Genomic DNA, 144,179 nt, shown 5'->3' with positions numbered 1-144,179 from the left:
GAGAGGAAAGAAAATAGTTGTGTGCACCTGCCTTCAGACCTTCAGACCTGTCCGCATTTTTGGTCTGAATACTGTTCGTGAAAAAACGGACTGCACACGGAAGCACTCAAACCTTTGCTATTCAATGAGGCAGTGAAGATGAGCAATTTTTTTCACAGACTGAATCTACGCATGAAAAAAATGGACGCACAAAAAATAAAAATTGGATTTCTTGTGGTCGCTCTGCATAGCTTCTGATTTTTACAGATGTATTGTGATTCTTTGCATAGGAGAATATACTTAGTCTTGTAAATTTTTAATAACTGCTGCTGCATGAAAACGGATTGCGCTTGGATTCCGTATGGATTACAGATAAGAAATAAAAACTTTTTTATTTTTTTTATACGCTCATGTGAACTTAACCTTGGTGTCTCTATGTCTCATAGAAATGCAGTAATGTTATCTTTTCTAAACAAAAAACAAACAAGCAAAAAAAAACCTGTGTCTTTTACTTTTCATCTTTTTTCCCCTACTTTTAATATACTTGCAACTGTAATGACACCAGTACATTTTGTCTGTAAAATAGCAAAACTATTGAGATATTTAGGCATATCCTGCCGGCTGTGACTGCACGGAAGTGGGTGGGCAGGCAACGGCGGGACACCCCACACACACACACACTGCCCTCCCGATGCGATAGCATTGGGCCCACATCTAGTAATATCTATAATATAATTGGGTTACCTCTGTTTTTAGCTGGTTTAAAAAATGCATAAAACCTGTTCCATAATATACAAACTAATATAATTGACAATTATGTAAACTATTTGTTCATAGAAACACTTTCTAAGGCTGGTTTCACATTTGCGTTTTTTTGCGCTGCGTTTTTGCGCATACGTGTGCATGCGTTTTTCCCCTTATATTTAACATGGGTGCGCATACGTGCGCGTTGGCATGCGCACTTATGCGTTTTTTGTGCTCTGCGTTTTTTTAAGGTGTGCGTCCATAAAGTCCAGACGCTACATGTTGCATTTTTTGGTCCGCCCGACTGCTTAAAAAAACGCATGCGCACGTTTTTGCCAAAAAATTAACATTACAGTCTATGGGTGTGCATACGTGCACGTTGGCATGCGCACGTATGCGTTTTTTTAAGCATGCGTTTTTTAAGTCAACATTAGGGATGAGCTTTACTATATTGACTACTAACCCTAAACCATAACCCTAATCCTACTAACCCTACCACTAACCCTAACCCTAACCCTACTAACCCTAACCCTACTAACTCTAAGCATAACACTAACCCTACTAACCCTAACACTAACCCTACTAACTCTAAGCATAACCCTAACCCTAACCCTACCCTACTAAACATAACCATAACCCCTAACCCTAACCCTAACCCTAACCCTACTAACCCTAACCCTAACCCTACTAACCCTAACACTAACCCTACTAACTCTAAGCATAACCCTAACCCTACTAAACATAGCCATAACTCCTACCCCTAATCCTAACCCTACCCCTAACCATACCCCTAACCTTTACCCTACTAACCCTAACCCTACCCCTAATCCTATCCCTATCCCTAACCCTAACCCTTAACCTACTAACCATAAACCCTAACCCTACCCCAAATCCTTTTTTGGGTGAAGACAAACAATGTGGAAAAAAATGCAAACGCACTAAAAACGCATACCAATGCATAAAAACGCTGCATTTTTCCCTGCATGCGCATAAAAATGCTTGAAAAAAAAACGCAGCGCTTGTATGCGTTTTTTTATGCGTTTTTTCATGCGTTTTTTGCGCAAAAAACGCGCTGCAAAAAAAAGCAAGCGTAAAAGTAGCCTAAGGTAAGTACGCATACAGTGGCCAAGTAACATAGTAACAAAGTTTTGAAGGCTGAAGGAAGACCTTATGTCCATCAAGTTCAGCCTATTTTTAGTGCAGCTGTTCTGCATTGTTGATCCTGGGGAAGGCAAAAAACCCACAGAGTAGAAGCCAATTTTCTCCATAGGGAAAAAAATTCCTTCCCCTATGCTGGGTCAACCATCTACCTATAATATTATGCTATTCGCATCCTTCTATACTGTTACTCACAAGAAAAGCATCCATTCCTTTCTTAAATTCATTCAGTCAGTTGACCATCACCACTTCCTCAGGAAGAGAATTCCAGAGCCTCACTGCTCTTACCGTGAAGAACCCTCTTCTATGCTGGTGCAGAAATTGTCTTTCCTCCAAACGAAGAGAATGCCCCCTTGTTCTTGTCACAGTCCTTGGTACAAACAGTTCATTGGAGAGATCTCTGTATTGCCCTCTGATATACTTTTACATATATATTAGGTCTCTCCTAAGTCTTCTCTTTTCTAGAGTAAATAGACCTAATTTTGATAACCTTTCTGGGTATTGAAGTGAACCAACTCCATTTATCATTTTAGTAGCCCGCCTTTGAACCCTTTCAAGTTCAGTAATGTCTTTCTTGAGCGCCGGCGTCCAAAATTGCACACAATACTCCAAGTGTGGTCTGACGAGTGATTTGTACAGAGGGAGAATGATGTTTTCATCTCGTGTCCCCAGACCTCTTCTAATGCATCTCACGACCCTATTTGCTTTGGTGGCAGCTGCCTGACACTGGGCACTCCAATTTAGCTTCTTATTGACTAAGATGCCTAAGTCTTTTTCCATGTCTGATTTCCCCAGCAGTTTCCCATTTAGTAAGTAATTGTAGCATCTGTTTCTCCTTCCCATGTGCATAACCTTACACTCATCTGTGTTAAACCTCATTTGCCATTTTTCAGCCCAATTCTCCAATTTACTCAAATCTGTCTGTAGTTGCAAACTGTCCTCCTTTGTGTTAACTACCTTACATAGTTTTGTATCATCTGCAAATACTGATATTTTACTGTGTAAGCCATCCACTAGATCATTAATAAATATATTAAATAGTAGGGGGCCCAATACAGAACCTGTGGTACCCCACTAGTAACCCTGGCCCAATCTGAGTATGCACCATTAATAACCACTCTTTGTTTTCTATCACTAAGCCAGCTACCTACCCATCTACACACATTTTCCCCTAGCCCAAGCTTTCTCATCTTGCTTACCAATCTTTTATGTGGGACAGTGTCAAATGCTTTATAGAAGTCGAGATAAATGACATCCAATGATTCTTCTTGGTCCATTTGAGAGCTTACATCCTCATAGAAGGTGATCAGGTTAGTTTGACAGGAGCGATCCTTCATAAATCCATGTTGATATGGAGTTAAACATTTATTAACACTGAGATATTCCATATTGGTATCCCTTAGAAACCCTTCAAAAATTTTACCCACCACAGATGTTAAGCTTACCGGCCTATAGTTTCAAGGTTCCCTTTTACACCCCTTTTTGAATATTGGTACCACATTTGCTTGCCACCAATCAAAAGGAACAGACCCTGTTTCTATAGAGTCTTTAAATATAAGGAATAGAGGCCTGTCCAAAATATAATGCAATACAAATCAATAATTTTATTAATAATAAACAGGTAAAAAAATAACGGAAGAACATAAAAATGTACAAAACTTAAAAACAAGGCCGCACACCCAGTGATACAATTAATGTAACAGATCCAAGCTAAAGTACCAAGTGCCAATCAGTGCAGGATCATTATATGATAAGCAAATTAACATTGTTTTAGTGACTGTTATTTAAATACAAATTTATCCTCAGTAATAAGGTGCTGTTATCAAGAAATATGATATAAATTGGTTAATAAAGTGCAAGTCCGGTACAACTCCAAGGAAATGTCACTAAATCTGCATAGTGTGAATATACACAATGATGCAAAAGGTAAAAAGGCTTAATAGAAATGTAAGTAACTATAGATATGAAAGAAAGACCAACAGAAGTAAATTCCATAGTGAAGAGATTGATACTCACTGAAATAATACAGGTGTCTCTTTTCTGGATGGCGTCCTCCCCAATGTGCGTTTGCCAGAATGGACGCCTATGGGCGGCGGATCCGTTGCCGTCCGTCACGTGATGGAATCCAGTGACGGATTCTGTTTTTTTTAAACTGAGCATGCCCAGAAGAATTTGCCATTCATTTAATTTAACCCCACAGAATCTCTCTCTCTCTCTATCACTCTAGAATCTGTCCCTTGGGGCTATGTGCAGAATTCCCGCTGCAATTCCCTGCCGCGGGAAATATGCGAGAAAGCCGCATGCGTATTTCCCCCGAAAAACTAGGGTTTTGCAAGGGTAATTATCTTGCAGAATACTAGCGTTTTCCAAGTGATCTGTAGCATCGCTTGGAAAACTGATTGACAGGTTGGTCACACTCGTCAAACATAGTGTTTGACTAGTGTGACCAAGTTTTTACTATTGAGGCTGTGTTGGAATAATGCATATTGATCTGTATGTATTGCAACAACTTCTACTGTACTGTTTTATATATTGTGCATATTGTGAGATTGTTAATAAGGTCTTGTTGGAAGAAGGTTTTAAAAGAGGTCAAGCGGATCCATGCTTATACACAAAATATACAGATGGAAAGTGGATGTATATTCTCTTATATGTGGACGATGTGATTGTAGTTCATCAGGAAGACGCAGAAATTGGAAAAATGGCTGAAATTCTGAACCAGCATTTTGAAACGAAAGACCTTGGAAATGTGACATATTATCTAGGAATCCAAATCCAGAGAGAGGAAGATGGAAGTTTTCTTCTAAACCAAGGATGCATTAAACTTGCATGCAGTGAAAAGATCAGTGCTAGAACCAAGCACATTGACGTCAGACATCATCATTTACGTGATTTGATAGATCGTGGCATAAATCAGTTCGTCTATTGTGAAACTGATAAGATGGCAGCTGACATTATGACAAAGCCATTGCCACGAGCCAGGTTCCAAGAATTGAGGACCACACTGGGACTAAGAGGATAAGTCGTTGTTGAGTGGGGGTGTTGGAATAATGCATATTGATCTGTATGTATTGCAACAACTACTACTGTACTGTTTTATATATTGTGCATATTGTGAGATTGTTAACAAAGTTCAGTGACAAAAAAAAAACCCAGACAGGATGCCCCCTCCTTCTCTTCCCTTCTTGTTGTTGTAATGCTCCCATGCTGCAAGCCACAGCAGATACCAGACTGATCACATTTCATGCTATAAGCTGTTCAACCCGGATATGAATAAATCTACATTCTGTGTTGCTGACTCTGGATGTTACGCTGATTAATCCGCTGCTAACAGGCTGCCTATGCATAATGTTAAAAATGCGGAAAGTAAGCGGATTCAATGAATTCCTATGCATTCCTATGTGTGCGGAATTCCCGCACTTTCGCAAAAAGGAGCATGATGCGTATTTTTCAGTGATGCGATTCTGCCGTGGAAAAATACACAGCATTAGCACAGCATGTGCAGAATGCCATTGAACTCAATGGGTTGCTTATTTTACGCGTTTTCGCGGTGAAAAAACGCGGCAAAAATGCATAAAATCCACGGGAATGCCGCATGTGTGCACATAGCCTCAAAATTCAACCAACTGCTGCTTCAACGGATCCATAAAAAAAACGGATCCGGTACATCAGTTTTTTACAATATGCACAGGATCCGTTTTTTCAACACTTTGACGGATTTCAACTGACGTCAAAAGACTGAAGTGTGAAAGAGACCTTACACTGACTGAGCAGCCAACTGCTTTCAACAACCTCCTTCAGTTTTACACTGGGTTCCCACGTTGCTGATGCCAAGCAATATCCACAATGGCATTCACCGCTGCAGAAGCAGTAGTTCAGTACTTCACTGTAAAGTAGCAGTAAAGCAGCCACACATCTCACCTTTGGCAGCAAAGGGTGAAATTCACAGCTTTTTCTGCAGTGTAAATTGACATGCTTTGATTCTCGAACCTGAAGCTCATGTACACTGCAGATATATTTTGCAGCGCATTTATTTTATTCACGTCTGAAAGACGCGACTACAATTGTTCACTGGGAGCCGGCGCACTGCACCTTCTCAAGCTTGACAGCCAGAGAATGGCTGAATCCCAATGTGAGGGGTGGCAAAATGGTGCCGCTGGGGAAGACATTTCGGCCTCCGCATTAGGCAGCCCAACGGCGCTCCCCTGGGGCAGATTCCCCGCATGCTCCCCCCTGAGATACACCTCTGTTTTCTACCATGTCTCATTATCTACTCATAACTTCAGTAGGGGCTTCCATCTGAAATCGTAAAAAAAGTGAATGTGCTCTTGAAAAAACTATAGAGTTCAGTTACCAAAAGGAGTCCAAGACCTGCAGCTTTGGACTTTGATTTTCTCCTGGCATTGTCCATCTTTAAGTCAATCACATCTGTTGGGGAACAGTCAGTAGGTCCCCATACACATTAGACAACCAATATCAGCGAGTTCATCTGAAATTAGTAGAATGTGTTATGGGACCTTTAGTTGTTTAGCTGGGAGAGAATTAGCGCAATAACACTGCATAGAGAACAACAGCAGTTTTTCCACATCAACCGCAGAATCCCAGTACTGCCTTTATTGCCCTTAGGGCAGTTTCACACGTCAGTGGCTCCGGTACGTCTAGTGACAGTTTTCTCATGTACCGGAGACACTGACACACGTAGACCCATTCAAATGAATGGGTCTATGCAGATGTCAGCAGGTTTTCACGGGCCGTGTGTCCGTGTGCAAAACATGGAGACATGTCCATTTTAACCCTTTCTTTACTGTAGGATTAGTAATGGATGGGTGTCTTATTGACGCCTCTCCATTACTAATCAGGGCTTAATGGCACCTTATAATAGAAAGGTGCCATTAACCCCTTATTACCCCACTTGCCACCACTACAGGGCAAGTGTGAAGAACCGGGCAAAGCTCCAGATTAGGCGTATCTAATAGATGCGCCTTTTCTGGGCAGCTGGGGGCTGCTGTTTTTAGGCTGGGGGGCCAAGATCAATGGCCCCTTACCAGCCTGAGAATATCAGCCCTCAGCTGTCGGCTTTAGTCAGGTTGGTTGTCAAAAAGAGGGGGGACCCCACGCCGTTTTTTTAAAATTATTTAAATAATTAAAAAAACAGCATGGGGACCCTCTATTTTTCACAACCAACCTGGCTGAAGCTGACAGCTGAGGATCGCAGCCCCCAGCTGTAAGTTTCGTCTGGCTGGTTATGAAAATGAGGGAAACCCACGTCGGGTTTTCATTCATTCTGCTCTCCTGCCGGCAGAGCAGGAGAGAAGAATCACAGCCGCGTTCAGCACCAGCCGCAGTGAACAGCGCTTACTGTAGCCGCTTCTTCCCGATGGCATCCGTGTGTCCTGATGCAGCACACGGTACCGGAATTATCTGGACGTATGAAACCGCCCTTAGGCAGAGAGCATCAGGGGTGCTCCTGTTTCAGTGAACCCCAGTAACTTGCTCTGCCATTTCAGTTGCTGACCTCAGCATTGAGGCGTGCACATACTATACTCTCCAAAGCTTTTAATACAAAACCAACCATAAGTTAAAATACAAAGCTGACAGAAAATGTTTAGCAAGAGACAATTTTATTGTACACTACAGAACACATTGCTTGGGTAATCCAGTCAAATAGCAGTGCTAGTATCAATGGCTCAATACTCCTCTTACATTAAATGAGGACAAGATGCATGACCAATTCCTTGGCCATTGATAGAGCCCCTTCTACAGTAATAACAAGCCTGGGGTGGACCTTACAGAAATCATGCAATTGTTGGGTGAATTGTGATTCTGCAAACCATTTCATTAGAATAATAATTCCCCCCCCCAAAATATCACAAACACAACACTGCCTCCTAATTTGTTCTAGGGAAGAATGATATGTGTATCCAAATGAATTCCCACCTGTGTTCTTCTTGCCCCCTATTTTTGTTTAGCACCATTATGTTTCTATCCCTCCACACTTTCTACTTAGCTCCTCCAGCAACCTATTGCTATTTTATGAGTTGCAGTGACCCCTTTATTGCTGTTTGCCCTGAAGACCAAGTGATCATTCCTATTTCCTACCTTTTATGAGTATAACCAGGACTAATGTTATGCAGGTCAGGAATGTTCTTCACAAGTGCTCTTTCTTGGTCATCTGCTATGTGCAAAACAAGAATGCATGAAATCTAATAGTTTGCAATAACACAGTAATGAGCTGAAATAATTGTACTTTGAGAGAGATGGGTGTGGAGGCTAGAAAGAATGCGCTTGTCTTTATTGCTGACATATATATTGCTAGTGTGTCCTTGGGAACAGATCAGACCGTAGTACAGCTATCACTGAGATTAACTTACCTTGCCTCCAAATAGGTGAGGGCAATGCACTGTAGTGCAGGGTCTGAGTTCATACTATTGTAGTGTGAATGACTACGCGCTGACTGCTTGAAGCCTCATTCAGACTTCAATTATTTTTCTCATACACAAAATAAATGGCAAAAAACAGTTCAGTTTTCATCAATTATTTGGATTCAATTTTCATCAGTGTTTTTATTGGGTGGGAGAAACGTTGCATTTTTTCCAAATGAGAAAATCCCTAGTGGTAAAAACAGACTTACTGTCCAATGTTAAAAATGGACAAAAATGATCTGTAACATGGCTTAAAAACGGACATGTGGCGCCCCTGAGGCTTCAGTCGCCACAGAGGTACTACACCTTCTCCTAAGGTGCAGTGCCCCACCATCCAGGTAGGCTGGGAACTCCTTTCCGCATTCCAACACCTGCACCCCACACACAGGATAGTTCAGCAGGGACCCATCCATGCTTTATGCTGGAAAGGTCATAGGGTGCCTTTTGTGGTCCCTGGCTTCGTAACACGAGAGGTGCTGGGGAGGCAGATGGAGTTAGATATAAAAGAGTGGGAAGAGTGAGAGTTAGTGGTTAGTTGGTTAGAGGAGAGAGAAGAGGGAAGATGGGTGTCTGAGGGACGTGCTGCAGCAGGTCCCAGTGATCTGGGCTGCTGGCACGAGAAAGACCAGAGAAAGAGACTGATAAGATTGATAACCTAACCTTCCATAAGAGAGAACGGAACGAAGGAGAATAGAAGGACGGTGGGAAGCAGGTTGAGAAAGAGAGAGAACCCTTCCAGTCCAGAGAGCGCAAAGGCCGGGGCCCGGTCCCCGAGGTTGATTGGATCTTTATGTCCGGCAACAGACATCGGAGGAGGAGTGAGCCGCTAACGCCTTGCCGCCTTGCTCCCATCATAGACTTGGGACACAACAGCAACTGAATAGAGAGCCAGGACGCAGTGAGGAGTCCCCGAAGCAGGCTACAGCTGTCTGTCATACAAGTAAAGACTAGGAACACCTAGAGATAGGCATTCCAGGGTAACTAAGTACTGGAGTGCTTCGCAACTAAAGGCGCATTGGAGGAGTCGTTCAGTAAGGTACATGTTGGCGGAGTGTGGAAGGGAGAATCCTATCCTGCCTGGAGGTTGGCTGGAGCTATGACCTGGAGAACACAGTACGGAGTCAGGCAGTTGTGTGAACTGCAAACAGTGAGTAAGCTTTGGAACCGCATACTCTGGTGTCCTCCAGTTATTCCCGCACCACTACACCTGGGTACCAGCCTCCATACCATTCTGCGCCTCTCCTCATCCATTGCACCTACACTGCCCTGGGACTACAGCTCCATCTGTGGGGAGCTACACCATCTCTGCTGCACCACACCATCAGTCCCAGCGGATCTGCATGCAGCGTTGGCTTACCATCTTACTTGCCAAACACCACGGGTGGCGTCACGAACTATTCATATAAACTTTAACACCATTAACATCACCGCCATTGATATTGGGTGCCCAGGGCCACTGACCGGGTCACCGCTGCTGTGACACATTCCCGCCTTGACACCGGCCTGGTACCGAGTACCCCGCTGCCCTGGGTGTGCGAGGGCGACCCAGACATTTCTCCATTTTTCTTTTTTGGCTGACACATGATCTGCAAAAAAACAGACATGTTAACAGCTCAATGGATTGTAATGGGTATGTGTTCTATCTGTGAAAAACACACATAGAACATGTCAGGCTTTATTCAGACCATTTTTTTTCCACATACATGTTTAGAAAAACTGTGGGATTTGATTGAAATGTTATAGTGTAGCAATTGTGATTAAAATTAACTTTTAATGATCAACTAATAACAAAATCAAAATTAAGTTGTGTAAACCACAAAGTACAAGGGGCAAGGACTAACATACATAGAAAGATGAATGTTGCTGTCATGTGTAATATATCTCCGGCTGTAAATCTAAATATGCGCGCCTTATCTCTGGTGTGCAACGCACTTCCAGTCTGCGGACAAGGCGGATACCCGGTGTTTGAAGCGCAACAACCGCGATGGAACTCAACAAAGTGAATGAGATTTCTGAAATCTGCTTCAGATGCTGCTTAGCTTTTCCTTGCAGATTTGAACCCTCAACACGTCAATTCTTTCAGTTTTGCAGTTTTTTACCCATTCAAATTAATAGGAAAAAAAAGTATAAAAAGTCCATGCAAAAAAATGAATCAAAATTGTGTATAATCTATGCAGCGCCTTTTAATATTCTCGAACATAGAGCTATATCTGTAATATTACCAGCACATTTTGCCTGTAGAAGAACAAGCTACTGAGATATTTGGGCAGAAAAAAAATATTTCATAGACGATAGTGCATATTGTGGCTTACTGTTAGGGGGCTCAAGCACAAGGATGATTTTCACGGATAACACTCGTACCAGTGATATGGGGTTGTGTACCTGTCCAATTTTTTGGATTTTCACGGACTGACAGAATAAAAAGGGTGGAGAAACTGTTTTCTTTTTTTCTCCACTTCCAAGAAATTGATACCACTCTGTTCAAACTCTGATCAGAGTCTGATCAGAATAATCTGACCGGTTTTCTTGAGAGGAGAGAAAATAGTTGTGTGCACCTGCCTTCAGACCTGTCTGCATTTTTGGTCTGAATACTGTTCGTGAAAAAACGGACTGCACACGGAAGCACTCAAACCTTAGCTATTCAATGAGGCAGTGAAGATGAGCAATTTTTTTCACAGACTGAATCTACGCATGAAAAAAATGGACGCACAAAAAATAAAAATTGGATTTCTTGTGGTCGCTCTGCATAGCTTCTGATTTTTACAGATGTATTGTGATTCTTTGCATAGGAGAATATACTTAGTCTTGTAAATTTTTAATAACTGCTGCTGTATGAAAACAGATTGCACTTGGATTCCGTACGGATTACAGATAAGAATTAAAAACTTTTTTATTTTTTTTTATACGCTCATGTGAACTTAACCTTGGTGTCTCTATGTCTCATATAGAAATGCAGTAATGTTATCTTTTCTAAACAAAAAAACAAACAAACAAAAAAAAAACCTGTGTCTTTTACTTTTCATCTTTTTTCCCCTACTTTTAATGTACTTGCAACTGTAATGAAACCAGTAGTGTTGAGCATTCCGATACCGCAAGTATCGGGTATCGGTCGATATTCGCTGTATCGGAATTCCGATACTTAGTTCCGATACTTTTTTCATATCGAATACCGGAATCGGAAGTTCCCATAATGCTAGGAGCCCGCTCGATTTGATTCAGCCAATGGGGATCCTCAGAAGTGTGGGCACATCCTGTTAGGCATGTAGGCATGTTAACTACTGGCATGGCTGTGATTGGCTGCTGAAATGATGTCATGATGCACTATAAAAACCGCAGCAGCCGCCATTTTGGGTTCACTCTGCTGTGAATTCAGTTAGGGACAGGCTGCTGTTGAAGACTGTGAGGGACAGTTAGAAATAGCGATCATCAAACATATCTATTGCTCTACCCAGGCTACATAATCCACCACTGTAGCATTTTTGTAGCCCAGCAGCGCTGTTTTAATAGCTGTCTGCAAGGGCTGTGTGAGTGCAGACCCACGCTGTGTAGTGTGTCCTGCAGGCACGTCTGCTTGTAGGCCGCCCAGCGTGTGTCTCTGCCTCATACACATTTTTCTTTTATTGCTGCTTTTTTTTTCTCCTGTACAGTGTGCTTCCATACGTATCCATATACGTTGGTTGCAAACACTAAAGGAGTGGACAGCGGAGCCTTTCAGCAGCCTTTCAGTGCTATAGCCCATTTCTCTGCACTGTTTTTGGCTGTCTGATAGGTCTCTCTGTGTGTGAGTGCAGCTCACGTTGCAGTGTGTTCTACAGCCACCGCTGGTTGTATTCCGCTCAGCGTGCGTCACTCCCTCATACATAGTCCTTTTTTTGCAGCTAATTTATCCAGATTTTTGTTCCTATATTAGTGTGCTTCAATCCGCATCCATTGTCATTGGTTGGTTGCAAACACTATATAGGATTAGATAGAGGAGCCTTTTTGCTGGCTTGTGCCCTTCAGGGCCATCCAGACTAGTATCACCCTACTTTTTGGAGCCTCATCAATTGCATTGTAGGTTAGCTTCCTGCATTGTAATCGCTCCAAAAAGTTTGTGATACTATAGCTTTCAAACTTTGGTCACATCCTTTTCTTTCCCCCCCCCAAAAAAAAAAAAGGAAATAAAGTTCACCAAACACTCCACTTTACAGTTGTGTAGGCCACATTAGATCATATTAAAGTGTAGTACACACACTCTTAGCCAAATTAGTGTTTCTTATACTGGTTAGCAGGTGTTCAGGAATAAGAACACTAAGCCACCCCTTTTTTACTTTTCTGCCTATCTTTATCAGTCTACCAAGATGAAGAAGGCAGGGAGTAAGGTACGTGGTCGTGGCCGTGGAGTTTCAGCAGGGGGAGGACGGGGGGATTCAGCAGGGAGAGGACGTGGGGATTCAGTGTCTGCTGCGGCCACCAGTGACCCGGCATCCCCCACTTTTACCAGGCAACAGTCCTTCATGCGCAGCTTTGTAGGACCTCGCCTTACCCCACTGCTGCGTGACGAACAAATTGAAGCCGTTGTCGGATGGATGGCAGCTAACGCATCCACTTCAATGACTTCCGCATCCTCCCAAGGCCAGAGCACTGAAGAGCAACCATCTGTCTCTTCACCACCTGCCAAATTGCCCAGGCAGTCTGAGAGCCCTGGACAGGAGCCATCTCAATCTTTACTTCTGTTCTCAGAATCTGTTGGCTTGGAAAGAGGTGGCCAGCCAAGCAGCATTCTAGAGCGTGAAGAAGAGGGAGTATGCAGTGATGCGCAACTGCTTTGTCCCTCTGAATCTGAAGAGGCGGGTGGGCCAGTGCCTATTGTCAGCACACCTCAGTGCTCATCTGATGATGATGAGACTCAGTTGCCAATTTCTGGTGCGTATGGTGCTGGCGAGACAACCCAGGACCAGCCGGTGCTTGAAGAGGGGAGTGGAGATGATGAGGTCCTTGACCCATCATGGCGTCAGCCACAGGAAGGTGGTGGGAGCAGCTCTGAGGAAGAGATTCCCCGAACGGCCAAAAGAGGATGGAGCGGGCGGGGGCAGACTTGGTTGCCTGTAGCCTCCACTTTGGCACCCGTGAGGAGCAATCCTCTTCCAAAACACAAAACGGGCGCTCCCAGGACTTGCAGTGCATGGTCTTTGACACAGTTGCAGATGACATTTGCTTTGTCAAATGCAAGCTGTGTCATCAGAAAGTTAAACGAGGGAAAAATGTGAGCAACCTCAATACCACAAATATGTGGAAACATGTGCGTACCAAGCACGAGGTGGAGTTACACAGACACACTGAAGATGTAGGCCAACCTTCAGCAGCACCTACCACCTCTTCAGCTCGTGTTGGGGCCTCTTCCTCCAGCTCACACACAGCTGGTTCGGCTTCCTCACTGGAACGCCATGGAAGAACCACTGCCACTGTTGTCCAGAGACCCAGTGAAATTCCACCCACTGAACCACGTTCTCAGTCATCAGCACACTCCCAGGCCACTCACCAGCAATCGGTAGCACAGGCATGGGAGAAAAAGCGGCCATACTCGGCAAACCATCCCCGAGCACTGGCTCTGAATGCCGGCATTGCCAAACTACTGGCCCTTGAGATGCTGTTATTCAGGCTGGTGGAGACTGACACCTTCCGGAACTTGATGTCATTGGCAGTTCCACAATACAATGTGCCCAGCCGCTTTAATTTCAGCAGGCAAGCCGTCCCTGCCCTGCAAAAGCATGTGGAGGGAAAAATTAAAAATGCGCTACTAAACGCCGTCAGTAGCAAGGTCCACCTGACCACCGATGCGTGGACCAGTAGCCATGGACAGGGACGATACCTTTCCCTCACTGCCCATTGGGTCAATGTTGTGGAGCCGGGTACAGATCTGGAGAGTGGCTCTGTACGTATTCTGCCAACTCCAAGGATTGCAGGAATGTAGTCTGTACATGTTGAGTCCTCCTCCTACTCTAGTTCCTCGGAATCAGCACTGCATGAGCCTGTTAGGCCAGATATGAGCACAGGTGTGGCCAAACGTCAACAGGCCGTCCTTAAATTAATTTCTTTGGGGAATCGGAGCCACACAGCACAGGAGCTCTGAAATGCAATCAAGCAGGAGAGCGATGTGTGGTTTGTGCCAGCGAATCTCCTGCCAGGTTTGGTAGTGAGTGACAATGGCCGAAATCAAGTGGCAGCTCTGGGCCTAGGCAACCTCACTCACATACCATGTCTGGCACACGTGCTCAATTTGGTCGTGCAGAGCTTTCTGAGGGACTATCCGGATCTTGATGCACTGCTGCACAAGGTTCGCCTAGAGTGTGCTCACGTTCCAGCATGGCAAGATCGCGCATTGCATCTCTGCAACCCCGATTCTGCCTGCCAGAACATCGCATCATATGTGACCTCCTCACCAGGTGGAATTCAACGTTACATATGTTGGAGCGGTTGTGTGAGCAGCAGGCAGCAGTAATAGAGTACCAGCTGCATCAGGCGCAAACAAGTCGCACTGTGCGCCGGACACACTTCACCACCCCTGAGTGGGTCACTATGAGGGACATCTGCCAAGTTTTGCATGCCTTTGATGACTCCACGCGGATGGCCAGTGCAGATGATGCACTAATCAGCATGACTGTCCCCCTCATCTGTCTGCTTCAAAAAACCTTACAAGCACTAAGTGAGGAGGTTTTTGAAGAGGTCGAGGATGAGGAGTCAGAAATGCCATCTGCTTCTGGCAAGTCTGCTCAACGTGCTTCCACACAAAAGCCCAGGCAGGGGACACTTAGTGAGGATGATGACGAGGAGTCAATGGAGGAGGAGGAACACATCTCTCCAGAGGAGGGAGGTACACAAGGCTCTAGTAGTCAGTGTGTACAGCGAGGGTGGGGTGATGCTGAGCAGGCTGAGATGCTGCCTCAAGCTGGGGACAGCGTTTCCGGTCCAGTTGGCAGTCTGCAGCACATGGTTGATTTCATGCTGCAGTGCTTGTTAAATGACCGCCGCATCGCCAACATTCTCCACACGGCTGATTATTGGGTGTACACCCTCCTAGATCCTCGCTACCGGGACAACTTGCAAAGCCTCATACTACAGTTGAACCGGGAGCGAAAAATGCGGGAGTACCAAGAAACACTTGTGCAGGCCATCATGTTCTCCATTCCCCCGCAAGTGTTGCTGGTAGTGCTTTTCAAAGCAGCCATGTGGGTAGAGGCAGTGGAGGAAGCTCTGCACAAAGAGGTAGCAGAGGCAGTGCCGCAGGACAAGGCAAGGCCAGTATGGCCCAAATGTGGAAAAGTTTTGTGGGACCACCACAGACGGCTACACCATCACAGACGGCTCCAGTCAGCAGGAGGCAACGTTTCCGTCAGATGGTGACAGACTACTTGTCTTGCCCTGTTAGTGTACTCCCAGACGGCTCTTCCCCGTTCAAGTGTTGGGTCTCTAAGCTGGATACATGGCCAGAGCTTAGCCAGTATGCATTGGAGGTGCTGGCTTGCCCTGCTGCCAGTGTATTATCGGAACGTGTCTTTAGTGCTGCAGGTGGTGTGGTAACAGACCGTTGCACGCGACTATCCGCCGATAATGTTGACCGGCTTACTTTTCTGAAAATGAACAAGGCCTGGATCTCACCTGAATTTGCCAGTCCTCTTCCAGAATAAATAATTGGCTGGCAACAGGATCCAGGTCTCCTGTTGTGTTCATGTTTCTATGACCTGAACTTTATTTCCTGGGCTACAGCAACGCCCGTTGTTGCTCAGAAGTGCTGTCCACACAAACAAAACACTCGCTCATGTGTAAGTGGGGTTCGGTAACGTCAGCTGATCCCCTGCTGTGTGTATGGCAAAGTGTCCTGCTCCCTACACAGTCAAACAACCTCAGATTTACACCTGGCTCCAAGTAGGCCTCGGCCTACACCATGATTGTCCCTGGGCTCCAGCAACGTCAGTTGGTGCTCGGAAGTGCTGTCCACACAGAAAAAAACACTTGTTCTTGTGAAAGTGGGGTTCGGTAACGCCTGCTGATCCCCTGCTGTGTGTACGGCAAACTCTCCTGCTGCCTCCAAATTCAAACAACGTCTTATCTTAAACTGACTCCAAGTAGGCCTCAGCCTACAAAATGACTATCCCTGGGCTCCAACATCGTCAGTTGTTGCTCGGAAGTGCTGTCCACACAGAAAAAAACACTCGTTCATGTGAAAGTGGGGGTCAGTAACGTCAGCTGATCCCCTGCTGTGTGGAGGGCAAACTGCTGCTGCCTCCAAATTGTAACTATTTCAGATTTAAACATTCTCTGATTTGGCCTCTGTCTCCACTCTGTCTCTTGTATTTCCCCTGACCTCCAACACCGCCAGTTCCTGCTCACAGTTGCCGTCCACGCATTCCACACTTGTTCCTGGTGTTCTGTTACGTGAGCAGATCCCCCAATGTGTGTCCGGCACTGTCTCCTGCGCTGTCCACCTTCCCACTGCAAGCGGTGGGAATGTGGACAGAGCAGGAGACATTGGCAGACACACATCAGGGGATCTGCTGACATTACAGAACCCCAGTAACAAAGGAACACGTGTGGATTGGGCAGACGGCTGCTGTATGCATAAACTGGCGGTGTTGGTGGTCACGTGAAATCCTGGAAACAGAGTGGAGACAGATGCCTAATTGGAGCATGTTGACAGTCTGTTGTAGCCTACAAACAATCTAAAACTGCCACCAAGTAGGCCTCCCCCTGCACCATGATTGTCCCTGGGCTCCAACAACGCCAGTTGGTGCTCGGAAGTGCTGTCCACACAGAAAAACCCACTTGTTCATGTGAAAGTGGGGGTCAGTAACGTCAGCTGATCCCCTGCTGTGTGGAGGGCAAAGTGTCCTGCTCCCTCCAAAGTCAAACTACCTCCGATTTAAACCTGGCTCCTAGTAGGCCTCGGCCTGCACCATGATTGTCCCTGGGCTCCAACAACGCTAGTTAGGGCTCGGATGTGCTGTCCACACAGAAAAAAACACTTGCTCATGTGAAAGTGGGGTTCGGTAACGTCAGCTGATCCCCTGCTGTGTGGAGGGCAAAGTGTTCTGCTCCCTCCAAAGTCAAACTACCTCCGATTTACACCTGGCTCCTAGTAGGCCTCGGCCTGCACCATGATTGTCCCTGGGCTCCAACAACGCCAGTTGGTGCTCGGAAGTGCTGTCCACACAGAAAAAAACACTCGTTCATATGAAAGTGGGGTTCGGTAACATCAGCTGATCCCCTGCTGTGTGGAGAGCAAACTGCTGCTGCCTCCAAATTGTAACTACTTCAGATTTAAACATTCTCTGATTTGGCCTCTGTCTCCACTCTGTCTCTAGTATTTCCCCTGACCTCCAACACCGCCAGTTCCTGCTCACAGTTGCCGTCCATGCATTCCACACTTGCTCCTGTGTTCCTGGTGTTCTGTTACGTGAGCAGATCCCCCAATGTGTGTCCGGCACTGTCTCCTGCGCTGTCCACCTTCCCACTACAAGTGGTGGGAATGTGGACAGAGCAGGAGACATTGGCAGACACACATCAGGGGATCTGCTGACAATACAGAACCCCAGTAACACAGGAACACGTGTGGATTGGGCAGACGGCTGCTGCACGCATAAACTGGCGGTGTTGGTGGTCACGTGAAATCCTGGAAACAGAGTGGAGACAGATGCCTAATTAGAGCACGTTGAAAGTCTGTTGTAGCCTACAAACAATCTGAAACTGCCACCAAGTAGGCCTCGGCCTGCACCATGATTGTCCCTGGGCTCCAACAACGCCAGTTGGTGCTTGGAAGTGCTGTCCACACAGAAAAACACACTTGTTCATGTGAAAGTGGGGTTCGGTAATGTCTGCTGATCCCCTGCTGTGTGTACGGCAAACTCTCCTGCTGCCTCCAAAGTCAAAATACCTCCGATTTACACCTGGCTCCTAGTAGGCCTCGGCCTGCACCATGATTGTCCCTGGGCTCCAACAACACCAGTTGGTGCTCGGAAGTGCTGTCCACACAGAAAAAAACACTCGTTCATGTGAAAGTGGGGTTCGGTAACATCAGCTGATCCCCTGCTGTGTGGAGAGCAAACTGCTGCTGCCTCCAAATTGTAACTACTTCAGATTTAAACATTCTCTGATTTGGCCTCTGTCTCCACTCTGTCTCTAGTATTTCCCCTGACCTCCAACACCGCCAGTTCCTGCTCACAGTTGCCGTCCATGCATTCCACACTTGCTCCTGTGTTCCTGGTGTTCTGTTACGTGAGCAGATCCCCCAATGTGTGTCCTGCGCTGTCCACCTTCCCACTACAAGTGGTGGGAATGTGGACAGAGCAGGAGACATTGGCAGACACACATCAGGGGATCTGCTGACATTACAGAACCCCAGTAACACAGGAACACGTGTGGATTGGGCAGACGGCTGCTCTACGCATAAACTGGCGGTGTTGGTGGTCACGTGAAATCCTGGAAACAGAGTGGAGACAGATGCCTAATTAGAGCACGTTGACAGTCTGTTGTAGCCTAAAAACAATCTAAAACTGCCACCAAGTACGCCTCGGCCTGCACCATGATTGTCCCTGGGCTCCAACAACTCCAGTTGATGCTTGGAAGTGCTGTCCACACAGAAAAACACACTTGTTCATGTGAAAGTGGGGTTCGGTAACGTCTGCTGATCCCGTGCTGTGTGTACGGCAAACTCTCCTGCTGCCTCCAAAGTCAAAATACCTCGGATTTACACCTGGCTCCTAGTAGGCCTCGGCTTGCACCATGATTGTCCCTGGGCTCCAACAACGCCAGTTGGTGCTCGGAAGTGCTGTCCACACAGAAACAAACACTCAATCAGGTGAAAGTGGGGGTCGGTAATGTCAGCTGATCCCCTGCTGTGTGGAGGGCAAACTGCTGCTGCCTCCAAATTGTAACTACTTCAGATTTAAACATTCTCTGATTTGGCCTCTGTCTCCACTCTGTCTCTAGTATTTCCCCTGACCTCCAACACCGCCAGTTCCTGCTAACAGTTGCCGTCCACGTATTCCACACTTGTTCCTGTGTTCCTGGTGTTCTGTTACGTGAGCAGATCCCCCAATGTGTGTCCGGCACTGTCTCCTGCGCTGTCCACCTTCCCACTACAAGTGGTGGGAATGTGGACAGAGCAGGAGACAGTGGCAGACACACATCAGGGGATCTGCTGCCATTACAGAACCCCAGTAACACAGGAACACGTGTGGATTGGGCAGACGGCTACTGTACGCATAAACTGGCGATGTTGGTGGTCACGTGAAATCCTGGAAACAGAGTGGAGACAGATGCCTAATTGGAGCACGTTAACAGTCTGTTGTAGCCTACAAACAATCTAAAACTACCACCAAGTAGGCCTCGGCCTACACCATGATTGTCCCTGGCCTCCAACAACGCAAGTTGGTGCTCGGCAGTGTCTTTGGCACGGGTACTCCCTGTTGCCCAGCCTGGTTCCAGCACGCCAGCTGTTTCCGGGTAGTGTCAAGGTCACTATGCCACCAATCCGTTGTCCTGTCGTCTTGTGGCCGGGTTAGCCGACTCTACGGTGCCTGCAGTTTAGGTGACTCCTATGTGGGCTGCGGGAACTGGCACTGAAGGCTGGATCCGTACTGCCAATGGGACATGGACCCCCTGTAGGACTGTGGGTTTCGGTAACTGCGGCCGGCTTGCGGCCTGGCTACTTTGCTTTGGATGGGTACCTTCTGCTACCCACCCGGGTTCCAGCATTGTCAGCTGGTTCTCGCCAGAGCCTTTGGCCTAGGTGCCTCCATCTTGGTATCCGAAGGTCCAGCACCGTCAGCTGGTCCTTGGTAGTGCTTTCTAGCACAGGTACCTCCTGCCTAGTAACCGTGGTCCAGCACCGTCAGCTGTTCCTCAGTAGTGCCATTGGCTCTTGTAGCTTTTGCTACCCATCTGGGTTCCAGCACCGTCAGCTGGTTCTCGTCAGTGTCTTTGGCACGGGTACTCCCTGTTGCCCAGCCTGTTTTCAGCACGCCTGCTGTTTCCGGGTAGTGTCAAGGTCACTATGCCACCAATCCGTTGTCCTGTCGTCTTGCGGCCGGGTTAGCCGACTCTACGGTGCCTGAAGTTTAGGTGACTCCTATGTGGGCTGTGGGAACTGGCACTGAAGGCTGGATCCGTAGTGCCAATGGGACATGGACCCCCTGTAGGACTGTGGGTTTCGGTAACTGCAGCCGGCTTGCGGCTTGGCTACTTTGCTTTGGATGGGTACCTTCTGCTACCCACCTGGGTTCCAGCATTGTCAGCTGGTTCTCGCCAGAGCCTTTGGCCTAGGTGCCTCCATCTCGGTATCCGAAGTCCAGCACCGTCAGCTGGTCCTTGGTAGTGCTTTTTAGCACAGGTACCTTCTGCTTAGTAACCGTGGTCCAGCACTGTCAGTTGGTCCTCGGTAGTGCCATTGGCTCTTGTTCCTTCTGCTACCCATCCGGGTTCCAGCACTGTCTGCTGGTTCTCGCCAGAGCCTTTGGCCTAGGTGCCTCCATCTCGGTATCCGAGGTCCAGCACCGTCAGCTGGTCCTTGGTAGTGCATTTTAGCACAGGTACCTTCTCCTTAGTAACAGTGGTCCAGCACCGTCAGTTGGTCCTCGGTAGTGCCATTGGCTCTTGTTCCTTCTGCTACCCATCCGGGTGCCAGCACTGTCTGCTGGTTCTCGCCAGAGCCTTTGGCCTAGGTGCCTCCATCTCGGTATCCGAGGTCCAGCACCGTCAGCTGGTCCTTGGTAGTGCTTTTTAGCACAGGTACCTTCTACTTAGTAACCGTGGTCCAGCATCGTCAGTTGGTCCTCGGTAGTGCCATTGGCTCTTGTTCCTTCTGCTACCCATCCGGGTGCCAGCACTGTCTGCTGGTTCTCGCCAGAGCCTTTGGCCTAGGTGCCTCCATCTCAGTATCCGAAGTCCAGCACCGTCAGCTGGTCCTTGGTAGTGGTTTCTAGCGCAGGTACCTCCTGCATAGTAACCGGGGTCCAGCACCGTCAGCTGTTCCTCAGTAGTGCCATTGGCTATTGTTCCTTCTGCTGCCACTACGGGTTCCAGTACTGTCAGCTGGTTCTCGCCAGTTTCTCAGCCTTCTTGTACCTTCTGCTACATTTCCAAGATCAAGCTTTTTGAAATTGTCTTTGGTAATCCTTATTGATCTCCATGACGACGACCCTGATGACGACGACCCTGAAGACCACACCAAAGAAGACAAGAAATATGACCCTAAATAATAAGACCAAGAGGACAAAGAACATGAAGACAACCACCAAGATACAGAACAAAAGACAGAAGAACAAGAAGCAGAAGAAGCAAAAGCAGAAGAACAGAAAGCAGAAGAACATTAAGCATAAGACTAAAAATCAGCATAGAAGAAATCAAAATTATAAGCAGAAGAAGACTAAGCAGTAAATGGGGGTGAGTCCGTTCCTCCTCGTGGTGCCCTGGAAAATGCCTGCTGCTGCAGACCAAACTGAACGCGGACAAATCCTGTTGTAAATCTTTTGTGACAGGCAGAACGTAAGGTGTAATCTTATAACTTTTATAGATAAGTACTACAGGAATGCCTGTCACCATAAGAAAATGAAGAAAAAGAAGAATAGGAAGAAGATGAAGAAATAGCATATGAAAATTAATAATAGCTGAATAAGAAGAATGGAAAAAAAAAAATGGGAAGAAGGTGAAAAAGAAGAAGATGAATAAGGTGAAGAAAAAGTTGATGAAAAAAATGCTACTGCTGCGGATCATGAAGGAAAAAGTGTGGGAGAAGTACAAAAGAAGGAGAAGAGCATGGAAGTTGTGAAACATACATATCTGACAAAATATAAAAAAGTTAACATAGTCAATATCTTTTTAACTCCGAACGTCTTGAAAAAAAATTGGAATTAATGCATGCCATGTGATTTGAATAAACCACTATGCCTTTAATGTCTCCTCCACCTCCCACAATACATTCTACATGACTCTTATTTGTTTTCAATTACGTAGAATTAGCCAACAAGGAAATAAAGGGCTTTTTTAAATTCCGATACCGGAAGTCCCATTGACTTGAATGGGACTTCCGGTATCGGAATCGGCGATACCCGATATTTTTTTCGTATCGGGCGATACCATCAGATACGATATTTTTGGGTTTTGAACGGTATCGCTCAACACTAGACACCAGTACATTTTGTCTGTAATATAACAAAACTATTGAGATATTTAGGCATATCCTGCCGGCTGTGACTGCACGGAGGTGGGTGGGCAGGCAGTGGCGGGACACCCCACACACACACACACTGCCCTCCCGATGCGATAGCATTGGGCCCACATCTAGTAACATCTATAATATAATTGGGTTACCTCTGTTTTTAGCTGGTTTAAAAAATACATATAATCTGTTCCATAATATACAAACTAATATAATTGACAATTATGTAAACTATTTGTTCATAGAAACACTTTCTATGGTAAGTACGCATAAAGTGGCCAAGTATAACACAAAAACAAAAAACAAAGGAAACACTAGCAGTGGCAGGGTATTGATAAATTAAATTTGCCAATGGTGTGTTAAAGTACTAGTAGTGACCCTGCAACCAGAAACCCGAACATAGGCAGTCGCATGTGGACAGTCGGGGATACCCAAAAGGAGAAGCAAAAAGACAAGCCGACCATAAATTCCAAAATATAATGCAATACAAATCAATAATTTTATTAATAATAAACAGGTAAAAAAATAATGGAAGAACATAAAAATGTACAAAACTTTAGTTAAAAACAAGGCCGCACACCCAGTGATACAATCAATGTAACAGATCCAAGCTAAAGTACCAAGTGCCAATCAGTGCAGGATCATTATATGATAAGCAAATTAACATTGTTTTAGTGACTGTTATTTAAATACAAATTTATTCTCAGTAATAAGGTGCTGTTATCAAGAAATATAACATAAATTGGTTAATAAAGTGCAAGTCCGGTACAACTCCAAGGAAATGTCTCTAAATCTGCATAGTGTGAATATACACAATGATGCAAAAGGTAAAAAGGCTTAATAGAAATGTAAGTAACTATCGATATGAAAGAAAGACCAACAGAAGTAAATTCCATAGTGAAGAGATTGATACTCACTGAAATAATACAGGTCTCTCTTTCCTGGATGGCGTCCTCCCCAATGTGCGTTTGCCAGAATGGACGCCTATGGGCGGCGGATTCGTCGCCGTCCGTCACGTGATGGAATCCAGTGACGGATTCTGTTTTTTTTAAACTGAGCATACCCGGAGGAATTTGCCATTCATTTAATTTAACCCCACAGAATCTCTCTATCTCTCTAGAATCTGTCCCTTGGGGCTATGTGCGGAATTCCCGCGGCAATTCCGCAATTCCCTGCCGCGGGTAATACGCAAGAAATCCGCATGCGCAATTCCCGTGAAAAACTAGGATTTTGCAAGCGTAATTAGCTTGCAGAATACTAGCGTTTTCCAAGTGATCTGTAGCATCGCTTGGAAAACTGATTGACAGGTTGGTCACACTCGTCAAACATAGTGTTTGACGAGTGTGACCAAGTTTTTACTATTGAGGCTGCCTATGCATAATGTTAAAAATGCGGAAAGTAAGCGGATTCAATGCATTCCTATGCATTCCTATGTGTGCGGAATTCCCGCACTTTCGCAAAAAGAAGGAGCATGCTGCGTATTTTTCAGTGATGCGATTCCGCCATGGAAAAATACACAGCATTAGCACAGCATGTGCGGAATGCCATTGAACTCAATGGGTTGCTTATTTTACGCGTTTTTGCGGCGCAAAAACGCATAAAATCCACGGGAATGCCGCATGTGTGCACATAGCCTCAAAATTCAACCAACTGCTGCTTCAACGGATCAGTAAAAAAAAACGGATCTGATGCATCAGTTTTTTACAATATGCACAGGATCCGTTTTTTCAACACTTTGACGGATTTCAACTGACGTCAAAAGACTGAAGTGTGAAAGAGACCTTACACTGACTGAGCAGCCAACTGCTTTCAACAACCTCCTTCAGTTTTACACTGGGTTCCCACGTTGCTGATGCCACAGCAATATCCACAATGGCATTCACCGCTGCAGAAGAAGTAGTTCAGTACTTCACTGTAAAGTAGCAGTAAAGCAGCCACACATCTCACCTTTGGCAGCAAAGGGTGAAATTCACAGCTTTTTCTGCAGTGTAAATTGACATGCTTCGATTCTCGAACCTGAAGCACATGTACACTGCAGATATATTTTGCAGCGCATTTATTTTATTCACGTCTGAAAGACGCGACTACAATTGTTCACTGGGAGCCGGCGCACTGCACCTTCTCAAGCTTGACAGCCAGAGAATGGCTGAATCCCAATGTGAGGGGTGGCAAAATGGTGCCACTGGGGAAGACATTTCGGCCTCCGCATTAGGCAGCCCAACGGTGCTCCTCTGGGGCAGATTCCCCGCATGCTCCCCCCTGAGATACACCTCTGTTTTCTACCACGTCTCATTATCTACTCATAACTTCAGTAGGGGCTTCCATCTGAAATCGTAAAAAAAGTGAATGTGCTCTTGAAAAAACTATAGAGTTCAGTTACCAAAAGGAGTCCAAGACATGCAGCTTTGGACTTTGATTTTCTCCTGGCATTGTCCATCTTTAAGTCAATCACATCTGTTGGGGAACAGTCAGTAGGTCCCCATACACATTAGACAACCAATATCAGCGGGTTCATCTGACATTAGTAAAATATGTTATGGGACCTTTAGTTGTTTAGCTGGGAGAGAATTAGCGCAATAACACTGCATAGAGAACAATAGCAGTTTTTCCACGTCAACCGCAGAATCGCAGTACTGCCTGTATTGCCCTTAGGGCAGTTTCACACGTCAGTATGCTTCATGTGGTGTTTCCTGAAGAAGAGGTTGCAAAAAACCTTGAAACGCGTAGAATAAACCACTGTCAAACCTTATTAACCTTCTGGAATTTCATCATTTGGGCAGCGTGGACGAAATCCACGTATTCCTTTGCAAAGCTCTGTATTGCCCTTAGGGCAGTTTCACACGTCAGTGGCTCCGGTACGTCTAGTGACAGTTTTCTCACATACCGGAGACACTGACACACGTAGACCCATTCAAATGAATGGGTCTATGCAGATGTCAGCGGGTTTTCACGGGCCGTGTGTCCGTGTGCAAAACATGGAGACATGTCCATTTTAACGTGGACACATGGCCCGCAACACGTGCTGCTCACGTGCACTGTTCACACAATCCTCCGTGCTCACGGATGGCCGCCGGGAAGAAGCGGCTACTGTAAGCGCTGTTCCCGGCGGCTGGTGCTGAACGTGGCTGTGATTCTTCTCTCCTGCTCTGCTGGGAGGAGAGCAGAATGAATGAAAACCTGACGTGGGGTTTCCCTCATTTTCATAACCAACCAGATGAAACTTACAGCTGGGGGCTGCATCCCTCAGCTGTCAGCTAAAGCCAGGTTGGTTGTGAAGAATAGAGGGGTCCCCAGGCTGTTTTTTTAATTATTTAAATAAATAATTTAAAAAAAATCGGCGTGGGGTCCCCCCCTCTTTTTGACAACCAACCTGACTAAAGCCGACTAAAGTGTTTATTTAACCCTTTGTTTACTGTAGGATTAGTAATGGATGGGTGTCTCATTGACGCCTCTCCATTACTAATCAGGGCTTAATGGCACCTTATAATAGAAAGGTGCCATTAACCCCTTATTACCCCACTTGCCACCACTACAGGGCAAGTGGGAAGAACCTGGCAAAGCTCCAGATTAGGCGCATCTAATAGATGCACCTTTTCTGGGCAGCTGGGGGCTGCTGTTTTTAAGCTGGGGGGCCAAGATCAATGGCCCCTTACCAGCCTGAGAATATCAGCCCTCAGCTGTCGGCTTTAGTCAGGTTGGTTGTCAAAAAGAGGGGGGACCCCACGCCGTTTTTTTAAAATTATTTAAATAATTAAAAAAACAGCATGGGGACCCCTCTATTCTTCACAACCAACCTGGCTGAAGCTGACAGCTGAGGGTCGCAACCCCCAGCTGTAAGTTTCGTCTGGTTGGTTATGAAAATGAGGGAAACCCCACGTCGGGTTTTCATTCATTCTGCTCTCCTGCCGGCAGAGCAGGAGAGAAGAATCACAGCCGCGTTCAGCACCAGCCGTAGTGAACAGCGCTTACTGTAGCCGTTTCTTCCCGATGGCATCCGTGTGGTCCTGATGCGGCACACGGTACCGGAATTATCTGGACGTGTGAAACCGCCCTTAGGCAGAGAGCATCAGGGGTGCTCCTGTTTCAGTGAACCCCTGCAACTTGCTCTGCCATTTCAGTTGCTGACCTCAGCATTGAGGCGTACACATACTATACTCTCCAAAGCTTTTAATACAAAACCAACCATAAGTTAAAATACAAAGCTGACAGAAAATGTTTAGCAAGAGACAATTTTATTGTACACTACAGAACACATTGCTTGGGTAATCCAGTCAAATAGCAGTGCTAGTATCAATGGCTCAATACTCCTCTTACATTAAATGAGGACAAGATGCATGACCAATTCCTTGGCCATTGATAGAGCCCCTTCTACAGTAATAACAAGCCTGGGGTGGACCTTACAGAAATCATGCAATTGTTGGGTGAATTGTGATTCTGCAAACCATTTCATTAGAATAATAATTCCCCCCCAAAATCTCACAAACACATCACTGCCTTCTAATTTGTTCTAGGGAAGAATGATATGTGTATCCAAATGAATTCCCACCTGTGTTCTTCTTGCCCCCTATTTTTGTTTAGCACCATTATGTTTCTATCCCTCCACACTTTCTACTTAGCTCCTCCAGCAACCTATTGCTATTTTATGAGTTGCAGTGAACCCTTTATTGCTGTTTGCCCTGAAGACCAAGTGATCATTCCTATTTCCTACCTTTTATGAGTATAACCAGGACTAATGTTATGCAGGTCAGGAATGTTCTTCACAAGTGCTCTTTCTTGGTCATCTGCTATGTGCAAAACAAGAATGCATGAAATCTAATAGTTTGCAATAACACAGTAATGAGCTGAAATAATTGTACTTTGAGAGAGATGGGTGTGGAGGCTAGAAAGAATGCGCTTGTCTTTATTGCTGACATATATATTGCTAGTGTGTCCTTGGGAACAGATCAGACCGTAGTACAGCTATCACTGAGATTAACTTACCTTGCCTCCAAATAGGTGAGGGCAATGCACTGTAGTGCAGGGTCTGAGTTCATACTATTGTAGTGTGAATGACTACGCGCTGACTGCTTGAAGCCTCATTCAGACTTCAATTATTTTTCTCATACACAAAATAAATGGCAAAAAACAGTTCAGTTTTCATCAATTATTTGGATTCAATTTTCATCAGTGTTTTCATTGGGTGGGAGAAACTTTGCATTTTTTCCAAATGAGAAAATCCCTAATGGTAAAAAGAGACTTACTGTCCAATGTTAAAAATGGATAAAAATGATCTGTAACATGGCTCAAAAACGGACATTTCTCCATTTTTTTTTTCTTGGCTGACACATGATCCGCAAAAAAACGGACATGTTAACAGCTCCATGGATTGTAATGGGTATGTGTTCTATCTGTGAAAAACACACATAGAACATGTCAGGCTTTATTCAGACCATTTTTTTTTCACATACATGTTTAGAAAAACTGTGGGTTTTGATTGAAATGTTATAGTGTAGCAATTGTTATTAAAATTAACTTTTAATGATCAACTAATAACAAAATCAAAATTAAGTTGTGTAAACCGCAAAGTACAAGGGGCAAGGACTAACATACATAGAAAGATGAATGTTGCTGTCATGTGTAATATATCTCCGGCTGTAAACCTAAATATGCGCGCCTTATCTCTGGTGCGCAACGCACTTCCATTCTGCAACTGACGCACTTCCAGTCTGCGGACAAGGCGGATATCCGGTGTTTGAAGCGCAACAACCGCGATGGAACTCAACCTCCTAACACATTGTTTGCGCTGGTTGGTAAGTATATTCCATATTGCATTAATACTCATAAGGGTATCTTTCCACGGTCAGTAAACGCTGTGGGTTTCACGCTACATACATCCGCAGTGTCAAACCCACAGCGTCCAGATGTTACAGAATAGCGGATGGGATTTCATGAAATCCCATCTCCACTATGCGTTCAGAGACGCAGGTGGCAGGCCTGCGTAAAAGGACATGCGGCGCGTCTTACTAGATCGCAGCATGTCTACTTATGATGCGGAGAAACTCAGTCCCTGTAGCGTAAATTTCCCATAGACTATCATTAGATGCGGTAAAACCGCATCTAATTATTAGTCACATGTGTAATAACTGTGGAAACGCAGCTTACTATGCATGTGTACCAATCGAAATAATGTCTTACCTTCTGCCACCGCAGGAAGTTCGCGTCCACTGTAGTTCTCGCGATAACTGTGCTGACGGCAAGAACTGCCATGCACATGACTGCCGGGGTTATCTCCGGTCACTAGACTGGTTCGCATGGTCAGCTGACCGCGAGAACTACAGTGCAGGTGACTGGAGAGGAAGTATTTGTGCTGGTTTATTATTTTTTCTTTTCAGGAGATTGAGGGCTTCACAGGAATTAGGAGTATAATAAAATGGGAAAACTGTGTTTAGTGCTTTATTTCATTAAAATACTTTTTTTCTGGCTGTCTTTTTTAACCCCTTAACAACTATAGTACTAGTAATGGATAGGTATCTTATTGACGCCTCTCCATTACTAAGCCAGGCTTGATGTCATCTTACAATAGAAAGGTGACATCAACCCCCCAACTATTACCCCATATGCCATCGCTACAGGGCAGTGGGAAGAGAGAGGCTAAGTGCCGGAATTGACGCATTTTAGAGATGTGCCATTTCTGGGGCGGCTGTGAGGCTATGAACATCAGCCAGCAGCTGTCTGCATAGCCTTTTCTGGGTATTAATTATAGGGGGACCCCATGACATTTTTTGGGGGGATCCCCTATTGTAATAGCCACTACACGCTAAATATACAGTTGTGAGCTGATATTCATAGCCTGGGAAGATCCATGGGTATTACCTGCTTCCCAGGCTATAAACATCTGCCCCCAGTTGCTGGCTTTCCCTCTATGGTGCGGGAGCCCATGTCATTTTTTTTTAAATTATTTATTTACTAAAAAAAAGGAAAGGACATTACATATAAATCTCTCTGCTTTCAGGAACTTCCTGTGTGCCCGGTGTCACACTTGCGAGTGTGATGCGAGAAACTTGCAAGTCTCTCGCATCAACACCCGGCACTTGGGACCGGAGTGTGTGGCTGTATGTATTTCTATGCAGCCGCACACTCCGGTTCCGAGTGCAGGCAGCAGCGCCGGGTGTTGATGAGAGACTCGCACAAGTTTCTCACATCACACTCGCAAGTGTGACACCAGCCTGTCATGTACTTCTGGATGTGACACAAGATTCAACATATGTAAATTAGTACACATGCATAGTAAGTTGCGTTCCCGCAGTTATTACGCATGTGACTAATGATAGTCTATGGGAAATTTGCACTGCGTGGACTGGCGTCTCCGCATCGTAAATAGACATGCTGCAGTCTGGAAAGATGAGCAGCACGTCCATTTACGCAAGTCTGCCGCTTGCATCTTTGAACGCATAGTGGACATGGGATTTCTTGAAATCCCATCCAATATGCTGTAACATCTGGACGCTGTGGGTTGGACGCTGCAGATGTACGCAGCGTCAAACCCGCAGCGTTTACTGACTGTTGAAACATATGCTATCTGCAAACAGGAAACCACTTTTTTTCTCCTTCCCAGAAGCCAACTTTCAATAAGATGTATTTCAAGTGGCAAAAAAAACATGCAATGAAAAAACACATAAAAAACGCATGCGGAAAAATCTAATAAAAAAAGCATGTAAAAACGCATAAAAAATGCAGGTGACCTGCCAGTGACCTCAGATGCAGATTTCACCTGCGTCAAATCCTGAGCAAATACTGAGCCAATCCTGACCATGGAAACATACTGTAATGGTGCTGCAGTGCAGTACAGCGCAACCTCCACGAGGGGATGCTGGTGAGGGAAGAGAGGTTGCACACACAGCGCAGCACTACTAAGCAGCAGCACAGGCGCCACCTGGTGGCGAAAGAGAGGTCAGACGAGTCAAGTTAGAAACCGAGAGGGAACGAAGTACCAGAGGTCACAGTAATACATGTAGTCCAATACAAGCCAGAAGTCAGGAGCAGAGATAACAGAGACATGAGACAGTAAAACAGGTCAGAAGTCAGGCCCGGTCACATACCAAGAGGTCCAAGTACAGGGAGCGAACACTAAGGCAAGAGGGGTGGCAGGAAAGGGAAGTCACAAGGTCAGAGTAAACGGGCAGAGGACAAAACACGGTATCAAGGGGTCAGCTGCTCTAGCTTGGGAGCATGAACTATCACTGACATTAGTCTGAAGGTCACAACAGACTGAAATAACCCCACAGAAACCAGAACGAGGCAAAGATGGTTAACTCCTGCATGACCAGACCGGGGAGAGAATAACAAGAAACGAATCCCGACCTGGATCATGACACATACCCTAATAGTGTAGTCATAGGAATTTGCTGCAAAATAGTGGTTCAGAGACGGAACTCATTAGATATAAACCTCCCAAATACACCTCCTGTTTAATCCTTAAGATAACAGATTACTAAACAGTTGGTAATCAAATGAATAATGGTTGCAAATCATCTTAATTGCTGTCATCAGGGCAACCCTAACAAAAATGCTTTTATGGGAATTTACAGAATACACCCCCTTAGGGCTCATACCCATCTGCGAGAAAAAAAAAGTCCGATTTCCGGACGGAAAAAACGGACGAGTGCCATGCGAGTGCAATGCAATTTCTGTGCAATTTTTAAATGGTACATCTGTATGACATGCATATGCAATCCATATGCAGCCAGTCTGAACTGCTGTGACCTCATCCCTTGTATTTTCCCACGGTCCTGAGGTCACAGCAGTTCAGCCCGGCTGCGAGAACAGCTTCAGTGACTAGCGGTGATGTCACTGATGCTGCTCTCCCTCACAGCCTGACCTGCACTGAACTCTGGAGCGTGGGAAAATCAACTGGCTTTTTCCCACGCTTAAGAGTTCATCGCAGTTCAGGAAGTGAGGGAGCGCAGACTCAGTGACGTCACCAATAGTCACTGAGGCTGCGCTGGCAGCATCTCATTCATTCACCAGTAGTTTGCAGCCGGGACGGTCGCATCCTAGCACCATCCTGGTTGCAAACTGTAGATTCCCCATATATGGATTATGGTGTGGGACAGAACGCTGGACAGGTATGATATATTGTTGGCTTATTATTTTATGTTTATTACAGGAGAACGAGGCTTCAGGGAATTAGCAGAAGTTGTAAGTATGGTTTAATTAAGAACAATAAAGGAGTCTGTGTTTATTTCAAATAAAGGATTTTTTAATAGGTGTCTGAATTTTATTTACTATTTGACTATATGGGTTTAGTAATGGGGGTGACTAATTGACGTATCTTCATTACTAACCTTGGGGCTTGATAATAATAATAATAAATTTTATTTCTATAGCGCCGACATATTCCGCAGCACTTTACATTTCAGAGGGGACTTGTACAGACAATAGACATTACAGCATAACAATAATCACATAGATCATAACAGATACCATGAGGAATGAGGGCCCTGCTCGCAAGCTTACAATCTATGAGGAAAAAAGGGAGACACGAAAGGTGGGTGGTAACAGTTGCCCTGATTGTATGGACCAGCTATAATGTTAAGTGTGTAACAGTACAGATGCAGAGGGCTAATGGATATATAAAGCATGTGGGAACATGATGTGGGGAACCTGGTTATGGTAAAAACTTTTGGCTGTGCCACACAGGGATAGATTAGGTTAATGTGTTGAGGCGGTAGGCCAGTCTGAATAAATGAGTTTTCAGGGCACGCTTAAAATTGTGGGGATTGGGGACTAATCATATTGACCTGGGAAGTGCCATCAACACCCCAACTATAATCCCATATGCCACTGCTACAGAGCAGTGGGAAGAGCAAGGCTATGTGCCAGAATTGGTGCATCTTACAGATTCACCTTTTCTGAGGCGGCTGAGAGCTGGTGTTTGTAGCCAGGAAGGGGGCTACTATTCATGGCTCCTTCCTAGGCTATAAATATTACCTAGGTGCTGTGGGAGCAGAGAATAACCGGCCTACCCCGACGCGTGTTTCGGAGCGCTATGCTCCTTCCTGAGGAAGTATATTCTCAAAGAAGAAGGAGCATAGCGCTCCAAAACACGCGTCGAGGTAGGCCGGTTATTCTCTGCTCCCACAGCACCTAGGTAATATTTTATGCCGTAGACTTTCTAGCCGTTGGCTTTGTTATGAGCACATGCTCTATGATTGTCTATATTGTGCCTTGCTGGAGTCTGTGCAGCCATTGGTGTTGATATGTACATTTGCCTTGTGATTGCTTGTATGCCATATATGACTGCCTGCATGCTACATGTCGCTTTAATTCTTTTTATCGGCTTTTGATACATTTGCCCTTTGAGAATATATATTGGATTTTGTACTCTAATAATGGTCCATGACGTTTCTATAGGGCTCTTTGGGACTGTGTGGGTGGTTTATCCGGCTTTTGTATGCCATGTGAATGTGGCGCCTCCCAGGAGTATGGTCGCCACAATGGCATTGCCTTCCTCCAGGGAGGGTGATGTCAGGCTTGGAGGCAATGAAGGGTCTCTCTTGCAGTTTACCATGTCATGCAACACTGTTCCCACTCCAGGCCAGCAGAGGGAGCTCTGAACCAGGATTGGGGGAGGAGCACGCTCTGAGGGCCAGGAAGGGAAATAGTTAGTGTGAGGAGGGCAACGTGTATAGATGCGTGGAGAGAAGCTGGAGGTCGAGCTGAGGACAGAGAGCTCCCTCCTTGTGATAGCGCATGATCTGGAGCCTGGTCTCCACGTTTGTATGGATACTGAAGGTCTTGCAACAGAAGCCAGAGAAATAGGAAGCTGTAAATGCTCTATTTCCAACTAAGACTCGGTGGCACAACCGCAACGGGTGAGCCAAGAGAGATAGAGGGCTACAGCTGTCTGCCACACGAGGTAGTTCTAAGAGAAGTATGTACCTCAAGCCAGCGCTAGGAAGGAGACTACACAACCCATCTGATAGAGAGATACCTGAGTTGCTTCCAGGCTAGCCTGCTCCTGTGCCATCTGTAACCAGGACCCTGGACTGCGTTTGCCAAGTAAAGGTAAAGAAACTGCACCCTGTTGTGTCCTTGCCTCCTTCCTGCAACATCCTCAGCACTGCTAAATCTCTGTGCCAAACACTGCACCTTCTTCCTAACCCCTTTATCTACACTGCCCTGGGACTACAGCCCTGCCTGTGGAGGGCTACAACATCATAGCTGCACTACACCATCAGTCCCAGAGGATCTGCATACAGCGTCGGCTTAACACCTCCCTTGCCGAACACCACAGGTGGCGTCACGAATCATTCACCTATAAACTTTATTCCCAACTCAACCCCTTTTACATGGGCGCCCAGGGCCACGGACCGGGTCACCGCTGCTGTGACATTCCAATCTGAGAGACCGGCCCGGTACCGAGTACCCCACAGCCCTGGGAGGGCGACTCATGTGCACGTCTTCATCCCCCTGTATTCCATGTACTTTAGTGTCCTTGTTTTAAAATGCATTACTCAATAAAATTTATTTTTATGGGACTTTTTGACTGCCTGTTGATTGGTTTGCTCTATATTTAGGTTGCAGTTGTCTCTACTAGTTCTAGTACTAATACCAATATGTGGTCCATGTCACATGATAATACAATTTTCTAAATAATTACTCTTTCATGGTTTCCACATATATTATGTGTACCACAATTGTATTTTACTATTTCATACATATGTAAGCAGGTTGTGGGGTGCAGTGACAGACAGAAGGCAGAGCAAGAGTTAATAACTTTACTTTAACAGGGGAATATTCCACGCAGGGAGGTAAACAGTTAAATGAGGGACTAAACAGTTCAATTTGCAAAGGATATGCAGAGTTAAGGAACAATGAATCAGGTAATGGCAGGTCTTGTGAGCCACTTAACATGTCAGAAGTTCCTCAGACTGTGATTCCTGCTGGGAAGTCAATAGCGCTAACAACGGCTGGCGCAGTGCTTATCCAGGAAGGTCCTGTAGGTAACGAGGATCTGTCTTCTGGCAGCAGCGGTCCATCTTCGGTATCGTCCGCTGTGCCCCTAGTCGATAAGTTGATGCGGCCGAGTCAATTAAGGCCACAGTGCTGTCCGGGTCCAATGTAGACCGGCAAGTATCAACTGGCAAATCAGGGTGCAAGTGTCTGTCCCGTACCCGGTTTCTCTTGTGGCACGTGTGCTGTACTCACGGGCACGAAACATATGGCACCTTGTTCTCTGATAGGCACCCTGTACCTCTCTCAAGTCCCCGCGGTTGGAGGCTGGGGTTAATGGATGCAGGCCTGCGCAGCACCGGTGCCCTGGGGATTGAACACTCCTCTCAGCCTGCTGCACAACGCCTGCCTGCGCCAAGACTGCTTCTAGGCCACCGGGTCTGTCTGCTGGATTCCGTCGCAGCGCCGGTGGTTCGGTTGCAGAGCGTGCTCCCTGCCCTGCTGCTCGCACGCTGACTGCAGGGAAATCTCTGCAACTTCATGTGCTTTCTACCTCAGCTTTCCTCCTCTGACTAAACACGCCTCCTCTTCTTGGGTCATGGGGCCTGACCGGTCCCCTATTCCTTCCCCCAGTAAACAGGGAAGGTAGTCTAACAGTTCCGATCCCGGCAAGCAGGTACCTGCAGCCCAGTCTTCTCCCTTACACATACATATCTCAGATGTTTTTCCTTTTCTTATACTGATGCCGTGTTAAGGAGACTGCACGTTATCTTGTGACTTATCTCGGATATTGTGAATGAATGGTACCATAATATCCGTTATTCATTTGATTACACACTGTTTAGTAATCTGTTATATTAAGGATTAAACAGGAGGTGTATTTGGGAGGTTTATGTTTAATGAGATCAAGCTCTGAATCCCTATTTTGCAGCAAATTCCTATGACTGCACTATAATGAGTATTCATGCTATATGGCATATATGGTGTACGGTGGTTACAAATCTTAGACAGCACTGTTCAGCTACATAGGCTACATCTCTGGGACGTATGCCTCACCGTTATACCACTGGAAGTGGTCACAGGTAGATACCGGAGGCATACCACTATATGTGTATTCTAAGTGTAGCTGTCTCAAGAATAATTTTGCCCGACAGGCATTCTGTCTATCCATAACTGTAATTAGTTACGGCAAGCATACCTGCAGATATACTAAAAGCTCTGCACACAGCATGATATTACACACAGAGTTTTATATGTCCTAGTTGTATTTATTTATTGAGCCAGAGGCCTGTTCCTATACTGGGTTACACATACATACACATACACTTGTGGACCTCAGTATCTACAAGGCATATATCCTCCTCTAATCATACTCTGGAAATAATTAGGAGGACCACAGAATTGACTGTGTATACCATTCATCTTTCCATGTACAGTATGTTTGCACCTTGCACTCTGTGGTTTGCACAATTGAATTTTGATGTTTTTATTAGTTGTTCATTAAAACTTACATTTTCATCCCAATTGCTACACTATATTATACTTTTCGCTGGGTTACCATCTTTCTGCTGAATATTTTTGATTGAAATGTTACATATTGTTTTTTGAAGCAGCAGCTGACCAATGTCATTCTTACTAAGAAACATGAAGGACATCAACATGATTTTCCCATTTTTAAGTACGGTACATTTTATCATAAAATGAGCGATGTAATTCCAATCTACAAAATATCTTGCAAAAAACAAGTCTTAATTTGTCTATGTCAATGGAAAAAAAAAAGTTGTGGTTCTTGGAAGGCGAAAAGGAAAAATTTAAACCAAATAATTAAACTTAGGCTTAATCCCCTTCTCCCTCCATGCGGGGACATCGACGTGGTCCCTGGTATGCTTACTGTTGGTGTGCGTGCCCCAGCTTCCAGCGATGAGCATAGTGCGTGCTTGTTGCTGAGAGGCATTTAGTATAATGGGTTAACCTGCAAGATGGCTCCCAGCCTGAATCCGAATCCCTCGTCTTGAATCCGTAGTGCCCTGGTATGGGGTGGTCAACCCTTTTCCTGAAGTCTCCCAATCCATGTGCAGCCAGTCCCTGATCCAGTATCTTAGATCGGTGTGTCTGAACATAGCTCTAATCAGTGTCAGCGACTCAGACACAACAGACAAAAGTGTTTCAGCTCACCTCTTCCCCGGAAAAAGCCTTTGATTCTATGGACTCTGAGCAAGGATTCGTGTCTCCGCCAGGCACCAGGAAATGTACTTGAGGAAAAAAGAGGAATCCAGCTCCAAGGATTAAAATCAATTTCTTTTATTTAATTCCAAAGATAAAAGTATGACAAAATCATACATCACGCTGATACTGGGTATACCAGTGAGAAAAAGTGCCTGGCTGAAACTGAACGTGTTTCGAACAAACACGTGTTCTTAGACTCAGTTGTGTCTAAGTTCGAAACGCGTTCAGTTTCAGCCAGGCACTTTTTCTCATCGGTATACCCGGTATCAGCGTGATGTATGATTTTGTCATACTTTTAATTTTGGAATTAAATAAAAGAAATTGATTTTATTCCTTGGAGCTGGATTCCTCTTTTTTGCTCATCGACTCTGATCCCTGGTCCCAGTGCAACCTGTGCCAGAACAGTGTCCTCAGGTCCATGTGCGGCCAGTCCCTGATCAAGTATTCTAGAGCGCTGTGTCTGGACATCGCCCTGATCAGTGTCAGCTAATCTGCAGCTGCAATACCAGGATCTGCCTAGGATTGGTTACTAGCAGCTACCTGCAGCCCAGTCTGTCTCCACCTTCAGAAGCTCCAGTGAACACTTGGTAGCTGCTTATTTATGCCATTCCTAGGCAGGCCTGGCCCTGTGGCAAAGTGGATTCACAAACCCACTTGCTGTCACGCGGGGCTTAGTTCAACTAAGGCTGAAATACCCGGGGCCCCTGTGATGTCCCTTTAACTAGGGGAAACCCTGTCTGACCCTCAACCCAGGGTTTTTGCTGATGGTGCAAATGCCTGAGCCTCCAACCTTTCCTTATCTCCTGCTCAGCCCTGCACTTAACCCTCCACCCTCCACCCAGTGAGGAGACACACCACCAAAGCCCCCACACAAATTATGACAGACAGGGAGAACTTAAACTGCACTGCGCCGCACGCACACAGGAATATACAGTAATGTGAACAGGGCACAACTAAGCACAAATATGGGAAGGAGAAAGGATAACAACGGATCATACGCCACCAGATACGAATCTCTCTCTTTTCAACACCTCCACTCCAGACCGGAACCACTTGGTACGAAACACAAGCTATAATTGGCGACGCCCATAGGCCAGCATGACTATTTAAAGACCTTGGGCGTGACTAAACATCCAACCTGGTCTCCAGCAAGATTAACCCCCGAGAGCCTGAAGATCAAGCCGGCACCACTGAGGCTATAGTGGATGGAGGTGGAACTACCTCTGCCTGCCGGACGCTGTGGTGTGAACAGCGTCCGACATGACACTTGCACCACCATTGGGCATAATAGTTTTTTTGTCCATGTGTACGGGGTATGATATATTACGGTAATGCCCTTGCCTTTCTCTTTCGTCCCGGTGAAATATATTATCAGCGTATGTATATTTGTTAATACATTACGGTACTGCTACATGATTAAGTGTATTACCATGTCTATATAATGGTACTGCTTCACTGTAAAGTGTATTACCATTCCTTGCTAAATGTATATATATGTATATATGTATATATTGTTATACTGTTGTAATGCTGCTATATATAGTGTATAGGGTAAGTGCAGTTATTGGATTGGCCACTAGATGGGGTATTATAGTGTACAGAGCTCTCAGCTAGTGAATAGGATAGGAAAGGGTTAACAAAAGGAGGGGCTGCTGTGTGGTAAGCTAGGAATGTTCCTTTAGGTAGTGAGAAGGGCCTGGGCACCCAAATAGTCCATGTGGGCTCTAGGCCCAGGATACCACAGCAGTCACATAACGTTGGAAGAAGAGAAGCTTAACCATTTGGAGTCTATAGGACAGAAGGATAGTGTCAAGCAGAAGGATTTCAGCAGTTCACAGCTGGAGAAAGGAAGCTGTCCGGAAGAGTACAGGGCACAGCACAGATTATTCAACATGTGGCAGATTATTGCATGGGCAGATGCTCTCAGGACCAGGGCAAAAAAGGCCAGAGAATCCCCAAGCACAGTGAGTCTGAACAGGGAGAATGAGGCGGTACCGCATAAGGTGCTCTTACCTTGTAATTGTCATGATCCATGCTGGATCAGGACTGATAAAAAGCACAGGTAACCTTTTTTTTTCCTAAGCTGTGCTTAAGGTTGGTTTTTGCCCCCGGTGGCCATTAGGATTATTGCACTGTGGTGTCGTTTGTTCTAAGTTTGCCCCCGGTGGTGGTGAGCGTCATTGCACTCTTGTTTCTTTAGTTAAGTGCACATGATTATAATACAAGAGTGATTGCTGGCTCTGCTATAAAAGAGTCACAGGTGTTGCAATCAGTGTTGGTGATATTGTTCATTTCAACCATCCTTGGTGGAGGAAGGAGCTGGAGAGTGTTCCTTGCAGCTCTGTCTTAGCCCTGGTGTGGAAGGAATCATAGGGGATTTCCTTGTAGCTCTGACAGAGCTTGGTGGCAGCGATTCAGGAGGAGAGCTGCATGCTGGTGGTGGACTCTGTTGCCTGGAGCAAGTGCAACAGAGTAAACCTAAGTTGTGTTTTCCCGTTTGTGTTTTTTCCTTAGTGTGTATTAGTACAGCGGTGGGGCCAGTGCCTGCACCACCCAGCTCCCTAGCAAGGGATAGGTGTAGGGTGTGCTAGGGCAACAGGTTCCTGATCGGCGCAAGGTGCGGAACCGGCATAGGGAACGTTAGGAGCGGTAGGGACACTGACTCAGGGGAGTGCAGGAGGTCTCCATGTCCCCTTTCCCTATTGCAGGGCCCACCGTTGTAACTGTTTCCCTACCCCTTGTCTTGTTGTTTTAGTTACCGGCCTGGGAGCCGTGTCACACAGGACAGTATCACGTGCAGCGTCCTGTTGTTTTAGTTACCGGCCTGCTGATCGCGTCACACAGGACGGGTCCACGTGACAGTAATGTACTGGAGGGCATGGAACTAAGTACAGGGAAAGAACAGAATGAGAACTGCATGGAACTTGCTGTTGATGTTGTAACTGACAAGAATGTGCTGCCAAGTTGTTCAAGTAAAGTTTCACTTATTGCATTTGAATCGGACTGTGTCTCAATTCTTGCGAAACCAATGGTAGAAAGACTTCAGCACCACAGTGGTATCCCTGATGGTGCAGTGAGAGAAGACACAGGTATGCTGGTGAAAGAATGCTGTTTTCATGTAAGAGGAGTCCAGGGCTCAGATACACCTGAGTGTTCGGCCATGACTACAGTTCTGGACCTCCCTTACACATGGGCCCTGCTGATTCCCAGTCCTCTCTGTGCTTGAAGCTGTGTTGGCAGCTGTGCTACCAGTGAGAGAGCCAGGAAAAAGTTTAGAAACTTGCAAAATCATCAGTGTATCATATACTTATTTTCCGCACTGTACACGTGGAGGGTACCGCTTCTGCTGGTGAGGCACAGCCATGAGTAGGAGGAAGAAGGAAGGAATCCTGCGTAACCATCCAATATTAAAATCCAGTTTATTCACAAGCCATTAAAACCAAGGATCCAAGGACACCCTTTAATGGCTTGTGAATAAACTGCATTATAACATTGGATGGTTGTCCCGAATTCCTTCCTTCCTCCTCCTCTATGAGAATTTACACTTTATTCTAAAGAGAATTAACTACAAGGGTCAAGACTGATCTGAGGAAGTGCCACTTGAAAACGCTCTGCTATCTTCTTATAACCTTCTCCTGCTTTGTGGGTCACCACCATTTTCATTTTCAGAGTGCTAGGATTGTGCCTAGTATTGGGCCACCACAATTTTCATAGAATTCTGCTGGACTCCTTCCTTCTTCCTCCTTTATGAGAATTTAGACTTTATTCTCTATAAACTTAACAAGAATCAAGGATGATCTGAGGAAAGGGAAACTTGAAAACGCTTTGCTATCTTTTATAGCCTTCTCCTGCTTTGTGGGTCTCCACTATTTTCATTTTCAGAGGGCTAGGCAGCTGCTTAGAAGAACCCATGGCTGCTGCTTTTTTGGCACAAACTTAGAGGAGGCTGGGTTTTTTTAAAACTGGGAAATTTACATCACCTGGCCTTTCCGAACGATGATAGTGTACAAGCCATAACCCTAACAGGCTAATTAAGGTCTGAAACCTCGTTCAAAGTTATCTGAGCACACAAATCTCCAAAGGTGCCCGACTTTTTTGCATCAGCCCATATTCTTTTTTCTAATTTTTTAAAATGGAAAAAATGACAATACATACATATATTTTTGCCTAAAATATAAAGGGAATATTTCATTTTTAGCTTTAGGCATTTTAGAGATCATTTCATCTTCAGTTTACATAACTGTTCACAATAACAGTAATTTTGACCAGGGCTGCTCAAACTTTTACATGCCACTTTATGAAATTACACAGTCTCCTCTCATTATGTATATTACTATCCCTTATTACACAGTGCCCTCTTGTTATGTACAGCACCGTTCCTTTCATATTGGATTTTGTTATTATTTTTGTTATTTTTAGCACCTTGTCTTTATTACATAACTAGCTGAAGAGCCCGGCGCTGCCCGGGCATAGTAACTAACTACAGTTAGTTATAACAAATTATAATGAATGTGTATATATATATATATATATATATATATATATATATATATATATACCTGAGTGTATAGCCTCTTCCACTCCACATAGCCATGTTCACTATAATATGCCACACAATCCCGTCAGCCAGAGCTACCGGACAACTACCCCTAATATCCCACATCGTCCCGTCAGCCAGAGCCAACAGACTACTAATATCCCACATCATCCCTTCAAAGTCACCGCACTACTACCCCTAATATCCCACAACATCCCGTCAGCCATAGCCACTGGACAACTTCCACTAATATCCCACATCATCCCGTCACAGTCACCGGACTGCTACCCCTAATATCCCACATAATCCTGTCAGCCAGAGCCACCAGACTACTACCACTAATATCCCACATCATCCCATCAGCCAGAGTCACCAGACTACTCCACCTAATATCCCACATCATCCTGTCAGAGCCACCGGACTACTACCCCTAATATCCCACATCATCCCGTCAGCCAGAGCCACCAGACTACTCCAGCTAATATCCCACATCATCCCATCAGCCAGAGCCACCGGACTACTACCCCTAATATTCCACATCATCCCGTCAGCCTGGGGTCAGAACCAGAGCGCTGAGTGGAATGGCCCTAACTTCCATACCGGGGATCCCTTTAAGAGAGGCCTGGCATCAGAACCAGAGTGCTGAGTAGATTTGACCTGGCTTCCATACCAATAATCCTTTTAATAGAAGCCTGGGGTGAGAATCAGAGCGCTGAGGGATTTACCCTAACTTCCATACCGGAGATCCCTTTAAGAGAGACCTGGGGTCAGTACCAAAGCGCAGAGTGGATTTGCCCTCACTTCCATACTGGGGATCCCTTTAAGAGGGGCCTGGGGTCAGAACCAGAGCACTGAGTGTAATTGCCCTAACTTCCATACCAATGATCCCTTTAAGAGGCCCAGGGGTCAGAACCACAGCGCTGAGTGGAACGGTCCTAACTTCCATACCGGGGATCCCTATAAGAGATGTCTGGGGTCAAAACCAAAGCACTGGATGGATTTGCCCTGACTTCCATACCAATGATCCCTTTAATAGAGGCCTGGGGTCAGTATCAGAGCATTTGAAGGCAATTGCCCTGACTTCCATACCGGGGATCCCTTTAAGAGAGCCTGGGGTCAGAACCAGAACGCTGAGTGGAATTTCCCTCACTTCCATACCTGGGATCCCTTTAAGTGAGGCCTGGGGTTGGAATCAGAGCGCTGAGGGATTTGCCCTAACCTCCATAGCGGAGATCCCTTTAAGAGAGGCCTGCGGTCAGTACCAAAGCGCAGAGTGGATTTGCCCTCACTTCTGTTCCGGGGATCCCTTTAAGAGAGGCCTGGGCTCAAAACCAAAGCACTGGATGGATTTGCCCTGATTTCCACACCAATGATCCCTTTAATAGAGGCCTGGGGTCAGAACCAGAGCATTTGAAGGCAATTGCCATGACTTCCATACCGGGGATCTCTTTAAGAGACCCTGTGGTCAGAACCAGAGCGCTGAGTGGATCGGTCCTAACTTCCATGCCGGGGATCTCTTTAAGAGAGGCCTGTGGTCAATCCAAAGCACTGGATGTATTTGCCCTGACTTCCTTACCAATGATCCCTTTAAGAGGGAAGATGTGCCTATGGGATGGAGGATGTGTGATGGGGATATGAGCAGGGAGGGGGGATTCATTTCTGTCATGTGCTCTCTGCTCCTTTCTGCGGGGCAGACGATGGCTGGAGCTTATGTTCCCAGGGATGCTAGATTTCTCCCACCATGTCACTGTCTGCTGAAGTGTTGTCATGCAGTAAGAAAACTGTTGCTCATAGCAACCAATCACAGCTCAGCTTCTTTTAAACAGCTCTGGTGAAATGAAAGATGCTTCGTGATTGGTTGATGATACACACACATTCAATTTTATATATAGAGATGTCTTCTTTTGTTATAAACTGAATTGACTGCGGATGGAACATTGTAAAGCTTCTTTTCTGATGAAGGAGGCTGATAGACTGGTCTTCCGGTCAGGTGCTGTCCCATGAGCAGTCATTTTATATCTGACAAAAATGCACTCTATTTAATAAAGAGAGGTCACTGTGAATAACAAAATTAATGAGAATACACTTATGCAAGGAATGGTGCTATATATAACAAGACATAATACTATGTAATAATGGGACAGCACTGTACTTAACAACAGAGAACGTTACGTAATAAGGGACTGCAACATACATAACTAAAGAGGATTATTCATAATATGGGACCCCCCTTCCAGTAACGCTGCGCTCATTCCTGGGATGTTTCCCAACATTGCCTCTTTCATGGTAAAATTTTCCTCATCCAGGTCCACTTCTTGGTATTATGTCCCCCATACCTGTTCGCTTTCTGGTATAATGTCCCCTTTCTTGTACAATTTGCCTCATTGTGTTTTACTTCCTGGTATAATGTTCCCAATCCTGGTCCTTTCCTGTTATAATGTGCCCCATCCTGGTCCCTTTCCTGGAATAATGTCCCCCATGCTAATCTTCATTTCAATATTTCAGCTGAATATGCTTCAGAGGACTCACACCTAACTGAAAAAGTAGCTGGTACCAGCGGGCCCCCTTCACCTCTGGGTCCTGGTGCAGCCGCATCGACGATGTGTCCGCCCCTGAGTTACTCCAGTTGTTAATAGGAATGTGTTTCATTGTAAACATTTTTAATATGCAAATTTGTTGAGCCAGAGTATGAAATGAATATACCACCCCACAAAAATTTTCTTTCACAAATCCAATTTTCTTATGTGTTCACAGATTGACCACTTACTCATTATTGTCCATGGAGCTGTTCGCATGTCCGTGTTTTCTTTGCTGACCAAATTATTGCAAAAAAACAAAGAAAGTTTTGTTCAAATTCACACTTTTAAGTTTATAGGTTCATGCATGAAAAAGGTAGAGAGCCCACTGTTGGCATTGTAGTGCTGTTTGTATTTACTGACTATTTGCTGAAAAAATGTAGAGAAACTTCCATTAATTTTTATTTGCATATGAGAAAAACGGATGAAATATGAAACACTGCTGAAAATCTGATCCACCTCACAAATGGAAATATGAGCATTTTTGTGACATCAGAATGTAGTCACTTATTAAAATAAAGTAACATTAATAACACTTATACTTTTGTGGCACAAACTGATATATATGTATATATATATATATATATCGAAGACGTGTTAAAAAGAGAAAGTGTCCAACACCTTAAAGCTGAGAGAATTCTAGAAGGATCATCAGATGGCACCTGCTGGTCTAGGTTGTCCCATGGTGAATATAAAGTCTGAAACCACTGTAGGCAAATAGGACAATGGCAAGTAGAAGAGCGTGGCATCCCATCCTGTGGAGTAACGAGTCCAAGGGTAAACACCGGTCAGAGCATGCTCCATGCAGTTTGTGACTAGAGACAGGTTCTTGCTACATATGATTGATATTTTGTCAAGGATCTCCATACCTAGATGTAAAATATAAATATATGTAAAATGTAAAATATGAAACCGATCAAAACCTCATGGTTCATTCATCTTGCTTGCTTTCTTTCACATATGTTTTTATGGGATTTCTCACATTTTCACATAAAGCACAAATTCTATAAATGTTTGAGATTATGGAGATCTTTAAATAAATGATTAGAGATTCATCTTTTTGGCTTGTCGCAATCTGTTGACTGGTTTATGAACCAACCATTAGATCCCTCATGCTTCTTGAAATGGGATTTTAATAATTTTAGGACCCATTACATTTTCCACTTATTCATATATAATGCATAGGCTGCGGATCTCCCTGTGGCATCATTGGTTTATGGTTTGGTGCCATAAATGTTATGATTATTCACTACCATTTTTTTACTCCAGTTACAATAAAATACACCAAGTGTTTTGCAATTTTGATGGAATTAGAAAATTTGAAGAAAATAAGCATGTAGCCATGAAAAGCATCTGAAACAAATGGACCCATAGGACTCTTTTAGATTCATTAGTATACGAAAACTAGTATAGCTACTCTGGTCATTAAATAGTGCTTAGGAAAACAACCCTTCAATAGTGAATGCCCATCATAAACAACTGATGTATTGCGGAAAAATCTCTCCTAAACAGCTGACTGTGTAGGAAGACTAGTAGGCCGGGATCACACATGCGAGAAACACTTCCGAGTCTCACATGTTAATACCCGGCACTCAGGAGCGGAGCGTGCGGCCGCATAGCAATATATGCAGCCACGCGCTCCGCTCCCAAGTGCTGGCGGCAGTGCCGGGTATTAACATGCAAGACCCGGCCGTGTTTCTCGCATGTGTGATCCCGGCCATACTGTGCAAAAAGCAAAGCATCACATCAATGCTCAGTGGTTAGTATGACATGAACATACCTCAGATAAGGGGTTATCTGAGCATGCTCGGGTGCTGACTGTCTTCATCGTGCTCGAAAAATAAAATACGTTTCAGTCCCCGCAGCTGCATGTCTCGCGGCTGTTCAACATCCACAACACATGCAGGGATTGCCTGTCTAAGGGTATGTGCACACATTGCAGATTGGGCTCAGGAATTTCCTGAGCGGATTCTGCATCACTTGGCAGAATCCGCAGGTCAAAATCTGCTCGTTTTTATGCGTTTTTTATGTGGATTTTGTGCAAATTTAATGCAGATTGTCATGCGCTTTTTGGGCTGTGGATTCCTATAATGAATGGGTGTAGAAGCAGCGGAATCCGCACAAAGAATTGACATGCTGAGGAAAATTAACCGCTGCGGATTCTGTGCGGAATTTTCCGCAGCATGTGCACAGCATTTTTTTTCCATTGCTTAACATTGGTCTGTGAATGAACTAATCACCATGGGAAAAAAGTCAGAAACTTTCCCACGGTAATTAGATCATCTACAGGCAGCCATTGAGGCTGCGCAGAGCTGAATCAATTCATTTTGTAGTAGTTTACAGTGGGGCTGGTCGCATTAGCACCGGTCCTCATTGTAAACTATTTAACCCCTTCTGATGGATTGCAGCGTGGGACATGACTGAACGGCGGAGTGGTAAGGATATTGGTGATTTTTTGTTATTTTTTTTGCAGGTCATGGTTTTTTTGGGATTACCAGACTAATAAAAATTTGTCAAAAACTTGGTGTATTTATTTCATTAAATGACTTTTTAATTAATGTCTGTGTGTGGTTTTTAACCCTATCTTAGTATAGGGTTAATAATGGATCAGTGTCTTATTGACACCTCTCCATTATTAATTGGCTTAATGTCACCTTACAGTCGAATGGTGACATTAACCCTTTGTTATATTAACCCATTCGCCACCGCTACAGGGCAATGGGAATAGAGAGGATAAGTGCCAGAATTGGCACATCTTATAGATGCGCCATTTCTGGGGTGTCTGGGGGCAGATTTTTGTAGCCGGGGGGGGCCAAAAGCAATGGTCCCTCTCATGGCTATTAAAATCTGCCCTTACTCACCTGCTTAACCTCTCTGGTTGACAAATTACAGCGGAAGCCCACGCATTTTTTTACAACGAATTAACCCCTTAAAATAACACCTACACCTCCCAAATTTTGCACACAAACCCTCATCTAATTATTAGTCAGGGACATATAAAAAAACATGAAATGAAATGCTTTACTGAATGTAAACCATGTGTCATTTCATGTCCGGTTGGGGAATGATTTGACAGAAGTCGGCAATTGAATTAGCGGCTATTCTGCTATGAAGAACTCTATGAAATATAAATATACGAGTATGTTTGTCTCAATGACATGTATATATATATATATATATATATATGCATTCTATGTGTCTATATCTATTCTTTCATTTCTGTTAGAAACCCTGTCATAGGGCTCCATTATATGTCCATTTTGCAAGCCGGCGAGAAAATCTCAGCATACGGATGCCATACGGATTACATACGGATACTGACATGCACAAAATACGCGACCACACCTTGCTTACGGATGACATACGGAGCACTATTTAGGGGTCATTCATCCGTATTACGCATGTAAAATACGGACCGTATTTTGCGTCGGTTAGTGTGACCCCGGCCTTATTTTTATCGTCAACATTTCTAATTCTGTTGTAAATAAACTGTGGTTTTAATGGATAAGTCAAAGTCCGTGTAAAGCCTACGTCTGTAGCACAATATATACAAAAATATATACAAAAACATAATCCCATTTTTTCTATTTTATTCTAACAAGGTTTCCATGCCAACCTTGTTGTACCCCAACCTCCTGTAAAGGACATGCCAATCACATGGGATAAAATGTCATCAAAGGGCTACGTTCCCACAATGAAAGTTTGATGTTGCAGGTCTTCTGCTCCATTTTTGCTCCCATTAAGTAAATTAGTTTACTTACGTTTTTTTCATTGCATTTGAGTACGTTTTTTACATCACCTTTTTATCGTATTATTGACGTTGCGTTTTTTGTCTCTTCTCAGTATGTCTTGTTTTAAATAAAGCTGCTTTGTTTTTAATGCGTCCTGGTATTTGGCTTTGACAAAATGTATTGATACAGTCATGTGCGGACTACATGCGTTTTTTGTTCGTTTCCTCTGCAGAAAAGCACTAAAAACGCATTTGCTTTCTTTCTGCAAGTGTAAAGGTAAAATCTACACATAAAATTAGCGCACCCACAAAAGAGATTGACATGATGTGGATTTGAAACACACACTACGGGTCAGTTTATGCTACATAAAAAGAAGCACAGAGAGCAGGAGATTTCTATAAATCGCATCCACTTTCCTGGAACTATATGACGCTGCGTTTTTGAAACATTGAAAATACACAGCGTTAAAAACTCATTGAGGCGCATAGCCTTGCAGTCTAGACTTGTGCACCAACACTGGGATGGAAACCCTGCTAAGAGTTAAGAAATCGGTAGAATAAATATTATTTTTCTTAAAAACAAAAAACTTCCAACGTCAGCAGGGAATACGACAACAAAATCATCATAATTTGGTGCAAGTGTGCCTCTGCAGACACATACAGATTTGTTACTGATAGGTTCCACAGTAAATCCGTAATGTCTGAACATCTAATGAGAAGCAAAGGAGCGTGCCGTGCTCAGGGTCTGAATAATTGTAGTATATAGTGAACAGACACGAGAGTTAGGGTACGTGCACACACTGCGGATTAGGTGTGGACTTGGCCGCGCGGATTTTGTAAAATCCGCAGGTAAATCTGCAGGTCAAAAGACCTGCGATTTTACCTGCGGATTGCTCTGCGGTTTTGCCCTGCGGTTTTTCATCTCCACAATGGAGGAGATGGTAAACCGCAGTGGAATCCGCAGAAAGAATTGACATGTCAATTCTTTCTGCGGTTTTGAAACCGCAGGAAAACCGCGCGGAAAGATACGCACCGTCTGCACTGCGGTTTTTAATATCCATAGGATATTATGGTACTGTACACCGCAGCAAAAACTGCTGCGGATTCCGCAGCAGAATCCGCAGCATGTGCACACAACCTAACAGCCTTGTGCAGCAATACAGCATATTCTCTACTATCTAGCATTAATGCTTTGGTTTAAAAATACTTACTCTGTTGATAAAACTGCACTCCGTAGCTTTTTTTTACTTCCTCTGAAGCGCTGTCCCAGGAGTCTTTTATGCATTTTTTAAGCAAATCTTTATTTGTAATTTGTGTATTAAAAAAGCCGGGTTCAATTATGCATACCTTCACCCCAAAAGGTTTCATTTCACGTCTGTAAAATAGAGTGAAAAAGGAATTGTATTATTTTTTGCCAAACTTACTGATCATCAGAAATGATCAATGTGGCAAAAAAATGACTGTCACTTATTAGCTAACAGGTTGCACAAGCAAAGGAGAGAAAGACTAATGGTGCTGTACAAAGTAAGTTTAAAGGGGTTGTCAACTACCAGGATAACTTATTTTCATTCACCATGTTTGATCCTGTGAAAATAAAAACACTTATTCTCACCTCCCGTGATGGTGCCATTCCAGAGATACTGGCACTCACGTTTCCGGGGCTCACGTGTCGTTGTTTTGGTTGGGTGCAGTGCTCAAGTGTAGCAACAACCATATGTGAGCTCTGTGTACATGCGTGCTGGCACTGCTGGAACGACGCCTGCACAGGAGATCAGTATAAGTGTTTTTATTTTCACTGGAAAGAAGGAAGGAAGGATCCAGGATGGGCGAAGGTGGCTAAAAAATAACTTTTATTGAAAAGCTATTAAAATAAGTAACTTATATTGTCGGGCACTAACACACTGATAAGGAAGATTGACGTGTTTCGACCTACTGTACGTCTTAGTCATGATGATGCCTAAGACATAGGTTGAAACGCATCGATCTCTGATGGGTGGCACCTATATCCAGTTTTTCTCATCTTGGCCATGAAAATTTTTAAATATTTTTTTTTAAATTGAAATGGTCAGTTCCTCTGGATCAATATGTTAGGGCAAGTTAGGATAGGATATGGGTTGAACTTGATGGACTTAAAGTCTTCCTTCAACCTTATTAACTATGCTAATAAAAAAATAACTATGTTAGTACGATTTTGTAATGTAAACTAAAGACATGGCTGTAATGGTGCTGTAATACTGAATACTTTGGTACCTCTGGTGAAGAAATCCACTTTGTTGTTCTTGTTTTTGTTTAATCACCATTTGAAGTTTTCTGCCAATTAGATTTCAGTGCACAGGGGCCGGACTGCACACAGGGGTCGCCTCCTCCTGGTCTGTGATTCCCCAGCCCCACTGCTCTCTCTGGTATGTAAATGACCTGCCCCCTCTGTATAAAATTTCAGCAGTAACCAGTCATTCACAGACCGGAGGTAGTAGAGGGGTTGGGGAAACACAGACAGGGAGGAGAAAACCCCGTGTACAGTCCGGCCCCTGTGCACCGAAATCTAAATAGTAGAAAACATCAAATGGTGAATAAAGAACAAAATGGGTTTCTTCACCAAAGTATCAATTTAGGAAAACATTCAAAATAATGAACATATACATTATGTTAGGGGCTTGTGGAACGCACCGAATAATAGAGATGGTATAAGGTGCGTTCGCAGCCCGGGGTCCACTGTGCAGAGATGGCAAACTGCTGCTAGGTAATGGCAGAGCACTAACTGAACACCGGCGGGTTAACCGCTGACCCGGCGTGCACAGGAGCGAGCTCTGTTACTTCACAGAGCCGCTGCAACAAAAACGCCGGAGCCTGTTAATGCTCACAGAGCTCGGCAATATGAGCACTAGTGTATAGTCACAGGACTCTGCCCTGAGATGCTGGGTTAGAGTCCCTCTAGACACACTAGTGCTCGACACTGCAACTGCGGTGCCAGGAAGAACAACAGAAGTATAAGCGCACATATTATTAGGGCAAGGAAAGTGCACAACTTGTGCACGGCGCAGCTACTGGCGGTTGCAGCTGCTTGAGGCTGTACAAAGGTGCCTTGTGCTGGATGGCACAATATGGCGCTAAGTGAAGTGCTGTGAGTGGAAGCACTGTGGCACAAAGGCAATGTCACTGATAGGCGCTGACTCTACTTCAGTTCCCCAACATATGCGTATCCAAGGGAGGGGAGTCTTAATAAGACAGTCACCAGTTTCATGCATCCATCATCACTCACACATACACCAACAAGATTGTATACTAGCGCGTATTTTTACATATTTCTCATAAGGGATGGGGGCATTGCTCTAGAATCACTGCGTTGAGAAACATGTGATGGTGTCTCCGCAGTGTTGGATGTTGATCTCCATGAGTTCATTCATCCTCATTTTTCACAGTCTTCTACTAGGCATTGCTCCTACTGGCCAGTTTCCTACTGCACACTGATGAGGGGCAATAACCCGAAACAGCTGTCTGTGGATGGATACCATGTTTTGGCATAGGTGGTTTCCTTCATTGGAGATGGCCCTTCCTGTGGTTGTTCCTTCTCGGGGAAAGACCTGGCTAGTCATTGCTTGCGTTGAGAAACATGTGATGGTGTCTCCGCAGCTTGTGTTTTGCATATTTTTACATATTTCCCATAAGGGATGGGGGCATTACTCTAGAACCACTGCGTTGAGGAACATGTGATGGTGTCACCGCAGTGTTGGATGTTGATCTCCATGAGTTCATTCATCCTCATTTTTCACTGTATACTAGCGCATGGCCGAGCGGCCATGCGACTCTTTTATAGCGGCGTCCTTCCGGGACCTTCCCAGTGGACCAAGCCGAGGAAGAATGGGACCTGCGCATGTGACCTCCGACCTCCAATGAGAGGTCGTCCCGCGGGCATGCTCAGTAAGCAAAAGACAGGACTTAGTCCCTGAAGCGTCTGCTTGCTGCTGACTCAAGCATGGTGTTATAGCAGAGCCAGAGGGAGCAAACCAGATGCCTAGCATCAGCCTGGGCAAGACACCGGGACCGACATCTCTGCTGAGCAGGAATCTCTGTGGCTGCAGAGAAATGGGAGACCGCAAAGGAACATAGATTGAGATTCCCCCTGTGCGGTGGGGGAAACTTGATGCCTAACACATTACTATGTAAATTGACCTGCTGTTCAGGTGTTTGAGCATCTTTTAACTGCTTCAAGTTTCAAAAATCTGCTACTTGGAAGACGCTCAATATTTACAATTCAAGTCCAAGGGAGGGCTCAAAAGATGTCTGTAAGGTGCTTGTGCATCTTTTTGAGCATTTAGTCAGCATTTTTGCTTGAAATACAGCTAGAGGTTTCTACATTGTTGAGTTAAAAAAAATTCCAGAAATCACCAATAAAAAAGTTGCCCCAAAACACTGTAAAAAATGCCGTCTTTAAACATTTTGAAAGAGCTCTCTGGAAATGACCAGAAAAATAAAAAACCCGTTTCAGGAGAAAAAAAATCTGTCAGCATTTCCTGAAGTAGTGAAGCCATTTTCACTTGTCAGGTTCGCCCACCAGGAAAAGATGTCGTATGCACAGATCCTTACTAGCAGGCTGTGCACAGGAAAGTAAAAGATGCTAGAAAATAAGGCAAATGATAAAGCTTCATATAATCAAAAATGTTACAGATTTATTTTAAAAGATTCAAGGTAAAAGAGAAATCAGAGAGCAAAACATGTTTGGTACAGTTAATAGGACTTACCTGAGAGAATCTGAAAATGATTCTACTCCATACTTGGAAATGCTGTAACCACCAGCATTTATGGTTAACCTTCCTCCTACACTGGCTACATTCACTACTCGTCCCTGAGCTTTCCGAATCAAGGGTAAGAAATGGATGGTAACATCAACAACTCCCAGTAGGTTCACATTTATGACTTTAAAGAAGTCCTTTTTCGTCATCCATTCAGTAGTACTACTTGGGACACTAATTCCTGCATTATTCACAAGGCCCCAGAGTCCTGCAGACAAACAATATCTGATGTTAGAGTTACATATTGTTGGCAGCAGATTATTCAGGATACTCTCCAAGCGTGCGACAGAGCTTTTTTTATTTAGGAACAATTAGGAACAATATATGATAAGCTTAATAGATCAGGAATAAATAATTTGTGTGTCTATCTGTGCAGCATCTGCAGCAGGCTGCTTCTCTCATACACAGGCACAAGAAAAACAAGAAATACAGTCACATGCTATCTCTGTGTGAGCAACTGGGAGTTTTTTTTGTTCTAACTTTATAAACAGCATACAAATCTAGCAACTAAACACTCATAGACAGGAATGGAGTTGTTGCACCAAACATATTCTAACACATATACTTTCTGGGCGTTTCAAAACAGAAACGCTGTGGAAATCTCCATAAGGCACCATTCACACGTCAGTATTTTGCATTAGTGTTTGTATGCCAAAGCCAAGAGTAGAACTTACACAGAAAAATGATGATTGAAAGATTGACACCTGCTCTGTGTTTTGGAGACACTCCTGGTTTTAGCATACAAGTATTGATGAAATACTGATTCAAAAAAACTGATGTGTAATTGAGGCCTAAGGTTAAGTTCACGCAACGCCTTTTAAAGCTCAGGCAAATGTGGCGTGTTTTTCAAGCAGAAGAGTTTTTCAAGCCAGAGCTTCCTGAGGTGTCTTTTTTTGTATTTTTTTCACTCGTTGCCTATGCATTTTTCTGACAGTTTGGTCAACCAACATTTTTTTTTTTGAAGGGGGGGAATTACAATGACTATTGTGAAATCCTTTTTGCTGATGTTTTGCAGTCATTTTTTTTTTTAAGCAAAAGCAATGGCAAATTGCACTAAAAGACTCCCGTGCATCTTACAGGCATCTTTTGGGCTTTTAAATTGACTTCTATTGTAAAGTACAGAGCAAAACATTATTTTTTTTAATCTTTTTTTTGAAAAGTGAAGTGGTTAAAAGGTGTTCAAAAGCCTGAACACATGGGTTTTTTTTTTTTACATAGAAATTAGAAATGCATATGCTCATTCTTTTTAGCATTTTCTGGTGGCTTTCCCGGCACAATCTGCCTGAAAAAGACATTGGGTGCACCTACCCTAAAGTATCCCTACCAAACACTACTCAACATGCCCACTGTCTTGGGGTCATACTTGATTCTGAGCTTTCATTAACCCCCCACATCCAATCACTGGCTTGCTCTTGTTATCTGCACCTCAAAAACATTTCTAGAATTCATCCTTTTCTTACTTTTGACTCTGCAAAAACTATCACTGTTTCTCTTATTCATTCTCGTCTGGACTATTGTAACTCGATACTAATCGGTCTCCCTCTTGCCAAACTCTCCCCTCTCCAATCTGTCTTGAATGCTGCAGCCAGGTCATAGTTCTTACCAGTTGTTACGCCAATGCCTCTACCTTGTGCCAGTCATTACACTGGTTACCCATCCACTCCAGAATCCTGTACAAACTTATTAGCCTCACCCACAAAGCATTCCATGGCTCAGCACCACCCTACATCTCCTCCCTCGTCTCAATCTACCACCCTACCCGTGCCCTCCGTTCTGCTGATGACAGAGGTTAACATCTTCATTAATCAGAACCTCCCACTCCCGTCTCCAAGATTTTTAATGTGTTGCGTCAATTCTTTGGAATGCACTATTCAGGTTATTACTATTAATCCATAATCCCCACAGTTTTAATCATGCCCTAAAAACACATTTGTTCAGACTGGCCTACCATCTCAACGCATTATCCTGTGTGGCCCATTCAAAATTTTTACCATAACCAAGTTACTCGCATCATGTTCTCACATGCTTTATACATATAATAGCCCTCTGTGTCTGTACTGTTTCATACTTAGGCTGATAACCGGTTCATGCAGCATTACACTATGGCTGGTCCGATCAACAAAAGCAATTGTTACCATCTACCTTTCGTGTCTCCCCTTTTCCACTCCAGAATTCAGTATAAACTTATTACCCTCACCCACAAAGCCCTCCATGCTCAGCACCACCCTACATCTCCTCTCTCGTCTTAATCCCCAAACCCAACAGTTTTAAGCGTGCCTTAAAAACTCATTTGTTCAGACTGGCCTATCGCCTCAACGCATTAACGTAAATATCCCTGTGTGGCTCATTTCTAAATTTTTTACCATAACCAGGTCCCTCGCATCATGTTCTCACATGCTTTTTGCATTTAATAGCCCTCTGTGTCTGTACTGTTACATATTTAAACTGTTAACTGGTTCATGCAGCAACAGGAACACCCGATTCTTTCACTAGGGAAGGTCCAAACCATAAAAACAATAAAAGCAATTGTTACCATCCACCTTTCGTGTCTCCCCTTTTCCCTTATAGATTGTAAGCTTGCAAGCAGGGCCCTCATTCCTCTTGGTATCTGATTTGATCTATGTGTTTATTGCTATGCTATGCTGTAATGTCTATTGTCTATACAAGTCCCCTCTATAATGTAAAGTGCTGCGGAATATGTTGGCACTATAGAAATAAAATTATTATTATTTATTACTATTATTCCTTATAGATTGTAAGCTTGCAAGCAGGGCCCTCATTCCTCTTGGTATCTGTTTTGCTCTATGTGTTGTGGTACAGTAAAGGGTGTTTTACTGGATGGAAGATATGTTTCTCCTAGCAGATTAATGTTTGGCCGGGTTTTTCCTTAAAGACGGGACCTGCGATGATGTCAGGGTCACGTGATCAGCCCATGTGATGTCTACCTCACTGGTGGGAGGCGTTAGGCCCTATGTAATGGAGGTTGGTAAATGCCACAGTGTGAGTGTGTTTCTGGAAGCTACAGGGACTTGTGTGGACGCAGCCTGCAACTTGTATATAGGATTCCCGTGCTGCATGACTGTTGCAGCAAGACTCGGAAGAACCCCGGGAATGGCACCTGGTGGATGCCGCAGGACCTGGCAGCCGCTTAGTTATGCCCGTCCCGTGCAAGGGGTGAGTCTGGGACCAGTGGTTCTCCAAGCTGGAGTATGTGTTTGGTTTTCCATATGTTTTGTTAAGCTGCTGGTTACTGAGTGACATTAAAACCACTGAAATTGGACTTTAAGCCTGTGTGTTGCCTCGTTACTGCCGCCCAGCTATTGCCTACCAGAGCGAATCCCTACAATCGGTGGACTGAATGCGGGCACAAGCAGTGAGGCCAGACTGTTTTTATTTTTGATTTGCACCCCAGCCTATGTCCTGGGTGAAACGAGTGGCAGAGACCCAGGCGGGAACTTTCCAGAAATGGAGGCCACGGTAAAAACGCTCATAAAGGCCATGCGACAGCAGCAGCAGGCTATGCAGCAGCAGGCTACACAGCAGTAGCAGCAGGATATGCAGCAGCAACAGGAGGCCATGCGACAGCAGGCTCTGCAGCAGCAGGCTATGTAGCAGCAGCAGGAAACCAATCAGCTGTTGATACAGCATATCACGGCAGCGCAGACCAAAGGAGCTGACCGGGGAATCCATGAGGTCCGGAAAGCGGTTCGTATAGCGATTCCCAAGATGGAGAAATCGGACGATGTGGAGGCATACCTGGAGATGTTCGAAGGAGTCGCTGAGAGAGAGAAGCTACCCCGGGACCATTGGGCGGATGTCCTCGCTCCGTTTCTGACCCCAGGATCTTTGAAGGCGTATCAGGACCTACCTACCGAGCAAAGGGCGGACTACACGGTCGTCAAGGGTGAGATACTGGCTCGTCTTGGGGTAAATGTGCGGGCCCAGCGGGTACACCAGTGGGAGTTTACCCCCTCCAAGCCGGCCCGGTCCCAGTATTACGACCTGTTGCACCTGTTACAAAAGTGGTTGCAGCCTGAGGTGTTGTCCCCCACAGCCATGCTGGACCGCATAGTGACTGATAAATTTTGGAGGGCTTTGCCCCACTCCCTCCAGACATGGGTCGGTCAGGCATCCCCTACTAATGCCATGCAGATGATAGACCTCATAGAAGGGTATGGGGCTACCAAAGAGTTACAGGGAGGGACCCCTCGAAAGGTAACCGGAAGGTTCCCTAAGTCCCTGTCCCTGGTTCGGCGAGCGGAGCCCAGGAAGGCCGCTCAGGACTTATCTGGGGAAGTAAGGAGCCCAATAATCTGCTGGCGGTGCCAGGAACCAGGTCATATGAGAGCTGATTGCCCCCACCTGACTGATCCCATGGAGACAAATTTTGGGTACCGCCAGTCCCATTATGCCGAACCAATGTGTGCAGTGGGCACCCCGAAAGTCCCCAATATGGAACATTTGTGTCAGGTGGAAGTGGAGGGCACTCCGGCTGTGGCCCTATTGGACTCAGGGAGTCTTGTAACCCTGGTACGAGCCAGCTGGATACACACCAGCGAGTATACGGGTCGGAAAATTGGGGTGTTGTGTATACATGGAGACTTAAAAGACTATCTCACCGCACTAGTGGTAATCAGCACGCCAGCAGGGAGGCGGTGCCACGAGGTGGGGGTGGTGACTAATTTACATTATGAAGTGGTAATTGGAAGAGACTTTCCGTTGTTTTCTGTGCTGTGGCCGTTGGTTGTCCCGTCCACTGAGCAACTGCCGGCACCAGAGGCAACCAGGTTACATTCTCCAGAAGGGGGGCATGAGCCTGGTGGCCTGGAGGAAGAAGTGCTGGCGGTAGGAATAACCTTCCCTTCGGTGGAGGAGGGGGAGAGTTCTCCCATAGAAGTATTGGCTGGAGAGGTGGAAGACTTGCCGCTGGGACCCGAGTTGTCAGACTTGAATGTATCAGGTGATAATTTTGGTACAGCGCAACTCCGAGACCTCACTTTAGCCAGGGCCAGAGAAAATGTACTGTCTGTCAATGGGGAACTCCAACAACCTGGGGAAGATATGGTGTTTCCATGCTTTGAGTTGAACCAGGATTTGTTGTACCGAGTGGAGAAAATACATGGGGAAATGGTAGAACAGTTACTGGTACCTCAGACATATCGAAGGCTGGTAATGGATTTAGCGCATGCGCATGTACTTGGGGGGCATTTGGGCCAAAAGAAGACCCTCGACCGAATTCTGCAGCGATTTTACTGGCCAGGGGTTCATGAAGAAGTTAAACGGTACTGTAGCTCCTGTCCAGTGTGCCAGGTAACCAGTCCCCAGCCTCACTTTCAGAGCCCTTTGGTGCCTTTGCCAATTATAGAGGTACCCTTCGAGAGAGTGGCCATGGACCTGGTGGGGCCTCTCAATAAGTCGGCAAGGGGACACCAACACATTCTTGTAGTTCTAGACTATGCTACCCGATATCCTGAGGCCATTCCTCTGCGCCACACATCAGCTAAGCTTATAGCAAAGGAACTCATGGGTATGTTTTCACGGGTGGGAATTCCGCAAGAGATTTTAACAGACCAGGGAACACCCTTTATGTCAAAAATTATGAAGGAACTCTGCCGGTTGTTAAATGTTAAACAGTTGCGTACCTCGGTCTATCCCCAAACAGATGGTCTGGTAGAAAGATTCAATAAGACACTGAAGAGCATGTTAAAAAAAGACAGTTTCCAAAGATGCAAAGGACTGGGATCTGTTATTGCCATATTTGTTATTTGCAGTGCGGGAGGTACCTCAGGCATCTACAGGGTTCTCGCCCTTTGAACTATTGTACGGCAGACATCCACGGGGCTTACTAGATATAGCCAAAGAGGCCTGGGAGAACCAACCTACTCCCCACAAAAGTGTGATAGAACATGTTGCAAAAATGCAAGAGAGAATGGAGACAGTCCAACCTTTGGTCCGGGAACATATGGAGGCAGCACAACGGTCACAGAGTCAGGTCTATAACCAGGAGGCTTGGGTAAGAACCTTTAGCCCTGGGGATCGAGTTTTGGTGCTTGTGCCTACCGTAGATAGCAAATTTCTCGCAAGGTGGCAGGGACCCTATGAGATCATGGAGAAGGTGGGACCAGTAGACTACAAGGTACACCAACCAGGTCGGAGAAAGCCAGAACAGGTTTACCATATTAATTTGCTTAAACCCTGGAAAGATAGAGAGTACCTTGGTGGGGATAGTCCGCTGCCAGCGTTTCAGATGGAAAAGGCTCAGTTACCTCGGGGCGAGGCAGGAGAAGCCCAACCCGCGGTCAAAATTGCAGATACTTTGTCTCCTAAACAGGTTCAGGAGGTCCGGGAGTTCATCAGCCGAAATACAGATGTTTTTTCGGAGCTCCCTGGGCGCACCTCCCTAATCCAACATGACATTGTCACAGAGCCACAGGCCAAGGTCCGATTAAAGCCATATCGAGTGCCTGAGGACCGGCGACAAGCCATCTCGGAAGAGGTAAAAATGATGCTACAGTTAGGGGTCATAGAAGAGTCTCAGAGTGAGTGGGCCATCCTAATAGCTCTAATACCCAAGCCTGATGGGTTTCTAAGATTCTGTAATGATTTTAGAAAACTCAATGACATTTCAAAGTTTGACGCCTACCCCATGCCCCGGGTTGACGAGTTGATAGAGTGCTTTGGGCAAGCACGGTATTTTACAACTCTGGACCTCACAAAAGGTTATTTGCAGGTACCCCTAACAGAGGCGGCGAAGGGAAAGACGGCGTTTATAACACCTGAGGGGCTGTTCCAGTATAAGGTGTTACCCTTTGGGTTGCATGGCGCTCCAGCAACGTTCCAGCGGTTAATGGATATTGTTCTCCGTCCCCATCGCCGCTACGCCTCAGACTATCTAGATGATATTATTGTGTTCAGCACCGATTGGGAAAGCCACTTAGCAAAAGTACAGGCAGTGGTAGACTCCCTGTGACAAGCAGGGCTAACTGCCAACCCAAAGAAGTGTTTCATAGGGTTGGAGGAAGCCCGGTACTTGGGTTATGTCATTGGAAGGGGAGTTCTCAAGCCCCAAGTGAACAAGGTCGAGGCAATTCAGAACTGGCCCCGTCCCCTCACAACAAAGCAGGTAAAGGCCTTTTTGGGTTTGGTGGGATATTACAGGCGATTCATTCCCAACTTTGCAACCCTGTCCGCGTCTTTAACAGATTGTTTAAAAGGAAAAAAATCTGTGATGGTCCACTGGAATGATCAGTTAGAGGAGGCCTTTACAAAATTAAAAGGGGTACTGTGTGGTACACCAGTCCTGATCACTCCAAATTTCAAAAAAGAGTTTGTGGTGCAGACTGATGCCTCTGAGATAGGCCTCGGTGCCGTGCTGTCTCAGGAAGTTAACGGGGAAGAGCATCCCGTTAGTTTCCTAAGCCGGAAGATTACCCCAGCTGAAACCCGGTACAGTATTGTGGAGAGAGAGTTGCCTGGCCATCAAGTGGGCACTGGAATCGTTGCGCTACTATTTGCTGGGGAGAACATTTCGGTTGGTGACAGATCATTCCCCTCTTACGTGGATGAGTCAAGCTAAGGAGAGGAATGCCCGAGTCACCAGGTGGTTCCTGTCCCTGCAAAACTTTAAGTTTTCAGTAGAACATCGCGCAGGCAGACTACAGGGGAATGCAGATGCCCTGTCCAGAGCTCACTGTATGTCATGTGTCCACCCCTCTAGGGTTGAACATAGGGGAGAGGTATGTGGTACAGTAAAGGGTGTTTTACTGGATGGAAGATATGTTTCTCCTAGCAGATTAATGTTTGGCCGGGTTTTTCCTTAAAGACGGGACCTGCCATGATGTCAGGGTCACGTGATCAGCCTATGTGATGTCTACCTCACTGGTGGGAGGGGTTAGGCCCTATGTAATGGAGGTTGGTAAATGCCACAGTGTGAGTGTGTTTCTGGAAACTACAGGGACTTGTGTGGACGCAGCCTGCAACTTGTATATAGGATTCCCGTGCTGCAGGACTGTTGCAGCAAGACTCGGAAGAACCCCGGGAACGGCACCTGGCGGATGCCGCAGGACCTGGCAGCCGCTTAGTTACGCCCGTCCCGTGCAAGGGGTGAGTCTGGGACCAGTGGTTCTCCAAGCTGGAGTATGTGTTTTATTTCCCTTATGTTTTGTTAAGCTGCTGATTACTGAGTGACATTAAAACCACTGAAATTGGACTTTATGCCTGTGTGTTGCCTCGTTACTGCTGCCCAGCTATTGCCTACCAGAGCGAATCCCTACAGTGTCTATTGTTATGCTGTGATGTCTATTATCTGTACAAGTCCCCTCTGAAATGTAAAGTGCTGCGGAAAATGTCGACGCTATAGAAATAAAATTATTATTATTATCCTTACTTAGAGACCTCATGATAAGCTGTTGCTGCAGGACAACCGAGCATTTACAATGCAGCTTTACTTTTATCACATGGTGCTAAGGTAAGCAGTCAAAAGTGTTTACATGATCAAAATGTATTGTCTATTCAGAAGATAGACGCCTAATCACTGGTACCACCAGTAGCTGTACCGAGTTTCCATTACCACCTTAGACATTGTATCTCTAACAACATTGTTCAGTTCACTTTGTGTTATAAGGTGAGGTTTAGTTGAGGTTACTGACAGAAAGTCTGGGTCATGAAAGAAAGATGCATCATGACACCAAGTGCCATTTCTTCCTCACTTGACTCAACTCAAAATGTTTCTGGTGGTTTTGGAACAGTCAGTTCTTCTGTATGTGGTACTGGACGTATTGCAGATGGAATATTTGGATACTGTAAAGTCCACTTCTTCTTCCTTTTAACTTCTTTACCAATGGGGGGTACCATGCAGAAATAGCATTTAGTAGAGTGATTGGTTGGCATTCTCCAGATCATTGGGACTGCAAATGGCATAGACTGCCTCTTCTCATGCAACCACTGGGTAAGATTGTGGCATATGTATGGAGCCCAACACTTGTCCTGCATCCAAAATACAGGTTGTAAGCTTTCCTTATCATGGTAGTCAAGTTTCACCTTTGTGACACAAAAATTACCATTTGTTTTCCAGTAGATCTATACAGATTGTGGGTGACATTAAAGATGGAAAAAGTTACTGAAATTCTAAATGTGATTATTTTTTTTCATGACACCAGGATTGTGATATATTTTTCATATTCACTGTATATCATACTTTTATTATGCTGTTTTAGGACATACACATAACACAATGATTTAATTTGCATCTTTTCTAATGTGTTACTTGAAAGATGAAGTCTTTCAACTTGAATATAACACAAGTTTCAAAAAAGGTCACCTTCACCACACGTTTTGCTGCTTTGAATGCATTTCAAGTGGTTTTATATCATGTCCACATTAGAGTTGAGCATTCCGATACCGCAAGTATCGGCCGATACTTGCTGTATCGGAATTCCGATACCGACATCCGATATTTTTTCAATATCGGGCATTGGAATCGGAAGTTCAAAGTTGATTGACAGCCGAAATGACGTCATCATGATGCGCGGTGTGTGCGCATCATGATGCGCCGTCATTTCGGGCCTTCCGGGGGTGTCTGCCAGCCTGCCGGGGGGCTGTGTGGACTGCCCAGGGTCTGTACCGGCCTGCCGGGGGGCTGTGCCGGCCTGACGGTGGTCTGTGCACCCTGTGGGGGTCTGTACCGGCCTGCCGGGGGGCTGTGCCGGCCTGCCGGGGGGCTGTGCTGATGTCCGGGGCTCTGTGCAGGCATCGTCCGATGGGACTACAAGTCCCATCGGGCGATGCCTGCTACCATGACAGTGATTGACACATTAGCCAATGATGGGACAGTAGTAGTCCCATCATCCGGCTAATGTGTTAAATGTAAAAAAAAAAAAATAAAAAAAAATACTACATACATACTACATGCATGCTACATACATACCACATATATACTACATGCATGCTACATACATACTACATGCTACATACATACTACATACATACTACATGCATGCTACATACATACTACATGCTACATACATACTACATATATACTACATGCATGCTACATACATACTACATGCTACATGCATGCTACATACATACTACATGCTACATACATACTACATACTACATGCATGCTACATGCATGCCACATACATACTACATGCTACATACATACCACATATATACTACATGCATGCTACATACATACTACATGCATACTACATGCTACATACATACTACATACATGCTACATGCATGCTACATACATACTACATGCATGCTACATACATACTACATGCTACATACATACTACATACATACTACATGCATGCTACATACATACTACATGCTACATACATACTACATATATACTACATGCATGCTACATGCATACTACATGCTACATGCATGCTACATACATACTACATGCTACATACATACTAAATGCTACATACTACATGCATGCTACATGCATGCCACATACATACTACATGCTACATACATACCACATATATACTACATGCATGCTACATACATACTACATGCTACATACATACTACATGCATGCTACATACATACTACATGCTACATACATACTACATGCTACATACATACCACATATATACTACATACATACTACATGCATGCTACATACATACTACATGCTACATACATACTACATATATACTACATGCATGCTACATACATACTACATGCTACATACATACTACATACATACTACATGCATGCTACATGCTACATACATACCACATATATACTACATACATACTACATGCATGCTACATACATGCTACATACATACTACATACATACTACATGCATGCTACATACAATACATTCATACAATACATACATAGACATACAGTACATATAACATAGAGTAACATACTTACCAATACTTGTCACATTGTTCCCCGAAGCCATTGTCTTTTACGGAATAAATATTAACATAACAAACCACAAAAATACTCACCCATGATCCGAAGCAGTCCACGAGTGTGTCCCACGACGATCTTGGGTAGAGAACTGCAGCATCAGCTGATGCTGCCGCTCTCTACGGGCTGCAGAAATCCAATGACGAAAGGTAGGTATCCTTCCGCACTGTATTCCTCCGCCACTTAAAAAAAAAAAAAGTCCCTAGTCTCACTTTATGGTAAAAGCTGTGTGGGAATTAGCTTTTACCATAAAGTGAGACTAGGGACTTTTTTTTTTGTAAGTGGCGGAGGAATACAGTACGGGAGGATACCTACCTTCCGTCATTGGATTTCTGCAGCCCGTAGAGAGCGGCAGCATCAGCTGATGCTGCAGTTCTCTACCCAAGATCGTCGTGGGACACACTCGTGGACTGCTTCGGATCATGGGTGAGTATTTTTGTGGTTTGTTATGTTAATATTTATTCCGTAAAAGACAATGGCTTCGGGGAACAATGTGACAAGTATTGGTAAGTATGTTACTCTATGTTATATGTACTGTATGTCTATGTATGTATTGTATGAATGTATTGTATGTAGCATGCATGTAGTATGTATGTAGCATGTATGTAGCATGTATGTAGTATGTATGTAGTATGTATGTAGCATGTAGTATGTATGTAGCATGCATGTAGTATGTATGTAGTATATATGTGGTATGTATGTAGCATGTAGTATGTATGTAGCATGCATGTAGTATGTATGTAGTATGTATGTAGCATGTAGTATGTATGTAGCATGCAGTATGTATGTAGCATGCATGTAGTATGTATGTAGTATGTATGTAGCATGTAGTATGTATGTAGTATGTATGATGCATATATGTAGTATGTATGATGCATATATGTAGTATGTATGTAGCATGTAGTATGTATGATGCATATATGTAGTATGTATGTAGCATGTAGCATGTATTTAGCATGCATGTAGTATACATGTAGTATGTATGTAGCATGTAGTATGTATGTAGCATGCATGTAGTATGTATGTATGTAGTATTTTTTTTTTTTTACATTTAACACATTAGCCGGATGATGGGACTACTACTGTCCCATCATTGGCTAATGTGTCAATCACTGTCATGGTAGCAGGCATCGCCCAATGGGACTTGTAGTCCCATCGGACGATGCCTGCACAGACCCCCGGGCATCAGCGCAGCCCCCCGTCAGGCCGGCACAGCCCCCCGGCAGGCCGGTACAGACCCCCACAGGGTGCACAGCCCCCCGGCAGGCCGGCACAGCCCCCCGGCAGGCCGGTACAGACCCCGGGCAGTCCACACAGCCCCCCGGCAGGCCGGTACAGACCCCGGGCAGTCCGCACAGCCCCCCGGCAGGCCGGTACAGACCCCGGGCAGTCCGCACAGCCCACCGGCAGGCCGGCACAGCCCCCCCGGCAGGCCGGCAGAGACCCCCGGAAGGCCCGTACAGACCCCTGAGAGGCTGTACAAGGGCAGGAAAGGGTTTTTCCAATTCCGATACCGGAAGTCTCATAGACTTGAATGGGACTTCCGGTATCGGCATCGGCGATACCGATACTTTTTTTAAAGATCGGCCGATCCATTCCGATCCGATATTTTGAATTATCGGACGGTATCGCTCAACTCTAGTCCACATGCATTTTTGATGATGTTCTTTTCTTTTCTATGTTTTAAGTGCTTTAAGGAAAACCTATTGAGACAAATGCCTGAAACAAATGTCATATCAAGAGCATGCTTCATTGTCATAAAAATATTGCAGACCCCTTAAAGCACTATAAAAGTGCCACAAACCAAAACGATAATTACTTAGATAATATATAGACTTCTGATTACAGGATTTTGGGGAATTAAAAAGTGCAAGCATCCACACGCCCCAAAAGAATACCAGTACATTGAAAATAAAATTGGGATTTATATACATTGGCATGTAAAAGTTTGGGCACCTCTGGTCAAAATTATTGTCATTGTGAAGAGTTAAGCAAGTTGAAGATGAAATGATCTCTAACAGGCCTAAAGTTAATGATGACACATTTCTTTTTGCATTTTAGGCAAAAAAAATACATTCTAAAGTTTTATATTTTAAAAATTACAAAAAGGAAAAAAAGTTTGAGATTTGTGTACTCAGATAACTTTGACCAAGGTTTGAGACCTTAATAAGCCTGTTGGGGTTATGGCTTGTTTACTACCATCGTTGGTAAAGGCCAGGTGATGCAAATTTCCCAGTTTTACAAATACCCAGCCTCCTCTAACCTTGTGCCAAAAGACAGCAGCCATGGGGTTTTCTAAGCAGCTGCCTAGCACTCTGAAAATAAAAAACGGTGGAGGCCCACAAAGCAGGAGAAGGCTATAAGAAGATAAATTGTTTTCAAGTTGCCCTTTCCTCAGTTCCACAGTGGAGGTCAAGAAAAGGTCTGAAAGACCAAGCTAAATTTTAGTGACCTCAAAATAGAAGTGCATGCATGATAACACAGGAATCTCACAGAACTGGAAGAATTTTCCGAGGAAGAATTCCCTCAAACAAGACTTGAAAGACTCTCGTCTGGCTAAAAAAAAAAGCGTTTACAAGCTGTGATACTTTCAAGAGGGGGTGCTACTAGGTACTAACCATGCAGGATGTTCATACTTTTGCATTGTCCCATTTTCCTTTTTTTAATTATTAAAATGTAAAAGATGAAAAAATATATATTTGTTTGCCTAAAATACAAAGGAAATGCGTCATTTTTAACTTCAGTCTTTTTAGACATCATTTCCTCTTTAAACTTGCTTTACTGTTCACAATAACAGTAATTTTGACCTGGGATGCCCAAAGATTTGCATGCTACTGTATAACCACCTTGTTTATTGCCATGATGTGCCACCATGGGGTTTAATTGCTCTAACTGACTCAATGAATGAATGCATGAATGAAACACGCAGCACGGTGCTTGGTTTTCTGTGGGTGTCCATGAAGATTTTTCATGAGGAAGCCCTTTTAAGTAATTCTATTAATGTACTAGACATATTTCAAATCAAACCTCACCTTTGTTGCCGACAATTGCAGATGCCCACTGAAGAGCGGCACAAACACTTTCGGTGCTGGTTACATCTAAAATTACTGTCTGCACCCTACTTGACATCTCCTTCTTTAGGTCTTCAGCTCCTTTTGCTGTCAGACAAGCTGCCAAAACCTTCATTCCACGTTTGTCCAGGTTCCGTGCTAGCAATTTCCCAAATCCAGAATCACATCCAGTGATGAAAACATATTTATCTGTGAGATTCTCCAGGATCAGACTATATCTGTATCGTCTGTATAGGAAGATCAAACCCAACAGCACCAGCAGAGGGAGCCACATAATGGATTAAATAGTCAAGTGTCGCTAAAATACAACATAGATAAAAAGAGTTAATATTCATTTCTATTACAATATAATTTATTCAGTCGTCTCATGTGGCAAACTCCTGATAAAGAAAATGATGAATGCAAACTTGCAGAGAAGGGGTACAATATTTTATTTTTTTTAAGACGGATCAAGTCACACTTGCATCATGCCTTTGTTATAAAATGAGCCGTGACAGCTATACCAGATCTGCTTCACAAAGATACGTTGAGTCAATCTGTGCTAATATAATATATGGAAGTAATCAAAAATCCTATTAATCATCCATGTGCAAAATATTTCAATCTGAAAAAAAAAACAGCCAAATGAATCCTTAGAGCAGATGTTCGAGTGGTGTTTTAGCTATTTTTCTCTTGTATAGTGAATATTTTGTGTCCTGTCTTGTCTTTTTAAAAGTTTTTACTGTGCATGCTGCAAAGACTCCAGGCACATTGTAAACAGGACAGAAGTGAGCCAGGCCAGCACAGGAGGAGCGCCGAGCAGGGAGGGTCTGGGGGTATCAAATTATTATTTAAACATTTTTTAGAAGTTATTTTAAGGCAATTTGTGAAATTACCAAACGGCTGCCAAATGAAATAACCCTTATTATCTACTAGGAATTATTAAAGGGAACCTGCCTTGTGGAAAAAACACTATTAAACTGCAGATATGGAGCCCTAATGCTAATACTGCTGTCAGTCCGTGCCGGGAGTTCGGTTACAGCCACCGTTCTCTATACACAGAGCGTTGACTGAACCTGTGCTGGCACCACCTCCATGACTGAACACTGAGCGCTGCTGGGGAAAAAAATGTACCGTGATTTCCTCCCAGCAGCGGGGCTCTAAATGCTGGTACCAGGCAGGTTCAGAACGCTACTAACCTGCACATTAACCCAATATCTTCAGGTTAATAGCATTTTTTTCATGTGACAGGTTCTCTTTAAAATAACCATTAGTGATGACCAAGTGTGCTCAGATATCGTGTTATCCGAGGATGCTCGGGTGTTATCCGAATATCTTGGGCATGCTCGAATAATATGTTTAGAGTCCCTGTGGCTGCATGTTTTGCGTCTGTTAGACAGCAGCAACACATGCAGGGATTCACTAACAAACAGGCCATCCCCGAATGTGTTGCTGCTGTCTAACAGCCACAAGACATGAAACTGCAGGGACTGGAACATATTATCCGAGCATGACTAAGATACTCGGATTACACCCGGGCATGCACGTTTGCTCATCACTAACCATCGTACTTCCATCTTAAATAAACATGTATTTTGTACCCTAAATTGAGAGCAGTTTTCATCTGACTACATTTCCATATTAGAACTAGTTATAAACCTTATTATATACTATGTTTTGTAATCATTTTTTGCTGTTTTATATTAAAAAATATTCTCTTCCTTATTATGCCAACACAGTGAGGACAGACGTTAATCCAGTAACCAGTGAGAAAGAGCATACTGTATATACTCTATATATTTGGATGACTGTCGTAACAACAAGGCCAGTTTTAGACAAAGTGGGGCCCCAAATGCTCACATATTGCACCATCACACAGAAACATTTCTGTTGTATTTACAAGCGCTAAGTTCGGTAAAGAGCGTGATCGACAATATTGAAGTTGTTCGACGTTTGTTTCCCAGCCTTCTTAGGGTATGTGCACACGTTCAGTAATTGGCAGCGCTTTGGATGCAGCACATGTCCTCTGTGTCCAAAGCGCTGCCGGCTATTGAACAGAGGTGAAGCCGCATGTGTTCATTGAACCGTGCGGAATCACCACGTCCATACGTTGGATGGGTGAAATCTTGCGGAGACTCGCATCTCTGCAAGATAAAGACATGCTGCGGTCTGGAGAGACGCGCTGCATGGCCTTCTCTGTGGGTGAGCTGCGGGCATCTGTGCACCCATAGTGGGCATGGGATTTCTTGAAATCCCATCTACTAGGCTGTGGAAACTGAAAAGAAAAGAGCGCAATAGGGTCTTACCCGAGAAGATAAAAATGTAAACCAAATAATTATACTCACCCTATGCAGGAGAGTAATAGACATAAAGGAACAAGGTCAGCCTGCTGCACATCCAAATGACCACGCCGTGGCCATAAAATCTTCCGATTCAAAGGTGGAACTTTTATGGATTAAGCGTGCGCTACCAGACCATCTGATGAGGAGTGATGGTCTGGTAGCGCACGCTTAATCCATAAAAGTTCCACCTTTGAATCTACTAGGCTGTAACATCTTGATGCTGCACAAGTATGTAGTATCCAACCTGCATCATTTACTGACCATGTGCACCTACCTTTACTCCAGCTGAGGAAGCATGATTGGTACAGATAATCCTCAATACGGTGTAATGCAGGTCCCATATGGTACATATAGTATAATGCACTCCCTATGGTCCTTGATAGAGTATAATGTAGCTCCCCTCAGAATATAATGAAGCCCCCCTCAGTGTATACTGCAGCCCCACTCAGAGTATACTGCAACCCCCTCATAGAGTATAATGTAGTCCCCTCATAGATCATAATGCAGGCCCCTCAGAGTATAATGTAGCCCCCCCACACAGTATAATTCAGCCCCCTCAGAGTATAATGCAGCCCCTCAGAGTATAATGTAGCCCCCAGAGTATAAAGCAGCCCCGTCAGAGTGTAATGCAGTGCCACACACAGTACAATGCAGCCCCCACAAACACACAGTATAGTGCAGCCCCCTCACACACAGTATAATGCAGCCCCCCACACAGTATAATTCAGCCCCCCACACAGTGTAATGCAGTGCCTTCAGAGTTTAATGCAGCTCCCTAAGAGTATAATGCTGTGTTCTCATAATGCAGCACCCTCAGAGTATAATGCAGCCACCTAAGAGTATAATGCAGTCCCACACACATACACATATTATAATGCAGCCCTCAGAGTATAAAGTAGCCCCCTCAGAGTATAATGCAGCCCCACACACACATTATAATGAAGCCCACGCACGTACACAGTATTATGTAGTACTTACTACACAATCAAGATATTCACAATCTTTACATTGTCTGAAGAAGGTCGGATAGTGACCGAAACGTTACACATATTGGAATGTAAATCTTGTGGACTACCTGATTGTGAGTAAAATTCAAATTATTTTTTTTCTGCATTTGGGAGTGCCGGATTTTTTCTTCTGCAATTGATCTGGATTGGTTATCCATTTTTATGCACCCCAAATTATTATTACGGAGTGACGTGTTTTTTTGTTCTTCCCCACAAATAGTATAATGCAGATCCCCACGCACAGTATAGTGCAGTCCCCACACAGTATTGTGCCGCACACACACACTATAATGCATACACACATACTCTCGCACACATACACACTATAATGAATACACACACTATAATGCATAATAATGCATACATACACACACAGTATAATGCATACACACACTCAATATGATGCATACACACACTCACACACACTATAATGCATACACATGCTCAATATAATTCATACACACTTACATACTATAATGCATTCACACACACTATAATGCATACACACACTCACACTGTAATGTATACACATACACACTCACACACACTATAAAGCATACACACACTATAATGCATACACACGCATTCACACACTATAATGCATACAAACACTATAATGCATACAAACACACTTTGATACATACACACACACTATAATGCATACAAACACAAAACACTATAATGCATACATACACACACACACACACTATAATGCACACACACTCACACACACTATAATGCATACACACACTATAATGCATATACATACCTAACAACTTTTAGGCCACGCCCCTAACCACACCCATTTCAGTAGTCACTCCCATATCCATGCCTCCAACCACACCCATTTAGCACTGCTGATCACATGTGGACAGCTGTATATAGCTGGTACACGTATATACAGTATGTGGATGGCTGTATGTTGCCGGTACACATGAATACATTTTGTGGACGGTTGTATATAGCTGACACAGTGCGTGGACGGTTGTATATAGCTGGCACAGTGCGTGGACGATCGTATATAGCTGGGCAGTGTGTGGACGGTTCGTATATAGCTGGACAGTGTGTGGACACTTCGTATATAGCTGGCACAGTGCGTGGACGGTCGTATATAGCTGGCACAGTGTGTGGACGATCGTATATAGCTGGCACAGTGTGTGGACGGTCGTATATAGCTGGACAGTGTGTTGACGGTTCGTATATAGCTGGACAGTGTGTGGACGGTTCGTTTATAGCTGGCACAGTGCGTGGACAGTCGTATATAGCTGGCACAGTCTGTGGATGGTCGCATATAGCTGGCACAGTGCGTGGATGGTCGTATATAGCTGGCACAGTGTGTGGACGGTCGTATATAGCTGTCACAGTGTGTGGATGGTCGTGTATAGCTGGACAGTGTGTGGACGGTCGTATATAGCTGGGACAGTGTGTGGACGGTTCATATATAGCTGGTACAGTGTGTGGACGGTCGTATATAGCTGGCACAGTGTCTGGACGGATCGTATATAGCTGGCACAGTGTGTGGACGGTTCGTATATAGCTGGCACAGTGCGTGGACGGTTCGTATATAGCTGGCACAGTGCATGGACGGTTCGTGTATAGCTGGCACAGTGTGTGGACGGTCATATATAGCTGGACAGTGTGTGGACGGTCGTATATAGCTGGCACAGTGTGTGGACGGTCGTATATAGTTGGCATAGTGTGTGGATGGTTCGTATATAGCTGGCACAGGACAGTTTCTTGTCAGTTCTTGGCCATTCCAGTCTCTGTGAGGAAAAGTAACAAAAGGGTTAAACCTGACAGAGCAGTGGCAGGAGAAGAGAGGGAGTCACGCGTCGTCATGGACACCAGCTCATACACTTCCGGCAGTCTATGAGTCAACAACAATCCCTCCCCAGTGAGTGCTCCATACAGCACCCGGCTCTCACTCTACTCCATATGATCCCAGATCCTGCCTGTCTAGCTCTCACATGCACGTGGCAGCATGTGACAGAGAGAGACAGGCAGGATCTGGGATCATATGGAGCAGAGTGAGAGCCGGGTGGTACTGGAGCGCTGATGCGCTGCCGCGGCCGCCGGTTCTGTCCTCCTGGAGTCCCGAACGATTACCTCCTCCTGACGTGCTGTAAGCTGACCACCGGAAATGAGGTCAGCAGTAATTTCCGGCGGTCAGCTTACAGCACGTCACTTCCAGTGGAACGTGATGTGCGACTCAGAGTCAGACTGCTTGTATTTTGCAGTCATCTGACCGCGATCGCGGGAAAGAAAGCGTCCCAGCCGGGACGGCGGGATACGGACCCGAAATCGGGACTGTCCCACGGGAATCGGGACGCTTGGGAGCTATGGCATACACACTCTCTCTCACACACACACACACACACACTATAACGCATACACCAACACACGCACACTATAATGCATACACATACACACTCACACATGCACTATAATGCATACATATACACACTATGATGCATACACGCTAATGCATACATATACACTCTATAATGCATACACCAACACACACACACACTATAATGCATACAGACACTATAATGCATACACATACACACTCGCACTATAATGCATACATATCCACACAAATTACCTCTTCTGGTTTCCCAGCTGCTCTGGATTCTGCAGTGTCTCTCATGGTCCTCAGCTTCCCTGCTGGCACATGCTGCTGAGTCACAGGCAGAAGGGGAGTAACATAGTAACATAGTTATTAAGGTTGAAGGAAGACTTTAAGTTCATCTAGCTCAACCAATATCCGATCCTAACCTGTCCCAGGGCAGTTTCTAGGGAATTTTGCCAACAGGGCGAACATCGAAAAAGCGCCCCCCCCCGAACATTAACATGCTGAATACTTTAGATAAACTTAGATAAACGTGTCTTACCTTTGCATCAATCCAATCCTCGAAGGCATCACCCCCCCGATATTACACACAAAGACAGCAGGCTAAGCACCACAGTATCCTCAAAAAAATAAAATAAATACATCACTGCAGTAATAATATCCCTTAATTAGCCCCTATGGTAATAATATCCCCCATCCTGACCCCTGTGTGTCTCATTCCTGACTTCAGCCATATTTTCTCTCATCCTGCCCTCATGAGTATCTATTCTGCCCCCATATGATCTCCCGATCCTGACCCATCTACATCGTATCCATCCTGCCCCATGATCCTGCACCATGTGTCTCCTATCCTGCCCCCTGTGTCTCACTTTCACATTCTGCCCCATCCTGTGTCTTACTGTCACATTCTGCCCCTCCTGTGTATCACTGTCATATTCTGCCCCCTCCTGTGTCTTACTGTCACATTCTGCCCCCTCCTGTGTCTCACTGTCATATTCTGCCACCTCCTCTGTCTCACTGTCACATTCTGCCCCTTCCTGTGTCTTACTGTCACATTCTGCCCCCGTGTCTCACATTCTGCCCCCTCCTGCGCTTCACTGTCACATTCTGCCCCCTCCTGCGCTTCACTGTCACATTCTGCCCCTTCCTGTGTCTTACTGTCACATTCTGCCCCCTCCTGCGTCTCACTGTCACATTCTTCCCCCTTCTGTGTCTTACTGTCACATTCTGCCCCCTCCTGTGTCTCACTGTCACATTCTGCCCCCTCCTGTGTCTTACTGTCACATTCTGCCCCATGTCCATTCTGCCCCAATGTCTCACATTCTGCCCTCTCCTGTGTCATTACTGTCACATTCTGCCCCCTCCTGTGTCTCACTGTCGCATTCTGCCCCCCCTCCTGTGTCTTACTGTCACATTCTGCCCCCTCCTGTGTCTTACTGTCACATTCTGCCCCATGTCCATTCTGCCCCCGTGTCTCACATTTTGCCGCCTCCTGTGTCATTACTGTCACATTCTGCCCCCATGTCTCACATTCTGCCCCCTCCTGTGTCTCACTGTCACATTCTGCCCCCATGTCTCGTATTATGCCCCCTGCTGTGTCTTACTGTCACATTCTGCCCCCTGCTGTGTCTTACTGTCACATTCTGGCCCCATGTCTTGCATTCTGCCCCATGTCTCACTTTCTGCCCCCTCCTGTGTCTCACTGTCACATTCTGCCCCATCCTGTCTTACTGGCACATTCTGCCCCCATCATATCTGCATTCTGCCCCCATTATATCTGCATTCTGCCCCCATGTCTTGCATTCTGCCCCATGTCTTGCATTTTGCCCCCATCATGTCTGCATTCTGCCCCCATCATGTCTTGCATTCTGCCCCCATCATGTCTTGCATTCTGCCCCCATCATGTCTTGCATTCTGCCCCCATCATGTCTTGCATTCTGCCCCCATCATGTCTTGCATTCTGTCCCCATCATGTCTTGCATTCTGTCCCCATCATGTCTTGCATTCTGCCCCCATCATGTCTTGCATTCTGCCCCATCATGTCTGCATTCTGCCCCATCATATCTTGTATTCTGCCCCCATCATATCTTGTATTCTGCCCCCATCATGTCTTGTATTCTGCCCCCATCATGTCTTGTATTCTGCCCCCATCATGTCTTGTATTCTGCCCCCATGTCTTGTATTCTGCCCTATGTCTTGTATTCTGCCCCCATGTCTTGTATTCTGCCCCATGTCTTGTATTCTGCCCCATGTCTTGTATTCTGCCCCCATCATATCTGCATTCTACCCCCATCATGTCTTGCATTCTGCCCCATCATGTCTTGTATTCTGCCCCATCATGTCTGCATTCTGCCCCCATCATGTCTTGTATTCTGCCCCCATGCCTTGTATTCTGCCCCCATGTCTTGTATTCTGCCCCCATCATGTCTTGTATTCTGCCCCCATCATATCTGCATTCTGCCCCTATCATGTCTTGCATTCTGCCCCATCATGCCCAGCATTCTGCCACCATCATGTCTTGCATTCTGCCACCATCATGTCTTGCATTCTGCCACCATCATGTCTTGCATTCTGCCCCATCATGTCTGCCTTCTGCCCCATCATGTCTTGCATTCTGCCCCATGTCTTGCATTCTGCCCCATGTCTTGCATTCTGCCCCCATCATATCTGCATTCTGCCCCATCATGTCTGCATTCTGCCCCATCATGTCTGCATTCTGCCCCATCATGTCTGCATTTTGCCCCCATCATGTCTGCATTCTGCCCCCATCATGTCTGCCTTCTGCCCCATCATGTCTGCATTCTGCCCCCATCATGTCTTGTATTCTGCCCCCATCATGTCTTGTATTCTGCCCCCATCATGTCTTGTATTCTGCCCCCATCATGTCTTGTATTCTGCCCCCATCATGTCCTGTATTCTGCCCCCATCATGTCTTGTATTCTGCCCCCATCATGTCCAGCATTCTTCCCCCATCATGTCCAGCATTCTGCCCCCATCATGTCAAGCATTCTGCCCCCATGTCTTGCATTCTGCCCCATTTCTCCATATTTGCCCCTGTGTGTCTCCAGTCCTGCCCCGAGTCTCCATTCTGCCAGGGAAACATATTGCCCCTTTCAATAATAAAATAAAATAAAAACTTTTTTCTTACCTGGCCTCGCTCCTGCGTTGAAGTTGGAGCTGCAGCTGTGTGAGGCTGAGCTGAAAGGACCTGTGGTGACGTCATTGTCATGTGATCAGGGGGCGGGCTGATCAATGATGAAGGACTGTGGTAATGATGACGCCACCACAGGTCCTTCAGCGCTTCTGTAGCTTTGGATGTCGGCCACTGTGGCGGCACTGTTGATGTGTGCTCTGCAGGCCCGGCTGCAGCGCCCGCCTGGCGCCCCATGACATGCAGCACTTGGGGCCCAATGACTGTAAGCACAGGAGCGGGGCCCCTGATCTGCGGGGCCCCCTTCTGTACTGCTGTTCATCAGGCCCCATACAGCAGTAAGGGCTGTCAGGCCCTGATGGCGGCCCTGGGCAGGCGCCCCTTTGCTTGGCTGTCGCCCCGGGAGATCGCACACCTCGTCCCCCCCTAAAAACGGCCCTGACCTGCCCTAACATGTTGATCCAGAGGAAGGCAAAAAAAACCCATGTGGCAACCAGTAAGCTTCACATTGGGGAAAAAAATTCCTTCCCGACTCCACATAAGGCAATCAGACTAGATCAATGCAATATTAGGGAATCTAGTGTATATACCCTGTAATATTATACTTTAGTGATGGGAGAGGGAGCGTCTCATGCCGATAAGTTGAATGCGCGATGCGGGGGGGGATGTGGCAACAGGCCCCTCTTACACAGGGGCCCAATAGCGGCTGTGTGTTGTGCCTCTCCCTCTCTAAACAGTGTTGGTAGTAAATGTGTACTGAATTGTCACTGTTATATGTGCTGCTTCTTAGAATTTTATGAATGTTACTGTCAGGGTCAGACTGGGGCATCAGGACATCGGAGAATCCTCTGGTGGCCCCAGGCCCTGCCTCCTTCATTCATCCCTGCCTTGCATGATAATAGTGTGGGGAGGTTGAGCTGGGTACGGTTCTGTCTGTAGTGGGAGACAGAGAGATTGACATAAGGTGTCATGTGGCAGTCTGCCCATTAGAGGTCACTGGAGAGCACCGACGGCAGTGGTTATGTAACTGTCATATGAGGGTTACATAACTGCCAGAGGTCAAGGTGACTCTGATTGGGCAAAGGTGACTGTCAGGTGACAGAGGGTGGGGCTACCTGGACTGACTGGATAAATACTGAGGTGAGCTTCTAGAAGCTTCAGTCAGCCAGAGGAGCCCACTAGGAAGGAGGGTCTGTTACACAGAGGAGACCCCTCAGAGACTTTCGACAGTGGAAACGGTCACGGGGGGGGGGGGTTACCCTAAAGGACATTGGTCACAGGCAGAGATGGCCTGTGAGGACCTGGTATTTGGTGGACTTTGTAAGGTGAAACGCCGTGGTGGATTGGTCTAGGGCAGCCACGGTGGAAGAGCCACAAAGTACACTCCGACAGTGAGAGTCTACAAGCGAAGATACTCGGGCCTGTCTGCAAGAGAAAACAGTGTAAAGTACCTGTCATGCAATGTGTTGGTCGTCGTAAGGGCGGCCAATAAAAGCAGAACCTGTTGAATACATCTCCTGTCTCTGTCTCGTGCCTGTCGACGTCAAGAAGCGGGTCACCCCCAGTTCTGTGAGTACAGCACACCTCCGCTGCCTACCAGTTACACCACCTAAGCACCACAGCACGCCCTCCCTCATCCCACCCCCGCCCCTACAATAGTGTGCACTGAGCGGTGCACCCTTTATTCTATAGCCAGCACCGACGAGCAGGCTGTACAAATGATGTGCTCCTTCACATCACCAGCTGTAACTGCCGGCTTATATTGATGATGTGCTAAGAACGGTGCGCAGCGTGCGTGTGTGTGCAGAGTGCCGACCTCTGTTCAGCTAGCACAGTCAGAGGCACAGCTGACTGTGTGCAGCTGAGTCTGAGGAGACATATAAGAGCACGCCACAGTCACCTGGTTCCTGTGCTGCGTCTGCGCCAGGCTCCTCAGCCTCAAAACCAAGGACAGAGTTAATATTAATTGGCTGAAATGCAGGGAATCAGCATTAGTTTTCTTTGTGTGACCTCACAGCACAGCTCAAGCAAGGCCGTTCTTTTGTAATTATGGTTCTTACTCTCACTTTGGTGAGTTTTCCCGACTGAATTTGGGGTGTCCAGGGGCTGATTTGGCCATTTAGCAGTTGGGGGAGGTCTGGAAGGAGGTCCAGAGGAACATTGGGGAGGCTCAGGACAAGTATCAATTTTTTACGGATAGACAACGGTCGGTGGGGCCAGCATTCCAGGTGGGGGATAAAGTATGATTATCCAACAAGAATATAATGTTGAAAGTCGCTTCTGCTAAGTTGGGTCCCAAGTTCATTGGTCCTTACGAAATTTTAAAGGTGGTTAATCCTGTGGCCTTTCGCTTGCGTTTACCACCATCATTTTGGATCCACAGTGTGTTCCATAAGGCTCTTTTGAAGCCATTGGTGTCTTCCTCAGGTGCGTCTTCATGTCATCCGTCACCTGTTTTGGTGGATGGCCAGACTGAGGATGAGGTAGAAAGGTCTTATGAATGAGTCACCGAGGAGGAAAAAACAAAAAGCAAGCTAAGCCCAGAAAACCAGAGAGGTTGGTAACTAGCGGATTGCAGACCCCTGATCTTATCCACAACAACTAGCAGTAGCCGTGGAGCGTGCCTACGGTGGTCCTAGATGCCTCGTCACGGCTGGAGAACTAAATAAGCCCAAAGAAAGAAAGGGAAAATCTAAACTGCCCCAGAGCAGACCCCAATGCAATAGACAGCCCCCAACATGTATTGTCGGTGAAACAAGATGAAAACACAGACACAGGTAGAAAGATAGGCTGAGCAACCGATGGGGCCCTCGCTAACTAGAAAGGACAGGAAAGAAAAGCTGCTGTCTGCAATCACGCAAAAAACCCTGCCAAAAAGAATGTCCAACACGTCTGATAGGAAAAGGCCCTGAAGTCGCTAGACTTCAAATCACTATATCAGCACTCAGGTATATTCTGAAGACAGCGCAAAAGAGATCAACTGAACAGAGACAAAAATGGGGATTCAGCCCAGTCCAAGCAGGGCTGGCTGAACACAAAAACTAAGTAAACCAGACAAAAATTCATATGAACAATAGCAGAGAAAACTTAGCTTTAGGAAGGCAGGAACCAAACTGGAAACCAGGAGCCACAGTCAGGAAAAATCACCAGTAAGAAACTAGGGAGTCGGCTGCCTTAAATCCAATCAGAAACTCCTGATGTCCAATCGCGGTCCTCTTCCTCAGGTGGCCGGTCTCTGCCATTTAGATCAGCATCATTACCTTCCTTCACCAACAGAGGGAGTCAAGATAGAGAACTCACTACTCCTCTGTCAGCACAGCCAGCTCCATAACCCTCACCAGAAGCCAGAGGCAAACCCGAAAATGAGCTCACAACAGTACCCCCCCTCGAGGAGGGGTCACCGAACCCTCATCCACGCCACCGGGCCGATCAGGATGGGCCCGATGAAAAGCACAAACCAATCTATCGGCATAAATATCAGAGGCAGAGACCCAAGAATTGTCCTCCTGGCCATAACCCTTCCACTTGACCAAATACTGGAGTCTCCGTCTAGCCAGACGAGAATCCAGTATTTTCTCTACCTCATATTCCACATTACCTTCAACCAATACAGGGTCAGGAGGTGCAGCCATAGGAACTACTGGCTCAACATATCTCTTCAACAGCGACTTGTGAAACACGTTATGGATTTTAAACGTAACAGGAACAGCCAATCGAAAAGAAACCGGATTAAGAATCTCCAAAATCTTGTAAGGTCCAATAAATCTTGGCTTGAACTTTGGAGAAGCCACCTTCATAGAGATATTCTTTGATGACAACCAAACCATATCACCCACTTTAAACCGGGGACCAATGGTCCTATGCCGGTTAGAAAACCGCTGGGCCTTTTCCTGGGAGAGAGACATCTTATCCACTACTTGGTCCCAAATCTGCTGCATTCTCTCTACCACAGTGTCAACACCTGGGCAGGCTGAAGATTCCACTTGCCCTGAAGAAAATCGAGGATGAAACCCAAAGTTACAGAAAAAGGTGGCAGAACTAGCTCTATTATTTAAAGCGAATTCGGCCAAGGGCAAAAATGAAACCCAATCATCCTGATCAGCAGATATAAAACATCTCAAATAGGACTCCAAAGTCTGGTTTGTTCTCTCCGTCTGCCCATTGGTCTGGGGGTGAAACGCAGAGGAGAAGTACAACTGAATTCCCAGCTTGGAACAAAAGGCTTTCCAGAATCTGTAAAGAAACTGAACTCCTCTGTCCGATACAATGTTCTATGGAATCCCATGCAACCGAACCACCTGTTGTAAAAACAAGGGTACCAACTCTGAGGAAGATGGCAACTTTGGGAGGGGTACAAGATGGACCATCTTAGAGGATCTATCACAAATCACCCAGATAACAGTCATTCTCTGAGAGACAGGAAGATCAGAAATAAAATCCATTGAAATATGGGTCCATGGCCTCTTAGGCACCTGCAAGGGCATCAACAACCCACTAGAGCGAGAACAGGGTTTAGACCGGGAACAAGTCCCACAGGACTGCACAAAATTCCTGACATCACGAGATAAGGCGGGCCACCAAAAAGACAGACTCACAAAATCTCTGGTACCAAAAATACCTGGATGACCAGCCAATGCGGAGCAATGAACTTCAGACATCACTCTCTTCCTCCTCTGGTCAGGAACATACAATTTTCCCATAGGACAATGCTCAGGTTTGTCCTCTTGGAATTCTTCCAGAGCACGTCTCAAATCGGGCGAGATGGCAGAAAGAACTACCCCCTCACCTAGGATGGTAGTAGGCTTGGTCACAATAGGAGAATCAGCAAAGAAACTCCTAGAAAGAGCGTCTGCCTTAACATTCTTAGTGCCTGGAAGAAAGGAGACCACAAAATCAAAACGCATAAAAAACAAAGCCCACCTAGCCTGTCTAGGATTCAAGCGTTTGGCCGACTCAAGGTAAATCAAATTCTTGTGGTCAGTGAGGACCACAACTTGATGTCTAGCTCCCTCCAACCAATGTCTCCACTCCTCAAATGCCCATTTCATGGCTAACAATTCCCGATTCCCCACATCATAGTTGCGTTCAGATGGGGAGAACTTTCAGGAAAAGAAGGCACAGGGATTCATTTTAGACGTCACTGGATCTTTTTGGGACAAAACAGCTCCTGCACCAATCTCTGAAGCGTCTACCTCCACCTGAAAAGGAAGTGAGACATCAGGTTGCCGCAAAACCGGAGCAGAAGTGAACCTCCGCTTCAGCTCCTGAAAGGCCGAAACAGCCTCTGAAGACCAATTCAGCACATCAGCACCCTTCTTAGTTAAATCAGTCAGTGGTTTAGCAATACCAGAAAAATTAGCTATAAATTTACGATAAAAATTAGCAAAACCCAAAAACTTCTGGAGAGTCTTCAAAGAAGTGGGTTGAACCCAATCATAAATGGCCTGTACCTTGTCCGGGTCCATTTCAATAGTTGATGGAGACAAAATAAATCCCAAAAATGAAATCCTCTGTACACCAAAAAGGCACTTCGATCCCTTAACATACAAGGAATTCTCCCTCAAAATCCGGAACACAGTCCGAACATGTTCCACATGAGAATCCCAATCCCTGGAAAAGATCAAAATATCATCCAGATAGATGATCGAAAACTTATCCACAAAGTCCCGGAAAATATAATTCATGAAGGATTGGAATACAGAAGGGGCATTAGTGAACCCAAAAGGCATCACCAGGTACTCAAAATGTCCCTCTGGAGTATTAAACGCCGTCTTCCATTCATCCCCATGCTTGATGCGAATAAGATTATACTCCCCCTGAGGTCAAGCTTAGTAAACCAGCAAGCACCTTTAACTCTGGAGAATAAATCAGAAATCAGGGGTAATGGATACTGAAATTTAACCATAATTTTGTTGAGGGAACGATAGTCAATACAAAGCCTTAATGAACCATCCTTCTTGGCCACGAAAAAAAACCCAGCACCTAAGGGCGAAGAGGATGGTCTAATATGACCCTTCTCCAACGACTCCTTAATATAAGATCGCATAGCCTCGTGTTCGGGTACAGATAAATTGAAAAGTCGACCCTTGGGAAATTTACACCCAGGTCTCAACTCAATTGCACAGTCATAACTCCTATGAGGAGGCAAAGACGCAGACTTGCTCTCACTAAATACATCATAAAAATCAGCCAAATAGTCAGGAACATCATGCGACTGGGGAGAGGTGGAGAAAACAGGAGTGTCACCAAGAGCACACCGACAACCCCAACTCACCACAGACACAGATTTCCAATCCAAAACCGGATTATGGATTTGCAACCAGGGAAAACCCAGAACAATGGTATCATGTAAATTATGCAACACGAAAAATCTGCAATTTTCTTGGTGGTCTGGGGCGACCCGCATTATCACCTGGGTCCAAAACTAAGGTTTATTCTTCGCCAAAGGAGTAGCATCAATACCCCTCAAAGGAATAGGCGTCCGCAGAGGTGTCATAGGAAAACCACACAACGTTTAGCAAAATCCAAGTCCATTAGATTCAAGGCCGCTCCTGAATCCACAAAAGCCTTCGCGGAAAATGTGGGCACGGAGCAGATCAGAATAATTGCCAAAAAAAACTTAGGTTGTACACCACCCACAGCAAATGTGTGTGCAAAATGTTTCTCTCGTTTAGGGCAGACAGAAATAACATGAGAGGCATCTCCACAGAAAAAACACAGCTTATTACGCCTTCAAAACTCCTGACGTTGCGCCCTAGACAAAACTCCATCATATTGCATAGGTTCAGACATTTGTTCAAAATGTGGCAGCGCCTCCCGTGTAGTCTTGCGTTCATGTAAACGCCGATCAACTTGAATGGCTAATGACATAGAATCGTCAAGACCAGAGGGAACAGGAAATCGCACCATAGTATCTTTTAAAGTCTCAGACAAACCCTTCCGAAATAGAGCTGCCAATACACTATCATTCCATGCAGTTAGGACTGCCCACTTTCGGAATTTCTGACAGTATAACTCTGCAGGATCCTGACCCTGGTTCAATGCCAAGAGGGCTCTCTCAGCTTGATCAATAGCATTAGGTTCATCATATAACAACCCCAAGGCTTGAAAAAATGCATCCACATTAGTCAAAACAGGATCTTCAGGTGTCAAAGAAAACGCCCAATCCTGGGGATCGCCGCGCAGCAAGGAGATGACATTTTTAACCTGCTGCGCAGAGCTCCCCGATGAGTTAGGCTTCAAGGCAAGAAATAATTTACAATTATTCTTAAAATTCAAAAATTTAGACCGATCCCCAGAAAACACATCAGGAGCAGGGATCCTTGGTTCAACAGCATGTGAATGAGTGAGATAGGCAGAAATTCCCCACACTTCAGCAGCGAGCTGCTCCACACGATCAGAAGACAATTGCTTAATCTCCATCAAGGAGAAAAAGGAAAAAAAAAAAAAAGAATCCTCCTACGGCCCCAGAGAAAAAGAGGAGAAAATATACATGTAAAAAAAAAAAAAAAATTCTGACACTTTTTTTTTATTTTTTACAATTCTCTCCTGCTTTTGAGTACCTTAGAATCTGCGGTATGGCTGGTGATTCAATTATGAATGCGTCACTGAGGAGGAAAAAACAAAAAGCAAGCTCAGCCCAGAAAACCGGAGAGGTTGGTAACTAGTGGATTGCAGACCCCTGATCTTATCCACAACAACTAGCAGTAGCAGTGGAGCGCGCCTACGGTGGTCCTAGATGCCTCGTCACGGCCGGAGAACTAAATAAGCCTAAAGAAAGAAAGGGAAAATCTAAACTGCTCCATAGCAGACCCCAAAGCAATAGACAGCCCCCAACATGTATTGTTGGTGAAACAAGATGAAAACACAGACACAGGTAGAAAGATAGGCTGAGCAAATGATGGGGCCCTCGCTAACTAGAAAGGACAGGAAAGAAAAGCTGCTGTCTGCAATCACGCAAAAAACCCTGCCAAAAAGAATGTCCAACACGTCTGATAGAAAAAGGCCCTGAAGTCGCTAGACTTCAAATCACTATATCAGCACTCAGGTATATTCTGAAGACAGAGCAAAAGAGATCAACTGATCACAGACAAAAATGGGGATTCAGCCTAGTCCCAGCAGGGCTGGCTGAACACAAAAACTAAGTAAACCAGACAAAAACTCATATGAACAATAGCAGAGAAAACTTAGCTTTATAGGACGGCAGGAACCAAACTGGAAACCAAGAGCCACAGTCAGGAAAAATCACCAGCAAGAAACTAGGGAGTCGGCTGCCTTAAATCCAATCAGAAACTCCTGATGTCCAATCGCAGTCCTCTTCCTCAGGTGGCCGGTTTCTGCCATTTAGATCAGCTTCATTACCTCCCTTCACCAACAGAGGGAGTCCAGATAGAGAACTCACTACTCCTCTGTCAGCACAGCCAGCTCCATAACCCTCACCAGAAGCCAGAGGCAAACCCGAAAATGAGCTCACAACAGAAAGGGTTGTGGATTCTCATATGCTCCGCCGTTCACGTCAGTACTTGGTCCATTTGAAGGGTCACAGTCCTGAGGATAGGTTTTGGGTGTCAGTGCGTTCGGTCCACGCAGATCAGTTGGTCTGGGTCTTTCACGCTCGTTATCCGGGGAAACCTGTGGGTCCTGTGGCCCCTCATTGAGAGGGGGGTACTGTCATGATCCAGGTCGGGGTTTGTTTATTGCTCTCCTCTCCCCGGCCTGTTCATGCGGGGGTTATCTTTCTCTGCCTTGCTTTGGGTTTGAGTTATAGTTTCTGCCCCGGACTGAGCGACTGACCCCGTTACACCCTTATTCGTCCTCTGCCCGTTTACTGAGTTCTCATGTCTGCCCTCTCCTGTTACTCTGCTCGTTTTGTGTCTGCTCCTCGTACTGGTTCATTGGTATTTGACCCGGCTTGTCCTCTGACCTGTTTGACTGTCTCCTGTCTCTAGTATCTCTGCTCCCGACTGGCTCTCACTTCTCTGGCTTGTATACAACCACGTGTTTTGCTGTTTCCTCTAGTACTGCATTCCTTCTCCATTGCTGACCCGGCTTGTCTGACTACTCTTTCACCACCTAGTGGCGCTGTGCTGCTCTACTGTATTGTTTTGCTCGTAGGATAACCTTTTTCCTCCACCAGCACCCCCTGGTGAAGGTTGGACGCTACTGCGCTGCAGAAGGCATAACACTGGTGCATCATATATGGGGCTCATTATACATGGAGCATTATATATGGAGCCCATTATACACTGGAGCATCATATATGGGGCCCATTATATATGAAGCATTATGTGGGCCCATCATACAATGGAGCATCTAATATGGTTCCCAACATATACTGGAGCATCATATGGGGCCCATTATATATGGAGCATCATATGTGGCCCATTGTATATGGAGCATCATATGGGGCCCATTACATATGGAGTATTATATGGGGCCCATTATATATGGGGCCTATTCTGTATGGAGCATTATATGGGGCCCTTTCTATATGGAGCAATATATGGGGCCCATCATATACTGTATGAATCATTATATGGGACTCATTATACTGTATGGAGCAATATTTGAGGCTCATTATACTGTATGGAGCCTATCCTATACTGTATGGAGCATTATATGGGGCCCATTTTATGTTGAGCAATATATGGGGCACATCATAAACTGGAACATTATATGGCGCCCATTTTGTATGGAGCAATATATGGGTCTCATTATACTGTATGGAGCAATATATGTGGCTTATTATACAGTATGGAGCAATATATGTGGCCTATTATATACTGTATGGAGCAATATATGGGGCTCATTTTTCTGTATGGAGCAATATATGGGGGTCCATTATTCTGTATGGAGCAGTATATGGGGCTCAATACTCTGTATGGAGCATTATATGTGGCTCATTATTCTGTATGGAGCACTATATGGTGCCCATAATACTATATGGAGCAATATATGTGGCTCATTATACTTAATGGAGGAATATATGGGGCTCATTATTCTATATTGAGTAATATATGTGGCTCATTATACTGTATAGAGCATTATATGGGGCCCATAAATCTGTATGGAGGAATATATGGGGCTCATTATTCTGTATGGAGCGCTATGTGATGCCCATAATACTGTATGGAGCAATATATGGTGCTTGATATTCTGTATGGAGTGCTATGTGGTGCCCATAATACTGTATAGAGGACTATACTATTCAGTTTCTGAGCTATTAACATCACTCATTGTAACAACCCAGCTGACATCACTGCATGGCCTCCCAATCCCCACTCACCAACTTGCTCACTGCTCCAGTCCTTGCTGTAATTTCTGTATACTGCCAGCTCCATGCTCTGTCCCTCTTATCTTCTGTCTGCTGTGTTCATGTTTCCTGACTGTGTGTATAACGGGGTGACGCCTGAACTCTCTGCTTCTTATGGAGATAGGGTGCACCTGTCTAATGTGTCCCTGACCAATTACCTAGAGCCCTCTACTATTTAGGCCTGCCCCATCCACTGGAACATTGCCTGTGCAATGTCTAAACTGAGTATCTTGCTACTGAGCCTACCAGGTCCTCGCCTGTGTAGCTCCTCCTTCTTTGTGTCTCTGTCCTACCTTTGTCTTATACCTAACCCCCCACCCTCCAGGAGGCAGAATATCCTGGTCCTTGAGTCTTTGTCCCTGTACTTAGTCTGAACTCTGTCCTACCCCTGCCTCCTTGTCTTTGGCTTCTTTCCCTGCTGTGTCTTTCCCTGTGTTCTCCCTGTCTGTGCTCTGCACCCTCGTAGCTCTGCCTGCTCTGCACCCTTGCTGCTCCACCTGCTCTGCACCCTTGCGGCTCCACCTGCTCTGCACCCTTGCGGCTCCACCTGCTCTGCACCCTTGCGGCTCCACCTGCTCTGCACCCTCGCGGCTCCGCCTGCTCTGCACTCTCGCGGCTTCGCCTGCTCCACACTCCTGCGGCTCTGCAAGCTCCGCACTCCTGCGACTCTGCCTACTCTTCACTCCTGCTGCTCCGCCTACTCCGCACTCCTACTTGTATCTGTATCTGCACCTCCTGTGTGAACAGGTCCGACCCTGTTCTGTCATACTCCACCCCCTCCTGTCTGTTCCAGTACTAGCACCCACTATGTGAACAATCCTCTTCCTGTTCCTTCATATATCTCTCCAGCCTGCCCTGTGTCTCAAGCCATGCCCGCCTGCCCTGAGTCTCAAGTCGTGCCCGCCTGCCCTGAGTCTCAAGACATGCCCGCCTGCCCTGAGTCTCAAGCCATGCCAGCCTGCTCTGTGTCTCATCCATGCCAGCCTGCCCTGTGTCTCCAAGCCATGCCTGCCTGCCAGTGTATCAAGCCATGCCTGCTTGCCCTGTGTCTCAGCCATGCCTGCTTGCCCTGTGTCTCAGCTGTGCCTGCTTGCCCTGTGTCTCAGCTGTGCCTGCTTGCCCTGTGTCTCAGCCGTGCCTGCTTGCCCTGTGTCTCAGCCTGCCTGTCACTCGCACCTGTCCAAGTGACTTGTCCCCGAGTGGGATCAGCAGCCACAGCCAGACACCACCCTGGAGTGGCACCTGGCAGCTGCCTGCTGCACAACCCTGACCTCACCATTGGAGGCTCCAGAGAAGACCAAGACAGCTGTCTTAGTCACGCCCAGGGTAGTCTGGTCTGTGGCACAGTGGGGCCACAACCCCCGGCTCGCACCAATCAGCCAAAGCTCGAGCGTGACACTCATGTAATGTTATAAGTAAGTGAAATCGTTGGCATTGTACTATACCTATATTTCTCTGCCATATCTGTGCACCATGAATTGTAGTATGTGTTAAAGGGGTCCACTGAGACTCTTTCACACGGAGCCCACGAAAACATGGAGCCGGCCCTGGTCATTATGTCAGGAGCTAGACCTGTATTTTGCTTTCTGCTCACTTTTATCATTTCCTTGTGTGGGGCCCCTGAGACTCAGTCGCCACAGAGGTACTGCACCTTCTCCTAAGGTGTAGTGCCCCACCACCTAGGTAAGTTGGGAACTCCTTTCCACACTCCAACACCTGCATCCACACACAAGATAGTTCAGCAATGGACCAGATTGCGGCTCCATGCTTAGAGGATAGCAGAGCACCTTTCGTGGGTCCTTGCTTCGTAACACGAGATGTGCTGGGAGGTGGGTGGAGTTAGATATAAAAGAGTGGGAAAGTTTAGTTCAGTCTGAGGAGTCTGAGGAGTCTAGAGGGTCAGTCAGTCAGGAGAGACTGAGGACGGATCCCTAGAAGGAAGGATGGAGGAAGGAGAGCTGCAGCTGCCTCAGTGACCTGAGCCAGTTGGCACGGGAAATGAACAGAAGGAGAAAGACGTAGAACTGCAACCTAAGCTTCCATAAGAGAGAGAAGGAACAGCGCGGAACGAAGAGAACAGAGAGGAGTTGTGGGTTGGAAAAGGAACCCTGCCTATAGGTTCTCAGCGCAAGGCCGGGGCCCGGTCCCCGAGGTTGTATGGACACTTATGGCTCTGCAGCAGACACCGGTGGAGTAGTTGGCTGTTAAAGCATTACTCCCATCCAAGACTTTGGGCACAACAGCATCTGTATAGGGAGCCGGAACTCAGGATAAAGTGAGTCCCTGAAGTAGGCTACAGCTGTCTGCCATACAAGGAAGAGTTGTTAGGAACATCTGACAGGAGGAACTTCAGAGTACCACGGTACTGGAGCTCTTCACACTAAAAGGCGCAATAGAGGAGTCGTTCAGGAAAGGTACATGTTGGCGGAGTGTTGGAGAGGAGAATCCTGACTTGCCCGGGAGGTTGATGGAGTCTCTTCCCCGGACGACACAGCACTGAGGCAGGCAACAGTGTGTACCATGAACTGTGAGTAAAGCTTTGGATCTACAAGCCCTGGTGTCTTCCAGTCATTGTGCGCCAACACCATCAGCACCGCTACATCTGGGAATCCTCCTTTACACTACCTGCACCTATACACTGCCCTGGGGTTACAGCTTCACCTGTGGGGAGCTACACCATCTATGCTGCAACACACCATCAGCCCCAGAGGATCTGCACACAGCGTTGGCTTAACATCTTGCTTGCCAAACACCACAGGTGGCGTCATGAACTTTCACATAAACTATATCTCAAACCACCATTGATTTGGGCGCCCAGGGCCACGGACCGGGTCACAGCCGCCGTGACACATCCCACTGACACCGGCCCGGTACCAAGTACCCCACAGCCCTGGGACGGGGCGACCCACTTGCCATGGTGAGCTGACACCAGACAATTGAACAGGTGAGTTCAATTTTGAGATCTCATCCTCAGAATTGTGAGTAGTGCCCCTGTTTCCTTTATTAATAATGATCATTCATGTTTTTATAGATGGGATGCCATTTTTTTCTTGATGTTCCCACTTAGGAACAGGGTTCTCTACATATTCAATCATGTGAGGTTTAGGGTTTGCTCACACAACCATCGATTCTCTCATGCAATAGAATTGGTCCGATTATGGTAATGTCACTCTGTTCAAACTCTCCCCGCTCTGTCGCAGAGATTTACTGTATCGGCATGAAGGGCACAACAATACAGTTAAATGTAGGGTAGCTCCAGATGGGCTCCTCAGAACATGGGGCCGGAGGCGACAGCACCCTCTGACCCCACCTGTAGCTACACTGCTGCACTCACCTATTGGCTTGTATGGTTAAGTGTGATCGGAATATCGGATACACTTGCACCATGCTGCCATTATTAATTGCACACCTGCACTATCCCATAATATAATACTGGGCCGAGTGCCATTCGATAAAACATTGCCTAGCACTCAGTTATTTGCTGATGTGAGCAAGCCCATAAAATAGAGTTCCTGGTCTGTGCAGTGAGCTGCATATTAGACCTCATCTGCACTGCCATATTTTCATCAGTATTTTGAAGAATTAATGTGAATCTTTCTATTATATTCTGTGTGGCTTCAGCTCTGAATTTTTTCTTACAAAACCCAATGCTAAATGGTGACCCAAACATAAAAGTGTGAATGAGGCCTAACTCTGCATTAATCTTGTGTCCTGTTCTGTCTTCTTTATTTCCATATCAGTACTGGAGCCAGAGTAATGTCTAAAGCCATGATATACCTGCCTTTTATTTACCGTATGTTATGTATATTTAATGTTGATTACTGTCCACTTTTTAATTCTCTGTATGCTTTGCTATTATCGTATTTATGTGGGGCAAGCGTAGTTCCCTAGTAAGCCCACTAGATGGGGATATAGTTATGCTAAGAATGTAAATAGTTAATGTAGGATGGGCTAACTGGTTAAGCCAGGGAGCATCTGGCATTTTAGTCAGTTGGGTTTAGTAGCCCTGACAGGGCAGGTAGCCCTGTAAAGTTTAAGGACACGAGCCAAGCCATTCAGGACCTGAGGGCCACAGATGACAGCAGTGCAGAACATTGCAGTACCAAGCACTACACTGCAGATGGTAGTGAGACAGTTGACAGGAGTATGGCAGCACAGATCGCTCGTTATGAGGCAGTTTGCTATGTGGGCAGATGCCTTTATGTCTGGGGCAAAACAGACAGGGGAACTACCAAAGATGGTGAAGCTGGACAGGGAGGATGCTGTGATGCTGACCGGGATGGGACGACCCGGGAATGTTCTGGAAGATGACAGTGAGAAATTAGGGAAAGTGAAGAAGGCAAATTGTGTGTTACCTGATGTCAATGCTGTAATTGAAGAGAATGGACTGAGAATACAAAAAAGAGTAAAATTTCTTGTTTAAAGTTGGAATTGGACTGTGTCTTCGTTTTTGCCAAAAGAGTTGGAATAAATGTGCAGCCACCTGGGGAAGGCCTTGATGGTGAGAAGTATGGAGCAACAGGTATGCTGATAGAGAACTGTGATGTGTATGTGAGGGGAGGCCAGGGCACGTCTAGACCATTTACCTCAGTCATTACTACCTCCCTGACCGACCCTTAGGGTGTGTGCACACGCTGTGGATTCTGCTGCGGATCCGCAGCGGTTTTGGTCCTGCAGATTCGCAGCCATTTCTGCTGCGGTGTACAGTACCATTATAACCTATGGAAATAGAAATCCGCAGTGCACACTGTGTGGAATTTTCCACGCGGACTTTCTGCGGTTTCAAAACCACAGCATGTCAATTCTTTGTGCGGATTCCGCTGCGGTTTGGCACCTGCTCCATGGCAGGTGTCAAACTGCAGACGAAACCCGCAGGCTAAACCGCAGAAAAACTGCAGATAAACCGCAGGTCTTTTGACCTGCGGATTTACCTGCGTTGTTTGACAAATCCGCATTGAAAAATCTGCCGGAAAATCCGCAGCGTGTGCACACACCTGTACACTATGCTGTAAAATGACATTACATTCTACAATGTTGGGTTCTATACTGTCAATTTGAGTCTAGGAGAGCTGCTGTATAAACCTGGAGTCTGGTGGGCTGTGCATGTATATATACATACACACACACGCACGTCAAGCAATATAATAGTTTATGCAAATGACACTTAACTTTAATTAAATCTTCTCATTAAAGGGGTTGTTCGGACTTTTCACATAATCTTAGTACATATCTGGGCTGCAGAATTATGACAATAAGTAATTTACTTTCTGTCACTAGTTTGCACGGTTTTCTAGATATTCTGAACAGAACGTCCAAGGGGGGGGTGTTATGGCATTGAAATGAGAACTATTTGTAACCTCCTACTCTACTCCAAACATGCCCTCTATAGCAGCAACCCCACCCTCCATAGCTACAGGCCCTCTCCGTCCACATGAAGCAGCCCTCATCACACAGTAATGAATTCTTCCCCTCCAGCAGCCTCAGTGCAGAGAGCAGAGAGCTGCTCCTCCCCCAGACACACACTGAACAGTGATCTATGGAAAGTGAATCTAGTGAGGAGGAGGGAAAATCGTCCTGTATTCTGGGCCACTCCATGATTACAATACATAACTCATTGTCAGTAATTCCTTCCCTCACTGTCCCAGGCTGCTGGCAGCAGTGAGAACAGACTGTGTGATGGCCAGTGATGGGGGTCTGCAGCTTCTAATCTGCACAGGGAATGGCAGTCACTGATGTAATCTGTTGTGTGACAAAGCCTCTGCTGTGTGAATGAGACAGCTGTGTGTCACTGATGTCTTCACACAGCAGCAGATTTGGTGCAGTGTATGTGCGAAGCTCCACCAAACTCCCCGCAAGCTCCAGTGACCAACACCGCCCACTGCCCACTCATTGGCTGGCAGGAAACTGCACCAGCACTCATTTTTATCATCATTCCAGCATTGGAAAGAACACAGCAGTGATCCTGTATTTGTGAAAGCAGCACAATACATACATACATACACCCCCCAACACTTCACACTGTTACAGCTGCTGATTGGACAGGCTGCTCCCATCAGTATTTGTGTCATTAGAGACACAGTGCTCACACACGGGTTAGTCGTGTTCTTTTCAAATAGTGTTTGGTTGTACTGAGTCCCTGCGAAGACAACTTTGTTATCCCTTTTTGGTTTCTTAGTATAGCCCTAGCGGCTTCAATTTATAAAAGTTTGCTTTCTAAAGTTCAACCAGTCTCGCGTCTCGTCACTGCATCCTGCGAACCTGCTGTTACCTACACTTGGCATAGTTGGCAGGATGCAGTCTCCGAGCGCAGACAATGATGCCCCAGACCAGAGCGGGGCCGTGAACTCAACAGTTGACGAGGGCCCTCATTCCAGCATTTCGTTGGGGGCTATGCTGAGCAACCTGCCTAGATTTTCTGGCTCCAATACCATGCTATGGAGCTGGACAGAGCGAATACGGGGGCTCTTTCGAATGCACCCGATGACTCCTGACTTGGAAGCAGAAGTAGCTCTCATGGCATTAGACGGGGAGGCTCGGAATTCAGTGATGTTGAGGCCCTCGGGACACCACAACACCTTTGATAAGGTTTTTCAGATTTTAGAACAGACCCGTGGGGACCCAACCAACGTGGGAGCGTTAAGAACCCGGTTGTTCAGTCGGATGCAGGGGGAGGGGGAGACCATCACCCAGTATATGAATGTCCTCCAAGAGTTACACACGGCCGTCGAAAGAAAGGACATCGTAGGGGTAGGACCTGTTGACATTACACTATGCGACCTGTTGGTGACTGGACTGCGGGACCTGTTAATAAAGCAGGCATTACGGGAACAGATTAGAATGAATCCACGTATAGACTTTTCCGAGGTGGGAAGTCAAGCACACGCTCGAGAGCAGGAGCAGGGAATGGCGGTCCCCGTGGGGAACGTCCGGAGTGTGGAGGCTTCCCTGAACGCAGTTGTGGAGCCTCAATGGGTAGAGGAAATGAAACAGGAGTTGAAGAACATCCAGGGCGAGTTGGCTGAAGTGAAAAGAAGGACTGAGTCCGGGACTGGACGGCCTAGTTTCAACCCTGGTCCCTGGGAATCCCGCTCTCCCCGGGGCGGGCGGTTTGCGCAGACCTGGTGCTATGAGAGCGGGGAGCCGGGACACTTCGCCCGAGAGAGTCTGTGGCGTGGAAGATACCCACCTCGGCGACCATTAAACTAGACGGCTCCGGGCTGGGGGGACACCACTCGTTGCCAGAAACCACGATTAGGGGTGGTGGAAGTCCTGAAGATTTGGTCACAAAATGTCCGGTGGTATGGGCAGAAGTAGAGGGCCGGGCAGTCCGGTGCCTAGTGGACACGCGGTCACAAGTGACAACTATGCCTGCAACTTATTTCCGGCAAAATTTTCCCGAAGCAGTGAGACCCCAGTGGGGACCCATGATCAGACTGGTAGCCGCCAATCAACTACCAGTCCCTGTTGCTGGGGTGGTGTGGGTACAGGTGACGCTGTGCGGTAAATTCCTCGGCTGCAGAGGAGTGGTTCTGACCCACGGAGAAACTGATAAACAGCACCCAGTCATTCTGGGCATGAACATACTGCGGGAGTTTGGCAACCTACTCCTCAATGATCCCACACATGAGACCTTGAAACAGTGGGGTTCCTGCACGGCCCAAGGACAGGTATTCCAGCAGTTGGTACGGGAAGCATGAGTCCTCCAGGATTGCCAGGAGGGCGAGGCCCTTGGCAAAGTCATCGAGCCAGTGGCTCCCCTGCTTGTACTGCCCCCTGGACAGACAGTGGTGGCCCTGCCCATCCGAGCTCCGATACCATTGGATGGCATGGAGATGCAGGTGGAGTCATGCTACTCGGAGCACTTACTCCCTGGCATACTGGTGGCTCGCTCCCTGACCACAGTGCAGAAGGGGACTGTCCTGGTGCGCTACATCAACCTTGAAGACCAAGACATCGTCCTGAAGCCCCGGACAGAACTGGCCAAGCTAGTAAGGCCTTTTGAAGACGTGCTACCAGCCCCTGCGGTTCAATTGAGAGTGCAGTCCGAGGACCCTTGGGCAGTAACTGTCCGGACTCTACAGGCTACCGAAATTTCAACTCAGAAAAAGGGTCGAAACATCCTGGAACAAATGCGGGCCGAGCTCTCTGGACTAACCGCATCCCAGCTCTCTCAGATGAAAACACTGCTCGGACAGTACCACAAGGTATTTGCTAGTCATGAGGAAGATTTTGGATGTACCACCGCCATCACCCATGGAACTCCCACTGCAGGAGCAGCCCCCATCTGTGAACAATACCAACAGATTCCTCCACAACTCTACCAAGAGGTGAAAACTTTGCTGGCCCAAATGCTATGAAAGGGAGTGATTCAAGAAAGCCAAAGCCCCTGGGTGGCTCCCATTGTGTTGGTCCGCAGAAAGGATGGCACCTTACGATTCTGCGTGGACTATCGAAAGCTGATTGCTTGCACCATCAAAGACTCGCACCCACTGCCCCGAATAGAAGAATCCTTGTCCGCTTTGGGGAAGGCGACGTACTTTTCTACTTTGGACCTGGCCAGTGGGTACTGGCAGGTGCCCATGTCAGAAGAAGACAGGGCAAAGACGGCGTTCATACTTCCTATGGGACTATTTGAGTTCAATCGAATGCTGTTTTGACTGGCCAACGCCCCGGGGACTTTTCAGTGGTTGATCGAGTGGTGTCTGGGAGATCTCAATTTTGAGGCCACGTTGATATACCTGACGATATCATCATCTATGCTGCCACATTTGAGGACCACCTGAAGTGGTTGGGGCAGGTACTCGGCCAGCTGCAAAAGTACGGGTTGAAGGTAAACCCCAAAAATGCCACCTATTTTGCACCCAGATCGAATATCTGGGCCATGTCGTCTCGGCGGAGAGCGTAAGGCCATCCCAGGAAAAGGTTGCTGTCATTCAGGGATGGCCTACCCCCAAGACGATAAAAGACGTGCGGGCCTTCCTAGAGTTGGCCGGATACTAAAGTCGTTTCGTAAAGAATTTTGCATGCTGGGCTCGAGCCCTGCATGACCTGCTGAAGGGGGCTCCCACTGGGGCAAATGGATGAAAAATCCAGTTCCAGTTACTGCAACCTCAATAAGAGGCCTTCCAAGACCTTAAGGCTGCGCTCTCGGATGCTCCGGTGTTAGCTTATGCGAATTTCTCGCAACTGTTCATCCTGCACACTGACGGGAGTCTTCACGGGCTGAGGGCTGTGTTGTCACAAATTCAAGATGGCCGGGAGAGAGTGATCGCGTATGGAAGCCACTCACTCCATGATTCCGAGCACAACCCTGACAATTACAGCTCCTTTAAGCTCGAGCTCCTCGCAGTCGTGTGGGCCATGACGGAGCGGTTCGCAGAGTACCTGGCGGGCTCTGAAGTAGTGGTGTGGACCGACAATAACCCGCTGGCCCATTTGAAAAACACCAAACTGGGAGCTCTGGAACAAAGTTGGGTGGCCCGATTGACGAAATTCAACTATAAAATTATCTATAAAAGAGGGGCCGAGAATGTATACGCTGACGCTCTCTCCAGGATTTAACATACAACCCCAGGGAAGAGTCGAGATGACGAACTAGAAGGGGAAGAGATACCGTTCGCCCTCACCGCTGCTGTGCTTACAGCTGCCACCCAGGAACTACCTCCCACGGAGACCCTAAGGGGTATGCTGGAACAAGTGGATAAGTGGATCCAACAGCAGCAAGAAGACAAAGAAATTGGGCTTCTCCGGAAATGGGTAACTGCTGGCAAACTGCCCACTGACTCCCAAAGACAGACTTTGACTCAGGACATGTTGCTGATGTTATGACAATGGGAGAGACTGGTTATCCGGAAGGGACTATTATATCTTAAAATGACATCACAAACAACTTCTATGACGATTTGGCAGGTAGTTACGCCCGGAGCCCAACTTAACGAACTGGCTCAATAAGCCCACGAAAAAGGGGCTCATTTCGGAGCTCAAAAGACCTTGCAATGGTTACAACAGAAAATTTACCATCCACGCTTGCATGCTGTTGTGGACGAGACTTGCCGGACCTGTCGCCTATGCGAATTAGCTAAACTGCCCGCACAGCGAGCCTCAGTACAAACAATAGTGACCTCAGCGCCCCTCGAGCTTCTGACGGTGGATTACCTGACCATTGGTCCCGCATTCCAGGGGTATGAACACTGCCTCGTCATGGTAGACCATTTCACTAAGTTCGCTGTGGTCACCCCCACTTGAGACCAGACCGCGGAGTCGGCCGCCTCCGCAATTTGTAGAAACTTTATACAAATTTACGGCTGCCCTCAGCAAATACATTCTGATCAAGGAGCATGTTTTTTGGGCAAAGCAATGGAGGAACTACACCGGCTCTACGATATTGACAATCCTGGACCATGCCATACCACCCGCAGGGAAACGGGGCCTGCGAACGATTTAATCGGACATTAATCTAAATGTTGCGTACTCTGGAGAGTGACAAGAAGGCCCGTTGGCCCGAATATGTCCCTAAACTAGTATGGGTCTACAACAACCGAGTACATCGAGTTACTGGCTATACCCCCTACACCCTGTTGTTCGGACGCGAGGGCAAAGGAATCACGGAGGTAGAGTTGGACCCAGAGGAACCTCAGCCTTGGACTGGGGTATCATCATGGGTCCGAAATCACCGGCACAGGCTGCAAACTCTTCATCGAATTGTACATGCCAAAATTCCAGACTTAGAACACCCAGGAAAGAGTTCATCTCTACCTCCCGACCTCCAAAGCGGAGACCGAGTACTTGTACTAGACCAACGTCCCCAGAATAAATTAGAGCCACGCTGGGAAGAGAGTCCCTATCGGGTCCTACGCCGTATAAACCCTGAAGGACCTGTGTACGAAATACGACCCGAGAAAGATGAAACGTTGCCTACCCGCATTGTGCATCATAATATGCTATGCCCCTGTATTTCCACCGACCCGAAACAACCTGAACCTGCTCCTCAGGTCTCTGAACCATTGCCCGTGTTCTGGGACCCGGACGACGAAGACTTCCCCACAATAACCAGGGGCTCTCTACTCAATGATAAACCAACTGACACAATTAGTCTGCCCGAACCAGCTAGCCCACCACAGACCACCACCCCAGAAGACTCTACCCTAGTCGAACTAAGACGGTCCGAGCGGTCAACAGCCGGCAAACCCCCCGAACAATACGAACAGGACCAGTTCATATGGCAACAAAAACTGACACCTCTGCAGATCAACTCAAGCATACTGAGGCCCTCGCCCGAGGACTGGTGAGCTTACAGGATGGGGGAGTGTAGGGAGGAGGACCCCCGCAGAGTGTCCGGGCCGGAACCAAGGGGACCGCCATCTGAGTTCCTAAGGAAACAGTACCCGGGGAGCAGAGGAGGAGAGTGGACTGCTGAGAGTGACAGGGCAGCAAGGGGAGGGGCGAGTATAAAAGGGACAGGGAGTACACAGGGGAGTCAGTTGGTGATACGTCAGACACGGAGCAGGAGGCGGAGGGGGGCGTGAGCGAACAAGGAGGACACAGACAGTTCAGAGAGGAGACCAGCAGCAGAGGGTAGATACTCAGTGGCCCTCAGGAGAGAGGCGCCTAGCTTACCGACAGGGGACTGCCTCTTCACCCCAATCCTGGGTCACGATCTGCCCCGGTCATCCTCTGCCGTTACCGCTGAGCCCGAGCCTGCCGCGTCCTGTCCGCTGTCCCTCCCGGCCACTGCCATCCCACTTCAGCCCGCGGTTGCAGCCTGCCGCTGCCACCCGCGGACGCTGCCATGTCACTTCAGCCCGTGGTTGCAGCCTGCATATCTCCGCTCACAGCTGCCTTTAACCCGCTGCAGTCAGCAGTTGGGGCCTGTTCCTTGTCAACAGAGACACTCTGCCCACAGCCTCAGGTTGTGCGCGTGGCCAGTAAACCGCCACTCTTAAAGACTGCGACACAACCCTGCTTGAGTACAGAAGTCCCATTGAACTCGCTAACAAGCGCAACCCCGCTGTTACTACAGGGGGTTACTTCATCGCAAGACTCCATCAGGGCCTGTTGTACCCCCAACTCCTCCTGGGAGGATCTGCACCAAAATGGTATAAATAAAAATGTTAGATCGGCATGCAAAAAAATAAGCCCTCACCCAGCCCCAGATCCAGTAAAATCGAGACGCTATGGGTCTCGGAAAATGGCAACTTTTTTTTTTACAAACTTTGGAATTTTTTTTCACCACTTAGTTAAAAAAGAACCTAGAAATCTTTGGTGTCTATGAACTCGTAATGTCCTAGAGAATCATAATGGCAGGTCAGTTTTAGCATTTAGTGAACCTAGTTATAAAGCCAAACAAAAAACAAGTGAGGGATTGCACATTTCACCGCACTTTCACCGCACTTAGAATATTTTTTCCGTTTTATGTTAAACGACATAGTAATGCCAATGGTGTCGTTCAAAAGCACAACTCGTCTTGCAAAAAACAAGCCCTTACATGGCCATTTTGACCAAAAAATAAAAAAGTTATGGCTCTTGGAAGAAGGGGAGCAAAAAAATGCAAAAGCAAAAACACCCCTGGTCTTTAAGTTGGTTAATGAATGCGGCAATACCAATTTTTAAAAATTTTTATGGTGGGGGGGAGTAGTTGATCGCTTATATACTGCAATATCACAGTATTGAATGGGGCTATAGAAGTCCATGGCATAGGGAAGGTGGATGGGGGGATGGGGGCAGATCCAGGATGAGGCTATAGAAGTCCATAGCATAGGGAAGGTGGATGGAGGGGATGGGGCACATCCAAGGTGGATGCCATAGAAGTCCATGGCGCATCATAGTTCTCTTTCTCGCAGTCTATGACATTCGCTCACATATTGCGCTGCTTTCTCCACTGCTCTCTCTTCTTCCCCCAGCAGGATATATGTTTTCTCTTCCTCCTTCATGGTGATGAAATCCGGGAAGAGATGTGAGAGTCTCCTGAAGTGAGTGTCCCTCACTGCTGAGTACTTGGAGCAGTGTAGCAGGAAGTGGGTCTCATCCTCCAGGGCCTCCTGGTCACAGTGTAGGCACAGTCTTTCCTCCCTGGGCTTGTAGCTCTGCCTTTGTCGGCCAGATTCGATGGCCAGACTGTGGGCACTGAGTCTATATTGGCTCAGGATCTTGCGGTCTCTGGGGTTTCTCCAGGTATGGGGCCAGTCTGTAGTCTCTCTGTAGACTCCGGTACATGGTCAGTTTCTGTGAGCTGATGATGTCGTTCTTCCAGTCACTTACGTGCCTCTCCTGGCCTTCGTCTACCGTCTTCCTGATTCCGGCTTTTGTCAGGTTGCTGTGATTGGTGTTCTGGTCAGGTTGGGTTTGGGTGAAGCTGTTCCGAGGGTCCAGGTTTTTCTGTTTCACCTACTTGTGTCAAAGCTTTATGGTGATGGGAGCTTGGATTGCTCCTACGTAGGTGAGCCCGGAATGACAGTGCCCTCTTTAGAACTGTTAGGTGTAGAAGGAATCTGCCCAGCTCTGCCCGGCAAGCACTGTTGGAGGTGCTCCGATGGACTTGGAGAAGGTGCTTGCAGAATTCCAGGTGGAATATTTCTGTTGGGCTTGAATCCCACCTTGATCAGTCTGGGTAGGTGTGAGGACCCCAGACTTCGCTGCCATACAGCAGGATTGGGGCGATGATAGAGTCGAAGATTTTTAACCAGGCCCTCACTGGTGGCTTCAGATGGTAGAGTTTCCTTCGGATGGCATAGAAGGTTTTGCATGCCTTGTCTTTCAGGGTCTCTATGGCTTGTTTGAAGCTCCCTGACCGGTGAATCTCTAGGCCCAGGTAGGTATATTTGTCCGTTCCTGTAAGGGCGCAGTTGTTGAGGACAAATGAAGGGTGCTGGTCTGATTTTCTCTCTCTTCTGGAACACCATGATGTTGGTTTTCTTTAGGTTGACCGGTAGTGCCCAGGTGGAGCTGAATTTCTCTAAGATTTTCAGGTTGTCTTGGAGGCCTTTCTCGGTTGGTGACAGAAGCAGCAGGTCATCTGCATACAGCAGGAATTTCACCTGCGCGTCGTGGAGGGTGAGACCTGGTGCTGTGGAAGATTCCAGAGCGGTAGCCAGCTCTTTGATGTAAATGTTGAAGAGCGTTGGGCTTAGGCTGCAGACTTGTCTCACTCCCCGGCTCTGCTGGAAATAGGCCGTTCTTCTGCCATTCACACTCACACTGCAGAGGTTCTCGGTGTAGGAGCTTTTGATAACATCGTAGGTCTTTCCTCCTATTCCGCTCTCCAGCAGTTTCAGGAATAAACCTGTGTGCCACACTGAATCAAAGGCCTTTTTAAAGTCCACGAAACAGGCGTATATCTCCCCGTTCTTTGTGTTGTGGACGTGTTTCTGAATGAGACTGTGCAGGGTGTAGATGTGGTCAGTAGTGCGGTGGTTTGGCATGAACCCTGCTTGGCTCTTGCTGAGGACGTTATGCTCAATGAGGAAACTGAGTATCCTCTTGTTCAGGATGCTGTTGAACAGTTTTCCCAGGTTGCTGCTGACTTATATGCCTCTGTAGTTGGCAGGGTCATACCTGTCACCATTCTTGTGGATAGGTGTGATGAGGCCTTGATTCCAGGTACGAGGGAAGTAGCCGGCACTTAGCACAATATTGAAGAGGTTAACCATTGCAGCCTGTATTTCTGGTGGGCTGTACTTCAGCATTTCTGGTAGGATTCCATCCAGGCCACCGGCTTTTCTACATGTTATGGAACAGATTCTCTCTGCTACTTCCTGTAATGTAATGTACAGTAATAGGTGCATCCACGGGGGTTTGGGATTTTTTTACTTCTTCCTCCATTGCTTTTAGTTTTGCCATTATGCTTTCCTGTTCTTGGCTTAGTTCTTCCTTTGGAATGTCTTTATAGAGGTCTCTGAAGTACTGGAGCCAGATGTTGCCATTTTGGATATGGATGTTGTTATTCTTGTATTTTGTGCCCATGTGGTTCCATAGTTACCAGAAGGAGTTGTCTTGGAGGGCATCTTGGAGTTAGTTAAGCTTGGTAGAGATGTAACTCTGCTTCTTCCTCCTGAGGATGGTTTTGTACTGCCTTTGTATGGTTTCATAGGCTTCCCTCAGACCCAGGAGGTTGGGGTCTCTGTGTTTCTTGTTTGAGGCTGTTCTCAGGGTCTTCCGTACGGCTTTACATTCTCTGTCAAACCATCCGTTCATCTGTTTTTCTTTTGGTCTCTTGTAGTTGGCTTTTTTAAGGTCGGACAGTCTGGCCATTGCATAGAATATATTGTTGAGGTCTTTTGCAGCTTGGCTCACTCCCTTTGGGTTAGGCTGGTACTCGTAGTTGTAGAAGTGGTGGAGCATCCGCTGTATTTCAGGTCTGCTGGGAGCCTCTTTATACTTTAATGCCGACATTTTGTGCCATTTATAGGATGGAGGGCGGGTGAAGAGGCCACTCTGCTGTGGCTTTTGAGTGGATGGTTTCTCTGTAGATTTCAAGTACAGAAGAAGTTGGCTGTGGTCTGACAGGTGAGTTTGTGGGGAGACTATGAAGGCGCTGATATTTGCCAGGTTCATATCAGTAATGGCATAATCTACTACACTTCTCCCTACATGGGAGTTTAGTGTACACCTCCCTAAGGAGTCTCCATTGGTTCGTCCGTTAAGAATATGAAGTCCTAAACTTCTGCATATGTTCAGGAGCTTTTTACCACTTTTGTTGACTGTACTGTCATAGCTGTTTCTCTCTGTGACTACTGAGTCTTGGCTGTCATTCTCTGCTCCAAATATGTAGATGTTCCCATCCGTGGTCAGGAAGTCGTTTTCTCTCCCTGTTGTTGCATTGAGGTCTCCAAAGATGAGAACTTTGCCCAGGCCCTGATAGTGGGCTGCTTCTCTTTGTAAGATCTTGAAGCAGTCTGGATTGAAGTAGGGTGACTCTGGTGATGGTATATAGGTGGCGCAGAGGTGGACATCAGACTGAGAGGTGAGGATGGAGCTGCTGATCCTGATCCATATGTGGCTGCTGATCCTGATCCATATGTGGCTGCCTCCTCTCTTCACCGGTTTGATGTACTGGTGGAGCTCCTCTTTATACCAGATCAGTATTCCTCCTGAGCTACGGCACTGTTTGATGTTTTTATTTTTCAGGGCAGGGACAGAGATTTTCCTGTATCCGATGGGCACCAGTGATTCGTCTTCGGCTCTGGTCCATGTTTCCAGGAGGATCTGAATGTCTATATTTCTCAGTCTTTGTATAAAGACAGGGTCATTTGTTTTACATCCAAAGGCCGAGGTGTTGAGACCCTGAATATTCCAGCTGCTGAATGTAAGTGAGGTCATTTTTCTATATATCTTGGGTGTATATACCTTGTAATGAGTATGGCTGTGTAGGACACACCGGATCTCTGACTGATTTATTAATGGTGTTGGTTCCATCCAGTCACATTAGTTTCCTGCACACTGTGTTGAGTAGAGTCTTTATCTCCTCCATATCTCTGCTCTGTATGTCTCTGCTCTGTATGCCTCTGCTTCGCATGTCTCTGTGTGAGGGTTGTGAACTCCTCCATGGTGGTCTCCTCCTCTGATGGTCCAATTTTGGGTGAGGGTGTAGGTTTTCAGCTTCCTTTGATATAATTGTTGTTTCATTCCTTCTTATTGTCGGGGGTCTTTTCACAGGATTCTGGTTGGTGTTGGCTCCAAGCCTAGGGTGGTCTCTGTTTAGTACAATGTCCTTCAGCTCTTTGGCCAGAAGGCTGACCCCTGATTTGTTCATGTTAAATAATATATATATATCCATTTTTTAAATATATATATATACATAATATATATATATATATACACACACACACAAAATAATATATATATCTATAATATATTATATTAAAGATATAGGGAATATATATGAATATATAATATATATTTAAAATATTAATATTTTATATATACATATCATATATAATATAAATATACTAAAAATATAATACATATGTATATATATACACTCACTGGCCACTTTATTAGGTACACCTGTCCAACTGTGTGTTAAGACTTAATTTCTAATCAGCCAATCACATGGCGGCAACTCAGTGCATTTAGGCATGTAGACATGGTCAAGACAATCTCCTGCAGTTCAAACCGAGCATCAGTATGGGGAAGAAAGGTGATTTGAGTGCCTTTGAACGTGGCATGATTGTTGGTGCCAGAAGGGCTGGTCTGAGAATTTCAGAAACTGCTGATCTACTGGGATTTTCACGCACAACCATCTCTAGGGTTTACAGAGAATGGTCCGAAAAAGAAAAAAAATCCAGTGAGCGGCAGTTCTGTGGCCGGAAATGCCATGTTGATGCCAGAGGTCAGAGGAGAATGGGCAGACTGGTTCGAGCTGATAGAAAGGCAACAGTGACTCAAATTGCCACCCGTTACAACCAAGGTAGGCAGAAGAGCATCTCTGAACGCACAGTGCGTCGAACTTTGAGGCAGATGGGCTACAGCAGCAGAAGACCACACTGGGTACCACTCCTCTCAGCTAAGAACAGGAAACTGAGGCTACAATTTGCACAAGCTCATCGAAATTGGACAGTAGAAGATTGGAAAAACGTTGCCTGGTCTGATGAGTCTCGATTTCTGCTGCGACATTCGGATGGTAGGGTCAGAATTTGGCGTAAACAACATGAAAGCATGGATCCATCCTGCCTTGTATCAACGGTTCAGGCTGGTGGTGGTGGTGTCATGGTGTGGGGAATTTTTTCTGGGCACTCTTTGGGCCCCTTGGTACCAATTGAGCATCGTTGCAACGCCACAGCCTACCTGAGTATTGTTGCTGACCATGTCCATCCCTTTATGACCACAATGTACCCAACATCTGATGGCTACTTTCAGCAGGATAATGCACCATGTCATAAAGCTCGAATCATCTCAGATTGGTTTCTTGAACATGACAATGAGTTTACTGTACTCAAATGGCCTCCTCAGTCACCAGATCTCAATCCAATAGAGCATCTTTGGGATGTGGTGGAACGGGAGATTCGCATCAGGGATGTGCAGCCGACAAATCTGCGCCAACTGTGTGATGCCATCATGTGAATATGGTCCAAAATCTCTGAGGAATGCTTCCAGCACCTTGTTGAATCTCTGCCACGAAGAATTGAGGCAGTTCTGAAGGCAAAAGGGGGTCCAACCCCTTACTAGCATGGTGTACCTAATAAAGTGGCCAGTGAGTGTATATACATAATATATATCTAATATGGGTGTGTATGTATGTATGTATGTGTGTATATCCGGGATAGGCATCGCACCGCCGCAGCTACAGCCACAACATTTGGCACAGTCACACGTCTGGACCCCGAGAGCGTCCTAGGCTATGTTGTGAGGCGAAATTTTAACCCCGCGCGCTCCAATTCACCAAACAATTTTGCCCCTATCTACATAATGGGGAAAATGCCCATATACCCATCATACATAGCTGCGACGGTGCGGATCCCAATCCCGGACATACATACATACATGAAACCAATTGACCTGTTTACAAGCAATACCACAATACCACAAAGAAACGCAGAAGAACGGCCTATTTCCAGCAGAGCCAGGGAGTCAGACAAGAAACCCCCTGACGAAGGATTCATTCCGAAACGCGCGTCGGGGCTGTGTTGCTCGTTTACCAGCGGTCCTTAAAGGTATACACCCTCATTTGTCCTCATTTCACCCTCATTGCTATTTTTTGCACTCAGCACTTTGCACTTTTCATATTTGGATGAATTTTCCACTGCTGCCATTTAATATTGCACTTTTGTACTTTTGTCTTGAATACACTGACACTTTCATGAGCCTAGATATATTAGATTTGGCTCTTTATATTTTATGTCACTTTTCTATAGGGCAAATATAAAGGTGGTGTAATTACATTTTTTCATATATGTGGACCGTTGTACATGTTGTACATGTTGTATATATTTTAATCAATCTGAGCACACATTGCTTTTCTATATATATGTACCACTATTATATAATAAAGGTATTTTAAATTTCATCTATGTTTTAATATTTCAATTATTGAAAAAATTTCCTATTATTGACCATAAATTCGGGTTTTTTCTTTTGGTTCGGTATGGATACATACATACATACAGTACATACACACTTGAGCTTTATATAATAGATATATTAATATATTAAATATATAAAATATATTATATATTAGATATATATATTACTTTATATGTTACTATATATATTATATATATATATCATATATATTATATGTTACATATATATAATATATATATATTAGATATAATATATGTATATATATACAGTATGTGTGTGTCACTGACATGTCTGTATTTCTGCTGTATGCAGATGACCTGCTGCTTCTGTCACCAACTGAGAAAGGCCTCCAAGACAACCTGAAAATCTTAGAGAAATTCAGCTCCACCTGGGCACTACCGGTCAACCTAAAGAAAACCAACATCATGGTGTTCCAGAAGAGAAAGAGAAAATCAGACCAGCACCCTTCATTTGTCCTCAACAACTGCTCCCTTACAGGAATGGACAAATATATCTACCTGGGCCTAGAGATTCACCGGTCAGGGAGCTTCAAACAAGCCATAGAGACCCTGAAAGACAAGGCATGCAAAACCTTCTATGCCTTCCGAAGGAAACTCTACCATCTGAAGCCACCAGTGAGGTTTTGGTTAAAAATCTTTGACTCTATCATCACCCCAATCCTCCTAAATGGCAGCGAAGTCTGGGGTCCTCACACCTACCCTGACTGGTCAAGGTGGGATTAAAGCCCAACAGAAATATTCCACCTAGAATTCTGCAAGCACCTTCTCCAAGTCCATCGGAGCACCTCCAACAGTGCTTGCCGGGAAGAGCTGGGCAGATTCCCTCTACACCTAACGGTTCTAAAGAGGGCACTGTCATTCCGGGCTCACCTACGTAGGAGCAATCCAAGCTCCCATCACAATAAAGCCGTGACACATGTAGGTGAAACAGAAAAACCAGGACCCTTGGAACAGCTCACCCAAACCCAACCTGACCAGAACACCAATCACAACAACCTGACAAAAGCCAAAATCAGGAAGATGGTAGACGAAGGCCAGGAGAGGTACGTAAGTGACTGGAAGAACGACATCATCAGCTCACAGGAACTGACCATGTACCGGAGTCTACAGAGAGACTACAGACTGGCCCCATACCTGGACAAACTTCCAGACCCCAGAGACCGCAAGATCCTGAGCCGATATAGACTCAGTGCCCACAGTCTGGCCATCGAATCTGGCCGACACAGGCAGAGCTACAAGCCCAGGGAGGAAAGACTGTGCCTACACTGTGACCAGGAGGCCCTGGAGGATGAGACACACTTCCTGCTACACTGTCCCAAATACTTAGCAGTGAGGGACACTCACTTCAGGAGACTCTCACATCTCGGGACTATGGGATGGCGGATATGTATGATGGGTATATGGGCACGGGACTATGGGATGGAGGATATGTATGATGGGCACATGGGCATGGGACTATGGGATGGCATATGTGTGATGGGTATATGGGCACTGGATTATGGGATGGAGGACATGTATGATGGGCATATGGGCATGGGACTATGGGATGGAGGATATGTATGATGGGTTTATGGGCATGGGACTATGAGATGAAGGATGTGTGATGGGTATATGGGCACTCGACTATGGGATGGTGAATATGTATGATGGGTATATGGGCACTCGACTATGGGATGGCGAATATGTATGATGGGTACATGGGCATGGCACTATGGGATGGAGAATATGTATGATGGGTATATGGGCATGGGACTATGGGATGGAGGATATGTATGATGGGTTTATGGGCATGGGACTATGAGATGAAGGATGTGTGATGGGTATATGGGCACTCAACTATGGGATGGCGAATATGTATGATGGGTATATGGGCACTCGAATATGGGATGGAGGATATGTATGATGGGTACATGGGCATGGCACTATGGGATGGAGAATATGTATGGAGGGTATATGGGCATGGGACTTTGGGATGGAGGATGTGTGATGGGTATATGGGCACTCGACTATGGGATGGAGGATATGTATGATGGGTATATGGGCACAGGACTATGGGATGGAGGATAATTATAATTTGTTATAACTAACCACAGTTAGTTACTATGCCCGGGCAGTGCCAAGCTCTTCAGTTAGTATATATATTTGTAGCTTTGTCGCGATAAAAGGGGCCCAGACACATTTCTTGCACAGGGGCCGCCCCCCCAAAAAAAAAAAATTGGACATGAAAAAATGCCCTTAAACTTTAATGAGTGTGTGTGTAATATCCGTGAATAAAACTTCTACAAGAATCACAGATAATTGAATGAGACTTTACTCATTATAATGTGACACAGAAACTGTGCATTGCAAAGCGTCCAAGCAAAACATTTCATAAAAGATTTTCTTCTATGTTTGTTTTTCAGTTCTGTAATTCCAATTTTTGCTAAACAGGAAGAAAAAAGAAATTATTACAATCCCTTACCTTACAAACTTCCTTCTTCACCTGCTACCTGCAAGTTCAAACACTTATCGCAGCCTCTATAAGAGCTTGCGTTCATTGCCTCGAGATAAACATGAGATAAGCAAATCCTCCTGTCTTGTTTCAAGGTTTCCCATATGACCTTTGGTTACTTGCTCCGCCCCTAATATAACATCCTTAGGCATTGTGGTCTAGCGATAAATATTGTAAATGAAATCGCTGGGATCAGTCACGCTATGTAAGTGATATATGCTTGATGTACAGTTTCACATAATATATATATATATAAACAAAATCACACTATTGTGCATGTATTGAGAATCCAGCAAGTTTGACTAATCACATGGTGTATACTATTTTTCACCTATTAACAATGCCACTTAATCATGCATGGTCACATGTGATTTGCTGTTGTGGTTTAAATACTATTCCAGTGTCAGTAAGAAGTGTATCAATATATCAAGACTAAGGCCACATGCACACATTGAGTATTTGGTGAGTTTTTTACTACAGTATTTGTAAGCCAAAACCAGGAGGGGAACGTTCAGAGGAAATGCATAATAGAAACATTTGCACCACTTCTGCATTTATCACCCACTTCTGGTTTTTGCTTACAAATACTGGGGTAAAAAATTCACCAAATACTGAATGTGTGCATGTGGCCTAAGGGTGGTTTGTCGCGAGAAATGCGTGAGTGAATTCATCATGGCAAAGATTTTATCATGGTAAAGTTCATGCTTAGTAATACCCATGAAACTTTTTAAGCTATGTAGGGGTTTTACTCACTTGGGTGTGATGGGAGGAAAACAGGAGGCTTGTTCCTTTGAAAGTTCATGTGGGTTTATTCTCTCATAAATCCTCAGAATTAAAAACAGAAAACAAACAGCCTTTAGATCAGGCAAAGAAAATACAAATGTCCATAGCAGGGTTCTGCTCCGCCAGGCCTGTGTGCACAACTACCGCAATCTCTCCAACGTAAAACCCACGCACCTGACGCCCACCCCCTGCTCCCTGTTAGCTTTGTACTGGGCAAGGCGGACTTCCTGGAGTGGACCCTCTGGACCGTGACACCGAGTGACCCCGGATGAGCAACCAGGTGGAACCGACCCCTATACAGGGATCGTTAGGAGCAGGTCCAGGGGTTCGAATGCCACGGCAGCCAGAACCAAGAGGGGTGGCTCGGAGTGGAGTGCGGGGACTTATACGGGAAGGTAGGTCTGGAGTAGAACAGTAGATACAAACACGGGTAGGCTGGACTGGAACAGGACTGCAGGTGCGGACACCGACAGGCAGGACCGGAGTAGGACTGCAGGTACGGACACGGGTAGGCTGGACTGGAACAGGACTGCAGGTGCGGACACAGACAGGCAGGACCAGAGTAGGACAGCAGGTACGAACACGGGTAGGCTGGACTGGAACAGGACTGCAGGTGCGGACACGGACAGGCAGGACCACAGTAGGACAGCAGGTACGGACACGGGTAGGCTAGACTGGAACAGAACTGCAGGTGCGGACACGGACAGGCAGGACCGGAGTAGGACAGCAGGTACGGACACGGGTAGGCTGGACTGGAACAGGACTGCAGGTGCGGACACGGACAGGCAGGGCCGGAGTAGAACAGCAGGTACGGACATGGGTAGGCTGGACTGGAACAGGACTGCAGGTGCGGACACGGACAGGCAGGGCCGGAGTAGGACAGCAGGTATGCAGGACTGCAAGGAAGCACAAGGCAGTGAGAGGGAGTGGAAGCTGCTAGGCAATCCACAGGACCTGGATGGATGTCAGAACAACAACGATCAGGCGCCTCCATTAAGGGAGGGTGGCCTGATATAGCTGCAGATGTGCCCCCATTGGTCCGGCAGTGTTACCGGGTAAGGGCACCGCCGGCCGATAAGATCATAGGCAGAGGGCCGGCTGCGGCCTATGACGCATGCGCAGAGCACGCAATGACGTCACAGGCCGCGGGCCGGTCAGAGGAGGGCAGCGACGCTGGAGCAGGGGAGAGCGAGGCTGCGGCGCCGGGTAAGAATGAGCGCTCGCGATGGGGGGGCGGCGCGGCGCATGGCTGGAGGCACGGGGGCCGTGACACTCCCTCTCTTTGAGCACTTTGGAATACTCGCTCCATCTGTCCGCATCTATTCTCCCTGCAACTTCCAAGTGGCCGTCATATACCGACCTCTGGGCCCGGCCACTGCCTTTAAAGAAGCCAGGTAGAGAATTGGTCAATACTTTCTTTCCACTGAAGTTCCCACTATCATCATGGGTGACATCAACATCCCTACTGATACCTTTCACTCAACAGCCTCCAAACTCATGTCCCTTACTTCGTCTTTTGAACTTATTCAGTGGTCCTCTCAGCCACCCACACAGACGGACATACATTAGACCTGATCTTCACCCGTTTCTGCTCTCTATCTAACTTCACAACCTCCCCTCTCCCTCTATCTGACCACTATCTACTCACTTTCTCATCCCTGTCCTCCTCACCTGTCTCTCATGTCCAGCAACATGCGCTCCCCCGCAGAAACCTCGCATCAGCTATTGACACGGTCGCCCCTCTCGTTCATGGCAAAATGCGACATACCAGGGTTGTCCAGGGTTGCAGAGTGACGTTGGAAGAAAACAAATTTGCAAGATGATTTCACTGCACTTAAACAAGCAACATTCGCTTTCAAATCTGCCATCACCTCTGCTAAACTGGCCTACTTCTCAACCCTCGTATCTTCCCTATCCTACAGCCCCAAACAGTTATTCAAAACTTTGAACTCCCTCCTCTGCCCACCACTGCTTCCTCCAATCTTCTTCATCTCTACTGAGGACTTTGCCAGACACTTCAAAAATCAGATTGACCAAACAAGGTAAGTCTTTATTGTTCAACCACCACAACCCCTTTGTATACCAGACCTATGCCCCTCCCCATAACTTCCCTCTGCAACATGACTGAAGGGGAGCTTAAATGTCTCCTCTCCAAATCACACCTCACCACTTGTGCACTAGTCCCCATCCCATCCCCCCTCCCCCCCAACCTCTCCACCACACTTATCCCATCCCTAACCCATGTCTTCAACCTATCATTAACTTCTGGTACCTTCCCTTCTGCTTTCAAACATGCCACAATCATGCCTGTCCTTAAAAAGCCAACCGTAGACCCAATCGCTATGTCCAGCTATCGCCCAATATCGCTGCTCCTATTCCCTTCCAAACTCCTTGAGCAGCACGTCCACGCTGAACTTTCTTCCCACCTCTCATCTAACTTGCTCTTTGAAAATCTACAATCTGACTTCCGTCCCCATCACTCCACTGAGACTGCCCTGACCAAAATTACTAATGACCTACTTACAAGCAAAGCTAATGGACAATACTCTATGCTCCTCCTTCTAGACCTGTCTTCTGCTTTCGACACAGTTGACCACTGTCTCCTACTACAGATCCTCTCTTCCTTTGGCATCAAAGACCTCGCACTATCCTGGATCTCATCGTACCTTTCCAACCGCACATTCAGCATCTCCCACTCCCACACTACCTCCTCATCCCACCCTTTCTCTGTTAGAGTCCCCCCAAGGCTCTGTTCTAGGACCCCTACTCTTGTCAATCTGCACACTTGGCCTGGGAAAACTCAAAGTCCCATGGATTCCAGTACCACCTTTATGCTGATGACACTCAGATCTACCTCTCTGGCCCAGATGTCACCTCTCTGCTGTCCATAATTCCGGAGTGTCTATCAGTCATATCCTCCTTCTTCTCCTCTCGCTTCCTCAAACTCAGTGTGGACAAATCTGAACTCATCATCTCTCCTCCATCTCACAGATCTTTCTTACCTGAAATATTTATCACAATAAATGACATTACGCTTTCCCCGTACCAGAAGTCCGCTGCCTCAGAGTAACCCTTGACTCTGCCCTGTCCTTCAAACCGCACATCCAAGCTCTTTCCATCTCCTGTTGCCTCCAGCTCAAAATTATTTCCAGAATCCATCCTTTCATCAACTCTCAATCTACTAAAATGCTTGTGCATGCCCTCATCATCTTCTGCCTCGACTACTGCAACATCCTCCTCTGTGGCCTCCCTGAACACTCTCGCACCTCTCCAGTCCATCCTTAACTCTGCTGCCTTACTTATTCATCTCTACTTGATAGTCCTCCCCTCTGCAAATCTCTTTACTGGCTCCCATTCCCATTGCACATCCTGTTCAAATTACTAATACTTACCAACAAAGCCATCCATAACCTGCCTCCTCCATATATCTCCGAACTAATCTCCCAATATCTCCCCTCACGTAAACTCCGGGTTTCCCAAGACTTCCTTCTCTCCTCCACACTTATTCATTCCTCACCTAATCGCTCCAAGACTTCTCCCTAATATCCCCCATCCTCTGGAAATCAGTGCTCCAACACGTCCGTCTATCTACCACATTTGGATCCTTCAAACGGAACCTGAAAACCCACATCTTCAGGAAAGCTTACAGCATGCAATGACCCCACAGCCTCCTCACCACTACCGGAGCTACCGCCTCACCAACACAGGAGCTACTGCAACCCCCCAACCTACTGTCTCCTTCCCCGCCATCCTGTAGAATGTAAGTCTCATTGTTAGTTTGTTTACTGTGATATCTGTAATTTGTATGTAACCTCTACTCATGTACAGGACCATGGAATCAATGATGCTATATAAATAGATAATAATAATAATAATAGTGTCCAGTAACATAGTAATAGAGTAACATAGTTAGCAAGGCCAAAAAAACACATTTGTCCATCCAGTTCAGCCTATATTCCGTCAGAATAAATCCCCAGATCTACATCCTTCTAAAGAACCTAATAACTGTAAGATACAATAGTGTTACGCTCCAGGAAGACATACAGGCCTCTCTTGAATCCCTCGACTGAGTTTTCCATCATCACCTCCTCAGGCAAGGAATTCCAGATTCTCACTGCCCTAACGGTAAAGAATCCTCTTCTATGTTGGTGAAAAAAACTTCTCTCCTCCAGACGCAGAGAATGACCCCTTGTGACCATCACATTCCTTGGTATAAACAAATCCTCAGAGAGATATTTGTATTGTCCCCTTATATACTTATACATGGTTGTTAGATCATCAATCAGTCGTCTTTTTTTTAGACTAAATAATCCTAATTTTTCTAATCTCTCTGGGTATTGTAGCTCCCCTGGGTCGCCCTCCCAGGGCTGTGGGGTACTCGGTACTGGGCCAGTCTCTCAAAGGGGAATGTCACAGCAGCAGTGACCCTGTCCGAGGCCCTGGGCGCCAATGGCACAGGAGCTGGCTAGCCTGGAAGCAACTTAGGAATCTCTCTATGCAGATGGGTTGTGTAATCTCCTTCCTAGCGCTTATATTTAGGTACTTGCAGTACTGTGTTACACTGAAGTGCCACTTGCTTATTCTCTTTAGAACTCCCTTGTATGGCAGACAGCTGTAGCCTTCTTCTTCTGGCTCACACGTCGCTGTTGTGGCTCTGAGTCTTATGTGGGAATAGAGCATTTGCAGCTTCCTATTCCTCCGGTTTCTGTTGCAGGACCATCAGTGTCCGTACAGCCTTGGAGACCAGGCTCCAGATCATGCGCTATAGCCGGGAATGAGCCTGAACTCTCTGCTCAATCTCCCAGCTCTTCTCCTCCACGTCCACACACATTGCCTCCTAACACAAACTCCCTCTAATTTTCCCTCCTGGCCCCCAGAGAGTAGCTCCTCCCCCAGTTTTGGTTCAGAGCTCCCTCTGCTGACCTGGAATGGAAACTGTGTTGTGTGTTGTGATTAACTGCTAGAGAGATCCTTTATTGCTTCCAAGCATGGCATCACACTCCCTTAGAGGAAGGCAATGCCACTGTGGTGACCATACTCCTGGGGGCGCCACATTCCCCCCTAGTGCAATTCAGTACTCCCGGACTGAAGAGAAAACATGTAAACATATAAACAATTATAAATATAGCAAGATTTCCAAAAGTGAAAAATACAAAAACACAAAAAGAAAAACCCAAAGCTCAAAAATAGTCCTGATGATGATTAGTCCAAGCGTCAATGTCCATGGTCCAATTCCTGAGCAAGTTGGTAAACTATTTACAAGTAGAGTTTTCACCAAACATAGTCCTGTGGTCCAATTGTCTATTGAAACAAAATAAAATATCTGAAAAGTCTTACAGAGTCTCTGTAGGCACAAAACTTGAAACGTTGCATATTTACAGATTAACATTTACAAAACTTATCTATTTGAGGAACCTTAAGGGTGGAATACCTTGGGTACTACGGACAGACCTACGTAGCACTGGTATGGGTAAACTGGATAGTAGCCGTCTGCAAACTCTTAGACTCACTGTGGGCATGACAGATTCACCACTGGCAGGGCGAAGATTCTCTGACTCCACTGCTGGTGTGGCATCCGCTGCCTGAACTTCCTGATTTTCAGAGTTGTCTTGAGTCTCTGCTACTTCAGTTGCAGTAGGCTGGGGAATGATTAGGACAGGAACTATGATGGCTTGATCCATTCTTGTCCAGTTTGCAGGAAATTCTCCGAGTACAGTGCTGACCTTTTCTTCTTCTTCTAGGGGTTGAAGGTTGTTTGGTTCTCCCATCCTTTCCTTTAGCTGGTCAGGGCACAGTTTCAGATGATCCCTCGATACTGCTGATGATGTTTCACCTCCATCCTTACTGATAAGGCACACTTTGGTGTTGTCGAAGTTTGATGGTAAGACGGTGTAGGGTTCAGCTTCCCATTGGTCATCCAATTTATGCATCCTCCTTTTCCTCTTTAGGACTTGTTCTCCTGGTGACAAGGGAACTGCAGGTGCATGTTGATTGTAGTTCTTCTCCTGCTGTTGTCTCGCCTGATCTAGACTCTTTTCTACACACTCTTGTACTCTTCGGTATTGCTGCTGCCGCTCTGTATCCCAGTCAGCATCTGGTGATGTTACCTCAGGTGTAAGGACTCCCATATCCAAAGCAATAGGCAACTTGCCAGGCCTCGCTCTCATTAGGTAGGCTGGAGTGCAGTTGGTGGAATTCACAGGTATGTGATTGTAGAGGTCTACCAGATCTGGCAACTTCTCTGGCCACAGATTCCTCTCTTCCAAAGGCAAGGTCTTCAGTAGGTCGATCACCACCTGATTCATCCTTTCAGACATGCCATTGGTCTGTGGATGGTGCGGTGCTGTCCTGATCTTCTTGCAACTGTACAAATTACAGAATTCCTGGAACACTTCTGCCTCAAAGGCCGGATCTTTATCTGTAAGCACTTGCTCGGGATATCCGTGTGGTCGACAAAAGTGCTGTTGGAATGCTCTGGCTGCTGTCCTGGCTGTTTGATCCTTGACATGCACGACTATCAGGAATCTCCAGTAGTGGTCAACGATGGTAAGAGCATAAACGCAGCCTGAACGGCTTGGAACCAGCTTCAGATGGTCCAGGGCGACCAACTCGAGTGGCTGTTTGGTTATTATTGGCTGCAAAGGAGCTCGCTGGCTCTTACGATCCTTTCTGCGCAGATTGCATTGTCCACACTCCCGGCACCAATTTTCAATGGCCTTCCTCATTCCAGCCCAGTAGAATCTCTCCCGGAGCAAGGCCTCCAACTTCTTCCATCCGAAGTGTCCAGCTCCATTGTGATAGGCTTCTAAGACCATTGATGCCTCCCTCTTTGGGACTACCACTTGCCAGACCAACTCATGAGTGCGGGCATTGATACTCCTCCGACACAGCTTTCCCTCATGGATGAACAGCCGACCTCTTTCCTTCCACAACTGCTGGGTTTCTTCAGGAGCATCTAGATCTAGGCGTGAGTCAGCTTGTGACAGTAGCTCCTTTACCAGGCGGACTGCAGGATCGCTATCCTGCGTTTCAGCCCAGTCATGATGAGGCAATGGATTTGGGGTGGCCTCTTTCACGATTGACCGTCTGTTTCTCACTCCTTGGGCACGTTGGGCTGCAATTGGCCGGTGGAAGGCAGGTAACTCTATTACTTCGAGTGCCTCAGGGTCTTCTCCTGCATCTGGCAGATTAGGCATTCTGGACAGAGTATCAGCATTGGCATTCTTGTGCCCCGCTCGGTACTTGATGGTGAATTCGTAGTTACAGTAGACAGCCGGGCCATCCATCGCTGCTCCAGTGCACCTAGTTTGGCAGTTTCCAAGTGAGTCAACGGGTTGTTGTCCGTGAAGATGGTAAACTTGGCTAAAGCTAGGTAATGCTTGAATCGTTCAGTCACAGCCCAGACTATGGCGAGGAACTCCAGTTTGAAGGAACTGTAGTTGTCAGGGTTCCTTTCAGTGGGACAAAGCTTCCTGGTGGCGTAGGAGATCACTCTTTCTTTGCCATTCTGTACCTGTGACAGTACTGCTCCCAGTCCCACATTGCTGGCATCAGTATACAACACAAATGGTTGGTCATAATCTGGGTAGGCCAGAACTTCATCTCCTGTGAGAGCCATCTTCAATTGAGTGAAGGACTTCTCCAGTTGCTCATTCCATTCAAATGTAGGACTCTTCTTCCTGGCTTTCTTGGGCTGGCCCAACAGAAGATTTCGCATAGGGGTGGCTATCTCAGAGAAGCCATTGATGAACCTTCGGTAGTAGCCTACCAACCCGAGGAATTGACGTACCTCATGGAGGTTGCTGCGCTTCTGCCAGTCCCGGATGACAGTGACTTTGTCAGGATCCGGTGCCACACCTTCTGCACTCACTACATGACCGAGGTACTGTACCTTGGGCTTCAGGAGGTGGCATTTGGATGGCTTCACTTTCAGGCCAAAGTTGGACAAGGCTTCAAACACCTCAGCCAGGTGCTTCAGATGGTCCTCATAAGTCTTGGAGAAAACAATGACATCGTCAAGGTATAACAGGACTGTCTCAAAGTTCTTGTGTCCAAGACAGCACTCCATTAAACGTTGAAATGTCCCAGGGGCGGTGCAGAGCCCGAATGGCATGTAGTTGAACTCGCAGAGACCCATTGCGGTGGTAAACGCTGTTTTCTCCTTGTCTGCCTCTGCCACGGGAACCTGCCAATACCCACTAGTGAGATCTAAGGTGGAAAAATAGTTAGCAGTTGTAAGTGCGGCTAATGACTCCTCAATTCTGGGTAATGGGTAGGCATCCCTATGTGTAATGCTGTTAATTTTTCTGTAATCAACACACATTCTCATAGTACCATCTTTCTTTTTCACAAAGACTATTGGGGCTGCCCAGGGGCTACAACTGTGTCTGATCACCCCAGCCTCCCTCATTTCCCGCAACATACTTTTGGCACATTGGTATTGTGTTGGGGGTATAGGCCGGTACCTTTCTTTAATGGGGGCATGATCTCCAGTGGGGATATGGTGTTGAACCCCTTTTGCCTTCCCAAAGTCTAGGGGGTGCTTATTGAATACCCGCTCGTACTCCTGAGTCACTCGGTAAACCCCATTCTTTTGGTATGAAGGGGTGGAGTCAGTTCCCACCTGCAGCTGCTGACACCACTCCTCCAGCTGCTTTACAGAGCCATTGTCCTCCACCTGGTCGGATGAGACCAAGGACTCTGCTGCCCGTATTGCATTGTTACTGACAGTAAGCAGCTTAGCAACTGTGGCATACTGAGGTATTGTGGCCTCCTCTTCCCCATAATTCAAAAGGCGTACAGGTACTCTCCCTTTACGGACATCAACTACCCCTCTGGCTGTCAGGACAGTGGGCCTGCTATCAGAGTACACTGCCTCTACCAAGGCTTAGTAATCTTTCCCTCTGAGGCCTATGGCTGCCCGACACCAAATTAACATTTCACATCTGGGGGTATCGCAATGGGGAAAAAATCACTCACTCTGACGCTGCCAATTTCTCCGCCAGACAGTTCTACCTGCTGTCTTTGCATCAGGGCCTTGATCTCCCTCTGCAGGACTCGTTGTTCATGGGAACCAGCAGTCTCGGCTACCTGTTGCAACAAAACAATAACCTCGGCAAGAAAATTTTCAATCACATTAGTACCTAGGGTCATCATTGGGTTACATTCTCGTCGATCAATGTCTACAACTATCAGACCTTGGGACTTTAACTCTACTCGCCCCACTTTAATAGTAATCTCTTTACATCCTACTTGCGGCAAAGACTGACCATTGCTGGCAATTACTGTCAGTTCATCACTTGGGCCGCGAGTAAATTCAGAGTCAGCCCAATACCGCTTGTAAAGGATATATGGCATAGTTGTCACCTGAGAGCCAGTGTCCAGCAAAGCGTTCATGGGGATGCCGTCAGTCACCACTGGAAGGATCGGTCGCCCTCCAACATACTTGGCTCGCCAGTTCTTTGGGCCTTGTGGTCCTACTCCTGGGGGTTGGCCCTCTGCCCCAGGGGTTGCTCGTTTAAATAACAGAATCTTGCGATGTGGCCTGCCTTGCAGCAGCGACGACAGATGGGACGTCTGTCCAGGTCATAGCGATCGTTGTCTCTCCCTCGGCATGACGGGATCCTCTTCTTCCGTAGCCATGGGGCATCCTCTGGACTGGAGACCAGCTAGATCTTCTCCTTTCATGACACCTGCAGGGACTGCACAGTTTTGGCAAGTGCTGCCATATTTTTGGTCAGCTCCTGGACCTGAAGACTCAGTTCGGCAGATGGGTCTTTGTCCAGAGTCTGTGCATCAGCCTCCACAGGGCTGAGAGGGAAAGATGCTGCTTCTTGATGGTATGTGATCGCTGGGCGCCTAGGGGGCGTTGGACGGCTGACATTTGGTTCATGCAGCACCCGAATAGCCCTGTCTTTGAAGTCTGCAAAGTCTAGGTCAGGGTTTTATAGGGCTATGATGCGCAGCTGTGCTCTGTGGGTACTGGATAGGAGCCCCTCAATTAATTGCTCCTTTAACAGTCTGTCTCCATCTTTCACACTGTCTGGGTCAATCTGCTTTATGGCTCGCAGCGCCTCCTGCAGGCTAAGTGCATAGTCCCGTATACCGTCCTGCACTCTCTGCTTACACCCAAAGAATCTCATCTTTTTTTCAGATGCAGTGCGTGTCTCAAAGGTGCTTTTTAGCTTGGCCAGAATCTTTTTAACAGTCTCTTTAGCACTGTCCTGCCAGGCTTTTACTTCCCTCTGTGCTGCACCAGTTAGCTGCCCAATAAGGATGTTCACTTTTTGGTTTTCAGATACACCTCAAACAAACTGCACAGCCTCTCTTTGAATTCACTCAGGGTATGTGACTCACCTGAGTACTGCGGTAGCCAGGCCACTCCCGGTATATAGGGCATGGACAGTGGTATTATGGGGACTGCTGCGGTGGGCGCTGATTCTTGTGGCGCTGTGGAGGCAGCGCTGGCTGCTGGATGCAGCGGCGCTATGGGAGCCGCAGCTGCGCTGGGCCCTGCAGATTGTGGCGCTGTGGGGTTTGCAGTGACGTCCGCCGCTGCGTCTGCTCTTGCTTCAGACATTCTCTTCCCCCCTAGTTAATGTTGGCCAGGCCCTGGGTTGTGCTGGCTTACCAGTTACCGCTCCACCAGCTGGACGATCGGGGGATGCAGGGGCTGCAGGCCTCGGCTTCTCACTTCTCGCGCGCTGGCCTCTTCCCGCGCAGCGCTTCACTTTCTCGCGCTCTTCGGCTGGCTCCGCCCATGATGGCCCGCCCCTTTGGTTTCCCACGCACGCCAAGCAGCGTGGCAATGGCGCCGACAGTCTGTGGCACACAACACAGTCTCTGGCACACATGACCTGGGGACACCGGGGGGGACACCGAGCTCTGTTTATCCTGTTCGTGATGCCAAAATGGGTCGCCCTCCCAGGGCCGTGGGGTGCTCGGTACCGGGCCGGTCTCTCAAAGAGGAATGTCACAGCAGCGGTGACCCGGTCCGTGGCCCTGGGCGCCCATGTAAAAGGGGTTAAGTGATGGAATAAAGTTTATGAGTGAATGATTCGTGACGCCACCTGTGGTGCTCGCAAATAGGGGGTTAAGCCGACGCTGCCGGCAGATCCTCTGGGACAGATGGTGTAAGACAGCAAGGTGTATTAGCTCCCCACAGGTACAGCTGTAATCCCAGGGCAGTGAGGATAGGTGTTGAGGAAGAGGGTGCAGTGTCTGGCACAGGGATGAAGCAGTGCTGACGGGGTTTCAGGAAGAAGGCAAGGACACAACAGGGTGCAGTTTCTTTACCTTTACTTTGCTTGGCCAATGCAGTCCAGGGTCCAGATTACAGATGGCACAGGAGCTGGCTAGCCTGGAAGCAATTTAGGAATCTCTCTATGCAGATGGGTTGTGTAGTCTCCTTCCTAGCGCTTATTTTTAGGTACTTGCAGTACTGTGTTACACTGAAGTTCCACTTAATTATTCTCTTTAGAACTCCCTCGTATGGCAGACAGCTGTAGCCTTCTTCTTCTGGCTCACACGTCGCTGTTGTGGCTCCGAGTCTTATGTGGGAATAGAGCATTTGCAGCTTCCTATTCCTCCGGTTTCTGTTGCAGGACCATCAGTGTCCATACAGCCTTGGAGACCGGGCTCCAGATCATGCGCTATAGCTGGGAATGAGCCGAACTCTCTGCTCAATCTCCCAGCTCTTCTCCTCCACGTCCACACACGTTGCCCTCCTCACACGAACGCCCTCTAATTTTCCCTCCTGGCCCCCAGAGAGTAGCTCCTCCCCCAGTTTTGGTTCAGAGCTCCCTCTGCTGACCTGGAATGGAAACTGTGTTGTGTGTTGTGGTTAACTGCTAGAGAGATCCTTTATTGCTTCCAAGCATGACATCACACTCCCTAGGAGGAAGGCAATGCCACTGTGGCGACCATACTCCTGGGGGCGCCACACCCCCATCCCCTTTATTAATTTTGTTGCCCTCCTTTGTACATGCTCTAGTTCCATTATATCCTTCCTGAGCACCAGTGCCCAAAACTGTACACAGTACTTCATGTGCGGTCTAACCAGGGATTTGTACAGAGGCAGTATAATGCTCTCATCATGTGTATCCAGACCTCTTTTAATGCACCCCATGATACTGTTTGCCTTGTCAGTTTCTGCCTGGCACTGGCCGCTCCACGTATGCTTACCATTAACTAGGATCCCTAAGTCTTTCTCCATGTCAGCTTTACCCAGTGGTTTCTTGTTCAGAGTGTAATGGTGATATTGATTCCATCTTCCCATGTGTATAACCTTACATTTATCATTGTTAAACTGCATCTGCCACGTTTCGGCCCAAGTTTCCAACTTAGGCCTCTTTCACACTTCAGTTTTTTACAATCAGTCACAATCCGCCAGGTTTTGAAAAAAACGGATCCGCAATTTTTTTTGAGGATCCGTTTTTTTCCCCATTGACTTCCATTATTGGCGGATTGTGACGGATTGCCATCCGTTGCATCCGTTTTTGTGAGGATCCGCCATAATGTTGCTGTCCGTTACCATCCTCAAAGATTTCCAAACGGAGCTTGCAACGTTTTTTTCTCTGGCGGATCCTCCACACACTGTTTTAACCCGAAATTCTTTCTGGGTGCCGGACAAAAAAATTCTCTCTCTCCTCTTTCACACCTCAGTTTTTTGTGTCAGTTAAAATCCGCCAAAAAGGCAGACAAGCGGATCCGTTCCTAACTGATGTGAACAGATGCCACAGGATCCGTATTTTGACGGATCCGCAAAATGAGGAAACTTAAAGAGAGAGAGAGAGAGAGAGAGAGAGAGAGAGAATGAATTGTTTTCCTCCGCCAGAAAGGATTTCAGGGTTAATTTTCTCCCTGACTTCCTTTCTCCGGGCATGCACACTGGAAAATGCGGATCCAACCACAAAAAAAACGTTGCATGGTCCGTCCAGGCATGCCGGCGGATGAAAAAAATTTGGCGGATCCTCACAAAAACGGATCCAACGGATGGCCATCCGTCAAGATCCGCCAGTAATGCAACTCAATGGGGAAAAAAACGGATCCGCTAAAAAAAATTGCGGATCTGTTTTTTTAAAAACCTGGCGGATTTTGACCGATTGTAAAAAAACGGAAGTGTGAAAGAGGCCTAAACCTTCTACCAGATTGTTAATAAATATGTTGAAGAGAATAGGTCCCAACACCAACCCCTGCTGTACCCCACTGGTCACAGTGACCCAGATAGAAAATATACCATTTATAACCTTCCTCTGCTCTCTATCACTATGCCAGTTACTTACCCATTTACACAGATTTTCCCCCAGACCCAGCATTCTCATTTTGTGTACCTCTTGTGTGGCACAGTATCAAATGCTTTGGAAAGATCAAAATATACCATGTCCAAAGACTCACCTTGGTCAAGTCTATAGCTTACTTCATAAAAATGGATTAGATTGGTTTGACAGGAGCGATTACTCATAAACCCATGCTGATATGGAGTTAAACATTTATTTTGCGGCACTACAGCATGAGAATTTTCTCACACTGTAGTGCAATAAAGCGAGAGGTTTATCTCCGATGACACACTGCCGAAGGGTTATCTCCGGTCAGTGTGTCATTGGAGGCCTATAGAGAGGTCACATCTACTGATGTGACAGCTCTATAGGGGAGGTCGTCATGGGGCTCTCGTTTTTAAAGAGGGACTGCGTAGAAGAGGTAAGTATAGGTTGGTTTGTTTTTTTCAATTTTGTCGCAGGTGATCGATGGTTTCGCCAGGATCTGGGGCGTACAATAAAAATTATGAAAAATCGTGTCGTATTTTATTTAATTAAAATTCTTTTTTCTGGCTGTGTCTTTTTTTCTTAACCCTTTCCTACTATAGGATTAATAATGGATAGGTGTCTTATTGACGCCTCTCCATTATTAACCGGGCCTAATGTCACCTTTCAATAGCAAGGTGGGTGACATTAACCCCATATTACCCCATATGCCACAGCTACGCGGCAGTGGGAAGAGAGGGGCTAAGTGCCAGAATTGTTGCATCTTAGAGATGCGCCATTTCTAGGGCGGCTGCGGGCTGGTATTTGTAGCGGGGGGGGGCAATATCCATGGCTCCTTCCTAGGTTATGAATATTAGCCTGCAGGTGTCTGCAAAGCCTTTCTGGCTATAAAATATAGGGGGACCTCACGCCATTTTTTTGGGGGGTCCCCTATTTTAATAGCCAGTAAAGGCTATGCAGACAGCTGCGGGCTGATATTCATAGCCTGGGTGAGTTCATGGGTATTACCCCATTCCCAGGCTACAAATATTGGCCCCCGGCCATCGGCTTTCCCCCTCTGGCACAGAAAATTGCGGAGCACCGTTATCCCTAGCAGCATGTTGCATACTGTGTGCCCGTGATTGATCCTGGACTAGTTGCTGGTAGATTAGTGCCTTGGTGCTGTTCATCTGTGTTTTCTTTGAATTGAATATCTATGGATATATCCATAGATATTCTGTATATCCATAGATATATCCATAGATATATATATAGCCATAGATATATCCATAGATCCGTTTTTTCGACGGATTCAGTAGTCGGATTCGTCGAAAAAATGGATTCGTCGCATCAGTTTTTCACATTCTGCGACAGATCAGTCGATCCAACGGATTGTGACTGATGCCAAAAAACTGATATGTGAAAGCAGCCTCATGGCTCAGTGGGTCCACACCCACCAGCATTACACTCTCATCTGAGAAAATCGGTATGATTATGCTAATCACACACTGTCATGCCCGCCATGTCTGATATGCCGCATGACCCCTGGAGCAGTGTGCAAGCGCACCTAACTGTCTTGCCCATCATGTCTTGTGTGCTGCACGAACCCTGGAGCAGTGTGCATGCACAGCTCATGACTATTATGCTGCATGATCCCTGGAGCAGTATGCTCGTGCACCTCATGACTGTTGTGCTGCATCACTCCTGGAGCAGTGTGCATGCGCACCTCACCTCATGGCTGCATGCCGTTGCTGTGTGCGTGCCAGTCTCTGCTCTGCCTGCTGTGATCGTCACTATGGTCCAGCAGAATCTGATCCAGCAATCCTCCCTATGGTCCTGGAGTCCCTGATCATGTGACCCTCTCTATATCCAGCAGTATCTGATCCAGCAATCCTCTCGATGGTCCTGGAGACCCTGATCATGTGACCCTCTCTATGGTCCAGCAGAATCTGGTCTAGCTAGCCTTTCTATGATCCTGGTGGAACTGAACCGGAAGTCCTCTCCTGGTCCTGACCCAGAAGTGCAGGTGCTAATGCCCTATATCAGACCGCCCCTTCCTATGGTCGGGGCCTGAGTATCGTGTTGCTTCCCTGCATGGCTGCTTGGTCTGCTCAGTCCCTCCCAGTATTCTGTGCCCCTGCACTCTGCCCTGTTGTGCGTCTCTGTACACGCTCTGTGCTTGTATTCTGCTTGTTGTCTCGTGCCATGTCTTGTGTTGTCTTTTGTGCCATGTTTTGTCTCTGCTATTCTTTAACTTGTAGTACTTCCTCTGTTCTCTGCCTTTGCCTGTTTCGCCATCTCTTGTCTCTGCTATTCTTGGACTTGTAGTACTTCCTATGTTCTCTGCCTTTGCCTGTTTCACCATGTCTGGTCTTTGCTATTCTGAGCCTTATAGTACTTTTCTCGTTTCCTGTCTTTGCCTGGTTTTCCTTACTCTGCCTTCGGGTGCTCGCTAGCACATTCCATGTCTGGTCTCAAGGTTCTGCCTTGACCCGGCTCTGGGCTTCGGCCTACGCTCCACTGCTAGACTCTGTCCTATGGTGCTCTCTGGCACATTTCCTGGCTAGTCTCAAGGTTCTCCCTTGACCCGGCTCTGGGCTTTGGCCTACGCTCTGCTGCTAGCCCTATACTCTTTCTCTGACCCGGCTCCGTGCTTCTGCCTACGTTCCACTCCTTGTTCTGTACTTTGCCTTGCCTTGTTTCTTCGCGTGCCCTTTGCACACGCCGGGCCTTCCCTCACCCACCTGTCTGTGCCTCAGCCGTGCTCGTCGGCCAGTGACTAAGCTGTGTCCGCCTGTTGTGCTTCAGCTGTGCTCGCCACAGTCTTGCCCGCCGGTCTGAGCTTCAGCCCGACCAGCTAGCCAGTGCATCAGCCATGCTCTGTGCTTCCTTGCACCCACGCTGCCCCCGCACTGTGCATTGCGTGACCTCTTAGCACGCGCAGGCCCTAGCCTACTCCTTGGCATACCTCCCCGTGCTTCTCTAAAAGCACATGCAGGCCCTGCCATGTACACTGTCATGCCCTCCTGCACACACAGGCCCTAGCCTGAACCCTGGCGTGCCTCTTAGCACACGCAGGAACTTGCCTTAGCCTGAACCCTGGCGTTCCTTCTAGCACGCACAGGTCCTAGCCCTAGCCTGAACCCTGGCGTGCCCTCTGCACGCACAGGACCTTAGCCTGAACCTCGGCGTGCCCTTCTGCGTGTGCAGGACTATGTCCTGAACCTCAAAGCCCAACGTGTTCCCTAGCACGTGTGGGACCCGTTGTTAACCATGTACCCTGGCGTGCCTCCTTGCATGGCCAGGACCATTCTTTGTACTGTGCCCCTGGCGTGCCTCTAGCACGCGCAGGACCTTGAATCTTGGCGGCTTCTCTAGCGCGCTCAGGACCTTGGAACTTGAACCCTGGTGTGTCCCCTAAACACGCACCATGCCTAGTGTGTTGAACCCTGCCTTGCACCTTGCCTTGGACCCTGGTGTGTTCCTAGCACACACCCTGCCTTGCACCTAGCCTTGGACCCCGATGTGCCCCTAGCACGCACCCTGCCTTGAACTTTGCCTTGGACCTTGGCGTGTTCCCTAACACGCACCATGCCTTGAGCTCTCTCGTGCCTCCTTGCATGAACCCTGGTTTGCCTGCCAGATGCCCGGAACCTGCCGATCGCTGCCAGAGATAGTAAGTTTGACGACTGCTGCCTGATGTCCGGAGCTGATGTCCGCATCCAGATGCCCTGATCCTGTCGATCATTGCCAGCTGTCCGGAGTCCGATGCCATCGAGCCCTTACCTGTATCCAGGCGTGCCACCTGGCACGTACCATGCTATGGACCTTGGCGTGCCCACGCACGCACCTTGCTGTGTTTTCTCTGTTATCATGTTTTGCACCTGATGTTACCCTGAATTTGCCTTAATGAAGATACCTTGAAATCACATCTTGTCTTTTCTTGTTTCCTGCATGTCCCTTGTCATCAGAAACTCGTGTCTTCCTTGAGCCGGCCATCTGGTTCCAGCAGTTGTGGTGGCTCACCCCCTTGGTCTTGCTCCTGACACTCCCTGTATATGGGGTGGTTCCTCACAAGGTCTGCTCGCCCTCAGTGGGTGGGTGCCACGACCCAGAGGGTCCACTTTAGAAAACGACTCAGCGATAGCTAACTCCATCACACACTCTCATCATACTCTGATCAGACTTTGTTCACTATGTGTCATAGTGTGATCTGATTTTCTCGGATTTGGAGAAGATGGAAAAACAATTTCCTCAATCTTCTCCATTCTGTCAGTCCATGATCTGATTTTACAGAGATCCAAATCGTGCATGCTACAATTTTTTCATTGGACAGACTTGGGCCAAGGGAAAAAATCGGTTAAGTGCACGACCCCGTAGAATAACAAAACCTCACAACATTGTATCGTACTCATGTAGAAGAGAGAGAGCCACTGCTATGTAACTGGGCCGGAACTAAGGGGGCTGTCACCAAGGTCCCCAGGGGGTCTGTTTCCAGGGGAAGTAATGACAGGATGGACCAGAGACTCTTCTAGAAAGTGTGGGGTGGAGCGGTTATAAAAGGAGCACAGGAAACCAGCAGGGGACACTCGACGGGGAGAGAGACAAGGAGCAGGAAGCAGGAGCCTAGCTGGCGCTGGAGAGCAGGAGTGAGTCAGCGTCTTCCAGAGAGACAGGACGGGGGCTCACCTGATCCAAGGAGAGGACGGCACCGAGCAACGCGAGGAAGAGACACAGATCTGCCACCCGCGGCCCAGATGCTCAGACCCGCAGCCGCCACTGCCCCGCTCCGTCCCGCGGCCTGTGCGCTGCCACCCATGGCTACCACTGTCCCGATCCACACTGCGGCCCAGACGCTGCACCCCGTGGCCGCCACTGCTCCACTCCATCCTGCAGCTGCGGCCTGTGTGCTGCCACCTGCGGCTGCCACTGCCCTGATCCACACCATGGCTGCGGCCCAGACGCTGCACCCCGTGGCCGCCACTGCCCCGCTCTGTCCCGTGGCTGCGGCCTGAGCACTGCCACCTGCGGCCGCCACTGTCCCAATCCACACCGTGGCTGCGGCCTGTGCGCTGCACCCCGCGGCCGCCACTGCCCCGCTGCAGACCACGGGTGCGACCTATACGTCAAGGCCTGCGGCTGCCATCACCTCGTTTCTGAGAGGGGCCCCAACGCTGAGGAACTCTCCTGGGGCCTGTTGTGCCCCTTCTGCACCTGGGCATAGGAACACCCGAAGCCTGCGACGACTTCTCGTCGGCAGGGCCCAGCGGCTGAGACTCTGAACGGACACCTTCCAGACAACAACTCTGCAGGACATCAGAGAAGGATAAGTGAAACTCCGTTGATAGTTAATTATAATTTCAGGACTCGTAGGTGGCCATATCGCGGCCATATAGTTGCCAGCACTGGCTGGATAGTTTATATTGGGTTGTTTGTGTGGCGCCCCTGAGGGTTCAGTTGCCACAGAGGTACTGCACCTCCTCCTGAGGTGTGGTACCCCACCATCTAGATAAGGTGGAGACACCTGACCACACTCCAACACCTGCATCCCTCACAACACAGTAGTGTAGCAAAGCACCCTTTGGTGGCTCCCTGCTTGGAACACGAAGCGTGCTGGGAGGCGGGTGGAGTTTAGTTGGCACCAAAAGAGCGGGAAGAGTTTAGGATTTAGTCAGTCTGACAGAGTCAGTGGAAGAGTGAAGATCCCCTGAGTGGGATGGATGAAGGAAGTGCTGCAGCCGACCTCAGTGACCTGGGTCCGCTGGCAGAGGAAAGGGACATGGATGGAAAGCCTGACTCTCTCCATAAGAAAGAAGGATTAGTACGGAAAGTAAGGAGAGGAGGACTAAGGATTAGGGTTATTATTATTATTTATTATTATAGCGCCATTTATTCCATGGCGCTTTACATGTAAGGAGGGGTATACATAATAAAAACATGTACAATAATGTTAAACAATACAAGTCGTAACTGGTACAGGAGGAGAGAGGACCCTGCCCGCGAAGGCTCACAATCTACAAGGGATGGGTGAGAATACAGAAGGCGAGGGTAGAGCTGGTCATGCAGCGGTTTGGTCGATCGGTGGTTACTGCAGGTTATAGGCTTGTCGGAAGAGGTGGGTCTTCAGGCTCTTTTTGAAGGTTTTGATGGTAGGTGAGAGTCTGATATGTTCTGGTAGAGAGTTCCAGAGTAGGGGTGATGCGCGAGAGAAATCTTGTATGCGATTGTGGGAAGAGGAGATAAGAGGGGAGTAGAGAAGGAGATCTTGTGAGGATCGGAGGTTGCGTGCAGGAAAGTACCGGGAGAAGAGGTCACAGATGTATGGAGGAGACAGGTTGTGGATGGCTTTGTATGTCATGGTTAGGGTTTTGTACTGGAGCCTCTGGGCAATTGGAAGCCAGTGAAGGGATTGACAGAGGGGAGAAGCTGGGGAATAGCGGGGGGACAGGTGGATTAGTCGGGCAGCAGAGTTTAGAAGAGATTGGAGGGGTGCGAGAGTGTTCGAGGGGAGGCCACAGAGCAGGAGGTTGCAGTAGTCAAGGCGAGAGATGATGAGGGCATGGACTAGGGTTTTTGCAGATTTTTGGTTGAGAAATGAACGGATTCGTGAAATACTTTTGAGTTGAAGTCGGCAGGAAGTGGAAAGGGCTTGGATATGTGGTTTGAAGGAGAGATCAGCGTCAAGGATTACCCCAAGGCAGCGAGCTTGTGGGACTGGGGAGAGTGGGCAGCCATTTACTGTAATGGATAGGTTCTTTGGGGGGTCACATGAGATGGGGGAAAGATGATGAATTCTGTTTTGTCCATGTTAAGCTTCAGAAATCTAGCGGAGAACAAGGATGAAATAGTGGACAGACATTGAGGGATTCTGGTTGGTAGGGAGGTGATATCTGGTCCAGAGATGTAGATCAATAGATTCAAAATAAAAGAAAAAGGAGGTCAATTTTTATTAAAATAAAATTCCAAGTCCGCCCATGAAGGTATATGGCCAGTTGACCACCAACATAGACTTTGCTTAATAAGATTAGAGTAATAATAAGCTGAGATGTTAGGCAATCCCATACCTCCATGTAACTTATGTTCGTATAACTGATTCGAAGCAATACGGGCCTTTTTATTTCCCCAAATAAATAAATTAAGGCTTGTCTGCAGACTAGTTAAATAAGAAGTGGAAACAAGCAGGGGAAGGGATCTGAAAACATAAAGGATTTTGGGAAGGAATATTGATTTGGCTACTAGACATTTTCCCCACCAGGATTATTATTATTATTAGAGCAGAACCCTTCCCAAGTTCACAACGCAAGGCCGGGGTCCGGTCCCCGAGGTTGTATGGATACTAATGGTCCTGCAGCAGACACCGGAGGAATAGAATTTGTCACCACTTTATTCCCACACAAGACTTGGGGGCACAACAGCAACGTGAGTGAGCCGGGACTAGGCAGGAAGTAGTCCCCGAAGCAGGCTACAGCTGTCTGCCGTACAAGTAGAATTCATAGGAACATCTGACTGGAGGAACTCCAGTGTAACTCAGTACTGTGAGTTGTTCACTATAGGCGCAAGAAGGGAGACGTTCAGAAAAGGCATATGTTGGCGGAGTGTTGGAAAGGAGTACTTCATCTTGCCTGGAAGTTGGCTGAGCTCCTGACCTGGAGGACACGGCACGGATGTGGGCACCTGTACGCGCAACAGACTGTGAGTAAAGCTTTGGAACTACATGCCCTGGTGTCCTCCGCTTATTCCTGCACCAACACATTCAGCACTGCTACATCTTTGTGCCTAACACTGCACCATCCACGTCTCCCCTCACCGTCACTTCACCTACTCTGCCCTGGGACTACAGCCCTACCTGTGGAGGTCTACACCATTATTACTGCACTATACCATCTGTCCCAGAGGATCTGCTTAACATCTCCCTTGCTGAACGCCACAGGTGGTGTCACGAATCATTCACTCATAAACTTTATTCCATCACTTAACCCGCTTATACAATGGACGCCCAGGGCCACGGACCGGGTCACTGCCACTGTGATGACTCCCATTGAAACCAACGGGCCCGGCTCCGAATACCCCACCAGCCCTGGGGAGGGCGATCCAACTTGGCGTCACGAACAGGATGACGAAGCCCGTTGCCACCGGGTTCTGTGTGCCTGAGTTTTATTGGACTTAAACATTGCTGAGAATGTGCAGAATAACCAAATTAATAGACTGTAAAATGGACTCTCAAAATGGCCGCCGGCGCGGTGAAGAAGGGCGTGACAACATGGGTGGTCCTAAGAAAAGACCGCAAACTGTTCTGGGCCTCCCCTGCCTGAACTTCTATGTAATTGCAACATGGCCCACCCCCCGAGGGGTTCGGATACTGGCTTGGTATGGAGGAGTAGGAAGAAGACGCCGCCTCCAGAAGGAGGAGCGAGAGCCGGTGGCAGAAAAAGAGGCCAGGAAGGAGGAAGAACGCTAGAACGCCATGATGGAAGAAGGAGGGAGGCCTGAACAGCGCAAGGAGGTTGAGCTGAACCTCCCCAGCGCATTGCCTGAAGGCTCCGATCCGACTTCCAAAATGGACTGCCAGCAGCTGGAGGACGAGATTGTTCAGCTGACCCACCATCTGCGGTTGAGACAGGAGGCGCTCTGGATCATGAACTGGCAGCACGCCCGGGAGGGGCCTACACCATCGGTACCTCCATCACCGGTACCCTCGCCATTGGTACCCGCCGCCACTGCTATATCACCGGTACCTTCACCCGCGGTACCCGTCGCTGCTGCACAAGATCTCCCCCAGGCAGCACCTGTGGAACCTGTGGAACCTACGGCCGCTGCCCTGTCACCGGCGGCGCCTGTCTCCACCTCCTCGCTGCAATCACTGCTGAGCGCGGCCTGTCATGAGGAGTTCTCTGGGGACCTGGAGGCTGAACCGGAGGAAGTTGAACTCCTGCCTGGACCTGACGCGGCTGCGCAGGTCCCACCAGAGACCCCTGCGGACCAGGAGCCGCCATCTGCCCTGCCATCGTCTCCGATCTTGAGTCAGGCAACTCTAGTGAACATCGTGCACCGCCGGGAGGCTCCAGGTAGGAACGTCACCCCTGCCAATGGGTTACCCCCTGAGTTTTCATGCACTGCGGCCGGCATGCTCGAACTCCACATGGGACAAATGGAAGAGCTATGCTCTCAATTTGGAGACACTAAGCTGACTGCGATGGGGAAGTGGAAGAAATCCCAGCTGAAAAGAGTGAGACTGGAGCAGACACGTCCCAGTCGGCATCTTGTAGGTTTGGTAGAAGAGTCTGAACAGCAGACGGGTATTAATATGCATCATGGGTTCCCTATTCCACAGATTCAGAACCCTCGCATTTCACCCTACAAGCGCCCACAGACATCGGTGCCACCAGACGTTAGACCAAAGACAAAGGCAGCAGCACTGCTAACTGTGGTGCCACCTGAAACTGGGGAACAACATCCATTGGTACTAGCTGCAACTCCTGCAGAATCACTGGCAGCAGAGATACTACCAGCAGCAGCTGAAGTGCTACCCTCACAGGCAGCAGTTACTCCCGCTGCCATTCCATCTACACAGGCAGATACCAACCTCACTTCTTGGGAGAAGCAATACCTGCAATTTGTGGACAATCAGCAAGAAGAGGATGCCCTTCAGTTCTCCTCTGGAAGCAGCCCAAGCGACCCGCTTCCACAACTCCAGGAAGGGACCATCACTAGGAATTAATAACTCACTGTTACCCAGGAGGGTATAGGCACCATTATGCCTTTTTCATTTTTCATTTTTGTTCATCATGTTGTTTTTCTTTTGATTCCAGCTTGCCTAGTTTCTTTGGCAGCCCTTTATATTTGAACTGTGGAGATCATGGACAATGAGTGATCCAGAACTGTCCGGTAAATAGTTGCACCTCTTAAGGTGCTTTCTCTTGGTTTTACATAGACCTGCTTTAATAGGGACATTTCAAGACATCTTGGTTGGATCAATGTCTACTAGAGATGAGCGACTTTGCCTTTTTTCAGGTCGAGTCGGGTTTCATGAAACCCCGACTTTTGGAAAGTTGGGTTGAACGAAATCGGCCGATTATCCTGAAAAGTCGAAGGCCGACTGAAACACGAAACCCAAGGCAAGTCAATGGGGAAGCAAAGTCGGCAGGGAGTGGAGGACATTAAACACACCTACAGTGCCCATTTGAATGGCAAAAACATCAATTTTTATTACTGAAGCTTGTCAACCTTAATTTACTTCATAATAATAGTTATGCACTGAAAACTGGGAGTTATTTGGCTAAAGTTGTGGGGGGGGTAGGGCTGGCTCCAGGTTTTCATGTGCCCTGGGCCAAAGAGCGCCCCTTTAACACATACCACAACTCATGATGCTCCAATACGGCAGAGAAATAGCGGTATAGTACAATGAAAAATACTTCACTTTTTACATCTCATGACTGATATCCATTTTAAATTCTCCAATAGCTCCAAAAACGGACAGTATATAACTCCATACAGTATTATGGGAACCGCATAGTGCGCTATACAGAGTAATGAGGCCCATATATTTCTCCATACAGAATCATTGGTCCCATATAATGTTTGAAACAGTATATGATGAGCTCCACATAATGCTACAGTATATGTTGGTCCCCATGGATGAAGCTCCACTGTCTTATGGGCCCAAATAATGCTCCATATATAATGGGCCCCATTTCTAATGCTCCAGTGTATAAAGGGCCCTGTAAATGCTGCTCCAGTGTCTGATGTCCACCTTTGGAGTGCTCCAGTGTATGGTGGGCCCCATATATCATTCTCCAGAGTATAGTGCTCCCCAAAAATTGCTGTCCCAACATTGAAAACAATTAAATAAGTCTCCTCGCTAGGGAATCCCTGTACTAGTCTGGACTCCTTGTCGTCCCCATCTTCCATCTCACTGCACTTGGCTGTTTAGGCAGAGGGCGTACAAACGTGATGTCATTGCGCTCTCTGATCAGAATATCACTGGCAGGACACGCGGAAGACATCATGGCGGTGGAGCAGGGAGAGGTAAGTATTTCAACGTTGCAAGTGCTGTGATCCGGAGCAAGCAGGGGGGGCCCACTCGTTGACGACGGCACTGGCACAGGACCCCTCATAGTACGGCGGTGTGTGGTGGTGTGTCTGACGGCGGGTGGCGGGCCCTCCCACCGGCAGAGACACTTTTATGTACTATGAGGGGCCCTGTGCCAGTGCCGTCGCCCATGAGTATGCCCCCCCACCTGCTCAAGGAACTTGCACTTTCATCTGCACCTTCCTCTTTGTCACCGTGTAAGGTGGTATAGTATGCGGGAAGGGGAACCTGAGTTTCCTCAGGTTCAGATTCTGGCTGTGTAGCGTGTGAGGGGAATGTAGTGGTCTGGGTCAATGTACCAGCAGAATCATCTAGCAGGCAGTGGCTGGGCATCAGTGCACTTGTGGTGTCCCCAGGAGTATGGTCACCACAGTGGCATTACTTTCCTCCTAGGGAGTGTGATGTCATGCTTGGGAGCAACGAAGGATCTCTCTAGCAGTTAAACCAACACACAACACATTTCCCACTCCAGGCCAGCAGGGAGACCTCTGAACCTGACTGCTGAGGAGCTTCTCTCTGTGGACGGGAGGAGGTAAGTTAGGGCACTCTGTGCAAGGAAGGGGAAGTGTGTGGACGTGAGAAGGGGAGCTGGAGGATGAGCAGAGTTAAGGCTCACTCCTAGCTGGAGCGCATGGTCCGGATTTCGGTCTCCGAGTTTGTAGGGACACTGACGTTCCTGCAGCAGAAACCGGAGGAAGTAGCAGCTGTAAATGCTCTGTACCCAACTAAGGCTCGGAGGCCCCAGCATCGACGTGTGGGAGCCAGAAGGAAAAGGCTACGGCTGCCTGCCATATGAGAAAGTTCCAAAAGAGAGTCAACAGCGGGAACTTCATTGAACTCAGCACTGCGAGTACCTCAGATAAGCGCTAGAATGGAGGCCACACTACCTATCTGCAGAGAGAGAATTCGAAATTGGCTTCCAGGCTGACCAACTCCTTCTCCATCTGTACTCTGGGTCCTGGTTGGCACTTACCAAGTACAGGTAAAGGAACTGCACGACTGTGTCTGTCATCTTTCTCCAGCGCCTGGCGCATGGCTCTGCTACATCCTGCACTGCACACCATCTACCAGCTCTTTCATCTGCCCTGCGACTACGGCCCTACCTGGGCAGGGCTTCTACATCTTAGCTGCACCACAACATCTGTCCCAGAGAAGCGACACTGCAGCGCTGGTCAATCTAATCAGAAACCACTGGTGGCGTCACGTATCATTAACCTATAAATGTAATTCACCCCTTTGCATGGACGCCAAGGGCGACGGAACGGGTCATCACCACCGTGACACATCCCTGTGAGACACCAGCCCGGTAACGATTAACCCCACTGCCCTGGCTGGCCACCCACACTCCATGTCTGATTCATCTTGGACTTGGGAATTCACGATTTGACTTGATAACCCAGGCATGGTATGATAGAAAGAGATACATGGACTAATGTGAAGTGTGGCCTGCTGCATCATTCACTTTTGGTGGGGGTGAAGGACACAAGGAAAGGGGTTCTTCCTGACCAGGAGCCAGCACTTGATGACTCAGTGCTTGCATTTTTTGAAACTTCAGAAGAGGAGGGCATATTTGCTGGAGTCTGTTTCGGCAATGTAAGCCAAAACCAGTTCCTCATGCACCGGCTTTAAAAGCGTTTAACCTACTCCCAGAAAAGGTAGCCTTCCAGGCGTTCCGGAGCCAGACCATGACGCAGGCTCAACACCTCCTGCCTTAGCTGGTATTGTGCTTTTGCCACTACCAGCAGATGCACCACCACCATCAGCACCAGCTGGCCCCTCCACGCCCACGTCCGCGGCCTCTTACACCAAACTTCAAAATTTTGCAGAAAATAGACTCAAAATAACATCAGATATATGGCACGGTATCAGCAGCATACAGCTCTATTCAGTCAAAGGATAATTGTCAATCTCCCTATATATTCCATCAGTCACACAGAGACGCTCACAGGCTCAGTATGGATTAGACAAGAATATAAAAATTAGACAAAGTGTAGAGTATCATCAGATAGCCGGTATATATAGTATAGTTTAAACATTCTAAATCTCCGTAGATATTTGAGGAGGCACACACAGACACTCTCAGGCTCAGTATTGGATTACAACACAATCTAAAAAGCCGTAAAACGGTAATGGATCTCAAGATTACAGCTGTACACAGTGTAGGTGTCATTGTTGTCAATCTTAGTATTTATTTCCACAGTCAGAAAATAACTCACTTGGTCAGTTTGGATTAGACCAGAATATACAGTAACAAGCAGTAAATGGGTAATGTATCACAAGCGTAAAGCTGTATACAGTGTTGGAGTAATTTTTAAATGTATATCTAAATTGCAGGAGTAACCCATAGACACTCACATGCTCAGGATAGATCACACCACAATATAACAAGAAGATGCGCAAGAAATAATCACACATGTTACAGGTGTCAATGATACACTTAGAGTGTTGGTTGGAGGAGGACTTCCTGGCAGAAAGGGTACAGTATCACCAGATACCAGGTATATATAGCATAATTTAAACATTAACAATGTACGTCTATATATCAGGAGTAGTGTTGAGCCACCCCGCTAGTGTTTTGGTTCGTCGCACAGGAGGCAAGTTCGTCGAATGTTCGTCGAACGTTCGAAGAACACCGTCGAACTCCATTGAAAACAATGGCAGGCGAACACAAACACATACAAACACATAGAAAACAATTACAAAACACCTTTAAAGGTGTCCCAAAGCAGACAAAATGCTCAGAAGACAAAAATAACATATGGAAAAGGGCAACTACATTTAGAAAAGAGGTGGAGGAGTAAAAGGAGGAGGTGGAGGAGACACAGATATAGGCTTGTCATGCCCTTATGAAGTCCAGAAAGGCTGGAATAAAAATGTAAAATACAAACCAAAAAAAAATTAAAAATTCTGAAATCGAACACGATCATATACCGTCTGACTTCCCACCAATAAATTATGCCAACTGCCGATGGGGCGGCGTTATTCCCACGAACCTCCAAACAGCGTCCATGAAGGCAAAGTGTTTGGTTTCCGGGGGCTGTATGATTGCAAAGATTAACCTTAAAGGATGTCCAAAAGGGCACCACCAGGAGTGGCACCTGTGGCTTAATTGGATTCCACCCGGGAAACCACAACCATACAAGCTACAGAAAAGATGGACAGATTGCAAGCTTTGTCGATTCTGTGTGTGGTGTGGTATGTCCGTTTGTAGTTGTGCTAGCGATTTCTCAGCTTTATTCCGTTAACGACCGAGACTCCGGCATGCCCCCGCGGTACGCGTCAAGCTTATTAGAGGGATACGCGAGCCTCTGGCACGCGAGATCGAGCAATAACTGGTCTATCATGCCCTTACATGTCCGGGGCTGAATGCGCGCTACACTCAAAGAACCAGCTTTTGTCGCTTACAGGTGCTGATAACCCGCTGAACACCGTTAGTGATGGGGATCTGGGATTCCAATTATTCCCCGCGAACGATGATTTCCCAGTAAGTGCAGGTCAACCGCAATTATGGAATTAGGCCTAACCGGCATTCCTGAAAAAATGAAAACATTACGTGTCCAAACCACAGGTGCTGTAGCTTGCTTAACAGCTCGGCAGCCGTTCTCAGGCCCAGTATGGATTCGACAACATTGTAGAAAGTTGATAAAGGGTACAGTTTCACCGGATAACATGTATATATGTAGCATGGTTTACACATTAAAAACCTATGTATATAGATCAGGAGGCAGGCTCAGACGGTCTCAGGCCTAGTATGGATTAAACCAGATTGTACAAAGTTGAGAAAGGGTACATTATCACTGGATAGCAGGTATATATAGCATAGTTTAAACATTAAAAACCTATGTCTATAGATCAGGAGGCAGGCTCAGACGGTCTCAGGCCCAGTATGGATTAGACCTGATTGGACAAAGGTGAGAAAGGGTAACGTATCACCGGATTACAGGTTTGTATAGCATAGTTTACACATTAAAAACCTATGTCTATAGATCAGGAGGCAGGCTCAGACGGTCTCAGGCCCAGTATGGATTTGACCAGATTGTACAAAGTTGAGAAAGGGTACATTATCACTGGATAGTAGGTATATATAGCATAGTTTATACATTAAAAACCTATATCTATAGATCAGGAGGCAGGCTCAGACGGTCTCAGGCCCAGTATGGATTAGACGTGATTGGACAAATGTGAGAAAGGGTAACGTATCACTGGATTATGGACGAGAAGTAGTTTGTAACCATAGTTGACAACTGCTGTCTCCTGTCACTTTCAATCGATGCAATATTACCAGTTGTGTGAGCGGGACTTGAGAAATCAGTCCACAACATGGTCATGAAACCCCTATCTCCAACGACACTCCTGCTGTGTGCACCACGAACACCTCTTCCAAGCTGCCCCCGGCCCCTACGGCTCGTGTGAGAACCATCACCGCTGCTGTGTGCTGGGAATGCCTCAACCAACTGGTTTACCAGAGTTGCTTGTTTGTTAGCAAATATTAGGTCAAGGTTCTCCTGTGGCATTATGTTTTGGAATTTGCCTTTATAGCGTAGATCCAGGATGCTGGCCAACCAGTAGTCGTCATTGTTCATCATTTTGGCAATGCGGGGGTCCCTTTTTAGGATCTGCAAGGCATAATCTGACATGTGGGCCAATGTTCCCGGTGTCAATGATGCACTGCGAATGCTGGGTGGAGGAGCACTTTCTGGCAAATCCACATCCCTCCAGTCACGCACAAACCCTGTACCAGACCTTGCCACGCCAACATTTTCTGTAGCCCCACGAGAAGCATCCTCCTCCCCTAAATAATCATCCCCATCATCATCCTCCTCTTCCTCCACCTCGTCCATGAGACTTCCCTGACCAGACAATGGCTGACTGTCATCAAGGCTTCCCTCCTCTATCTCCTCGGCTGCAGACGCCTGCTCCTTAATGTGCGTCAAAGTTTGCATGAGCAGACGCATAAGTGGGATGCTCATGCTTATGATGGCATCGTCTGCGCTTACCAGCCGTGTGCATTCCTCAAAACACTGAAGGACTTTACAGAGGTCTTTCAGCTTCGACCACTGCACACCTGTCAACTCCATGTCTGCCCTCAAAGTGCTTGCCTGTGTATCCTCCCAAAAATGCATTACGGCCTGCCTCTGTTCGCACAGCCGCTCAACCATGTGCAGGGTGGAGTTCCACCTTGTTGCAACGGTGATAATTAGGCGGTGCTTGGGAAGGTGGAGCAATCGCTGCAGCTTCTGCATACGACTGGAGTGTACCAGCGACCGGCGGATGTGCGAGCACAGTCTTCGAACCTTATGGAGCAGGCCTGTTAACTCCGGATAATTATTGAGGAAGCACTGCACCACCAGGTTCAAGGTGTGAGCCAGGCAAGGTATGTGTGTGAGTTTTGAAAGGGCTATGGCTGCCACAAAATTCCGGCCGTTATCACTTACTACCTTGCCTGCCTCAAGATGTAGACTGCCCAGCCATGACTCAGTTTGTCGCTGAAAGTAGTCGGCCAGTACCTCCGCGGTGTGTCTGTCGCCCAAACACATCATCTTCAACACAGCCTGCTGATGCTTTCCACTAGCTGATCGATAGGGGGACACATCGTGTGCAACACTGGCAGCTGCGGATAGAGTGCTTGTGCGACTGCGCTCTGTGGACGAGCTTTCGCTTCTGGAGGAGGAGGAGGGTCGAATGCCTACAGCCAACTGTTTCCTATACCGTGGGCTAGGCAGCACTGTCCCACCACCGCTGTCCCCTGTTGACCCTGCATCCACCACATTAACCCAGTGCCCAGTGATGGACACGTAATGGCCCTGGTCATGCCTACTGGACCATGCATCAGTTGTGAGGTGCACCTTTCCACTCACTGATTGCTTGAGTGCATGGACATTGCTGTCTTTCACATGAAGGTGGAGGGCTGGGATGGCTTTGCGAGAAAAGAAGTGGCGACTGGGTAGGTCATAGCGTGGTACTGCGTAGGCCATGAGTTCACGGGAAGCTGCGCTTTCAACCAAGCGATAGGGCATCATCTCTAATGAGATTAATTTGGCAATGTGGGCGTTCAAACCAAGTGTACGCGGATGATAGGATGAGTACTTTCTTGTCCTACTCATAGTCTCTGGTAGGGCGAGCTGGACTTGAGAGCTGCATATGGTGGAACTAGCAGTGGACATGGCGGACTGAGAGAGGGTTGATGATGGTGATGGAGTTGGTGTTCTTTCTGATGGCCTAGATTCAGTTTTTCATTGATATAACATTGTGATTCCCTGACTGCTTTGGCCTTGCGACGACACCTCAACATTTGCTGCTGGTGGTGTGCTAACCGGTGGGCTTGCAGTGGGGCAAACAATGTAGCATTGCTGACTACCTTCTTTGGGAGCAGGAGCACATGTGGTACGTAAGGTTTGGTAGTCCGTCCACGCTTGCAAGTGCATGGTGGTTAAATGTCTAAGCATGCAACTGGTATTCAAATTTCTCAGATTTTTCCCCCGGCTAAAGGTCTTTGCGCACTTCTTACAGATAACCTTTGCCTGATCATTAGGATTTTGTTCAAAAAAGTGCCACAGTGCACTTTTCCTACTATGGAAGACATTTTGAGGCCTTGCACGCTGTGCTATTTTGACTGTCTGGTCAAGCTGTCCAGCAACTCTTTTGGTTTTTGTAACCCATCTTTGGATTGCTCCAGGCCTGCCAGATAACAGCTGTTGCGATGTCGATGCCTGCTGCGGATGCTCCTCCTCCTCTTCTGAGCTATTGGCAGCAGCACCCTCTTCCCCCAATGGATGCCAATCTGGGTCAACAACTGGGTCATCCATTACCTCCTCTTCAATGTCATGTGCACCTTCCTCTGTGTCACCGTGTATGGTGGTATAGAATGCGGGAGGGGGCACCTGAGTTTCATCAAGGTCAGATTCTGGCTCAGTACACTGCGAGGACAATGTAGTGCTCTGAGTGAATGTACCAGCAGATAAATCTAGCAGTGGCTGTGTATGAGTGCACTCCATGTCAGATTCATATTGGCCTGGGTAATTCACGATTTGACTTGATAACCCAGGCATGGTATGTGAAAACAGCTCCATGGAGTAATCTGTAGTGTGGCCTGCCGCATCCTTCCATTTTGGTTGGGGTGAAGGACACAAGGAAAGGTGTGGTTCATGACCATGAGCCTCCAATGACGACTCAGTGCTTTTATTTTTTAAAACTTCAGAAGAGGAGGCGATAGAGCTGGAGGCTGAGTCAGCAATGTAAGCCAAAACTTGTTCCTGAAGCTCCGGCTTTAAAAGTGGTTTACCTACTCCCAGAAAAGGGAGCCTTCGAGGCCTTGTGGAGCCAGACGATGACGCAGACTCAACACCTCCTGCATTTGATGCTATTTTGCTTTTGCCACTACCAGCAGATCCACCACCAGCACCATCATTACCAGCTGCCAACCCCCGCCCACTTCCACGGACTCTTCCACCACACTTCCTCATTTTTGGGGAAAATGTACCCAAAATATCACCAACTATATGGTACTGTAAAACAAGGTACAAGGTTTATATAGTAGTGGGGAATATTTGAATCTCTCTACAGACTTCAGTACACAGTTGTATTCTGTCAGGCCCTGTGTATATTACACCTCAAAGTAACAGGCTGATTTTGGATGGTGTAAAAAAGGTGTATAGAGGACTAGGGAGAAATGGAATCTCTCTTCAGACATCAGCTCACAATTGTATTCTGTCAGGCCCTGTGTATTTTACACCTCAAAGTAACAGGCTGATTCTGGATGGTGTAAAAGAGGTGTATAGAGGACTGGGGAGAAATGGAATCTCTCTACAGACTTCAGGACACAGTTGTATTCTGTCAGGCCCTGTGTATATTACACCGCAATGTAACAGGCAGAAATTGCCTAGTGTATGAAAAACTACAAGGTGTATATAGAATTGGGCAGAATTGGAATCTCCCTAGAGTGTAGGTCTGTAAGAACGGACAAACTCCTTGGCTTTTCCTTACAGAGTCACACACAGATAGCTTCAATTTGGCCGTGATAACAGCCGGTACACGGTACTGTGTGAGGATGGTACATGTACAACGCTGTACGGTGTGTGTATGTAAAATTGTCAAGCTCTGTGTTTTTGTATATGGACTGACACACGCGCTCTCTAGTTTTGAATGTAATCAAACAGCAAATATACGAAACTGTTTGAAAAACGGACAAAACTCTAAGGTGTAGGTCTGTAAGAATGGACAAACTCCTCGGCTTTTCCTTACAGAGTCACACACAGATTGTCAAGCTCCGTGTTTTTGTATACGGACTGACACACGCTGTCTCTCTCTAGTTTTAAATGTAATCAAACAGCAGATATACGAAACTGTTTGAAAAACGGCCAAAACTCTAAGGTGTAGGTCTGAAAGAACGGACAAACTCCTCGGCTTTTCCTTACAGAGTCACACACAGATTTTCAAGCTTCGTGTTTTTGTATACGGACTGACACACTCTGTCTCTCTCTAGTTTTGAATGTAATCAAACAGCAGATACACGAAACTGTTTGAAAAACTGACAAAACTCTAAGGTGTAGGTCTGTAAGAACGGACAAACGCCTCGGCTTTTCCTTACAGAGTCACACACAGATAGCTTCAATTTGGCCATGATAACAGCCGGTACACGGTACTGTGTGAGGAGCGTACACCGGTGTACGGTGTGTGAAAAAATGAACGCTCAGTACCTCACCAGGACAAAACAATCAAATTTGGATTGCTTTTAAAAAAGCAGTTTAAACACCAGTGTGCACACAGCAATGCAGGTAGCCTTAAAAGGCAGCCTAATCACCACCAGTGCTGCTACACAAAAGCAAAAATCTTCACCTTTCACTGCACACTAACTACAGTGAAAAGCGCTATCAACAGAAGCGTTTTTTTTTTCTTTTGGCCTTCCTAACGCTCTCCCTACAGAATCAGCAGCAGCAGCTCTCCCTATTCTAAGATCAGCATAAGTAACATGGTGGTCGGCGTGCACGCCCTTTTATACCCCCTGTGACGCCACACAAAGCAACCCAACCACTTGCATGCCCTTCTCAAAGATGATGGTGACCGCTGCCTATGTCATCACGCTACCCACAGTGTCCGTTCTTCCTGGTTGGCTGAAAAAGGGCGCAAAAGCATATTTTGAAATGCGACTTTGGCGCGATGGTCGCCGACCTCGTGGCCGACCTCATGCTAAGGTTGGGTTTCGTTTCATGAAACCCGACTTTGGCGAAAGTCAGCGACTTTTGAATTCTTTCATCCCGTTTCGCTCAACTCTAGTGTCTACTTTACATAATTGCACTTAATAATAATGTTTAGCATTTTGATAGCAAAAGTAAATAGTGATCGTGCTTAATAAAGACATTAGTGGTAATAGAACAGATTTTATATAGGATATAGTTCGTCGTGAGATCTAGGAATCGGACTAATAGTGAATGTTTTACAGAGTTTAGACTCATGTTAATGTGTGAATAAAGATGAAAAATTTGAATAAAGATTTTAAAATGCAGGTGACGAACCAGGCATCGGCGGTTGTCACCTAGGGTCTAGAAGTAATAGTAAAAGGGTGAAATATGTTCAAATTATTTGCAACGTTCAAGGATCAGTGCCTCCCATATTGGGAAGTTTAGATAAGTATTTTTTATTAAGCATTCAAAATTTTTTGTATGTTCCTGATTTTTGTCTGTCTTTGTTTCACTTGCAACCCGCGGATGTGCTGTGTTTAATGGGGGGGTATGTGGTGCCCCTGAGGGTTCAGTCACCACAGAGGTACTGCACCTCCTCCTGAGGTGTGGTACCCCACCATCCAGGTAAGGTGGAGACACCTGATCACACTCCAACACCTGCAACCCAGACAACACAGTAATGTAGCAAAGCACCCTTTGGTGGCTCCCTGCTTGGAACACGAAGCGTGCTGGGAGGCAGTTGGAGTTTAGTTGGCACCAAAAGAGTGGGAAAAGCTTAGGATTTAGTCAGTCTGACGGAGTCAGTGGAAGAGTGAAGATCCCCTGAGTGGGATGGATGAAGGAAGTGCTGCAGCCGACCTCAGTGAACTGGGTCCGCTGGCACAGGAAAGGGACATTGGTGGAAAGCCTGACTCTTTCCATAAGAAAGAAGGATTAGTATGGAACGTAAGGAAAGGAGGACTAAGGATTAGGGTTAGAGCAGAACCCTTCCCAAGTTCACAGTGCAAGGCTGGGGTCCGGTCCCCGAGGTTGTATGGATACTAATGGTCCTGCAGTAGACACCGGAGGAATAGAAGTTGTCACCACTTTATACCCACACTAGATTTGGGGGCACAACAGCAACGTGAGTGAGTCGGAACTAGGTAGTAAGGAGTCCCCGAAGCAGGCTACAGCTGTCTGCCGTACAAGTAGAATACATAGGAACATCTGACAGGAAGAACTCCAGTGTAACTCAGTACTGTGAGTACTTCACTATAGGCGCAAGAAGGGAGACGTTCAGAAAAGGCATATGTTGGCGGAGTGTTGGAAAGGAGTACTTCATCTTGCCTGGAAGTTGGCTGAGCTCCTGACCTGGAGGATATGGCACGGATGCGGGCACCTGTACGCGCAACAGACTCTGAGTAAAGCTTTGGAACTACATGACCTGGTGTCCTCCGCTTATTCCTGCGCCAACACATTCAGCACTGCTACATCTTTGTGCCTAACACTGCACCATCCACGTCTCCCCTCACCGTCACTTCACCTACTCTGCCCTGGGACTACAGCCCTACCTGTGGAGGGCTACACCATCATTGCTGCATTATACCATCTGTCCCAGACGATCTGCTTGCAGCATCGGCTTAACATCTCCCTTGCCGAACACCACAGGTGACGTCACGAATCATTCACTCATAAACTTTATTCCATCACTTAACCCGCTTTTACAATGGACGCCCAGGGCCACGGACCGGGTCACTGCCACTGTGACGACTCCCATTGAAACCAACGGGCCCGGCTCCGAGTACTCCACCAGCCCTGGGGAGGGCGATCCATTTGTGTGTACTGTTGTCTGACTCCCTGTGTGGAAAACTACTGTCAGCTTACCAGTTATCCATATATAAATGCTGAATTTAAGCTTGCTCTGTCTCCGTCTAATCACTGCATCCTGCGTACCTGCGTGTACCACACTCAGACCGAAAAGTCCTTAAAGTGTCACCAGCCAACTGCATGCTTGTACAAGTGTTATTGCGACCTCTGTCTGCTGTGCTGTCTATGTGACATCAGGGCTGCAGCCAATGCGAGACATCAGCAGCAGTGGAAGACACTTCCCCTTTAGGCTAAAGGGAATCTGTCACCCCATTTTTCGACTATCAGCTGCCGGCATTGACATCAGGGGCTTATCTACAGCGTTCTGTAATGCTGTAGATAAGCCCCCGATGTAACCTGAAAGACAAGAAAAACACGTTAGATATACTCACCGGAGGAGGCGGTCTGGTCCAATGGGTGTCGCTGTCATGTGCGACGCCTCCCATCTTCATACGATGCCCTTCCCTTCCTGTAGTGGCTCCGGGTCTGGCGCACTGCTCTGCCCTGTTGAGGGCAGAGCAGAATACTGCAGTGCGCAGGCGCCAGACCTCTCCGAACACCTGCGCACTGCAGGACTCTGCTCTGCCCTCAACCGGGCAGAGCAGTGCACCTGCCCCGGAGCCACTACAGGAAGGGAAGAAGAGGACGGCATCGTATGAAGATGGGAGGCGCCGGACCTGACCGCGACACCCATCGGACCGGACCGCCCCCCTCCGGTGAGTATAATCTAATGTGTTTTTCTTATCTTTCAGGTTACATTGGGGGCTTATCTACAGCATTACAGAATGCTGTAGATAAGCCCCTGATGTCAATGCCGGCAGCTGATAGTAAAAAAAAAGGGTGACAGATTCCCTTTAAGTTTCCATGATGAGTATTAGGTAAGTTTTTGAAGTTGCAGATTTTCTGCAGCATTTCTACACCTTTTAGATAAATTAGGTCATTTGTGTATTTTTCATTTTTCACTTTATTGATGCAGTCACGTGTGGATTACAGGCACTTTAAGACGCATGCATATATAAGTGCAGTATAAAAGAGCATCGTTTTCTAGCTCTTCGGGTGATTA

The 144,179-nt window shown here is 46.7% G+C and overlaps 2 protein-coding genes across 4 annotated transcripts in view; both read right to left on the bottom strand.

The window, feature by feature from the left end:
* Nucleotides 1-8,431, bottom strand: part of LOC141091349 (retinol dehydrogenase 7-like) — a 22,083-nt gene extending 13,652 nt beyond the window's left edge. The window contains exon 1 of the mRNA XM_073576891.1: nucleotides 7,981-8,431. The gene's annotated coding sequence lies outside the window, so the exon portion shown is untranslated. The remainder of the gene's footprint in view (nucleotides 1-7,980) is intronic.
* Nucleotides 8,432-44,150: 35,719 nt separating this feature from the next.
* On the bottom strand, nucleotides 44,151-107,040 carry LOC141091347 (retinol dehydrogenase 7-like). 3 transcript variants are annotated; one of them, XM_073576888.1, is made up of 5 exons: nucleotides 106,950-107,040; nucleotides 66,269-66,605; nucleotides 52,240-52,498; nucleotides 48,712-48,875; nucleotides 44,151-44,639 (listed from the first exon to the last, which is right to left on the bottom strand). In XM_073576888.1, exons 2-5 carry the CDS (start codon nucleotides 66,579-66,581, stop codon nucleotides 44,422-44,424), a joined length of 954 nt encoding a protein of 317 aa, XP_073432989.1. In that variant the 5' UTR covers nucleotides 66,582-66,605; nucleotides 106,950-107,040; the 3' UTR covers nucleotides 44,151-44,421. The 3 variants fall into 3 exon arrangements, with proteins under 3 accessions (XP_073432989.1, XP_073432990.1, XP_073432991.1); XM_073576889.1 differs by lacking the exon at nucleotides 106,950-107,040 and adding an exon at nucleotides 72,241-72,339; XM_073576890.1 differs by lacking the exon at nucleotides 106,950-107,040 and adding an exon at nucleotides 71,742-71,788.
* Between the last annotated feature and the right edge of the window lie 37,139 nt (nucleotides 107,041-144,179).

This window comes from Dendrobates tinctorius, unplaced genomic scaffold, assembly GCF_039654945.1.
Source record: "Dendrobates tinctorius isolate UK_male_01 unplaced genomic scaffold, ASM3965494v1 ptg000051l, whole genome shotgun sequence".
NCBI classification, from domain to species: domain Eukaryota; kingdom Metazoa; phylum Chordata; class Amphibia; order Anura; family Dendrobatidae; genus Dendrobates; species Dendrobates tinctorius.
Note: the sequence above shows the minus strand (reverse complement) of the source record. Positions and strands in the feature narration are given on the sequence as shown.

What these genes read in the sequence shown, in the direction of transcription:
- LOC141091347 (XM_073576888.1), bottom strand. Translation starts at nt 66,581, where the DNA reads ATGTGGCTCCCTCTGCTGGTGCTGTTGGGTTTGATCTTCCTATACAGA. An exon ending in TGCAATTGTCGGCAACAAAG is followed by an intron (nt 52,499 to 66,268) that starts GTGAGGTTTGAT and finishes GTTTGTCTGCAG; the next exon opens with GACTCTGGGGCCTTGTGAAT. An exon ending in TCATTTTCAGATTCTCTCAG is followed by an intron (nt 48,876 to 52,239) that starts GTAAGTCCTATT and finishes TCTATTTTACAG; the next exon opens with ACGTGAAATGAAACCTTTTG.